Source organism: Rhinoderma darwinii, chromosome 3 (genome assembly GCF_050947455.1).
Source record: "Rhinoderma darwinii isolate aRhiDar2 chromosome 3, aRhiDar2.hap1, whole genome shotgun sequence".
Classification (NCBI taxonomy): Eukaryota; Metazoa; Chordata; class Amphibia; order Anura; family Rhinodermatidae; genus Rhinoderma; species Rhinoderma darwinii.
The window spans coordinates 113,030,999-113,159,832 of record NC_134689.1 but is presented as its reverse complement, the minus strand read 5'-3'; the positions used below and the strand labels follow the sequence as shown (position 1 = coordinate 113,159,832).

The 128,834-nt window shown below is 43.6% G+C and overlaps 1 protein-coding gene across 2 annotated transcripts; it reads left to right on the top strand.

Moving 5' to 3' along the window:
- Positions 1-54,806: 54,806 nt before the first annotated feature.
- Positions 54,807-119,865, top strand: RRP7A (ribosomal RNA processing 7 homolog A). 2 transcript variants are annotated; one of them, XM_075860037.1, is made up of 7 exons: positions 54,807-54,929; positions 81,411-81,553; positions 103,762-103,884; positions 105,448-105,571; positions 107,361-107,458; positions 109,692-109,890; positions 118,075-119,865. In XM_075860037.1, the coding sequence occupies exons 1-7, from the start codon at positions 54,878-54,880 to the stop codon at positions 118,158-118,160; spliced, it is 825 nt and encodes a 274-aa protein (XP_075716152.1). In that variant the 5' UTR covers positions 54,807-54,877; the 3' UTR covers positions 118,161-119,865. The 2 variants fall into 2 exon arrangements, with proteins under 2 accessions (XP_075716152.1, XP_075716153.1); XM_075860038.1 differs by lacking the exon at positions 54,807-54,929 and adding an exon at positions 58,319-58,394.
- The last annotated feature ends 8,969 nt before the right edge of the window (positions 119,866-128,834 follow it).

The window sequence follows — 128,834 nt, the reverse complement described above, 5'->3', positions numbered from 1 at the left end:
CTATCCACGGAGATGCTGGCATTCTGGGAGACACTGCCAATGTGCGGAGACAATTGGTCGACCTTTCAAGGGAGATAGTCTCTTTTGGATTTTAGGGAGACTGTAGAAAGTGGCCACCTGTGGGCAATTTCCCAGAATAAATGCCAGTTCGCTGCCATCAATGATCTTATCACGCTTCACCTCAACCAAGATGCATTTAAGCTCAGCTAAGTAATGATGCGTGGGATTATCAACCATCACATGATAGCATAGTATATCCTTGAGAATATTCATGCACATGGTTATACATTGTATACTGTCCATGATAACCACATTTCCCCCCTTATTTGAGGGTTTGATTATAATATCAGTCGTTCTCCAAAGTCAGCATTTCTTCCCATGACAAATTATAATCCATATGTTTGTCAACTTCCAGTTTCCTAAATTGATCAGTGACCACTTTCAAAAACACATCCCTCAAAGTGTTGTCATTGAGGGGTGGATTCTTGTTTGAGGGTACTCTCAAATCAGTGAAGGTTACCTCACCCAAATCCCTCTGACCCTCATCCCATAAATCCTCACGCACCCTGACATGAGGAATATCTTCCTCTTGGATCCCTAATTCAGCACATTGTCGCTAGTCATGCGTCCTAAAAAACTTTTTTCATTTGAATTTCCTAATGAATAAATTAAGGTCTTTGACCCAAGAGAAAAGGTCAAACCTATTAGGAACGAACGGCAAACTTTTCCTAAGCACTTTATTCTCATCAGTAGTGAGATTTTTAGCAGACCGATTGATAATCTGCATTTCGTCGTCGTGGCTAGGGGTACCATTGGTTAAACCTCCCTTTGATCCCTTAGGAGATAATTCGAGATGGGATGGTTTCTGCTTAAAAAAACCCTCTCTGATGGGTGCTCTTCCTCTATTTTACCTCTTTGTGCAGGGGGTGATGGAATTTTACCCTGAGGTTTGTTGGTGTCCGAGTCTGATACATCCGGCTCGGGGGACGATAACTCCGTATCGACCTCCTGATATCCACTAGGCTTGGGACCAAAGTCAAACACCCTACCCTCTTTGAAAGCGGTGGTATCACACACATACTGAAAGTGTTTTCGTTCTTTAATGTGTGCCGTGAACTTTTGAATAGCTTTTTGTAAGGTAGTTTTCTTTTTTCTCAAATTCAGCACTCCCAGTAAATTTCTTGACCTTCCTTAAAGAGGCTCTGTCACCAGATTTTGCAATCCCTATCTCCTATTGCAGCAGATCGGCGCTGCAATGTAGATTAGGGGGGATTCACACGAGCGTGTATTCGGTCCGTGCGGGCCGCGTGGTTTTCACGCGGCACGCATGGACCAATACAAGTCTATGGGGCAGTACAGACAGTCCGTGCTTTTTGCGCAGCGTTTGTCTGCTGCACAAAAAGCGCGACAGGTTCAATAACTGCGTATTTCGCGCATCACGCACCCATTGAAGTCAATGGGTGCGTGAAAACCATGCAGGTTGCACGGAAGCACTTCACGGAAGCGAGGCAACATCGGCACCAGAGGCTACAGTTGATTCTGCAGCAGCATCAGCGTTTGCAGGTAAGTAGCTACATCGACTTACCTGCAAACGCCGATGCTGCTGCAGAATCAAATGTAGCCTCTGGTGCCGATGTGTCCTCGCTCGTCCGACACGATGCAGGACCTGGGGCAGGAAGTGAGTGACGTCACAGCGTGATCTCTCGAGAACACGCTGTGTGTCTGTGCACTGCCAGAAGCTGGGTGTTAACGAAGAGAAGTGGATGATGCTGATTCGTCAGCATCATACACTTCCATTCACAACGCCCAGCTAGTAAAAGAAGTAAAAACGCCCCGATGTACGCACATAATACACGCCCAGTTGTACTTTTACTTTAAACACGCCCAGTTGTACTTTAGAAAGCCTCATTTGCATAAATATAAAAATGGTCATAACTTGGCCAAAAATGCTCGTTTTTAAAAAACAAAAAACGTTACTCTTATCTACATTGCAGCGCCGATCTGCTGCAATAGGAGATAGGGGTTGCAAAATCTGGTGACAGAGCCTCTTTAAAGAGGCTCTGTCACCACAATATAAGTGCCATAGCTCCTACATAAGGAGATTGGCGCTATAATGTAGGTGACAGATCGTTTTTATAAATAAAAAGCATTACTATTTTCACAACGTTAGGAGCGATTTTGGTTTATGCTAATGAGTTTCTTAATGCCCAAGTGGGCGTATTTTTACTTTCGACCAAGTGGGCGTTGTACAGAGGAGTGTATGACGCTGACCAATCGGCATCATGCACTCCTCTCCATTCATTTAGACAGCAGAATCGCGTTCTTACTAGAACATGATCTCCAGCCACATACACAGCGATTCTGCTTGATTAATATTAATCCAGTGTCCTGATAATGAATACACATGACCATCCAGCCTGGACGTCATGTGTATTCAGAATCCTGATACTTCTGAATCTTTTCTGTGAGATTCCAGCAACGGATACGAAATCTCGCGAGATTACGGAGGTAAACGAGATTTCGTTTCACTTGCTGTAAATCTCAAAGAAAAGATTCAGAAGTGTCAGGATTCTGAATACACATGACGTCCAGGCTCGATGGTCATGTGTATTCATTATCAGGACACTGGATTAACGTTAATCAAGCAGAATCGCTGTGTATGTGGCTGCAGATCATGTTCTAGTAAGAACGCGATTCTGCTGTCTAAATGAATGGAGAGGAGTGCATGATGCCGATTGGTCAGCGTTATACACTCCTCTGTACAACGCCCACTTGGTCGAAAGTAAAAATACGCCCACTTGGGCATTAAGAAACTCATTAGCATAAACCAAAATCGCTCCTAACGTTGTGAAAATAGATCGTTTTTTTAAATAAAAAGCATTACTGTCACCTACATTATAGCGCCCATCACCTTATGTAGGAGATAGGGCACTTATAATGTGGTGACAGAGTCTCTTTAAAGAGGCTCTGTCACCAGATTTTGCAGCCCCTATCTGCTATTGCAGCAGATAGGCGCTGCAATGTAGATTACAGTAACGTTTTTATTTTTAAAAAACGAGCATTTTTGGCCAAGTTATGACCATTTTTGTAGTTATGCAAATGAGGCTTGCAAAAATCCAAGTGGGTGTGTTTAAAAGTAAAAGTCCAAGTGGGCGTGTATTATGTGCGTACATCGGGGCGTTTTTAATACTTTCACTAGCGGGGCGCTCTGAAGAGAAGTAACATCCTCTTCTCTTCAGAACGCCCAGCTTCTGACAGTGCAGATCTGTGACGTCACTCACAGGTCCTGCATCGTGACGGCACCAGAGGCTACAGTTGATTCTGCAGCAGCATCAGCGTTTGCAGGTAAGTCGATCTTACCTGCAAACGCTGATGCTGCTGCAGAATCAACTGTAGCCTCTGCTGCCGATGTGGCCGTCACGATGCAGGACCTGTGAGTGACATCACAGATCTGCACTGTCAGATGCTGGGCGTTCTGAAGAGAAGAGGATGTTACTTCTCTTCACAGCGCCCAGCTAGTGAAAGTATTAAAAACGCCCCGATGTACGCACATAATACACGCCCACTTGGACTTTTACTTTTAAACACACCCACTTGGACTTTTGCAAGCCTCATTTGCATAATTACAAAAATGGTCATAACTTGGCCAAAAATGCTCGTTTTTTTAAAATAAAAACGTTACTGTAATCTACATTGCAGCGCCTATCTGCTGCAATAGCAGATAGGGGCTGCAAAATCTGGTGACAGAGCCTCTTTAAGTTCTTTGGAGCTACGTGCAAGAAGAAATTTTTCCTCCTCTAATAAAAGGCCCACAGGATGAGTCTATCGATTCCTTTTCCCATTTTTTTAAGCAAGTCCCCTGAGCGCAGCCTAGGGTAATAGCCCTCGAGGTACAATATGATTTTTGAGATAGGTCTCAATGGTTTGCACCTCCCACTACGATCTGATGTGATCTTTATAGGATTTGGTGAGATGCTTGAATGCACTGGTAATACTCAGATTCTGTGACTGGGGTAACCACTCACTCTCAGAGAAAACTTTCTTCGCATCACACATCTATTTATCAGTCTTGATGTCAGCTGTGAGAAAGCCTGCCAACCCCCAAAATAGGCAATTTATACCCCTGAGGACGCTCCCCTATGTTATAGGGGCGCAGAAACATGTAGGGAATCTTGCTTATCTTTGGCAAACAGACCGATTTATTATTTGTTAGCACTTTTGTGGAGTGTCGGAGTTATACACTAAGGGTATGTTCACACGATTAACAAAATACGTCTGAAAATACAGAGCCGTTTTCAAGGGAAAACAGCTCCTGATTTTGAGACGTTTTTTGAGCAACTCGCATTTTTCGTGGCCGTCTTTGGAGCGGTTTTCAATAGAGTCTATGGGAAAACAGCTCCAAAAACGTCCCAAGAAGTGTCCTGCACTTCTTTTGACGAGCCATTTTACGCGCCGTATTTTGACAGCGATGCATAAAATGACAGCTCGTCTGCACAGAACATCGTAAGACCCATTGCAAGCAATGGGCAGATGTTTGCCGACGTATTGGAGCCATCTTTTCAGGCGTAATTAGAGGCGTAAAACGCCTCCATTACGTCTGAAAAGAGGTCTTGTGCACATACCCTAATTGTTACCAGTCTATCTCAGACACTTTAAACCTAGTATACTTTGAACCAATATATTTCAGACACTTCAAGTATTCATGACCTGTATTGCCAAAGCCTGTACCCAGATCCTTGGCATTAGTGCCCTATCGTTTTGATTCATATTAATAAAATAATTTTAAACGTTTATACAGACAATGAATTTCTACTATTAAACCTAAACGTACACCTTTTACACTGATACTTTTGGAATGAACTTATACCTAGTTGATTTTATTCTGCATGGGGAGTTTATTTTATAATACAGAAAAACATTGTCGCAATATAATATTTAATGTTCTTAATTTTAGAACATTTTAAAGGGGTTGTACCCTTTTTAAAATTAAGCCAGTGCAGTGATCAACTGATCGGCGCTGGTCCAGCGATCAGCTGCAAATGTATTATTACATGGTGGCCATTTAAATGCCTTTAAAGAGCAGCTCTCTATTCTGGCACAAAGGGGAGGGATCACTCTGAGACAACCCCTTTTAATTACTCTATTTATACTGATCTGTTGTACATCTTTATAAGCATCATAGTTTGAGCACAGATTTTAAACTGAACATTCAGGTGGAGATGTCTGTGAGACCTTTCCCATTCTCAGGGCACCTTTCGTACTGGAAATTCTCCTTGTGCAATATTGATCCATTCTGATATAATTAGGGGCCGTACAGAATCCCATCAATGCATTGGGCAGAAATATCAAATGACGTATGTACGTTCTCTACAGTCATTCTAATTTACATTTTTAAACATCCATTGCTTAAATTAGTATTCTTTTTTTTTTAAACTCGTTTTATTGAAAGAATTGTACAATACAAATGTCCATAGTACATAACAGAAAATAAACACATTTATGTATTCATACAAATTTTGAACACAGATGCATAGTGACTATGGCGGTATTTAACATGTCATAACCTAATAGATCACATAGTTAACCCTCAATAATAACATAATAACATCCCAGCGGGCAAAATACTTTCCCAGGCCAATTTGAGTTATTCCATACAAAATATATAAATCCTATAAGTAACCAATCATGCAACATCCGTCCTCCTCAAGGTTGCAGCAACTGGTCCCTCAGGTCTGTAAATCTATGCGGAGTATACAGGGTACACGATGAATCACACCAAATCTGCCATATTTTATAAAATTTACCAATACACCCTCTTTTCTTGTATAATACTCGCTCATATGGAATAATGGAATTGATCAGCGATTTCCATTTCGTCACCCTAGGAGGTCTCTGATCCATCCACCGAAGTGCAATGGTTTTCCTTGCCATGAACAATACTTCTTGCAATAAAATACGCATGTGGAATGGCCATTGATCTTCAGGCAGCACCCCAAATAGACATATCTTGGGTGAAAAGGGGATCGGCTGCTTCACCACTTCCTCAACCACTTTCAACACCTCCCCCCAAAAGGAGGCCACCACTGGACAATCACAGATCATATGCCACAAATCAGATCTGGGAAAACGGCACCTGTGGCATTCAGTGCTAGGATATCTGCCCATTCTATGCAGTATCACCGGCGTGAGGTAACTCTGATGAACTATAGCTAATTGAATCATTTTGTTATTCGCCGCCGGCGACACAGACACAGGAGAGGAAAGTACATCCTCCCATTCCTCCCCTGTCAGATCTGGTATCAGGCTCTCCCATTTATCTTTTACCGGTAATTTGACATTGGCCAATTTAGCATGTATAAGGGCCGTGTAGACAGCCGAGATCAGCCCCCGGGGGCCCTGTGATTTAAAAACTCCAATCAAAGGGAATCGTGAGAATTCGTGGTCTGACCTAGGGTATTGACTTGCGAGAGCATGTCGCAGCTGCAGATATCTATAAAAACTTTCCCTAGGAATTTGGAAGTCCTCTTGCATTTGCGCAAAGGATTTAATGGCATTATCCGTATACACATCCCCGACTCTACGTACCTCAAATCCATCCCAGAAAGAGGGGGCCTGCCCCTCCATTAGATGTGAAAGAAGGGGATTATCCCATAGTGGCATGTCCACCTGTATATCTGCATATGCATAAATTGGTTTGGCCGCCGTCCATGCCTGCACTGCCACCTTGTGGCTTGGGAGCAGTCTTTTATAAGTTCCCGGGGAGCTTTCTAGCACTGGCCAAAGGTGCGTTAGATGCAAATATGCAGCGAGGTGCTGTTCCCTCATTGGTAACGGGTCCGACCCTGTCCATAGCTGTAGATATCTCAGCTGCCCAGCTAGATAGTACATAAACAAATCCGGTAGTGCCATTCCCCCCTCCTGTTTAGGTCTCTGCAGAGTAGCCAAGCTAAGTTTGGATCTGTTGGATCCCCATATAAAAGCCGGGAATAATGCATGTAGGGATTTAAAAAAGGCCTTATATACTGGTACGGCTGCGTGCTCCAGAACATACAGACATTTTGGCAGAATAACCATTTTAATTAAATTTACGCGACCCGTCACTGCCAGTGGGAGTGCCCCCCACACCTTGAATTTGAGCTTGATATAGTCTAACAGAGGCAGTATGTTGGTAATTTGATCTTGTCTATGGTCTCTGTTTATGATAATACCCAGATATTTAAAGGACGACACTACCTGCAGGCCGTGCTCAGCTTCCGCCCACCCCACTTCCTTCAAGGGCATGAAAAATGATTTGTTCCAATTAACATGTAGGCCAGAAAATCTACCGAATTGGTTCAGGATTTCAATAGCTAGCCCCAAGTTGTCTTTCGGGTATGACATATACAATATCACATCATCGGCGTACAAACTAATCCTCTCCTCTCGTCCTCCCACTACTATTCCCCTATATTCTGAGTGCGTTCTTACACGTATCGCCAAAGGCTCAATAGCTATTGCAAACAATAGCGGGGAGAGAGGGCACCCCTGCCTGGTACCTCTACGGAGTTGAAAATAAGGGGACATTATACCATTAATCAAAATTTGTGCCCTCGGATCCTTATACAAGATTTTTATCCATTTAATGAAAATCGGGCCAAAACCAAACCTCTGTAATGCTTCAAACAAATATGCCCACTCAACGGAATCGAAGGCCTTGGCCGCATCAAGAGATGCCATTGCCCAGTCCTCCTTCAGTGCCTCTCCTATTTGAGCCAAAATTTGAACCTTGCGTATATTGTCAGATGTGGACCTCCCCGGCATAAAGCCTGCCTGATCCGGATGAATGAGTTGTAATATCACCTTATTCAGTCTATTTGCCAGTACCTTTGCAAGTATCTTGTAGTCTAGATTCAGTAATGAAATAGGGCGGTAAGAACTACAGTCCCTAGGGTCTTTGTCAGGTTTTAGTAACACTACAATTGTGGCATCATAGAAACTGTCCGGTAGTTTCCCCTCCCTCCGGGCATAAGAATACATAGAGCATAATGGGGGAATGAGCTGGTCAGAGTAACGAAGATATACCTCCAATGGAACCCCGTCTGGGCCCGATGCCTTACCCTTCGACATATCCCTCAGTGCCTGCGTAACCTCGTCTTCCGTGATATCAAGTTCTAACATATCCCTGCCTGCCACATCTAACTGTGGAAATTTCAAGTCCTCCAAGTATGATACACACTCGGACCAATCATACGTAGACTGCGAGGAGTATAAGTCCCTATAGAATTGGGTGAATCGGGCCGCTATACTAGGGGTATCAGTCAACTCACGGCCCTGACTGTCCTTAATCTTTAGTATTGCTGAGCTCTGAGAGCTGTGGTGAATTAAATGAGCCAGCAATTTACTTGATTGGTTTCCCAATTCAAAATAGGTCTGCCGAGCAAAAAACAGTTTCCTATCAGCTTTTTCTTGTAATAATAATAAGTATTTACGACCCATTGTCAGCCATGCATGTTTATTCGCTTCAGATGGATTTTCTATATACTCGCCCTCCAATGTTTTACATTGCTGTGCCAACTGACCCTCATCCTTTGCCGCTTCCCTTTTTATGTAGGAAATTGTAGATCGCAAGCAGCCTCTAAGGTAGGCCTTCAGGGTATCCCATAAAATATTAAGATTATCACACGAGTTATTGGTATCTTGAAAAACCTCCAGTTGATCTGGTATACGATCTTGTGGCCCTATCAGGGTGAGCCAGAATGGATGAATTTTCCAGCTACCAATCCTCACAGGCCCTGGGTGATTGAAACGTGCTACCATCGGAGAGTGGTCTGACACTCCCCTTACTTCATAAGAAACATCCGTTACCATCGGAACCATTAGAGCGTTCCCAAAGATATAATCTATACGGGACAGGGAATTCCTACCGATAGAATGACATGAGTATACCTTTACATTCGGATGTTTGCACCTAAATATATCTATCCAACCCATTTCTTGAAATAGCAAATTCAACTCTGTTGGAGCCACCGATGCAACCCCACAAACCACTTCCCCTCTAAATCTATCACATTTGGGATCCATGACCATGTTAAGGTCCCCCATGCCCAGTACCGTAGCTTGTGGGTAAGCGGCAGCAAATGCGGCAGCCTCATGTAAAATCTGTATGTTCGCCGGAGGAGGAACATATAGGCCCAGTAATACAAATGGTATAGTGTCGATGTAAGCATGTATAAACACATATCTACCTTCCTTATCCACTTTAAGTTTGACCGCTTCCCACCTCAGGGATTTGTGGATTAATACCGATACCCCCCGGGAGTAGGACGTATGGAAAGAGTGTGAAGACCATTGGATCCAAGGTCTACGCAATAATCTCGCTTTGTCTGGGATTAAATGCGTCTCTTGCAGACATATTATGGAGGGATTAAATTTACGGATACATGCAAAAATGGCTGCCCTTTTCCTCGGGGTACCCAGCCCCCGGACATTCCAAGACACGATCGGTATAGACGCCATTAGTGAGGCCGGAAACTATGTCTGCCTCGGAGGGAAGATGGCTCCCGACTCCTGCATAATATCAATATACTTTTCCTAGTGACCTTTCCCCACCTTCTTTGCACTGTATGACTTTTTAGACATTTGCATTCATAAATGAGTATAATTTCGCCTAAATGCGGCGTTAAAAACATAAACGACAGAACTAACATATAAACAGTAAATTGTATCGGCAATGCGAGATGACACATAGGCCATTGCCGAATCATGCCCTCCTCGTGGCACCAAAGAGTAACGGGGAAAGCCCCGTGCTATTAGGCAGCATTAACGTATCCTTCCCTATCTACATCTTCAAACACCATATTACATCTTAAGCCTTTTCCATAAATTCGTACAGGAGGACTATAAATCAATCAGCAGTGTAAACAATATATCAGTAATATTTAACCGTAATATGCTTCCTGCACATATACCCGGATCTCTCCTGCAGTCTTTCAACTGGGACCCCTTCTTCACTTCGGCCGGATCACTCCTTCCCACTATAGGCCAAGCTCCATGAACAGAATGCTAACAGATTGAAAGTCCCAACAGTCCATTCAAATGAAATGGGGAGGAGAAGAATGACCCTTTTCAGGGCCTCCGGATCTATCCACCCGCCGGATAAGACTTCAAGTTGGATGTACCATAACATTGGAATCCCTCCTTAAACACAGGAGATCAACCGGTAAAAAGAAACCTTTTAGCCTGCATCAGGCGCATGAGAAACTCCAGCATCATCTTAAATTCCAGCACTTTCCATCCTCACCCTCCAAAGGGATCACACGCGGCGGGGCGATCTCCTCCCTCTCACCCAATCGTCGGCCTCCAGCGGAGAGTTAAAAAAGATAGAACGGTCGTTATCCACTACCCGCAGCCTTGCAGGATACGCCATAGAATATGGGATATTGAGATCCCTCAGCCTTCTTTTCACCGCCATAAACGTAGCTCTGCGCTTTTGTAGATCAGCCGAGAAATCCGGGAATATGGATATAGCAACGCCATTATACTTAATTCCTTGCAGTCGGCGGGCTTGACGCAGGATCATGTCCCTGTCGTTACAATTAAGCAACCGGGCCAGCATCGGCCTCGGAGGGGCCCCAGGTGGAGGTGGTCTTGCCGGCACTCTGTGCGCCCTTTCTACTGCAAAGGCCTGCGAATAAGGTGCATCTGGCAGTATCTCTTTCAACCACTTAGATATGAATTCGCCCGGATCTTGGCCCTCCGATTTCTCAGGCATTCCTATTATCCGAATATTATTCCGGCGCAGCCTATTTTCCAGATCATCATTTTTTTGTTTTAATAACTCCGTTATGGATTCCAGATCCATAATCGCACGTGGCATGGCCGCCATCCTGTCTTCCACCCCAGACACTCTATCCTCCACATGTGTCACTCGTTCTCTCAAGGCCTGCATATCCTGCCTGATGAGGCCTATATCAATTTTCACCTCCTCCATCTTACCGGTCAGTGAGGTCTTGCATGCTGATATGGCTGCCAGGAGTTTGTTCATCACCTCTGTCGGGGTAGGCTCCGGCTCTGTCTCCTCTACCACCGCTGAGGAAGATGTCGTCCCGCCAGGCGTCTCACTGCCCTTTGAGCGCTGCTGCAGGGAAGCACGGCCGCCATCTTTGATATCTTCCCGGGCATAGCTCTGTAGCTTTTCCGCGGCCGTTTGACCTCTCGTGGGGCCCATAACTCCACTCTTACCACCCGACTGCTGCCTGGATCTCCGGGACGTAATGATGAAGGTAAGGAACGATCAGGATATTCACAGGATCAATATAGCACGGAACCACAGCGGAGCTCTCAAGTCATGCGACTGCTCCCGTTGCGCGCCAAGCCACGCCCCCCCCCGCTTAAATTAGTATTCTTATAGATTTTTTTTAGGCAAGTGCCTAATTTTTGAGTTGATACTCAACCTTTACTATAAGGGTAGGAACACACACGGCATAACACTGCGGGTTTTCCACAACGGATTAATTGTGGAAAATCTGCAGCATATTACAGTAGAAGCAGTGTGGGTACGATTTAAACAAATCTCGCAAATAAGTTGACCAGCGATGCGTTTTTTTTCAGCCGCAGCATATCAATTAATGCTGCGGAACCACAGCTATTCTGTTGCGGGTTTTCCCCATTGAATTCAATGGGGTGCTTAACCCCTTACCGCACCAGTACGTCCTGTATTGCAGTGCTTTAAGGCACAGGAGACGTACCGGGGCATCCTGGCTAAAAACTGTCACCCTGTCAAAGGACAGGGTGACAGAACTGCGCCGTCAACTGTTTATGACAGTTGATAGGGACAGTAAGACAGTAGGGGACCAATCACAGCTCCCTAAGAAGGTGCATGTGATGGCGCTGGCTCAGAAGCTGAGCCAGCGCCATCACCACTGGGTATCACCTGTCTGGCACCCCGCTGTAACGGCTAGGACCGGAGCTAGGCTCCAATACGGCCGATTAACTTCTTAGATGCAGCGATCAAAGTGATCGCTGCATCGAAGTGTCTTCTAGCCTGTCGGCAACCATGATGGTTACCACGGGCGGGGGTGTCAGCTGTTTGTCACAGCTGACATCGTGCTTTAACAGCCAGGACCGGAGCTAGGCTCCGATTCGGCCGATTAACCCCTTAGATCACACCCTATGGTTGCTAATGGCAACCATCGGCACCCGCGGTGGTTTCCGATGGTTGCTATGGCAACCGTAGACTAACAATCGCTTCCTAGTACGGAAGCATATTAGGCCCCGCCGGGAGGCGAAAACTAATAGGCTTGCTGTCAGTGAATAGCTGACAGCTCTAATACACTGCACTATGTAGGTAGTGCAGTGTATTAGAATAGCGATCAGGGCTTCATACTTTCAAGTTCCCTAGTGGGACAAAAAAAAAAGTTCAAACAAGTTAATAAAAATGTTGTAAAAAAGTAAAAATAAATAAGTTTCATGTGAAAAAATACGATAACAGCCTTTTACCTATTCACCTATGACAGCACCCCTGGTGAGACGTCCCATCCGCTGGACAGGAAACCTGAGGATATAAAATGGACACACCTCTCCACACACCCAGTCAGGTTTCCTGTCCTCCGGATGGAAGATTCTCCTGAGGAAAAGACACTTCTCCCGGGATTGCAGACCCCCTAGCAAGGCTTACCTTATTCCACTAGGGGTGCTCTGGAAAGGTATAAGTCTCCCTCTTGGGAGCAACCTTAGCCTGGGATAGGTACTCCCTCCTCTCCCGGTCCATCGTCCCCCTCCTGCTGCAAAGCAGGATGGTGGTTTAAGGTCCACAGGGCGAACCTTCCTCTGGCGGGGAGCGGATCCCCGGGGCTCGTTCGGCTTGGAAGGGGCCGGACCAGACCCAGCATTGGCGGCTTTCCGTCACTCTCACTGGCATGTCCGGTCGCCGCGACGCGTCACTTCCGGGCGCGTCCAACACTCCAGGGGGCGGTGTTCCGGTGGCCCACGTGGGGAGGAGGTGCTCCAGCGTCCCAGCCGATCCTTGGCCTATTTTAGGCCAGAAACAACAGGAGCTCGTACTCCAGTCTTCTTCTGCCATGGAGTCGCCAGGAGAAGCACCAGGACGCACTGAACGCTCGGATGCCAAGTCCTACAGTCCGGTACTTGAGGCGCCAGGAGTGGGGTAAGAGAAAAACCTCTCCCTTACCTAATACTGTTCCCCTTTCTCTTGTGCATATGTTTAGGCTAGGGATTGTCCTAGAAAAAGCAGGATAAGGCCCATAACAAGGAATGTAGGATATGTAAAAAGAAACTCGCATCTTCCTATAACAAAAGACTCTGTCAGAAATGTCTAGATAATATTATATCAGAAGAGTCCACAAATTTAGCCACAAGCATTAAGGATATTGTAAGGGCTGAAGTGAGGAGCTCACTAAGGTCCCTTAGAAGGAGAAGAGATCCTCCGGCCGCCTCTTCTAGCAGGATGGATTCCGATTCCTCAGCCGAAAGGGACCCCCAGCTAGGCGAAGAAGGGGAGTACAGCTCCTACGACTCCTCAGGTGAGGAGGAGGGAGAGAGAAATCTGTTCCCAACGGAGGACGTTGACCTCCTAAAAACAGTCAGGGCGACTATGAATATAGACGACCCCAAAGACCCACGGTCCATCCAGGACGCTATGTTTCAAGGGCTAGGACCTAAAGAGAATAGAACCTTCCCCATCCATAGGAACATATCTAACCTTATTAAAAAGGAATGGAAAGCTCCCGATAAAAAGACAAGCATTCCCAAGTTTCTCAAAAGGAAGTATCCCTTTGAGGAGGACGCATGCAGGGACTGGGATAGCATCCCCAGGCTCGACGCTCCAGTAGCCAAGATCTCAAGGAAACACTCCCTTCCCTTTGAAGATCTAGGCTCCTTGTCTGACCCTATGGATAGAAAGGCCAAATTCTACCTTAAGAGAACCTGGGAAGCCTCTACGGGGGGTTTCAAACCAGCCCTTGCAGCCACCTACGTGGCCAGATCCTTGAAAGTGTGGCTCGCACAACTGGAGGTACATTTGAAAGACAAGACCCCTCGGGATCAAATCTTAGCCTCCCTCCCAACACTTTCTAAAGCAGCAGACTTCTTGGCAGACGCCTCAGTAGACACAGTACGCCTTTCCGCCAGATCAGCAGCCCTGGCGAATTCAGCTAGACGAGCTATCTGGCTAAAGACCTGGAAGGGGGACACCAGATCCAAAGGGAAGCTGTGCGCTATCCCCTGTTCAGGAGATTACCTTTTCGGGGCCCCACTTGATGACCTGCTGGAAAAGGCATCAGACAGTAAAAAGGGGTTCCCGGCACAAACAAGGCCAACAAGAGAGTCCTTTCGTCCCAGAGGGCCAAGTAACAAAAGAGGGGGGTACGCTAACCCTAGGGCACAGGACTTCAGACCCTCGAGATTTCCTAGAAGAAACAAGTCCTTTCTTTTCAGGCCCCAGAAGGACCCTAAAAATAGGGACCAACTACGATGCCACTATTGTAGTTCTGTTGAAGCCAGATAAAGACCCATTTGAATCTAGTTCGTACCGCCCTATCTCATTATTGAACAATGATTATAAAGTGCTTACCAAGGTTTTGGCCAATAGACTCAATAAAGTAATTCTGCAGGTGATTCATACGGATCAGACAGGTTTCATGCCAGGGAAATCCACGTCCGATAATATTAGGAAAGTACAGGTACTTACTCAAATAGGGGGGGCCACTAATTCTGATTGGGCATTGGCATCTTTGGATGCGGCAAAGGCCTTCGATTCGATAGAATGGCCATATTTGTTGGAAACGATTTGGCTTTGGCCCGCAATTCATCAAGTGGGTTTCCATTCTATATGCATCACCAAAAGCGCAAATATTGATTAATGGTATCCTCTCCCCATACTTTTCTTTGCAGAGGGGTACTAGGCAGGGTTGCCCTCTTTCCCCACTCCTATTTGCCCTAGCTATTGAGCCATTGGCGATTCGTATTCGACATCATTCAGAATATAGAGGGATTATAGTAGGACCTAGGGAAGACAGGATTAGTTTATATGCAGACGCAGGGCCGCGATCAGGGGGGTATTAGGGGTACTGGTGTGAGGGGCCCGGCCAAACCTAATTGAAAGGGGGGCCCGGCAACTGCCGCGACTTGCCTTTGGTAGAAAAAAACGGGCCCCTGCAATGGCTCACCACAGAATGTCGTGAGCTGCGAGCCCCCCCCGCGCGCGCGACCAATGGCACGCACAAGGAAACTCCCGCGCGTGCGCACTCGCGAGCACGCACCCACGAAAGCCCGCGCTCGAGACCGCCGCGAAAGCACGGAAGCGCGCACCCGCGGAAGCGCGCGTACCCGCGATCGCCAGCGCGCGCACCCGCGATCGCCAGCGCGCGCAGAAGGGGACACACAAATGGACACAACTTACCTGGAGCCTGGCTGGAGGTGAAGGACTGGATGTCTGGACAGAAGACATCGCCTGAAGAGGACTGGAGTGGGAGCCAGCAGCTCTTCAGACACAGTGAGTAAAGTGTTGAAAGTGCTGATCATGTATGGCCCTGTTCACACAGAGTATTTTGCAGGCAGAAAAAAATCTGCTTCAAAATTCCTTACAGAATTTTGAGGCAGATTTTGACCTGCCCACACTATTCGTTTTTTTGCTGCGTTTTTTGCCCGCGGCGATTGAGGACAGCAGACAAAAAACGCAGCGAAAAATTCATTTTCTGCCTCCCATTGATTTCGATGGGAGGTCAGAGGCGGAACCGCGGCAAGAAAGGACGTGCTGCTTTTTCTTTTTTCCGCGACTGGCTCCCATTGATTTCAGATTAAATCAATGGGAGGCGGTTTTGGAAGCTGTTTGGTGCTGATTCTGACGCAGTGTCCGAGTCAATATCAAGGCCCAAAAACTCTGTGAACTGGGCCTTATTGTTAGGGCTTATTCAGACGAACGTGTAATACGTCCGTGCAACGTGCGTGATTTTCACGCGCCTCGCACGGACCTATGTTACTCTACGGGGCCGTGCAGACTGTCCGTGAGTTTCATGCAGCGTGTATCCGCTGCGTAAAACTCACGAAATGTCCAATACTTGTGCATTGTTCGCGCATCACGCACCCATTGAAGTCAATGGGTGCGTGAAAATCACGCCCAGCACTTCCGCAGCAGTATAAACTATGAATGAAAACAGAAAAGCACCACGTGCTACAAACATACAAACAGAGTGTCATAATGATGGCGGCTGCGCGAAAATCACGCAGCCGCGCATCATACACTGCTGACACACGGAGCTGTTATGGACCTTTTGCATGCACAAAACGCCACGTTTTTTGCTCGCACAAAAAGCACACGCTCGTGTGGATGGAACATAAATTTCAAAAAATCAAATCTAAATCCATCGAAAAGATGTATATTCTTAGGAACCCTGCTGGATTCCTCCAAACAGATGACCTTCCTCCCAGAAGAAAAAATCGGCCCCTGATGGACAGGATATCAGAGATCTACCTGAGCCATTAGACATCTTTCAGGGAAGCTATGTCAGTCTTAGGACTCATGACATCATGTATCCCAGCCGTACTATGGGCTCACTTCAAGTCCAGACCACTGCAGTGGGACATCCTAGACCAATGGGACAGGAGCAGTTTCTCCTTGGACCAACCCTTTCACATCTCTTCCACAGCAAGACTGTCCCTCAGATGGTGGCTAAGCAGGGAAAATCTCACAAGGGGTATTCTATGGAGGTTAACCCCTACTCTCAATATGACCACAGATGCGAGTCCCTGGGGGTGGGGAGCCCATTACGACTCATTTTTTCTTCAGGGTCAGTGGGACCAGCAGACCGCTCTCAGATCCTCCAACTTCAGGGAACTAGCAGCAGTTCTTCAGGCCCTGAGAGGATCCATACAGGCAATTTCAGGTCAGCATCTAAAGATCTATTCGGACAACACAACTACAGTATCCTATATAAACCGGCAAGGAGGTACGAGATCGGCCTCGCTGATGGGCCTAGCCACACAGATATTTTCTCTGGCAGAACACCACCTGCTGACTCTATCAGCCGTTCATCTCAGAGGGAAGGACAACCTGGTGGCAGATTTCCTAAGCCGGGAAAGGCTTCACCAATCAGAATGGTGCCTGAACACCACAGTATTTCAGGAGATCATCCTCAGATGGGGAACCCCATCAATAGATCTGTTCGCATCCAAAAGAAGCCGAAAAACCCAGAGGTTCTTCTCCCTAAATCCCTCAGACCACCCAACAGCAATAGACGCACTCTCCCAGTGCTGGAGTCTAGAGAGAGGCTACGCCTTCCCCTCCCCCTGAACCTCCTCCCAAGAGTTTTAAAAAAAGGTCAGAGAAGACAGGGCCAGCGTGATACTGATAGCCCCCTTCTGGCCAAAGAGACCATGGTTCACGTGGCTAAGAAAAATGTCATCACACCAACCATGGGTTCTTCCAAACAGGCCAGATCTTCTATATCAGGGCCCAGTATTACACCCCAACATTCAGAAGCTCCACTTGACAGCATGGAAACTAAAAAGGATAAAACTGAGAGGATTTTCAGAATCCATCATCTCCACCCTACTAGCCAGTAGGAAACCGATTACCTCAAAAATATATCTGAGGTCATGGAACGCATTCTTAAACTTCGCAGGCAGGGATATTAATCCTTTAACCAAACCAAATATTCCCCTAATATTGGATTTTCTCCAGGCGAGACTAAATAAAAACCTTAGGCCTACTACATTAAAGGTTCAGATTTCTGCTTTAAGTTCCTTTTTCAATTTTAAATTAGCAGAACACCACTGGATCAAAAGATTTCTAGCGGCCGCCTGCAGACTTAAACCACAGATAAGGTCCCCAGTTCCTCCCTGGGACTTAAACCTCGTTCTCCAGGCTTTGATAAAACCACCCTTTGAACCCATAGACTCTATTTCCTTGAAGATCCTAACACTCAAAATGACCTTTTTATTAGCCATTACATCAGCTCGTAGAGTGAGCGAGATCCAGGCCCTCTCTGCCTTTCCTCCACATACCCTACTGCTAGATGATAGTCATCTTAAAAACCCTACCAGAATTCCTTCCTAAAGTGGTTTCACCCTTTCACCTAAATCAAGACATTGTCCTTCCCTCCTTTTGTGACTCCCCAAAGAATCAGAGGGAGCAACAGTTTAACTGCCTAGATGAAAGAAGATGTCTAGTCCAGTACCTAAAGGTTACCCAAGATCTGAGATCATCACAAAACTTGTTTATCCAGTTTCAGGGTCACAACAAGGGTTCAGCAGCCAGCAAAGCTACCATAGCAAGGTGGATCAAGCAGGTCATACGGCTAGCCTACATAAATCAAAAACTCAAACCCCCAGAATTCTTTGGGGCACACTCCACTAGGGCCGTATCCACTTCATGGGCAGAAAGAGCAGATGCATCCCTAGACCAAATATGTAAGGCTGCCACATTGAGTTCTCCTCACACCTTCTTTAAACACTACAGATTACAACTACATACAGCCTCTGACTTGGCCTTCGGTAGGAAGGTGCTACAAGCTGTGGTCCCACCCTAAAAATATTGATTTCTATTTTACATCTCCAGGGGTGCTGTCATAGGTGAATAGGTAAAAGATTGATTACTTACCGGTAATCTGTTTTTCAAGAACCTATGACAGCACCCCGCTGTTACCCTCCCATGTCTGTAGTAGATGACCCTCATAAACTGGATCGCTACCTTTAATTTGAGCATCCCTGTAAATATTGTACATATTAAGGTGTGAGGGACTTTCACTAAAAAAAAAAAAAAAGCACACCACATATAAACTAAACTACTTCTCATCCTGAGTTCTTCCTAAAGACTGGGTGTGTGGAGAGGTGTGTCCATTTTATATCCTCAGGTTTCCTGTCCAGCGGATGGGACGTCTCACCAGGGGTGCTGTCATAGGTTCTTGAAATACAGATTACCGGTAAGTAATCTATCTTTTTTCCTATAATAAGTCTTTAATTATAGGAAAAAAACATTTAAAAAAAAGTACACGTGGTATCACCGCGTCCGTAACGACCCGAACTATAAAAATATCACTCTATTTTACCCGCACGGTGAACACCGTAAAATTTTTTTATAAAAAACTATTCGAGAATTGCTGTTTGTTAGTCACTACCCCTCGCAAAACAGAATAAAAAAAGGGATCTAAAAGTTGCATGTACCCCAAAATTATACCATTAAAAACTGGAGCCTGTCCCGCAAAAAAACAAGCCCTCCCACAGCTTTTTTGACGGAAAAATAAAAAAGTTATGGCTCTCAGAACATGGCGACACAAAAAAGAAATTATTTGAAACAAAAGTGATTTTATTGTGCAGACGCTGCAAAAAAACGATATACATAGGGTATCGCCGTAATCGTACCGACCCGCAGAATAAAGTAAATTTGTCATTCATAGCGCATGGCGAACGCCGTAAAAAAAAAAGTATAAAAAACATCAGAATTGCTGGTTTTTGGTCACCTTGCTTGCCAAAAAAATAAAATAAAAAGTGATCAAAAAATTGCATGTACCCCAAATTGGTACCAATGAAATCTACAGATTGCAACGCAACAAATAAACCCTCACACAGCTCTGGTGAAGAAAAAATAAAGAAGTTCTGGATCTTAGAATATAGCAATGCAAAATGTGCAGAGTATCCAAAAGTGGATAACATCTGGCACCATTTATCAATGCGACACTGGCCACAGATCTATGAAATATTATTTATTTACCCCATTATTATACCCTCTTATTATGCCCTGATGTACCCTGCACAGATTACATATGCCCCCACATTCGAAACTGAAATACCAGCAAAACCCCAAACAAAAATACCACTAAGCAAAATCTGTGCACCAAAAGCCAAATGGCTCTCCCTCCCTTCTGAGCCCTGCAGCGTGTCCAAACAGCAGTTTACGTCCACATATATGGCATCGCCAAACCCCGAGAGAACCCGCTTAACAGTTTGAGGTATTTGCCTTCAGTGGAACGAACTGGGCATAACATATTGTGCACTAAAATGGCATATACCTGTGGAAATTTGCAATTTTCACTTTGCACCATCCACTGAGCATACTTTTCTAATAGGAAAAAAAAACCTGTGTGGTCAAAATGCTCACTACACCCCTTAATAAAATGCCTTCAGGGGTGCAGTTTCCAAAATGGGGATCACTACTTGGGGGTTTGTTTTACAATTTGACTCCAGAGCCCTGCCATTGTGGGCTAATGCTGCGAAAATCACCAAAATAGGCCTCACATGCGCCAATGATAAATGCCTTGAGGGGTGTAGTTTACAAAGTGGGGTCACTTCTCAGGGTTTTACACTCTACTCTGGTACCTAAAAGAGCTCTGCATATGCGACATGGCGCCCGTAGACCAGTCCAGCAAAATCTGCGCTCTAAAAGCCAAATGGCTCTCCTTCCATTTTGAGCTCTGCCATGTGCCCAAACAGCAGTTTAAGGCCACACATGGGGTATTGCCGTACTTGGGAGAAATTGGGTAAAAATTGTGTGTTGTTTTTTCTCCTATTACCCCTTGTGGAAAAAAAAGTGGGTGCAAAACTACATTTTTTTTTTATTTTCACTGCCTCATTCTAATACAATCTATGAAACACCTGTGGGTTCAAAATGCTCACTACACCCCTAGATGATTACCCTGAGGGGTATAGTTTCCAAAATGGAGTCACTTCTCAGGGGTTTACTGTACTGGTACCTCAGGGGCTCTGCAAATGCGACATGGCGCCCAAAAAACAATCAACCAAAATCTACATGCCAAGTAGCACTCCTGCCATTCTGAGCCCTGCCGTGTGTCCAAGCAGCAGTTTATGACCACCTATAGGGTATTGCCTTACTCGGGAGAAATTGCTTTACAATTGTTGGGGTGCTTTTTCTCCTTTATTTCTTGTGAAAATGAAAAAAATTCAACATTTTAGTGGAATGTAAATTTTCATTTTCACTGCATAATTCCAATAATTCAGCAAAAAAACAGTGGGGTCAAAATGCTCACTCTACCGCTAGATAAATTCCACGAGGGGTGTAGTTTCCCAAATGGGGTCAATTTTGCAGGCTTTGTACTATTTTGGCCCCTTAGTAGCTTTGCAAATGTGACATGGCGCCGCAAACCATTCCAGCAAAACTTTAGCTCCAAAAGTCAAATGGTGCTCCGTCCTTTCTAAGCCCCGACGTGTGTCCAAACAGCAGTTTATTACCAAATATGGGGTATTTCTGTGCTCAGAAAAGTTTGCTTTACAAATGTTGGGGTGGATTTTCTCCTTTATCTATTGTAAAAATTAAATCTGAGCTAAACTAAAATTTAGATTTTCAATTTCACTGCATACAGTGAAGGAAATAAGTATTTGATCCCTTGCTGACTTTGTAAGTTTGCCCACTGTCAAAGTCATGAACAGTCTAGAATTTTTAGGCTAGGTTAATTTTACCAGTGAGAGATAGATTATATATATATAAAAAAAAAAAAGAAAATCACATAGTCAAAATTATATATATTTATTTGCATTGTGCACAGAGAAATAAGTATTTGATCCCCTACCAACCATTAAGAGTTCAGCCTCCTCCAGACCAGTTACACGCTCCAAATCAACTTGGTGCCTGCATTAAGACAGCTGTCTTAACCCGTTAGTGACCGGCCCAGTGGCGTAACTACCGCCGTAGCAGCAGTAGCGGCTGCTACGGGGCCCGCGGCATGAGGGGGCCCGTGTCGCCCGCCGGCACGGGCCCCCACCATGGCCGGAGGTTCCGCTAGCAGCCGCTATGGCTGCTACAGCGGGACGCCACTGAACACTACGGCAGAGCAGGGAGGTATCTCCCCGCTCTGCCATTAACTGGTACCCGACCGCTGGCTGTATATTTACGGCCAGCGGTCAGGGTCCTTAAAACCTGAGCCATAGACTTTCTACGGCTCGGGTTTTAACTTGCTGCCCGCGCGATCGGGCAGCTGAATGTCGGGTCTCCGGCTGTCAGTGACTGCCGGGGACCCTGAGGAGAGGATAGAAGCAGCTTTCGCTGTCTCTATTCCTCCCGATGTTCATGTGACTGGTCACATGATCGCCGGGTGCCGTTAGTGGCAGGCTGCTGCTGGGTCTTACTAGACCCAGCACAGCCCTATTAGTGACAATCGTCACTATGAGAGGGCTGATTTCCCCTGTAACTGGGGCTGCTGTGCAGCTCCAGTTACAGTGGAAAAACATGGTGTAAAAGAAAGAAAAAAAATATATAAAGTTCCCCAAAGGTCTTCTTTGACCTTTGAGGTACAGACCATAGTAATAAAAAAATAATAAAGTAAAGTGCAAAAAAAAATTAAATAATAAATACACATAAAATACCCACCCCCAAAAAAAACAGTTCCCCCCGCAATCATTGTTGTAACGCTAGCGCTGACCCAATTACCCTAATATAGACATGTAATATATTAAAATTTACGGTAGACAATGACGATCACAAATAAAAGGTCTATTTTAGGGTAAAACTATGTTATTACCAAAAAAAAATAGCTGAAATGTAAAAAAGCTTATTTTTTTTACTATTATTTTCAAACTTTATGAATAAAAATTCTAAAATAGCAAAAAAGGTGTGTATAAAAATGATAAAAAAAAGAAACCTGCATTGTCTACGGAAATCACGTCGTTAGCCCAACAAATAAAAAAGTTATAGCCATTTAACTAACATGTGCTAAAAATGGCTAAACGGTGTCTGGTCCTGAAGGCGCAAAATAGAGCAAAAGACATGTATCCCCTATCCACAGGATATCCACAGGACATGTATCCCCTCTCCACAGGACATGTACCCCCTCTCCACAGGACATGTACCCCCTCTCCACAGGACATGTTTCCCCTCTCCACAGGACATGTATCCCCTCTCCACAGGACATGTATCCCCTCTCCACAGGACATGTATCCCCTCTCCACAGGACATGTATCCCCTGTCCACAGGATATCCACAGGATAGGGGATACATGTGTGATCGCTGGCAGGGATAGGGAGAACGGGGGACTGAAAGTCGCCTGAAGTTCTCCATCACAAACCTCGGACTTCCGGGGTCTGTGTCGGCAGCTCCATAGAAATGAATGGAGCGCCGGTCGCGCTTGTGCGCATGCGTGACCAGCGCTCCTTTCATTTTTATTGAGCTGCGCAGACGCCGGAAGTCAGAGGTTAGTCATGGAGAAGTTCAGGGGACTTTCAGTCCCCCGTTCTCCCTATCGCTGCCAGCGATCACTCATGTATCCCCTATCCTGTAGAGATCCTGTGGAGAGGGGATACATGTATTTTGTAGGACACACTGTAGGTCGCATTTTTTTGGGAGGGGGGACGCTGTATGGCGTTCCCTACAGGGGGGGTGGCCGTATGGCGTTCCCTACAGGGGGGGAGCTGTATGGCGTTCCCTACAGGGGGGGGCTGTATGGCGTTCTCTACAGGGGGGCTGTATGGCGTTCTCTACAGGGGGGGGCTGTATGGCATTCTCTACAGGGGGGCTGTATGGCATTATCTACAGGGGGGCTGTATGGCGTTCTCTACAGGGGGATGTATGGCGCTATCTACAGAGGGGGGGCTGTATGGCGTTATCTACAGGGGGGCTGTAAAAAAGGCACTATCTATAAGGGGGGGGGTTGTGTGACACCCAGGGGAGGGGGGGCCCCAGTCAAAAGTTTGTTATGGGGCCCAGTCTTTCCTAGTTACGCCCCTGGACCGGCCCATCGTGTTTCTACGTCGGTCACTAACGGGCCTTATTCCGATGCCATAGACTTTTTACGTCGCGGCATCGTAATAAGTAAACAGAGCAGGGAACTGTCATATCTCCCTGCTCTCAGCTGCTAGAGGCAGCTGAGGGCTGGGAGCGTCCCTGCTCTGCCGTGTGAGATCTATATCAGTATCGATCTCACACGTTTAACCCCTCAGATGCAGTGCTCAATAGCGAGCACCGCATCTGAGTGGTTTTGGAGAGAGGGAGGGAGCTCCCTCTCTCTCCCACCGACACCCGGCGATACGATCGCCGAGTGTCTGTGTCTATAATGGCAGCCGGGGGTCTAATAAAGGCCCCCAGGTCTGCCTGGAGTGAATGCCTGCTAGATCATGCCGCAGGCATGACCTAGCAGATGCCTGTCCGTGTTAAACGGACAGGCAGTAATACACTGCAATACAAAAGTATTGCAGTGTATTATAAATGCGATCGCAGAATCGCATATTATAGTCCCCTAGTGGGACTAGTAAAAAAGTGAGAAAAAAGTTTAATAAAGTTAATTTTTAAAAAAATGTGAAAAAAAATGAAAAACCCACCTTTTCCCCTTACAAAATGCTTTACTATTAAAAAAACAAAATAAAGTTAAAAAGTTACACATATTTGGTATCGCCACGTCCGTAACGACCCCGACTATAAATCTATTACATTATTTAACCCACACGGTGAACGCCGTAAAAAAATAAATAAAAAACTATGGAAAAATTGCTGTTTTCTGTGAATCCTGACTTTAAAAAAATGTAATAAAAAGTGATCAAAAAGTCGCATCTACTCCAAAATGGTACCAATAAAAATTACAAGTCGTCCCGCAAAAAAAAAGCCCTCATACAACCGCATCGGCGAAAAAATAAAAACGTTACGGCTCTTCAAATATGGAGACACAAAAACAAATAATTTTGAAAAAAAAGCGTTTTTACTGTGTAAAAGTAGTAAAACATACAAATGAAATGTCAGATTTTTTTCTATTCCCCCCCAAAAAAAAGTTAATAAAAGTTAATCAATAAATAATATGTACCTAAAAATGGTGCTATTAAAAAATACAACTTGTCCCGCAAAAAACAAGACCTTATACAGCTATGTCGACGCAAAAATAAGAAGGTTATAGCTCTTGGAATGCGACGATGGAAAAACGTAAAAAATAGCTTGGTCATTAAGGTCCAAAATAGGCTGGTCATTAAGGGGTTAAATGGTCACCTGTATAAAAGATTCCTGTCCACAGACTCAATTAATCAGTCTGACTCTAACCTCTACAACATGGGCAAGACCAAAGAGCTTTCTAAGATGTCAGGGACAAGATCATAGACCTGCACAAGGCTGGAATGGGCTACAAAACCATAAGTAAGATCTGGGGCTCCATGCAAAATCTCACCTCGTGCGGTATCCTTGATCCTGAGGAAGGTGAGAGCTCAGCCGAAAACTACACGGGGGGAACTTGTTAATGATCTCAAGGCAGCTGGGACCACAGTCACCAAGAAAACCATTGGTAACACATTACGCCGTAATGGATTAAAATCCTGAAGTGCCCGCAAGGTCCCCCTGCTCAAGAAGGCACATGTACAGGCCCGTCTGAAGTTTGCAAGTGAACATCTGGATGATTCTGAGAGTGATTGGGAGAAGGTGCTGTGGTCAGATGAGACTAAAATTGAGCTCTTTGGCATTAACTCAACTCGCCGTGTTTGGAGGAAGAGAAATGCTGCCTATGACCCAAAGAACACCGTCCCCACTGTCAAGCATGTACCGTCAAATCCTGAGTGACAACCTCCTTGCCTCCACCAGGATATTAAAAATGGCTCGTGGCTGGGTCTTCCAGCACGACAATGACCCGAAACATACAGCCAAGGCAACAAAGGAGTGGCTCAAAAAGAAGCACATTAAGGTCATGGAGTGGCCTAGCCAGTCTCCAGACCTTAATCCCATCGAAAACTTATGGAGGGAGCTGAAGATCCAAGTTGCCAAGCGACAGCCTCGAAATCTTAATGATTTACAGATGATCTGCAAAGAGGAGTGGGCCAAAATGCCATCTAACATGTGTGCAAACCTCATCATCAACTCCAAAAAACGTCTGACTGCTGTGCTTGCCAACAAGGGGTTTGCCACCAAGTCTTGTTTGTCAAAGAGATCAAATACTTATTTCTCTGTGCACAATGCAAATAAATATATATAATTTTGACAATGTGATCTTCTGTTTTTTTGTTTTTTTTAAATAATCTATCTCTCACCGGTAAAATTAACCTAGCCTAAAAATTCTAGACTGTTCATGTCTATGACAGTGGGCAAACTTACAAAATCAGCAAGGGATCAAATACTTATTTCCTTCACTGTAATTCCCATAAATTCTGCAAAAACCGTGTGGGGTCAAAATGCTAACTATACCCCTAGAAAAATTCCTTGAGGGGTGTAGTTTCCAAAATGGGTTAACTTTTGGGGAGTTTCCACTGTTATGGTCCCTCCAGGGCTTTGCAAACACAACCGAAAACCATTCCAGCAAAATCTGCGCTCCAAAATCCAAATGGCCTTCTGAGCCCTGCCGTGGGTCCAAACAGCAGTTTATTACCACATATGGGGTATTGCCGTAATCGTAAGACATTGCCTTACAAATGTTGGGGTTCTTTTTCTCCTTTATTCCTTGTAAAAACTAAAACGTATGTTTTTTCAGAAAAAAAGTCGATTTTCATTTTCACAGACTAGTTCCAATAAATTTAGCAAAAAACCTGTGGGCTCATAATGCTAACTATACCTCTATAAAAACTCCTTGAGGGGTGTAGTTTCAAAAATGGGGTAACTTTTGGGGGGTTTCCACTGTTTTGGCACCACAAGACCTCTTCAAACCTGACACGGTGCCTAAAATATATTCTAATAAAATAGAGGCCCCAAAATCCACTAGGTGCTCCTTTGCTTCTGAGGTCGGTGTTTCGGTCCATTACCACACTAGGGCCACATGTGGGATATTTCTAAAAACTGCAGAATCTGGGAAATAAGTATGGAGTTGCGTTTCTCTGGTAAAACCTTCTCTGTTACAGAAAAAACTGTATTACAAATGAATTTTTCGTAAACAAAAAATGAAATTTGTAAATTTCACCTCTATATTGCTTTATTTCCTGTGAAATGCCTAAAGGGTTAAAATAATTTCTGAATGTTGTTTTGAATACTTTGAGGGGTACAGTTTTTAAAATGGGGTGATGTATGGGGACTTTCTAATATATAAGGCCCTCAAAGCCACTTCAGTACCCTTACTTAGGCCCCATGCACACGACCGTAAAAAAAACTCCCGCGCGGTTCTATTGGCTGCGGACACCTTTCCGTATCGCTATGGAAGGATGTCCGTGCCGTAGAACCGTGCCGGAAATTATTGAGCATGTCCTACTTTTCAATCTTTACGGGACGTGCTCTCATACTTTGTATGGCAGCACGGAACGAAAATGCGGCACTCCGTCAGCTGTGCTCGCAATCGCGGGCCGTGATTATGGGCACGGCCGTGTGCATGAGGCCTTAGTCAGTACCCTCCGCTCTTGAATTTCAAGGCTGACCAGGCAGGCAGTGTGCACATGTCCGGCTGCTGAATGTGAGTATCTCTGGCTCTTCTACCCTGCCCACTGCAATCTCCCGCCTATGCCAATCTGACAATTTACTTAGCCCTGACGCTGCGTATGTGCCCAGGGCATGTTGACCCGGCATAGATGTATCCAGTCCAAATAAACAGTAACCTGACTACATGCTGTCTTATTATACAAAAATATTGGCACTTGCTATTTCTCCAGTAAGAAAAAATTACTTTAACCAGCCTCCCAGTGTAAAAACTGACTGGGTCTGTGCTTCACCAGAATGGTAAAAACCGTTGTTGCAGCTGTATAAGTGGAGTAAGGCCAGGTTTACGCCACAAGTCACAGCAAAACCCCAGGTAACACAATGCAGTTTGGCCTTACTCTGTTTCGATTGAATTGCCACAAAAATACAGAGCATTCTTCTTTAACGCAGCCTAGATTAGGCCTTAACCCCTTCAAGACACAGCCTGTTTTGGCCTTCAGGACTTTTTTCAAATCTGACATGTTTCACTTTATGTGGTAATAACTCCGGAATGCTTTTACCTATCCAAGCGATTCTGAGATTGTTTTCTCGTGACACATTGGACTTTATGTTACTGGCAAAATTTGCTCGATACATTAAGTATTTAATTGTGAAAAACACCAAAATGTAGCGAAAAATTGCAAACATTTTTCTAAATTTATATGTATCAGCTTGTAAGACAGATGGTAATACCACACAAAATTGTTGCTAATTAACATCACCCATATGTCTACATTAGATTGGCATCGTTTTTTGAACATTATTTTATTTTTCTAGGACGTTACCAGGCTTAGAACTTTAGCAGCAATTTCTCACATTTTCAAGAAAATTTCAAAAGGCGATTTTTACAGGGGCCAGTTCAGATGTGAAGTGGATTTTAGGGCCTTATATATTAGAAACCCTCGATAAGTCACCCCATTTTAAAAACTTCACCCCTCAAAGTATTCAAAACAGCATTTAGAAAGTTTCTTAACCCTTTAGATGTTTCACAGAAATTAAGGCAAAGTAGATGTGAAATGTTCAAATTTCTTTTTTTTTTTGCATAAATTCATTTTTCATCTATTTTTTTTGTAACACAGAAAGTTTTACCAGAGAAACGCAACTCAATATCTATTGCCCAGATTCTGCAGTTTTTAGAAATACCCCACATGTGGCCCTAGTGCGGTAATGGACTGAAGCACCGGCCTCAGAAGCAAAAGAGCACCTAGAGGATTTTGGGGCCTCCTTTTTATTAGAAAATATTTTAGGCTCCATGTCGGGTCTGAAAGGCTCTTGCGGCACCAAAACAGTGGAAATCCCCCAAAAGTGACACCATTTTAGAAACTATACCCCTTGAGGAAATTATCTAGGGGTATAGTGAGCATTTTGACCCCGCAGGTTTTTTGCAGAAATTATTGGAAGTAGGCCGTGAAAATGAAAATCTACATTCTTTCAAAGAAAATGTAGGTTTAGCTAATTTTTTCTAATTTCCACAAGGACTAAAAGGAGAAAATGCACCACTACTTCTGTAAAGCAATTTCTCCCGAGTAAAACAATACCCCGCATGTGGTCATAAACGGCTTTTTGGACACACGGCGGAGCTTAGAAGGGAAAGAGCGCCATTTGGCTTTTGGAGCTCAAATCTAGCAGGAATGGTTTGCGGAGACCACGTCTCATTTGCAAAGCCCCTAAGGGACCAAAGCAGTGAAAACACCAAAAAAGTGACTCCATTTAGGAAACTACACCCCTTGAAGAATCCATCTAGAGGTGTAGTGAGCATTTTGAACCCACAGGGGTTTCATAGATTTTATTAGAATTGGGCAGTGAAGATAAAAAAAATCCTTTTTTTCCAATAAGACGTAGCTTTAGCTCAACATTTTTCATTTTCTCAACAAATAAAGGAATAAAAGAACCCCAACATTTGTAAAGCAACTTCTCTGGAGTACGGCAATACCCCATTTGTGGTTATAAATTGCTGTTTGGGCACACGGCAAGGATCAGAAGAGAAGGAGTGCCATTTGGCTTTTGGAGCACAGATTTTGCTGGATTGGTTTCTTGACACCATGTCACTTTTGCAAAGCTCCTAAGGTACCAGTACAGTGGAAACTCCCCAAAAGTGACTCGATTCACGAAACTACACCCCTTGAGGAATCCATCTAGGGGTGTAGTGAGCATTTTGACCCCACAGGTGTTTCATAGATTTTATTAGAATTGGGCAGTGAAAATAACAAAAATCCTTTTTCTTCAATAAGACGTAGTTTTAGCTGAAAATGTTTCATATTCTCAACAAATAAATGTAAAAGAGCACCCCAACACTTGTAAAGCAACTTCTCCTGTGTATGACAATACCACATATGTGGTCATAAACTGCTGTTTAGGCACAGAGTAGGGCACAGAAGGGAAGGAGCGCCATTTGGCTTTTAGAGTACAGATTTTGCTGGATTGGTTTCTGGGCGCTATGTCGCATTTGCAAAGTCCCTGTGGGTCCAAAATAGTGGATCCCCCCAGAAGTGACCCCATTTTGGAAACTACACCCCTTAAGGTATTCACCTAGGGGTGTAGTGAGCATATTAACCCCACAGGTGATTGGCAGAAATTGGTGTGCACGTGATGTTGCAGAGTGAAAATAGTTTTTCAATAGATATGCCAATATGTGGCGCCCAGCTTGTGCCACTGGAGACACACACCCCAAAAATTGTTAAAAGGGTTATCCCGGGTATGGCGATGCCATATATGTGGAAGTAAACTGCTGTTTGGGCACACCGTAGGGTTCAGAAAGGAGGTAGAGCCATTTGGCTTTTGAAACGTGGATTTTGCTTGTAGTAGTTTTGTTTGGAGTCTTACCGGTGTTTCCGTTTATAATGTGGGGGCACATGTAAGGCGGGCGGAGTATATAAGGGGCATAGTCAGGTGGTATAGTGGGGTAAAAAAAACAATAAAATAATCCATAGATGTATGTTATGCTGTGACACAATCCTTTCTGCACAGGCCGGTGTCGCACTAATAAATGGTCTTTACTTATCCCCCTTTTGGTCCGCACTCCGCACCTTTGAAGTTTGGGGAATTTTGCTGGGAAAGTGTTGTCCTGGTATAATACGGGCACCCTCACTTCCAGCAGATATGTTTGGGCCCTCCCCTTCCTGGATCCCTAATTTTAGGGGCCTTGATAATTCGCCACTTGAAACAGAAGAAACGTTCCCCTCGGGCCGGCACAACTGCATATTTTTATTTCCTGGCTTATTGGTGCCTTGACTAATTTTATTTTTACATAGACGTAGTGGTATGAGGGCTGTTTTTTTTTTGTGTGACGAGCTGTAGTTTTTATTGGTACCATTTTGGGGTACACGCGACTTTTTGATCACTTGTTATCCTTTTTTTTTGGGAGGCAAGGTGACCAAAAAACAGCAATTCTGGCATATTTTTTTAGTTCTTTTTATACAGCGTTCGCCACGTGTTATAAATTACATGTTACCTTTATTCTGCGGGTCAGTCCGATTCCGGTGATACCTAATTTATAGCACTTTTTATGTTTTACAACTTTTTGCACAATAAAATAACTTTTGTAAAGAGAATGGATTTTTTCTGTCGCCAAGTTGTGAGAGCCATAACGGTTTTAAATTTTTAGTCGGCGGAGCTGTATGAAGGCTTGTTTTTAGCGAGACGAGTTATAGTTTTTATAGGTACCATTTTTAGGTACATGCGACTTTTTGATTACTTTTATTTCAATTTTTGGAAGACAAAGTGACCAAAAAATAGCAATTATGTCAGTATTTTTTAGTAATTTTTTTTTTACGGCGTTCACTGTGCGGAATAAATAACATAATATTTTTATAGTTCAGGTCGTTACGGTCGCAGCGATACCAAATATGTATGGCTTTATTATTTTTTTCAATAATAAATGACTTGATAACGTAAAAAGGGCGATTGTGTTTTGTGTTATTATTTGAAACTTTTATTTTATTTTTTACAACTTTTATTTTTACTTTTTTGACACTTTTTTTGACACTTTTTTTGACACTTTCTTTAGTCCCACTAGGGGACTTGAAGGTCCAACAGTTTGTTTGATGTTCTAATACATTGCACTACCTATGTAGTGCAATGTATTAGAACTGTCAGTTGTTCACTGACAGCAAGCCGATCAGGCTCCGCCTCTGGGTGGGGCCTAATCAGCTTACGTAATGGCAGACAGGAGTCCATTGTTAGGGCTCCTGTTGCCATGGTAGCAGTCGCCAGCCTTGCCATCGCGTGGCAAGGCTGCCGATTTGCTACAAACCTCTAGGATGCAGCGATCACAATGGATCGCTGCATCTAAGGGGTTAATGCCAGGAATCGGAGCTAGCTCCGGTTCCTGGCGATAGATCGGGGTGTCCGCTGTAACATACAGCGGACACCCACTGCTGATGACGCCGGCTCAGCTTCTGAGCCGGAAGCTGAGCTGGCGCCATCTTGCCGATGGTACTGGAAGCCTCCTGGGCCCCGCCGACGACGGGGCATAGAAGGATTCCGTTGCTGGCGGACCGGGAGGTAAGCATTAGCCCTCCGATCGCCTTTGCAGCCACCGGCAACCCAGCGATCACGTTGCTGGGGCGCCGGTGGCTATAAACTCCTCACATGCTGCGATCGCTATTCAACGCAGCATGTGAGGGGTTAATCGGTCGGATCGGAGGCTAGCTCCGGTCCTGGCCGATACCTCAGGGTGCCAGCTGTAACATACAGCTGTCACCCGGCGGTGATGTCGCTGGCTCAGCTCCTGAGCCAGCTTCATCTCCATGACGTACAGTTACGTGGAGATGCGGGAACAGTCCATCTCCCATGACATAACTGTACGTGATTTTGCGGGAAGGGGTTAAAGAGGCTCTGTCACCACATTATAAGTACCCTATCTCCTACATAAGTAGATCAGCGCTATAATGTAGGTCACAGCAGTGCTTTTTATTTAAAAAAAGATCTATTTTTACCACTTTATTAGCCTTTTTAGATTTATGCTAATGAGTTGCTTAATGCCCAAGTGGGCGTATTTTTACTTTAGACCAAGTGGGCGTTGTACAGGGGAGTGTATGACGCTGACCAATCAGCGTCATTCACTCCTCTCCATTCATTTACTCAGAGCATAGGGATCCTGTTAGATCCTTATGTGCTGTCTTATACTAACACATTAATGATACTGAAGTGTTTAGACAGTGAATAGACATTCCACGGGATGTCTATTCACAATCTCTGCACTTCGTTACTGTTTCTATGGTAGTTACAGCAGAGGAAGCGTGATCTCGTTGTAACCTGTCATTTACCACGTAATTTCGCGAGATTACGCGTCCTCTGCTGTAACTACCACAGACAGAGTAACGAAGTACAGAGATTGTGAATAGACATCCCGTGGAATGTCTATTCACTGTCTAAACACTTCAGTATTGTTAATGTGTTAGTATAAAACAGCACATAAGGATCTAGCAGGATCCCTATGCTGATTGGTCAGCGTCATACACTCCTCTGTACAACGCCCACTTGGTCTAAAGTAAAAATACGCCCACTTGGACATTAAGCAACTCATTAGCATAAATCTAAAAACGCTAATAAAGTGGTAAAAATAGATCGTTTTTTTTAATAAAAAGCACTGCTGTCACCTACATTATAGCGCCGATCTCCTTATGTAGGAGATAGGGCACTTATAATGTGGTGACAGAGCCTCTTTTTCAAATCTGACATATTTCACTTAATGTGGTAATAACGTCTGAATGCTTAAACCTAGCCAAGCAATTCTGACATTGTTTTTCTCGTGAGACATTGAGCTTTATATTAGTGGTAAAATTTTGTCGATATATTCAATGTTTAGTTGTGAAAAATGTCAAAATTGAGAGAAAATTTAGAAAAAAATTGCATTTTTCTGAATTTAAATGCATCTGCTTGTAAAACAGATGGTTATACCACACAAAATAGTTACTAGTTCACATTTCCCATATGTCTACTTTAGATTGGCATCGTTTTTTGAACATTCTTTTATTTTTCTTGGATGTTACAAGGCTTAGAACATAAACAGCAATTTCTCATATTTTTAAGAAAATTTCAAAAGCCTTTTTAAACACCCCATTTTAAAAACTAGACCCCTCAAAGTATTCAAAACAGCATTTAGATATTTTTTTTTAACCCTTTAGGCATTTCACAGGAACTAAAGCAAAGTGGAGGTGAAATTTGCAAATTTCATTTTTCTTGCTGAATTTCAATTTTATTCAATTTTTTTCTGTAACACAGAAGGTTTTACCAGAGAAATACTACTAAATATGTATTGTCCAGATTCTGCCATTTTTAGAAATGTCCCACATGTGGCTCTAGTGTGCTCGTGGACTAAAACACAAGCCCCAGAAGCAAAGAAGCACCTAGTGCATTTTGGGGCCTCTTTTTTATTAGAATATATTTTAGGCAGCATGCCAGGTTTGAAGAGGTGTTGAGGTGCCAAAAAAGTAGGAATCCCCCAAAAGTTACCCCATTTTGGAAACTGCACCCATCAAGGATTTTATTTATGGTTGTTGTTATCATTTTGACCCCACAGTTTTTTCACAGAGCGTATTTGAATTGGGCTGTGAAATGTAAAAAATGAAATTTTTTCCAATAAGATGTCATTTTTGATCAAAATTTCTTATTTTAACAGGGAACAAAATGCCCCATTTTGTTGCCCTATTTGTCCTGAGTGCGGCAATACCCCATTTGTGGTGATAAACTGCCGTTTGGGCCCATGGAAGGTCTCAGAAGGAAAGGAGCGCCATTTGTTCTTTGGAGTCCAGATTTTGCTGGATTGGTTTTCGGGTGCCGTGTCGCATTTGCAGAGCCCCAGAGGTATCAAAGCAATGGAAACCCACCAGAAGTGACCCCATTTTGGAAACTACACCCCTCAAGGAATTCATTTATGGGTGTTGTGACCATTTATACCCCACAGTTTTTTCACAGAATTTATTTGAATTGGGCTGTGAATTTAAAAAGAAATATTTTTTTACAATAAGATGTATGTAGTTTTGGCTCCAAATTTCTTATTTTCACAAGGAATAAAATACCCCATTTTGTGTCCCAATTTGTCCTGAGTGCGGCAATACCCCATTTGTGGTGATAAACTGCAGTTTGGGCCCATGGGAGGGCTTAGACGGAAAGGACCACCATTTGGCCTACTGGGAATTTTCTGGATTCTAAGTCATGTATGCAGAAGCCCCCGAGGTACCAGTACAGTTGAAACCCCCGAGAAGTGACCCCGTTTTAAAAATGACACCCCTAAAGGCATTCATCTAGAGGTGTAGTGAGCATTTTGACCCCACAGGTATTGTGTAAAAGATAATGCGCAGCAGATGGTGCAGAGTGAGATTTGCAATTTTCTATACATATATGCCATTTCAGTGTCCGATATATTGTGCCCAGCATGCGCCACCGGAGACGTACACCCCATATATTGGAATGTGGGTTCTCCCGGGTACGGCAATACCCTACATGTGGCTGTTAACAGCTGCCTGGGCACACAGCAGGGCCCAGAGGGGAAATATGAGGGGGATAAGCTGTGCGGAGTGCATCAGGGTAAGGCGGGATTCACACGACCGGGTCGGGTCCGAGCCCGAGTGCCGGCCGGTAAAATCGGCCATTCTGCCCGGCCGGTTTGCATAAAGTTATGCATCCGTGCCGGGCCGGGCAGATCCGGACAGTGACATCAGCGGCAGCTCCTGAAGGGGAATCCCCATGTGTTCGGGGATTCCGCTTCAGGAGTTTCCCCTGATGTCACTGCCCAGATATGGACAGAGACATCAAGCGCTCTGTCCAGGAGCGGAATCCCCGAACACACGGGGATTCCGCTCCTTCAAGGAGCTAAAGTGCGGCTAGCACATAGCAGAGCGGGGAGATACCTCCCCGCTCTGCTATAGTGGCGTCGCTGCAGTAGTAGCAGCCGCAGCAGCTGCTGCTACTAGCGGCGCCATCTAAGGTGTCGCCGAGCCAGGGTGCTTTTAACAAGCAGGGGAAGGGAGCCAGCGCAGCGCTCCCTCCACCTGCTGTACACCCCGGCCCTGCAACACAGTGTGCAGCGATGCCATTCGTCAGAATGGCATCAACTCCTCCTCCTCACATGCACTCTGCGCTGTGAGGAGGAGGAGATAGAGCGCAAGCGCCGGGAAACCCGGCCATCACTCGGAACACATTCCGGTGATGGCCGTGTAATACCCGGCCCCATAGACTTCTATGGGAGCCGGGCGGCCGGGTGTCCGGGCAAAGATAGAGCATGTCCTATTTTTTGACGGCCGGATTTTCCGGCCGTCAAAAAATCGGTCGTGTGAATAGCCCCATTAGGGGTCTATCATTCCTAATGCAGCCGGGTGCCGGCCGATTTATGAACGGCCGGCACCCGGACGGGAAACCCTGCCGTGTGAATGAGGCCTAAGTAAAACTGGGGTAGATTGAAAATCAAGGGATGTATGATAAATTTTAAAACAATTTCATACATAGCCCTGGTTTTTCGGGACACGTGTCACATTGATATATTGTGTCTTACCTTATCCCCCTCTTATAGCAGACTTTGCACCTCTTTTGACTTTTTCCCTTCTTGCCAGTTTGGGAAACTTCTCCTGGAAAGTGTTGCCCTGGAACGACGCGTGTGGCCTCGCTTCCAGAAGTACTGGGTGCCCCCCCCCCTTCCTGGTCCCTAAAGATTAGGTTCTTGATAACCACCTCTTGAAATTCCAGGAAAGTACCCATCTGGCCTGTACATCGATGTAGCACGTACGCATTGTACAATGCCATCTGTATGATGTGCACGGCCAGCTTCTTATACCACACCACATGGCGCTGTAGGGCTTCAGGACTTGATCTGACAAGTCCACCCCTCCCATGTACCTATTATAGTCCAAGATGCAGTCTGGTTTGGGGGGGGGGGTCTCTGTACTGGTACCTCGTACAGGTACATGGGTACTGGTGTGGCCATGTATTGTTGTCAATACAAGAACATCTCTCTTGTCCTTGTACTTGACAAACAATATGTTGCTGCTAGAATGTGCCCTGCTCTCACCCCTTCTTGTGTGCCCAAGCAGTGTCTTAGGGAGGCCTCTCAGATTTCTTCTAGCATTTCTTCTAGTAATACTGGAAGCGAGGCACTTGAAGAGTGGGACGCTGGTATAAAAATTATCCAGGTAGAGGTGGTAACCCTGGTCCAGCAGTGGGTGCACCAAATCCCACTCAATTTTTTCGTTAATTCCCAGTAAGGGGGGGGGCATTCTGGGGGCTGAATACTGGTGTCCTTCCTTTCATATATGCTAAATTTGTAAGTATACCCTGATGCACTCTCACACAGCTTATACATCTTCACACCATACCTTGCCCTCTTACCCGGCAGGTACTGGCGGAATTGAAGCCTCCCTTTAAAATGTACCAAGGACTCATCAATAGAAATACAGTTCTCGGGGGTGTATGCTTTGGAAAACCGGGCACTGAAATAGTCTAAAAGCGGTCTCCATTTATACAAATGGTCAAAACTGCGGTTCATCTCGGGGTGGGCACTGCTCATTATCAGTATAATATAAGAAGCAAAGTATAATGCATCCTGGACACGGCCATGCAGTACATTGGGGTGTGGTATAAGAAAAAGCCTCGTTTTTTTTGTTTTGTTTTTTTAGGTTCCAGTTCAGTTCTGAAGTGTCTTTGAGGGACTTATATATTAGAAACCCCTATCAAACACCCCATTTTAGAAACTAGGCCCCTCAAAGTATTCAAAACAGCATTTAGAAAGTTTATTAACCCTTTAGGTGTTTCACAGGAATTTAAAGCAAAGTAGAGGTGACATTTACATATTTCATATTTTTCTCAGAATATCCTTTTTATTCAATTTTTTTCTGTAAAACAGAAGGTGTAACCTGTGAAACGCAACTCAATACTTATTGCCCAGATTCTCCATTTTTGAGAAATATCCCACATGTGGCCCTAGTGTTGTAATGGACTGAAGCACCGGCCTCCGAAGCAAAGGAGCACCTAGTGGATTTTGAGGCCGCCTTTTTATTAGGTACCATGTCCGGTTTGAAGAGGTCTTGTGGTGCCAAAACAGTGGAAACCCCCCAAAAGTGACAATGTTTTGGAAACTAGACCCCTTGAGGAATTCATTGTAGTTTTCATGGGGTGCATGCGACTTTTTGATCAGTTTTTGTTCTATTTTTAAGAGGCGTGGTGACTAAAAAAACAGCAATTCTACTATTGTTTTTTATTCTATTTTTTTACAGCGTTGACCGTGCGCTATAAATTATATATTCACTTTATTCTGCGGGGCGATACGATTACGGCGATACCATATGTTTATAGTTTATTTGTCTTATGGCGTTTGCACAATAAAATAATTTTTTAAAAAATCATTTACTTTTTGTGTTGCCATATTTTAGGAGCCATAACGTGTTTTTTTTTTCCATCAAGAAAGCCGTGTGAGGACTTGTTTTTTGCGTAACGAACTGTAGTTTCTATTAGTACCATTTTTAGGTACATGCGACTTTTTGATCTCTTTTTATTCCATTTTTTGGGAAGTGAAGTGATATGGTATGGTTTATTATTATTTTCTTTTATGGCGTTCACCGCGCGGGATAAATAATGAAATACTTTTGTAGTTCAGGCCGTTACGGACTCGGCGATACCAATTATGTATAGTTAATTTTTTTAATTTATTTATCTTAATAATAAAGAACTGATAAGGGAAAAAGCTAAATTTTTACTTTTGTTACTTTTATTTTCTTATTTTTACACAACTTTTTTTTTACTTTTTTTAACTTTATTACTTTGTCCCACTAGTGTACTGGAGGGCAGGAGGCCCTGATCGCTATTCTAATACACTGCATTACATGCTTCCAAGGGGTTAATCAGCGGGGAGATGTGTCAGGAAGACGGCCGAAATGGCCATTCCTCCCGCGACGTACTATTCCGGCGCTGAGCGCGAACGATGCACTTAGTGCGACGGAACAGTACATCGCTGAGCGCGAAGGGGTTAAGAAAAAAAAAACACGCTGAAAACCCTAAGGCCTAATGCACACGACCGTGGTGACATTGTCTGTATTTGTGGTCCATTTGTCCTCAATAAAATCCTTCCGTTGTGCGTTTGTGTCTCTTCAGTATTCACAGATTCGCAAAAAGTGTCCCTACCCCGAGTCACATGATCGCTGAATCACATGAATTACCTGGCGTTGCTTGGTGTTGTATACGCAATTGAGAACGATGCACGGACAGCAACCCGTATGCTGTCTGCAATTTTCACGGTCCCATAGACTTCTATGGGCGAGTCTGTGCTGCAAATACGGTCAGTAAAATGACGTCCTGAATTTTTGCGGCCCTTACATGGATCCGTGAACATTACGGTTGCGTGAATAGGGCCATATGAATGAAAGGGCTATCCGCTGGATTAATGCATCGCGTATTTGTTATACCTTTCCTGGCTCGCCCGTAGAAACGCGTCCCTGCTCTTCTTGATGGTCTGTGCACAGACGGCCTCCTGTGATGACGTTTAATTACATGTGACCCCTGCAGCCAATCACAGGCTGCTGCGGTCACGTGTGATAAAACATCCTCACAGGAGCAGCAAGGGGATCAGGGACGCGTTTCTATTGCTTCACCTGCAGAGGTTAGTTGAGGCTTTTTTTTTTATTTGTTTTTGGGCAGCCGTTTTCTGCAGCAGAATATTTGGCCAGTTTTCACTCTGGGTTTTGGGTCTGATACGCTGCAGACTTTTTCCACAGTGTATCTGACCTGTGTGAACAGGCCCTAAAGGCGTTCTGGTCTAGCCATAAATATCTGGTAGGAAACTTCCCAAAATAAATATATTAAAGGTCCTTTAGTGCACATTCGATATGTGAAAGCCAGTTGTAATATATTCTGTGCTCTAAGTCAGCGGCCAACAGCTCAAGTCTGCACTACTATCAGGTTCTCATCACATTTTCTGCTGACGCTCCGTCTTTGTTCATCCTTTTTAGGCCTCCTTCACACGCACTTTTATCAGCATCTACAAATGCATGTAAGAAACGCTATGCGTTTCAAGCATGCTACTGACCCCAAAAATGCCACAAACCAAAACGCTGTGTATGTAGGTTTTCTCATATTGTACTACAGACTTTTAAGTAACATGTTCTCAACCTAACTTTCTTAAATAGTGGCAGCTGTGTGCGTGTAATTTGGACATTGATGTGGATGGTGTTTTGAATCCTACCGAATGTATAGGATAAAGTAGAGAAAAAAAGGAAGAGATTATGACTGCAGGATAAGACTACATACAAGAGTTGTTTCTATTTTTAACCATGGAGACAGATAGGTCTGCATAGGAAAGGTATACACAAAACAGTAGTGTTTTAACCCCTTAACCCCTTCCCGCATTTTCACGTACATGCACGTCGGGGAATGCGGCTGGTTAGCGCATTCCCACGTGCATGTACGTGATGCAGTTAAACTGTCACAGCGCCGCAGGACGAGGTGACCGTTCACTGCAAACTGCTGTCCGAGACAGCTTAGCAACAGAGCTAGCCGACAGGGGACCAATGAAAGTGGTCCCCTGTCGGCGATCGCTGTGATAGGTCTGTCAGTGCAGACAGACCAATCACAGTTAGTGTGACGTAGGCAGGACTTGTTTTTCAATAGTCTCCGTCTCTGATCTCCTCTGTTGGTTTAGAGTGGAGATTAGAGATGGATTATAATTTTACTTGTGAACGAATTATACCCCCACAGCCTGATCAGTCACCCCCACAGCCTGATCAGTCACCCCCAGTGCCGACCAGTCACCCCCAGTGCCGACCAGTCACCCCCAGTGCCGACCAGTCAACCCCAGTGCCGACCAGTCACCCCCAGTGCCGACCAGTCACCCCCAGTGCCGACCAGTCACCCCCTGTGCCGACCAGTCACCCCCAGTGCCGACCAGTCACCCCCAGTGCTGACCAGTCACCCCCACAGCCTGACCAGTCACCCCCACAGCCTGACCAGTCACCCCCAGTGCTGACCAGTCACCCCCACTGCTGACCAGTCACCCCCACAGCCTGATCAGTCACCCCCCAGTGCTGACCAGTCACCCCCACAGCCTGATCAGTCACCCCCACAGCCTGATCAGTCACCCCCTGTGCTGACCAGTCACCCCCTGTGCGGACCAGTCACCCCCAGTGCTGACCAGTCACCCCCACAGCCTGATCAGTCACCCCCACAGTCTGACCAGTCACCCCCACAGCCTGACCAGTCACCCCCTGTGCTAGTCAGTCACCTCCTGTGCTCCATCAGCACATTCTTGTGTTCCATCAGCAAATCCTTTTGCCTCATCAGCACCCCAGTGTGCCACATCAGCACCCCATTGTGTCCCATCACCCCATCAGTATCGTCTGTTGCCTAGTGACAGACATCACTGAATCAGTTCAGTCAGCCAGACTGCGAGAGAAACCCCTTTGGTGGGTTTTTCTGTGTTTTTTTGTTCTTGTAAAAATACTAACAAAAAAAAAAATATATAAAAAAAAAAAACTATAAAAAAAGTTTGTTAGTGAGCGACAGGGATAGTAAATTAGTTAGGGCTAGTATCAGACTAGCTTGTTAGAGTGTACGTGGTGTAAAGTTAGGTACTGTCAGGGCTAGTTAAAAATAATTTAGCATTAGGGCAATAGGTAGGGCTAATTAGGGTTAGAGGTTCAGGGAGTTAAAAACGACGTTATTACAATGGCAAAGCGGGTGTTCACTGCTGAAGAGGTGTACGCCTTATTCTGTGCAGAGTTAGAGTCTGACAGTGGAGATGAGGTGACATTTTTGATGTCGTCATCCTCAAGTGACACATCTAGTGATGAACCCACCCTAGACGTTCTAGGGCTAGTGCGCAAGCACAACCAAATTCAGATGTCCCTGCGTGGATTGCCCCTGATAATTATATGCCCCAGGTGCCTGAATTTACTGCCACCCCAGGCACCAACGTGGACACTACTGGATTTAGAGACATAGATTTTTTTTAATTATTTTTCTCTGATGAATTAATTTGTCTTATGGTACAGCAGACAAATATTTATGCGGCACAATTTATTGCCCACAATCCCAACAGTTACTATGCCAGGCCCCAAAAATGGACCCCTACCAATGCAAATGAAATACAGAAATTTTGGGGCCTACTACTTAACATGGGCATTACAAAAAATCCCTCTATTCGCTCCTATTGGAGCACTGATATGCTACACCATTGCCCACTTTACCGCCTCACCATCCCCAGGGCTCGTTTTGAGATCCTGCTACGGTTCCTGCATTACAACAATAATGAGGAATGCCCACCCACAAATTACCCCAGTTTTGACAGACTGTTTAAAATTAAACCTGTAGTGAACCACTACAATTCAAAATGTAGATAGATTTACACCCCACAAAAATGCATTGCAGTGGATGAATCTTTGGTGCATTTCAAGGGCAGGCTACAATTCCGCCAGTACCTGCCCAACAAAAGGTCTAGGTATGGCGTGAAGCTGTATAAAGTGTGTGAAAGCGTGTCTGGATACACTTTTAAATTCAGAATCTATGAGGGAAAAGATTCTGCAATAGAGCCCCCAGACTGTCCCCCTGTCCTAGGAATAAGTGGGAAGATAGTATGGGATTTGCTGCACCCCTTATTGGACCAAGGATACCATCTATTTATTGATAACTTTTATAATAGTGTCCCCCTTTTGAAGTGCCTTGCTGCTAGAGGAACCTCACCATGCGGCACAATTAGGAGAAACCAAAAGGGTCTCCCCAATCACTTTGTAGATCATACAGTGCGCCGAAGGGAAAGCAGGGCTGTTTGCAGTGATAATTTGCTGCTGGTCAAATACAAGGACAAGCGTGATGTCCTTGTATTGACCACTCTCCATGCAGACCGATCCAGTCCGGTCCCAGTGCGAGGAACCACAGAGCAGACCATCAAGCATGTGTGTATCCAGGACTACAACCAGTTCATGGGAGGGGTGGATCTTTCGGACCAGGTTCTGCAACCCTACAATGCCCTCAGAAAATCAAGAACCTGGTATTAAAAATTGGCCATATACCTGACACAAGTGGCACTATATATTTCCTTTGTTCTGTATAAAAGTGCAGGCCATAGGGGGACTTATGGGGGAAAAAATTATTAAAACTTTGATTTTTGGAGACCAGGAAGGGGAGAGCGGCAGCGGAAGCAGCAGTGCTTCTGGAATAGTGGGCTCAAGAATTGTTCATGGGCAGCATTTCCCTGGCGTACTCCCCCCTCACTGAAAAGAAAGCCCCAAAGAAGGTGTCGAGTATGCTCGATGAGGGGCATTAGGAAAGACACCACTCACTACTGTGAAACCTGCCCCTCTAAACCGGGCCTCTGTATTGGAGAGTGCTTTCGAATATACCACACCTCTGTTGATTTTAAGTAAGTCCCTTTTCTTCCTGCCTTCTCCTATCGCCTGGGTATTTACTTTCTAAAATTTATTTAATTTCCCATTTTGTCCCAATTGACATTTAAAAAAAAAAAAAAAAACAACTACCAAATAAAAATAAAAATTCCCATTATACCCCTAGATGAGTACCTTGAAAGTTTACATTTTACTCAAGGAGGCATTTTATGAATTTTCTAAATGTTCTGGCACCCGTGTTGTATAAAATCTTACGAGTAAAAAGTGGCCCTAAAAACCTCCTGGCACTCCTTCAATTCTGAGTTCTGATGTGCAATCCTGACATCCCAGTAAAACCACTAAATAGAACAAAAAATTTCCATTATACCCGTAGATGAATATCTTGAAGCACAGGAGAAAAGGCACGCTAAATATAAAGGCCTCGATATTTGTAGTGTCTAAATACTCACTACACACCTAGATAAAAAGCATAAGGGTTATAGCTTACAAAATGTGACCCTATGTTGTCACTGAAATGGCATATCTTTTTTTTTTCCACATGTAAGATGACCTCTAATGACTATGTCCTGCCACACAAAGCTCAATTTGTTTTACTGTATCGTGAAATGGGCATATTTTTTTATTTGGAGGATCTCTAATAACCGAGCTGTTCCATATCAATACACCATGGGCTTTACTAGAGTTTTATTCTGGTTTTTACTGGATCTCTTACACCCGACAATACTTCTGGCAATACTGACATTATTTTGGGGACTAGTGATCCTTTACTGTTCCTATAGATGGTTTTGGACACTGTCCCTTTATATATTCTGTAGGTGATTGGTTGTTGTACGCATAGCGGTTCCTACCTTCCCAGGCAGGGGTCTGTTATGGTGTACCGCGTCGCTTGGCATGTTCGTCCCTTATATAGGGATTGATGAGGCTAAAGAGACGTTGTATGACCAGACTCTATAAAAAATAAAATGTCATCATAGCCCTACAGGTGTTTTTTATGTCGTGAACAAACTCCAGTTTGCCACATAGTTGGATAGGTTTTCCTCCATTTTTTTTATAAATATATTGCCTTTCACTCCAGAACAGTTGATTTTTCCCACTGTAATTTATTATATATCAGACTAGAATGCTGTTCACAACGGCATCAGAATGACACAAATGTGGGACAATTGCTTTGTTAGCAAGACATAGTCAAACAGGCAAATACATTTTTCAGGACATGCGTCCTTTATGAGAATATAGTGGTCAGCATGCTCACTACACTCCTGAATAGCCTAAGGTGTGTAGTTTTAAGAATGGGTCATTTCTTGGGGGTGTCTATCATTCTGTCCGTTCAAAGCCTCTCCAAATATGCATTGGGGCCTAAAACATTTTCAAGCAAAATTGGTGCCCTGAGCTATGCATTAAATTAAGCAAAAAAACAGTGGGGTCAAAATACTTACTATACCCCTAAATAAATACCTTAAGGGGTCTAGTTTTCTAAATGGTGTCGTTTATGGGGAGTTTCTATCGTTCTGGCAGCTCAAAGCCTCTCCAAATGTATAGTGGGGCCTAAAACATTTTCAAGCAAAATATGAGTCCTGAAAGCCTCCGAGTGCTCCCTTCATTTTGGGCCCTGCCGTGTGTCCAAGCAACGCATTAGGGCAACATTGTGGGTATTTTTGAAAACAGGAGAAACAGGGTGATAGCTTTTGTGGTGTGTTTCTTCATTTTCATGTTCGCTTTACAAAGAAATCGGTCTTCAAACTGATACTTTTATGAAAAAAGTGATTTTTTTTTTCACCTGCTATGTATTCAATTTAGCAAAAAACTGTGGGGTCAAAATAATTACTATACACCTAGATAAATACCTTAAGGGGTCTAAGAGACCTATGAGCCTCTGAAAACCAATGAATCATGAATCATTAATCACGAATCATTAATCATGAATCATTCATTATTAACCAATCATTAATCATTAATAATTAACGATGAATATTGAATCATGAATCTTGAATCATGTACATTAATCATGAATCTTGAATCATGAATCATGTATCATGTATCATGAATCTTGAAACATGGATCATTAATCATGAATCTTGAATCTTGAATCATGTATCATGAATCAATAATCATGAATGTTGAATCTTGAATTATGAATCGGGTATCATGAATTATTAATCATAAATCTTGAATCATGAATAAGGAATCATGAATCATTAATCATAAATAATTAATCATGTATCATGCATCATTAATTATGAATAATTAATCATTCATCATTCATCATGTATCTCAAATCATGAATCATTAAGCAGGAATCATAGTCTACCGCAGGAGCTGGTCACAGCAGGGACAGTAGATGGCTTTAAAAAAGGCTTAGATAATTTCCTAGAACAAAAAATATTACCTCCTATGTGTAGAAATTTTTATCTTCCCCTTTCCCATCCCTTGGTTGAACTTGATGGACATGTGTCTTTTTTCAGCCTTACTATCTATGTAACTACGAATCAAAAATGATTAATCATGAATCTTGAATCATGAATCAAAAATAATTAATCATGAATCATTATTCATTAATCATGAATCATATTTTATTTATCTTGTATCATGAATAATGAATCATTAATCACGAATCATTAATCATGAATCATTCATTATTAACCATTCATCATTAATCATTAATAATTAACGATGAATATTGAATCATGAATCATGTATCATGAATCTTGAAATATGTATCATTAATCATGAATCATGTATCTTGAATCATGAATCTTGAATCATGAATCATGTAACATGAATCTGGAATCATGAATCCTCAAATCTCGAATTATAAATCACTAATCATTAAACATGAATCTTGAATCATTCATCATTAACCCGTTAGTTACTGCCCCATAGTGTTTTTACGTCGGTCATTAACGGGCCTTATTCCGATGCAATAGACTTTTTACGTCGCTGCATCTCTATAAGTAAACAGAGCAGGGAGCTGTCAAATCTTCCTGCTCGGAGCTGCCAGAGGCAGCTGAGGGCTGGGGGCATCCCTGCTCAAACGTGTGATCGATATTAGTATCCATCTCACCAGATTAACCCTTCAGATGCGGTGCTCAATAGCGTGCACCGCATCTGAGTGGTTTTGGAGAGAGGGAGGGAGTTCCCTCTCATCCCACTGACACCCGGCTATTCTTGTGGTCGGTAAGGACCGTTACCTGGTGCCTAGCCCCCTCCAGAAAGTGGCGTCACTCTTCAAATGCCCATTTAATGGCTAAGAGTTTGCGGTTGCCAACGTCATAGTTACTCTTAGTGGGGGAGAACTTCCTGGAGAAGTAGGCACAGGGACGGAGATGGGTGAGAGACCTAGTACCCTGGGACAAGACAGTACCCACTCCCACCTCGCAGGCGTCAACCTCCACGATGAATGGCTCCATCTGGTTAGGCTGAATCAGCACTGGGGCAGAGATAAAGCACCTCTTAAGGACCTCAAAAGCCTGGACCGCCAGTGGAGGAGATCAGCACCTTTGCGAGTAAGGTCCGTAAGAGGCTTAGCGATGACCGAGAAGTTAGCAATAAATCTCCTATAATAATTAGCAAACCCCAGGAAGCACTGTAAGGCCTTCAGGGAGGCAGGTCGGACCCATTCAGCCACTGCCTGAACCTTGGCAGGGTCCATGCGGAATTCGTTAGGAGTGAGGATTTGACACAAAAATGTATCTCCTGCACCCCAAACACACATTTTTCGGTTTTAGCAAAGAGTTTGTTTTCCCGAATGGCCTGGAGCACCTTCCTGACATGCTCAATGTGGGAGGACCAGTCCTTCGAAAACACAAGTATATCATCAAGGTACACTACAAGAAATACCCTCAGGTAGTCTCTTAAAATCTCATTTATGAAATTCTGGAAGATCGCGGGAGCATTACACAACCCAAAGGGCATGACAAGGTATTCGAAATTGCCTTCAGGCGTGTTAAACGCAGTCTTCCACTCATCCCCTTCTCTGATTCCGATAAGGTTATAAGCCCTCCGAAGATCAAACTTAGAGAACCATTGGGCCCCCTGAACCTGATTGAAGAGATCAGGAATCAGAGGAAGGGGATATTGGTTCCTTACAGTGACCTTATTCAAGTTTCAGTAATCGATGCCCGGCCTAAGACCACCACCCTTCTTCCCTACGAAGAAGAAGCCAGCACCTACCGGAGAAGTAGAGGGGCGAATGCAACCCTTGGCCAGGCTTTCCTGAATATATTCTCTCATGGCTTCACGTTCGGGACAAGAGAGATTAAACATCCTACCCTTAGGGAGCTTAGCGCCTGGTACCAAATCGATAGCGCAATCGTACTCTCTATGAGGAGGTAACTCTTCAGAAGCCTTTTTAGAAAAAACATCCGCGAAATCCTGAATAAACTCAGGTAGAGTTTCCACCTCCTCAGTGAGAGAAACCAAATTAATAGAAAAACAGGACGTCATGCATTCATTACCCCATTTAGTGAGATCCCCAGTATTCCAGTTAAACATGGGATTATGCATCTGCAACCAAGGAAGGCCTAAAACCAAATCGGACAATAATCCCTGCATCACCAACACAGAACACTGCTCCAAATGAATGGAGCCCACAATGAGTTCAAAAACAGGGGTATGCTGCGTAAAATAACCATTAGCAAGAGGAGTGGAGTCGATACCCACTACCGGGACAGGTTTAGGCAAATCAATCAATGGCATAGCTAGAGACATAGCAAATTCCACAGACATATTATTAGCAGAAGACCCTGAATCCACGAAGGCACTGCCGGTGGCAGACCTACCACAAAAAGAGACCTGAAAGGGAAGCAAGATCTTATTAGGTTTCATGTATACGGGAAATACCTGTGCGCCCAAGAGACCTCCCCGATGATCACTTAGGCGCGGAAGTTTTCTGGCTGCTTATTCTTACGCCTAGGACAGTCGCTCACTTGATGCTTGCCATCCCCACAGTAGAAGCAGAGACCATTCTTCCTGCGGAACTCTCTACGTTGTTGGGGAGACACGGAGTTGCATCGGTTCATCTGAGTTTTCCGTGGAAGAACGGAGCGACGGAGCCTCGGGAGCCATCATAGGGGAGCCAGAGGAGAAGGCACAAAAACGTTTAAGTCGTCGTTCCCTGAGACGTCGGTCAAGACGTACCGCTAAAGCCATAACCTGATCTAGAGAGTCAGAAGAGGGATAACTAACTAACAGGTCTTTCAAAGCGTTCGACAGACCCAATCTAAACTGGCACCTCAAGGCTGGGTCATTCCACCAAGAAGCTACACACCACTTCCTAAAGTCAGAACAGTACTCCTCAACGGGTCTCTTACCCTGACGTAAGGTCACCAGCTGACTCTCGGCAAAGGTAGTCTTGTCAGTCTCGTCAGGGGCGTCAGGGGCCAAGGAGAAGGCCCCTTCCTGGGGGCCGTCCTGGAGCCGGGACATAATTATACCCACTCGCTGGCTCTCAGAACCTGAGGAGTGGGGGCTTAAACGGAAATAGAGCCTACAACTTTCCCAAAAGGAAAAAAAAACTCTGCCGGTCCCCTGAGAACCGGTCAGGCAAGTTGAGGTGGGGTTCAAGAGGTGGTGTGGAGGGTACTACCTGGGTAGCATCACGCTGGTTGCACCTCTGAGCCAGGTCTTGGACCTGTAGGGAGAGACCCTGCATTTGCTGAGCCAGGGCCTCAAGGGGGTCCATAGTGTGTCAGGGACTAGGGAAGAAAAGGTAAATGGGCCTGTGATTATGTAATGTCAGGATAGGGAGACAGACAGTTGAGCCCTAATCTACCCGCCACTCAGTCCCTGCCTACTTGCACAGCCCATCCTAAGCGACGGCGTACAACTGGGCGACGGTCCCTACGCTGAATATGTGCACGACAGACAAAACAAGACAGGGTACACAAAAGCAAGGGAAGTGGAGCAGTTTCCCACGGCAACACCGTGAGCAACAGAGTAGTGGACGAGCCGAGTCAAACCAAGAGTGTACGTGGTAACAAATGCAGAGCAGGAGAATAGTCAGTCAAGCCAGGGTCAATATTAAGCAGAGGTCAATGGTAACAGCAGAAACAGCAGAGCCAGGAAACAGGAGAATCACAGGCAAAGGACAAGCAGCAAATGAAGGTATAAGTAGACCAAGGGCGGGAGCTAGAACCGTCTGGCCAGGCTGCGATAGGCTCTCCCACTCCTCAGCCTACCAGCCTGAGTGGTAGCAGATCGAGTCACTCTAGCAGACCTAGGAACAGGTGCAGGCTGATTAACCACGGGCGTCGAAACAGAAGCTGTGTCAGGCAAATCCTTTACACAGGGCTCTTCTTGTGGTGTTGGAGAGTACGCTAGATCTAGAAACCATTTTTATGGCTTCTGCGGAGGCATCCGCCAAAGAAAGGGTGGCTTTGGAGAGAAGGGGATTGACGCAATAATATCTTCTCTAGGAGTGCCCTCTCTGAGGTGAACCTCAAGTTGATCAAGCCATCTAAACATAGATCTGGCTACACAGGTGGCATCGATATTCATCTGTACTAGAGCTGAGGTAGCTTCCCAGGATTTTTTGAGGAGACTGTCAGCCTTCCTGTCTAATGGTTCTTTTAGTTGGGAAGAGTCCTCAAATTGGAGAATAGTCTTTTTCCCCACCTTTGCCACCTGAATATAAATGTTTGGTATTTCAGACAAGGATTTACTTTCCTCTTCGTCCAGGGGGAATCTATCTCTAATTTCATAAGGTATGGAGAGCTGTTTCTCTGGAAATTTCCATTCATCCTCAATTGAGGTTTTTATGTATAGGAAATACTCGTTTTCTCTGGGTTCTTAGGCCCGCAAACATCTTATCATGGACAGAGCGTGATTCTTGGACTTCTTCCACCCTCATTGTCAAAACATCTCACCACCTTCCCTGGAACAAACTTATGGATCCAGAGGCCACGCAAGGCTCAGAAGAACCAGATTATCCATCCCAAGGAGTCTTGACAAACCCAAAAACAGTTGTCAGTAACAGAGATCCTACCTGAGAATGAACACTCTGTCCAGGAGACCTTTAAGCCAGGTGACCGGGATTAGCAAGGAGAAATCAGCCAATCCTTAAAGGAGGGAGATTTGCTTGACTTCCTGTAGGCCTTTAACCCCTCTCTCATTTCTGGGAAAAGAGATTCCATGTAGATCTTCACTGACGCTAGCAGTGGGTGCCGCCATATTTTTTCGGAGCATCGCCGCTAACCGGAAGTGGAGATGCCATTGTGCGTCTCACAGTGGAGCGCACGCTAGGCCTTGAGGAATCAACGCTACTTCTCCCATGGAAGTAGCATGGCTAGGGAACTCCGAAGAGGACCGCAGCCAGTATCATCCCCAGCTTTACCAAAACGCCGCGGGAGGAGTTGTCGTAGATCCTGGACCCAGAAGGGAATGGGAGCAGCAAAAGGAGTAGGTAGGATCAAACCCCTGCTGCCTGGTGGATCCATTTAAATTCCTTGAGGGGTGTAGTTTCCCAAATGGGGTCACTTTTGGGGGTTTTGCACTGTTTTGTTCCCACAGGGGCTTTGCAAATGCGACATGGCACCCGAAAACCATTGCATCAAAACTTGAGCTCCAAAAGCCAAATGGTTCTCCTTCCATTCTGAGCCCTGCCGTGTGTCCAAACAGCAGTTTATTACCACGTATGGAGTATTGCTGTAATCGGGAGAAATTGCTTTTCAAATGTCTGGGTGTTTTTTCTGCTTTATGCCTTGTAAAAATTTAACATTTCTACGTTTTATTGGAAAAAAAATAATTTTCACGGCCTCATTCCACAACATTCAGCAAAAAACATGTGGTGTCAAAATGCTCACTATACCCCTTGATAAATTCCTTTAGGGCTGTAGTTTTCCAAATAGTGACTTTTTTTGTGTGTTTCCATTGTCTTGGCCCCACAAGACCTCTCCAAACCTGACATGGTACCTAAAATATACAGTATTCTAATAAAAATAAGGCCCCAAAATCCTCTAGTTGCTCCTTTGCTTCTGAGGCCTGTGTTTCAGTCCATAAGCAGACTAGGGACACATGTTGGATATTTCTAAAAACTGCAGAATCTGGGCAATAAATATTGAGTTGTGTTTCTCTGGTAAAACCCTCTGTTACAGAAAAAAAAGGATTAAATATGAATTTCTGCAAAAAAAAAATGAAATTTGTAAATTTCACCCCTACTTTGCTTTAATTCTAAAGGGTTAAGAAACTTTCTTAATGCTGTTTTGAATACTTTGAGGGGTGCAGTTTTTAAAATGGGGTGATTTATGGGGGTTTGTATTGTATGGATCCCTCAAAGCCACTTCACATCTGAACTGGTCCCTGAAAAAATAGCCTTTTGAAATTTTCTTGAATATGTGAGAAATAGCTGCTAAAGTTCTAAGCCTTGTAACGTCCTAGAAAAATAAAAGAAAGTTCAAAAAAACAATGCCAACATAAAGTAGACATATGGGATATATGAAATAGTAACTATTTTGTATGGTATTACTATTTGTTTTACAAGCAGATACATTTAAATTTAGAAAAGCGTTAATTTTTGCAATCTCTAAATTTTGGTGTTTTTCACAATTAAATATTTAATTTATCGACCAAATTTTTTCACTAACAAAGTACAATATGTCACGAGAAGGTAAAAGCATTCCAGAGTTATTACCACATAAAGTGACATGTCAGATTTGAAAAAAATCGGCAAATTCTTTAAGGCCAAAACAAGCTGTGTCCTGAAAGGGTTAAAGGGTTTGTCCACTACCGGACAATTGATGACATATCCACCGGATAGGTTTTCAGTTGATGATCTGTGGGGGTCCGACATCCGGACATCAGCTGCCCTGGTGGACACCATGTACCGGACGTACATGCTGGAAGCAGTTGGCTCCGGCCATGGAATAGCGGCCGAGGAGCAGAGCTGTAGCACGGCCACTATGCTACAGCTGTCTGGTGCGGGGTCATGGTGTATGACCCACACTGATGATATATTGATGACCTATCCGGTAGATAGATCATCAGTTGTCCCGTAGTGGACAACCCCTTTAATGACCTTGCAGAGGGTTTAATTTCAGTATTTGCACAGATGATACTAAGCTCTGCAAAGTAATCAACACAGAGGAGGGTAATGTAATACTACAGAGGGATTTGGGGAATCTTGAGACTTGGACAGGTATATGGCAAATAAAGTTTAATGTGGATAAATGTCAGGTTATACACTATGTCCGAGAAAACAAATGTTACAATTATGCATTAAGAGGAACAATGGCTAAAACTCCTACATTTTACGCCTCAAAAACCCTATTGAAATCAATGGGAGATGGGAAAAAACGCCCGCGTTTGTTTCTTTTGCCTGTTGAAGACAGAGGTAGAAAAACGCAGCAAAAAAAACCTCACAAAATTTGTGGCAAAACAAGTGTCATAAAACGTGTGTGGTGCCAAACCACTTAAAAAAACCCCGGAGTGATTGTTACAGGTACAATTTTCTGACTGCAAAAACCTCTGCGTAACAGGGCCTTATGGAGGTTTTTGCCTTCCTCTGGATTAACACGTTAGGATTATAAATTGGACTTGATGGACCTGCGTCTTTTTTCAACCTTATCAACTATGTAACTAGTTACTTATTTAAATCAGTAAAAAAAAAGTGTCCATATGCCCACTTTTAAGCCAGCTTTTATGCCCAGAACCACTTTGGGCCAGCCTGGACTGAAATTGATGAGTGATTCCCAATCAGTGAGCTAAAGGTACTTGATCGGCAATCCTTTTGCTCCTTTCACAAGAAGCTAGTATCGGAACGGACACTCGTTACAATTGCTCATCCCCATACATTATTATGTCGGCAGCACATCTTCTGTTTACACAGGGAGATGTGCTGCCAACAACGATATTTAAACCGTTTGTGACCGCCAATACGCCTTTTAACGGCGGCCACTAACGGGCTTTATTCTGATGCATATGCCTTTTTACGGCACTGCATCAGGATAAAGTAAACAGAGCAGGGAGCGTCAAATCTCTCTCAGCTGCTGGAGGCAGCTGAGGGCTGGGGGCGTCCCTGCTCTGCCGGGTGAGATCGATATTAGTATCGATCTCACCCGTTTAACCCTTCAGATGCGGTGCGCAATAGCGTGCACCGCATCTGAGTGGTTTTGGAGAGAGGGAGGGAGCTCCCTCTCTCTCCCACCGACACCCGGCGATAAGATCGCCGAGTGTCTGTGTCTCCAATGGCAGCCGGGGGCCTAATAAAGGCCCCCAGGTCTGCCTGGAGCGAATGCCTGCTAGATCATGCCGGAGGCATGACCTAGCAGATGCCTGTCCGTTTTAAACGGACAGGCAGTAATACACTGCAATACAAAAGTATTGCAGTGTATTACAATAGCGATCGGAGAATCGCATATTAAAGTCCCCTAATGACACTAGTAAAAAAGTAAAAAAAAAGTTGAATAATGTTAATTTAAAAAAAAAATTTGAAAAAAAATGAAAAACCCAGCTTTTCCCCTTACAAAATGCTTTACTATTAAAAAAACAAAATAAAGTAAAAAAGTTAAACATATTTGGTATCGCCGCGTCTGTAATGACCCCGACTATAAATGTATTACATTATTTAACCCGCACGGTGAACGCCGTAAAAAATGTAATAAAAAACTATGGAAAAGTTTTCTGTGAATCCTGACTTAAAAAAAATGTGATAAAAAGTGATCAAAAAGTCGCATCTACTCCAAAATGGTACCAATAAAAACTACAAGTCTTCCCGCAAAAAAAAAAGCCTTCATACAACCGCATCGGCAAAAAAATAAAAACGTTACGGCTCTTCAAATATGGAGACACAAAAACAAATAATTTTGAAAAAAAAGCGTTTTTACTGTGTAAAAGTAGTAAAACATACAAAATCTATACAAATTTGGTATCGTTGCAATCGTAACAACCCGCTCAATAAAGTTATTGCGTTATTTATATTACACGGTAAACGCCGTTGATTTAAGACGCGAAAGAGTGGTGAAATTTCAGGTTTTTTTCTATTCCCCCCCAAAAAAAAGATAATAAAAGTTAATCAATAAATAATATGTCCCTCAAAATGGTGCTATTGAAAAGTACAACTTGTCCCGCAAAAAACAAGACCTTATACAGCTATGTCGACGCAAAAATAAAAAGGTTATAGCTCTTGGAATGTGACGATGGAAAAACGTAAAAAATGGCTAGGTCATTAAGGTCTAAAATAGGCTGGTCATTAAGGGGTTAAAGTGTAGCTAAATGTTCGAAGAACTTCTGACATGTCATAAGTTTGGATTGGTGGGGGTCCGAGATCTGAGACCCCCACCAATCGCTAGAACGAAGCAGCTGAAGTGTTCGTGTGACCGCTCAGCCGCTTCGTGTCTGTTCGGCTATTTCCGGAAAGCTGATGTATCGGAGTACGAGCTCATAGACTTTCTATTGAGTCCATACACTGATACATTTATTTCTGGAAATAGCCGAACAGACACAAAGCAGCTGAGCGCTCACACGAACGCTTCAGCTGCTTTGTTCTAGCGATTGGTGGGGGTCTCAGTGCTCAGACCCCCACCAATCCAAACTTCTGACATGTCACTATGACATGTGAGAAGTTTGTCAAACGTTTAGCTACACTTTAGGGCATTTAAAACTATACAATCAGCCAATAAACGAGCGTTTGCTCGTTCATCGGCTGATCGTTGCCCTGTTTATGCAGGTCAATTATCGGGAACAAGCGTCCTGTGAATGCTTGGCTGCCTGATAATTGGCCTGCGTAAAAGGACCCATTGTGAGATTTGTGGCCCAAGTCATTTAACCCTTTTAATCACACTCTTGGTTGCCCACTTTAATGCCCAACTTCACTGAATTTGATGCAGGGCATCTCTATCTGTGTTTGCAGTGTTAGATAAGTGGCCCAAAGAAAAATGCTTTACACTTGGTGGTGAATTAGAAGCCAACTTTAGCAGCGTGCTGTAACCAGTCATGTCAGGACATTCCTCCCTGCACGCCTGCTTTATCAAACAACTGTCCCTTGAAATGAACAACGAATCGTTTCCGGAGACATTTTACACCAGCAACAAATACCGGCCGCACACACAAAAAGGAGTAAGGGCAGAAAAAAACAAGGAAGAATGCACGATGGAGCTCGCTGCCTCCTTCGTAACATTAGTCACATAGTCACTGGCTCCCGCTCAACCTTACACAAAACAAAACCAAACTACAACCGCTCTAGTGATGTGACCACACGTGATGTAACTTCCGTAGTCTCAAAGTACTACAGCTCCCAGAATCCCCTGTTTTTTTCTTTTTACATGACGTCAGGTCTAATATGGCGCCGTCCAAAGAAGGTCCCACGTTTGCAGCCCCGGCTGGATACACAGGTATTGCACATGTAAATAGATGATCTAGAGCCGCAGTTTTTTTAGGGTTCGTGTGATAATATGTGTGATAGTGCCTATTTATCTAAGTGTTTTATTAAGAGCACCAAAGCTTGGTGGGTGAGGGGTGTCTCTGGACATCCAAGGCACCAGCATAATAATGCCCCGCTCTCCATATTGCTGCATGAGAAGAAAAATAAAACAATGAAAATACTTATTATAACTAAAACTGCCTGTATACGGGAAACTCTGTTTGTTGCTTCACGTGTAAGTCCTATACCAGTTCCTATGAATGAATTTGAATGTATGAGTTTAGGGCCCCACAGACACCAATCATTATTCACAATAAACCACTGTCTATGGCCACGCCCACAGATTTCAAGCTTGTCAGGCTATGTTATTAGCATAGCAACATGAAGTGCCCCTCTAATTTCCCCTGTCCCCTGAGCAGTTGTGTGTGATTCCTGTGCATGGTAAACATGGCTGTAGAGATACAACTTGTATTTATCGGTTTAGCCCTACGTTCGTTTATCGTGTACAATAGGAAAGCTCCCGGCATACACGCTAAACATATCCATGGCACCACAAAGAACAGAATAGTGTCTTTTTGGCCTCCATCGAGCTGGTATACGGCTATACACTCATTCTGTTAAATGGAATAGAGAAGTAGACCATGCTATTGGATTCCACGAAGAAAAGTATGCTACGTGGCATTTTTTTTTTTTAAACATGGGAGCCTATGTGTATGGCATTTGTGTAACGTGTACATCATGCATAGTTACCAAGTTTTTGAGGGTTTTTTCCCAGGGGCACTTGGGGGGGGGGGGGGTGTCCTAAATGGTGGGTTAGGCTAATGGGGCATGGCATTTTTACCAGAATTTCTGCATACAAATTAACAAACAAAAATTTCTGCACTAGTTTGGCTGACCACTACTATGGTGGCCAGAATCTCTCTCTGGTTATCCAGTTGTTTACAGTCAAGTGATGTCTCACTTTATCACACGGGCTAGGGGATATGTGCTGACCAGCATAGTGCCACCTGTAGGTGGTTCCCCACTCTGCCTTCAGTAGAATGTACCACCCACTGCTCCCCGTAGATCTCTCCACTCCCCGTTGATCTTTCGCCGCTCCCCTGTAGATAGTGCCACAGTGCGCTCTGGCCAGGGATTCCTCTCCAGGAGGATTGAATGGCAGAGCAGGGAGCTGATAGCTTCCTGCTCTGCCACAGTATTCAATTGAATCTGCCTCTTATGGACGCAGATACAATTGAATATGGCAGTTGCCAGGACACGTCTGGGACAGTAGTTTGCTTGTACCGTCCTGCCAAATTCAGGACTGTTGGCAACTATGATCATGGGCTATTCAATAGCTTTTCATAACGTATCTGTTAAATGGATATCAATATAGTCTGAGTGGATGATTACTAGTGGCATTAGTCACCCATAGACTATAATAGTATACGTTAAATGAGAGGTCAAGACGTAGCCTTGAGGTCAAAACGTATACCGTTATAGACTATAGGTGACTGATGCCCATGTCAGGGCATCCGTCACAGCCTTTTTACTGTATACGCCCTGAGCTTTACATTAAACGTAGTACATTTAACATGATGCAAACTATTCCTAATATATTTGTTTGCTTCCCTGTTAAAGAGGCTCTGTCACCAGATTTTGCAACCCCTATCTGCTATTGCAGCAGATCGGCGCTGCAATGTAGATTACAGTAACGTTTTTATTTTTAAAAAACGAGCATTTTTGGCCAAGTTATGACCATTTTCGTATTTATGCAAATGAGGCTTGCAAAAGTACAACTGGGCAGGTTGAAAAGTAAAAGTACAACTGGGCGTGTATTATGTGCGTACATCGGGGCGTGTTTACTACTTTTACTAGCTGGGCGTTCTGATGAGAAGTATCATCCACTTCTCTTCAGAACGCCCAGCTTCTGGCAGTGCAGATCTGTGACGTCACTCACAGGTCCTGCATCGTGTCGGCACCAGAGGCTACAGTTGATTCTGCAGCAGCATCAGCATTTGCAGGTAAGTAGCTACATCGACTTACCTGCAAACGCCGATGCTGCTGCAGAATCATCTGTAGCCTCTGGTGTCGATGTGTCCTCGCTCGTCTGACACGATGCAGGACCTGTGAGTGACGACACAGCGTGATCTCTGGAGAACACGGCTGTGTCTGCACTGCCAGAAGCTGGGCGTTCTGAAGAGAAGTGGATGATACTTCTATACACAACGCCCAGCTAGTAAAAGTAGTAAACACGCCCCGATGTACGCACATAATACACGCCCAGTTGTACTTTTACTTTTCAACACGCCCAGTTGTACTTTTGCAAGCCTCATTTGCATAAATACGAAAATGGTCATAACTTGGCCAAAAATGCTCGTTTTTTAAAAATAAAAACGTTACTGTAATCTACATTGCAGCGCCGATCTGCTGCAATAGCAGATAGGGGTTGCAAAATCTGGTGACAGAGCCTCTTTAAAAGACTTATCCCATGAATCATTTTCATACCAAAAGTCCTTAAATTTTGAGAATAGCAATTTTAAAGTTATTTGCAGTGTTTCTGGCATAAAAAAAAAAAATTACTTAAAAGATTACTATGCAGAAACCTGGCTGTGGGGCGAGTGACTAATCATTCGTGTCCACCAGCACTCCGCTCAGTAGGTAAATGTGCACAGTGCTACACTCTTTGAACACCAGGTGGCGCTGTACTTTTAAAAATAATTTTCAACTCTTTAGGCCTCGTGCACACTTCCGACACCGCTTTAACGGCCGTTTTTGACAGATCCGTGTACCCGTTTTAGCGGCTGTGTGCACTTCGTGTTTCCGTTTCCTAGCATGGTACTGTCCAGGGTGCTGAAAGAGTTAATGGGCTGCACTGATCGGCGGTAACTCTTTCAGCACCCTGGACAGTACCATGCTCGGCGCTCGGAAAATAAAATTTTAATGTAAAAGAATAATAAGTTCATACTTCCTTTCCTCCTGTCCGGCCTCCAGCGATGACGTTTCATCCATGTCGCTGCTGCAGCCAATCACAGGCTGTAGTGGCGGTCACGCACGTCAGGACGACGTCAGAAGGCCGGCCTCCAGGGATGACTCTTCATCCCACGTGACCGCCTCTGCAGCCATTCACAGGCTGCTGCGGCCTCTGCAGCCAATCAGAGGCTGCCGCGTCAGAAAGGAAGGTCGGACTGGAGGAAGAAGAGGGACTCGTCACCAAGACAACGACCGGGTACGTATGAAATGCTTTTTATTTTATTTTTATTCAGCAGCCTCTTTTCTCTATCAGTGATTGATAGAGATAAGTGGCTGCCGATTAATGTAATATTTCTGTAATGTATTTCAGCCCGGCCGCACGGATGCCTTCAGTTTTTTCGACGGCCCCATTGACTTGCATGGGCCTCAGGGAATCTCGGACCAAAGTAGGACATGCTCTACTTTGGATCGGAACGGAGCAACGGTACCGTCAAAAAAAAAAAAATGAAGTGTGCATGGCCCCATTGAAATGAATGGGTCAGGGTGCTAGCCGTCTGAAGGAAAAAACTGAAGAGGGCATGGGGCCTTACTGGCTCGTTTTTTTTCAATGATTTTAACCCATGACACGTGTGTGTGTGTGTGTGTGTGTGTGTATATATATATATATATATATATATATATATATACGCACACACGCGCGTGCCTCTGTTGGCTGAGCGTTCCCGTAAACAGCTTCATTTAACAAGAAAAACATCAATAAATAATTGGCGAAAATGACGTGGGGTCCCCCCCATTTTCATAACTAGCCAGATACAGTAAAGAAGCCGCAACTTGGCATTACCAGGGTGGGAAGGGCTACTGGTTTTGGCCCAACCTGGCCTAATAGTACAACATCACTACAGACTAGAGTGTACCCGGCTCTTCCTGGTACCCTGTTGGTGGTGGGTACCTGGGTAATAATAGGGGGGGGGGTAAGTGCTAGCCTTTTTACTGGCTAATACTAAGCCCCGCTTAGTGGACATCGTCAAACTGACAACTGCCATTAGTAAGGTGCTATTAAAGTATTAAAAAACCGAGACATAACTCCTTGTTCACAGAGGCTTTTGGCCGCTCGCGGGGAAAGAAAAGCGGCGTGTCCTATGTCGTCGCAGCTTCCGCCTCTGACCACCTATTGAAATTCATGGGAGGCAGAAAAAACCTTTTGGTACTCGTTTTCAAGCATTTTTCGTGGTGTTTTTTGCCCGCAGTCCTTGAATTAGCTTAAATGGCTGCAGGCAAAAACTGCCGTGAAAATCGGACAAAGAAGCGCAGGCAGTACAAAATTCGCCTCAAAATTCCTAAAGGAATGCGTAGGCAGATTTTTTTTTTCTGCCTGCAAAAAAACTGTGTGAACAGGGCCGAAGGTGTATTTACACAGCGCAGCTTTGCCATGTGGTTTGTGGCTGCACGGTGAAAATACATCAAAACTGCACTGCGTGAATACACCCTAAGAAAATCTTTTTTTATTGAAATAACTCCCCCCACAACCCTCGTTAACCATTTTATTTAAAACAAATATATAATCGAAGTAGTCCAACGAATCTACGACATAGTTCAAAAGGTCCAGCGGAACCTGCAAAACGAAACACCATTACTAAAAAAAAGTTAGCAATATGGAAAAAAAACAAAAAACTTCTACTCGCCTACATTAGTCTTCTGTTTCCCCCCCTGCACTGCAATAGAAACTAGACGTCAGTAAAAAATTTCCTTAGGGCATGTTTACACGGCGCTCAAAAAACTGTCAAATACACTTCTTGTGAAGCACTTTTTAATATACAGGCATCTTGAAGCGTTCTGTCCGTGCGTTTTGCACGTTTTTTGGCACATAATTAGGACTCCCACTGTTATGGCGCATTTTACTCTCCAAAGAATTGACCCGATGCCACTTTTCTTACACATGGTGTTTTTTTTAAAAAAACGCTTGCGTAAAAAAGGGAGTTGTATGCACTAACAGCGTGCTTTCCCATTGATGTAAATGGAAAGCTTAAGGGGAACCTGTCTCCAGCATTTCACCTATTGAACTTTACATATCCCTCACTGGCCGCTTCTATCAAAAGTTCATTGTCGTTATCCCTTCTCCTAAACTCCTCCGACTGTAAATAACGGTCTGCAAACATTTTGCGCCTTTTTATCGTAATAATCCGGTGTCCCTTTGTGCGCACACACCAGAAGAGGACATCAATGCACAAGCACGGGATTGAGTGTGCTGTGGAAAGTCGAGGAGCTGTCAATCAAAAGTAAGGAGGCGGAGTACACTCGGAAAGACTTGGGGAATGAAGATTTGACTCTTTTCAATCCAAGATATGACTTTTCTGCTCATTAGCATACGGTGTGGGAACACTAAAAACTGAATACTAAAGCTTCAGAGCCGACTAAGAAGACAATTATTGGTTATATAGAAATTATTTTCACCCACTACCATCTGGTATTGCTTGTTTAATAGGTGAAATGCTGGCGACAGGTTCCCTTTAATCAATAGTTTTTTGATGCGTTTTTCAGTGACTTAAAATGCACCAAAAGCTGCGTAAAATACACGCCGCGTGAACCAGTCAACTGAAAAGTCATTCACTACAGGGTTTTCCCTTTTGACTTTCATTATTCTAAGGCTATGTTCACACTGAGTTTTTTGACGAGTTTTTTTACGCGGCAACCGGCCCGAAAATGCCTCCCATTGATTTCAATGGGAGGCGGAGGCGTCTTTTTCCCGCGAGCGGTAAAACCGTCTCGCGGGAGAAAGGGACATGCCCTATCTTCGGGCGTTTATGCCTCTGACTGCCCATTGACTTCAATGGGAGGCAGAGAAAGTACATTTCGCAGCGTTTTATGCCCGCGGCGTGAAAATCGGCGTGCAGGGAGACAAGTCTGGCTCAAATTTCCAAAAGGAATTTTGAGGCAGAAATTCCGCCTGCAAAAAATCTCTGTGTAAACATAGCCTAAGAGTTTGTCCACACACAACGGACTTGCTGCAGAAAATTTCTGCAGCAATTTCGCTGGAATTCAAAGGCTTTCCGCTGCGGCAAATACGCACTATTTCCTGCGGTTTTTACAGCATTAAATGGTGCGGAAATTGCTACGTTTTTCCCAATGTTAGGAGATCGAGACATCTCTGAAAAACGCTGCAATTCTGTACACTTTCCGTAGCAGGAATTGACGCGCTGCGGTCCGAAAAATACGCACCGCAGGTCAATTTCGGCTCGAAAATCTTACGCTGCATGTGGATGAGATTTGTCTTATCCGCTATGCTGCTACTGTATTCTGCTGCGTTCTTTCCTTCTGGAAAAAAAACGGTAATTCCTGAGCGTGTGGATGAGCCCTTAGCCTTTTGGTGTGCCCTATATCTGCTGCCAGCTAGTATTGTACAATCTCTTCAAAAATGGAGACAATGCGGTTTCATCCTGTTTCTTGCTTGTTTTTTCTAATAAGGTATATATTTTTCACAGGACCTATTTAACCTATATATATACGGCACACGTTGGATAGGGGAGTATGTAGCGGGCTCACAGGCTAATGAATGGGATCCCGCTCGTTTAACCGGTTAAATGCCAAGGTCAATAGCGACCGCAGCATTTAAATGACTAAAAACGGAGGTGACACGCGCCCTGAGGCGCGATAGTGATGTGCCATTGGTTGGTATGCCAGCCTGTGGGCCTGATTAAGTCCCCCAGGTCTCAGGTCTACCATCTTTGTACTCCTCAGGCAGGGCTTCATAGGAGACTGTCCGTATCACGATATACTGCAATACGCTAATATTGCAGTATATCGTGCAAGCAATCCAGCGATCGCTGGTTAAAGTCCCCTAGGGGGACAAGTAAAACAGTAATTTATAAAGTTGTTGTTTTTTTTAATAACATTTTCCCTCAAGCACAATGTAAAAAAAAAAAATCAACAACGCATCCGTAGAAGTCTGAACTATTACAACATATCATTTAGTCCGCACGGTGAACGCCATAAAAAACGAAAAACTTTAGAATTGCTGTTTTGTGGTCACTTCATCTTCCACAAAACATTTAATAAAAAGTCTCATATACCAATAGAAACTACAGTTTGCCTCGCAAAAAATAAGCCCTCATATCGCTAAATTGGCGGAAAAATAAAGTTATGGCTCTCAGAATATGGCGACAAAACTCAATTTGTATTTTTAACAAACAGTTTTTCCCTTGTAAAAGTTGTAAAACATAAAAATTTTTTATAAATTTAGTATCGCTGTAATCTTATTGACCCGCAGAATAAACTTAGAGGCTCTGTCACCAGATTTTGCAGCCCCTATCTGCTATTGCAGCAGATAGGCGCTGCAATGTAGATTACAGTAACGTTTTTATTTTTAAAAAACTAGCATTTTTGGCCAAGTTATGACCATTTTTGTAGTTATGCAAATGAGGCTTGCAAAAGGTGTGTTTAAAAGTAAAAGTCCAAGTGGGCGTGTATTATGTGCGTACATCGGGGCGTTTTTAATACTTTTACTAGCTGGGCGCTCTGACGAGAAGTATCATCCACTTCTCTTCAGAACGCCCAGCTTCTGGCAGTGCAGATCTGTGACGTCACTCACAGGTCCTGCATCGTGTCGGACACATCGGCACCAGAGGCTACAGTTGATTCTGCAGCAGCATCGGCGTTAGCAGGTAAGTCGTTGTAGCTACTTTCCTGCAAACGCCGATGCTGCTGCAGAATCATCTGTAGCCTCTGGTGCCGATGTGTCCTCGCTCGTCTGACACGATGCAGGACCTGTGAGTGACGACACAGCGTGATCTCTTGAGAACACGCTGTGTCTGCACTGCCAGAAGCTGGGCGTTCTGAAGAAAAGTGGATGATACTTCTCATCAGAACGGCCAGCTAGTAAAAGTATTAAAAACGCCCCGATGTACGCACACAATACACGCCCACTTGGACTTTTACTTTTAAACACACCCACTTGGACTTTTGCAAGCCTCATTTGCATAACTACAAAAATGGTCATAACTTGGCCAAAAATGCTTGTTTTTTAAAAATAAAAACGTTATTGTAATCTACATTGCAGCGCCTATCTGCTGCAATAGCAGATAGGGGCTGCAAAATCTGGTGACAGAGCCTCTTTAACATGCTGTTTTTACGCATGTTGAATGCCATAGGAACAAAACCACCGAAAAGATTGAGGAATCGCTGTTATTTTTCCTATTTCACCCCACAAATATTTTTTTCCCCAGTTTTCCACCATGTTATATGGTACAATAAATGGTGCTGTGAAAATCTACATCTCGTCCCACTAAAAACAAGCCCTCATACGGTAATATTGATGGTAACATAAAAAAGTTATGGCTTCTGGAACGTGGGGAGGAAAAAAACGAAAGTGAAAATCCGAAAAATGGCTGCGGCGGGAAGGAGTTAAGAGGCTTTTAAAAATGTCCCTTTTAGGCATCATGCGCACGACCGTAATTTTCATCCGAAAATCGTTTCTATTGGCCACGTACATCTTTCCATATATTTACTGGTGTATGTCAGTGTCGTAGAAATGATCTGAAAATTATTGGAAATGTTCTATTTTTGTCTGTAATTGCAGCACGGACTCGCCCATAGAAGTCTACAGGCGCTTCCGCAATTGCGGACACCTATGTATATGACAGATGTGTATCTGTAGCAGTCAGATCCGTATTCCAGACAGCAAAATCCCTTCTGGTCGTATGCATGAGGCCTTAGTTTGTGCATTTTTATTTTTGAAGACATTGTCCCAGTTTATGCCCTTAACCCCTTCAGGACACAGCCGATTTTTTTCAAATCGGACATGTGTTACTTTGTGTGGTAATAACATCGGAATGCTTTTACCTATCTAAGCGATTCTGAGATTGTTTTCTCGTCACATGTTGTACTTTGTTAGTGAAAAAATGTGGTCGATTTAATTTCTGTATTTATTTCTGAAAAACACCAAAATGTAGAAAAAATTAGCAAAAATTAGTTTTTTTCTAAATTTAAACGTATCTGCTTGTAATAGTTCGTAATACCACGCAAAATAGTTACTAGTTAACATTTCCCATATGTCTACTTTATGTTTGCATCGTTTTTTGAATGTTCTTTTATTTTTCTAGGACGTTACAAGGCTTAGAACTTTAGCAGCAATTTCTCATATTTTAAAGACTATTTCAAAAGGCAATTTTTTCAGGGACCAGTTCAGTTCTGAAGTGGCTTTGGGTGCCTTATATATTAGAAAATCCCCAGAAGTCACCCTATTTTGAAAACTGCACCTGTCAAGTTATTCGAATCAGCATTCACAAAGTGCCCTTTAGGCTTTCACAGGAATTAACCGCCTAGTTTTGGCCTTAAGGCTCAGAGCCCATTTTTCAAATCTGACATATTTAACTTTATGTGGTAATAACGTCGGAATGCTTAAACCTACCCAAGCGATTCTGAGATTGTTTTCTCGTGACACATTGGGCTTCATGTTCGTGGTAAAATTTGGTCGATATATTCAGTGTTTATTGGTGAAAAATTGCAAAATGTAGAGAAAATTTTGAAAAAATTGCATTTTTCAGAATTTAAATGCATCTGCTTGTAAAACAGACGGTTATACCACCCAAAATAGTTACTAGTTCACATTTCCCATATGTCTACTTTAGATTGGCATCGTTTTTTGAACATTCTTTTATTTTTCTTGGACGTTACAAGGCATAGAACATAAACAGCAATTTCTCATATTTTTAAGAAAATTTTCAAAAGCCTTTTTTTTAAGGTACCTCTTGAGTTCTGAAGTGGCTTTGTGGGGCCTGTGTATTAGAAACCCTGATAAAACACCCCATTTTAAAAACTAGACCCCTCAAAGTATTCAAAACAGCATTTAGAAAGTTTTTTAACCCTTCAGGCATTTCACAGGAATTAAAGCAAAGTGGAGGTGAAATTTGCAAATTTCATTTTTCTTGCTGAATTTCAATTTTATTAATTTTTTTTTTCTGTAACACAGAAGGTTTTACCAGAGAAACACTACTAAATATGTATTGTCCAGATTCTGCAGTTTTTAGAAATGTCCCACATGTGGCCCTACTGCGCTCGTGGACTAAAACACAAGCCGTAGAAGCAAAGAAGCACCTAGTGCATTTTGAGTCCTCTTTTTTTATTAGAATATATTTTAGGCAGCATGCCAGGTTTGAAGAGGTGTTGAGGTGTCAAAACAGTAGGAATCCCCCAATAGTGACCCCATTTTGGAAACTACACCCCTCAAGGAATTCATTTAGGGTTGTTGTTAGCATTTTGACCGCACAGTTTTTTCACAGCACGTATTTGAATTGGGCTCTGAAATGAAAAAAAATGTCATTTTTTCCAATAAAATGTCATTTGTGATCAAAATTTGTTATTTTCACAGGGAACAAAATACCCCATTTTGTTGCCCAATTTGTCCTTAGTGTGGCAATACCCCATTTGTGGTGATAAACTGCCGTTTGGGCCCATGGGAGGGCTCAGAAGGAAAGGAGCGCTATATGTTTGTTGGAGTCCAGATTTTGTTGGATTGGTTTTCGGGTGCCATGTCGCATTTGCAGAGCCTCAGAGGTATCAAAGCAATGGAAACCCACCAAAAGTGACCCCATTTTGGAAACTACACCCCTCAAGGAATTCATTTATGGTTGTTGTTAGCATTTTGACCACACAATTTTTTCACAGCACCTATTTCAATTGGGCTGTGACATTAAAAAAATGAAATTTTTTCCAATAAGATGTAATTTTTTACCAAAATTTCTTATTTTCACAGGGAACAAAATACTAAATTTTGTTGCCCAATTTGTCCTGAGTGCGGCAATACCCCATTTGTGGTGATAAACTGCCGTTTGGGCCCATGGGAGGCCTCAGAATGGAAGGAGCGCTGTGTGTTCTTTGGAGTACAGATTTTGCTTGATTGGTTTTCGGGTGCCATGTCGCATTTGCAGAGCCCCAGAGGTATCAAAGCAATAGAAACCAACCACAAATGACCCCATTTTGGAAACTACACCCCTCAAGGAATTCATTTATGGGTGTTGTGACCATTTTGACCCCATAGTTTTTTCACAGAACTTATTTGAATTGGGCTGGGAATGAAAACAAAATTATTTTTTTTCAAATAATATGTAGTTTTGGCTGAAAATTTCTTATTTTCACAAGAAACAAAATACCCCATTCTGTTGCGCAATTTGTTCTGAGTGCCGCAATACCCCATTTGTTGTGATAAACTGCCGTTTGGGCCCATGGGAGGGCTCAGAAGGAAAGGACCACCATTTGGCCTACTGGGGATTTTCTAGTGCGAAGTCATGTATGCAGAAGCCCCTGAGGTACCAGTACAGTTGAAACCCGCAAGAAGTGACCCCGTTTTAAAAACGACACCCTTAAGGCATTCATCTAGAGGTGTAGTGAGCATTTTGACCGGAGACCTACACCCCATAAACTGTAATGTGGGTTCTCCCGGGTATGGCAATACCCTACATGTGGCTGTTATCAGCTGCCTGGACACACAGCAGGGCTCAGAGGGGAAAGACGAGGGGGGATAAGCTGTGCGGAGTGCATCAGGGTAAGTAAAATTGGGGTAAATTATAAACCAAGGGATGTATGATAAATTTTAAAACTGACTTTCATACAGAGCTCTGGTTATTTGGGACACGTGTCACATTGATATATTGTGTCATCCCTTATCGCCCTCTTATAGCAGACTTGGCACCTCTTTTGACTTTTTCCCTTCTTGCCAGTTTGGGGAACTTCTCCTGGAAAGTGTTGCCGCCCTGGTACGATGCATGTGGCCCCGCTTCCAGAAGTACTGGGTGCCCCCCCTTCTTGGTCCCTAAAGATTAGATTCTTGATAATCACCTCTTGAAATTCCAGGAAAGTTCCCGTCTGGCCTGCACATCGACATAGCATGTACGCATTGTACAATGCCATCTGTATGATGTGCCCGGCCAGCTTCTTATACCACACCGCATGGCGCTGTAGGGCTTCAGGGCTTGATCTTACAAGTCCATCCCTCCCATGTACCTATTGTAGTCCAGGATGCAGTCTGGTTTGGGGGTGGCCTTTCCTTCATATATCCTAAACCTGTAGGTATACCCTGATGCACTCTCACAGCTTATACATCTTCACGCCATACCTTGCCCTCTTACCCGGCAGGTACTCGCGGAATTGAACCCTCCCTTTAAAATGTACCAGGGACTCATCAATAGAAATACACTTCTCGGGGGTGTATGCTTGGGAAAACCGGGCACTGGAACGGTCTAATAGGGGTCTCAGTTTATACAAACGGTCAAAACTGGGGTCATCTCGGTGTGGGCACGGCTCATTATCAGTATAATGTAAGAAGCGAAGTATTGCCTCATTTATTTTATTTTTTTAGGTTCCAATTCAGTTCTGAAGTTGCTTTGAGGGGCCCATATATTAGAAACCCCTATCAAATACCCCATTTTAGAAACTAGACCCCTCAAAGTATTCACAACAGCATTTAGAAAGTTTATGAACCCTTTAGGTGTTTCACAAAAATTTAGAGCAAAGTAGAGGTGAAATTTACATATTTTTTTTTGTCAGAAAATCCTCTTTATACCATTTTTTTTATAACACAAAAGGATTTATCAGTGAAACGCAAATTAATACTTACTGCCCAGATTCTGCAGTTTTGAGAAATATCCCACATGTGGCCCTAGGGCGGTAATGGACTGAAGCACTGGCCTCCGAAGCAAAGGAGCACCTAGTGGATTTTGAAGCCTCTTTTTTATTAGGCACCATGTCCGGTTTGAAGAGGTCTTGTGGTGCCAAAACATTGGGAACCCCCCAAAAGTGACCCCAATTTGGAAACTAGACCCCTTGAGGAATCCATTGTAGTTTTCTTGGGGTGCATGCAGCTTTTTGATCAGTTTTTATTCTATTTTTAGGTGGCGTGGTGACTAAAAAACAGCAATTCTACTATTTTTTTTTTTTTGTCTTTTTTTTTTTTTTTTACAGCGTTCACCGTGCGCTATAAATGACATATTCACTTTATTCTGCGGGGCGATACCCTATGTTTATAGTTTTTTTTTATGTCTTATGGCGTTTGCACAATAAAATACGTTTTGTACTAAATCATTCACTTTTTGTGTTATCATATTCTAAGAGCCATAACTTTTTTATTTTTCAATCAATAAAGCCGTGCGAGGACTTATTTTTTGCGTAACGAACTGTAGTTTCGATCAGCACCATTTTTAGGTACAAGCGACTTTTTGATCTCTTTTTTATTCAATTTTTTGGGAGGTGAAGTGACCAAAGAATTGTGATTGTGGTTCGGTTTATTATTATTTTATTTTACGGCGTTCACCGTGCGGGATAAATAATGAAATAATTTTGTAGTTCAGGCCGTTACGGACGCGGCGATACCAATTATGTATAGTTTATTTGTTTATATATTTTTATTAATAATAAAGGACTGATAAGGGAAAAGGGGGGATTTTTACTTTTATTATTTTTAAATCTTTTATTTTCTTATTTTTACACATCTTTTTTTAACTTTTTTTTCACTTTATTACTTTGTCCCACTAGGGGACATGAGGGCAGGAGGCCCTGATCGCTATTCTAATACACTGCACTACATGCGTAGTGCAGTGTATTAGAACTGTCAGCTACTCACTGACAGCAAGCATAGTGGGTCCTGACGTTGTCAGGACCCACTAGGCTTCCATCTATGGCATAGCCGGACGCCATTGTTTGGTGTCCGGTTGCCATAGTCACCATCGCCGGCCGCTATCGCGTAGCAGGCCGGCGATGGCAGCTTAACCCCTAAAAAGCCGCGATCTCTATAGAACGCGGTTTTTAAGGGGTTAATCAGCGGGGACACAGCGATCGGTCCCCGCTGTAGGAGCTGTGACAGCTGCTGAACAAGACAGCAGCGTCACAGCTCCTGCATGTGTCGGGAGGACGGCCGAAACGGCCGTTACTCCCGAGACGTACTATTACGGCATGGAGCGCGAACGATACAGCTGCCATGACGTAATAGTACGTCAAGGAGCGGGAAGGGGTTAAAGCAAAGTAGAGGTGACATTTACAAATGTTATTTTTTTTTGGGCGAAATTCATTTTTAATAAAAAAAAACGCAGAAGGTTTTACCTGAGAAATGCAACTTGATTTTTTTTATTGCCCAGATTCTGCAGTTTTTAGAAATCTCCCACATGTGGCCCTAGTGTGCTAATTTACTGAAACACAGGCCTCAGAAGCAAAGGAGCACCCAGTGGATTTTGGGCCTCCCTTTTTTTTTTTTTTTTTTTAGAGTATATTTTAGGCACCGTGTCAGGTTTGAAGAGGTCTTGTGGTGCCAAAACAGTGGAAACGCCTCAAAAGTGGAAACTACATCTCTCAAGGAATTTATCTAGGGATATAGTTAGCATTTTGACCAAACCTATTTTTTCGGTAAATATATTGGAATTAGTCTGTAAAAATGAAAATATACAGTTTTTCTGAAAAAAACATAGAAATGTTTAATATTTACAAGGAATAACGAAGGAAATGCACCCCAACATTTGTAAAGCAATGTCTCCCGATTACGGCAATACGCCATTTGTGGTAATCTGCTGATTTGACCCACAGCAGGGCTCAGAAGGGAAGGAGCACCATTTGGATTTTGGCGCCCAGATTTTGCTGGATTGGTTTTCGGTGCCATGTCGCGTTTGCAATGCCCTGGAGGGACCAAAACAGTGGAAACCCCCAAATTTACCCCATTTTGTTAACACCCCTCAAGGAATTTTTCTAGGGGTATAGTGAGCATTTAGACCCCATGGGTCTTCTGCAGAATTTATTAGAATTAGGCCGCGAAAATGAATATCACAATTTTTTTCCACTAAAATGTTGCATTTTCTAATTTTCACAAGGGATAAAGGAGAAAAAAACAACCAATTTTTGTAAAGCAATTTCTCCCGAGTACGGAAATACCCCACATAGTCAGATTTTTTTTTAATTAGAAATGAATTAACCCTTTCAGGACTGATCCATTTTTTGCTTTCTTCGTTTTTCACTCCCCACGTTCTTAGAGCCGTAACTTTTTTCTTTTTCTGTCAATCCAGCGGTGTGAGGGCTTATTTCTTACGGGTGGAGCTGTAGTTTCTATTGAGACCATTTTAAGTGCCATAAAATGTACTGGGAAACTGAAAAAAATTATTTTCGGGCTGATATAGGAAAAAAATCTGATTCCACTTTTTGGGGTTTTAGTTTTTACAGCTTTCACCGTGTGGTAAAAACGAAAACGTTACTTTATTCTACGGCTCAATACAATTACGGTGATACCAAATTTATATAGATTTTTCAAAAATATTATTCTACTTTTACAAAGAAATCTAATTGTTAAAATAAAAATTGTTTTGTTTCACCACATTCTGAGAGCCGTAACTTTTTTTTATTTTTTGGTTGATTGACCGGTTGGTAGGTCTCCTTTTTTGCGGTACGAACTGTAGTTTTTATTGGTACCATTTTTTTGTTACATAAAAAGTGATCCAAAAGTTCTATTTCATTTTTTTTTTGAGAGCTAGTTACAAAAAAAACAGCGATTTTGGCAGTTTAAATTATTTTAAGTTTTTTTTACAGTGTTCACCGTGTGAGTTAAATAATGGTATATTGTAATAGTTCGGCCTTTTACGGACGTATCGATACCAATTTTGTTCATTTTTTTACATTACTTTAGAAGAAAAATGGGAAAAGGGTTTTTTTTTAACTTTAAACTTTTTTCTTTCTCACTACTAATAACTTTCACACGAGCACATTACGTCCGTAATGGATGGACGTATTTCGGCCACAAGTCCCGGACCGAACACACCGCAGGGAGCCGGGCTCCTAGCATCATAGTTATGTACGATACTAGGAGTCCCTACCTCGCTGCGGGACAACTGTCCAGTACTGTAATCGTGTTTTCAGTACGAGACAGTTGTCCTGCAGGGAGGCAGGGACTCCTAGCATCGTACATAACTATCACGCTAGGAGCCCAGCTGCCTGAACTGTGTTCGGTCCGGGACTTGCGGCCGAAATACGTTCCGTCCATTACGGACGTAACATGGTCGTGTGAACCCAGCCTAATTCTTCTACACATTTTATTAGTCCCCTTAGGGGACTTGAAACAGCGATCATTGGATTGCTGGTACAATATACTGCAATACTAATGTATTGCAGTATATTGTTATTTTTACAGGTTTCTGTAACCGTACGATCGCACGTAATACACAGCTGACACCCGCAGTGTATGGAGCGGGCTCCGCATGTGAGCCCGCTCCATACATCAACCCCCGCACCATGGCGTTCTATGAAGTCATAGTGCGCAAAGGGGTTAATGCACAGCGGATGGTGTGAATATTGCAATTTTCCACTGGTATGCCATTTTAGTGCATAATATGTCGTGCCCAGTTTGTGCCACTAAAGACAAATACCTCATAAAACGTTAAGCGGGTTCTCTCAGGTATGGCGTTGCCCTATATGTGGGCGTAAACCGCTGTAGGGCTCAGAAGGGAAAGGGCGGCATTTGCCACGCAGATTTTGCTTGGTAGTAGTTCTGTTGGGGTTTTGCTGGTATTTCAGTTTATAATGTGGGTGCATATGTAATATGTGCGGAGTACATCAGGGCATAATAAGAGGGTATAATAATGCAGTAAATAAATAATAATTCATAGATCTGTGGCCAGTGTCGCACTGATAAATGGCGCCCGATCTTATCCGATTTTGGAACACTCTGCACATTTTGCCTCGCCCTATTCTGAGAGCCAGAACTTCTTTTTTTTTTTCACCACCGGAGCTGTGTGAGGGCTTATTTGTTGCGGGACAATCTGTACTTTTCATTGGTAACATTTTGGGGTACATGCGATTTTATTATTTATTTTTTATCACTTTTTATGCAATTTTTTGCAAGCCGGGTGACCAAAAACTGTTTTTTAGTTTGATTTTTTACAGCATTCACCGTGTGCCATAAATGACAGTTTTACTTTATTTTGCGGGTCGGTACAATTACGGCGATACCATATGTATTATAGTTTTTTTTTAATGTTTTACAGCGTTTGCGCAATAAAATCACTTTTTATTTATTTTCTGTCACCATATTCTGAGAGCCATAACTGTTTTTTAATTTTTTCGTCAAAAAAACTGTAAGGGCTTGTTTTTTGCGGGACGGTTTGTAGTTTTTATCGGTACTATTTTCGGGTAGATCAGACTTTTTGATCCCTCTTTATTCTCTATTTTGGGGTACGGTGTAGACCAAAAAATAGCGATTCTGTAGTTTTTTATTGATTTTTATTTTGGGTTGTTCATTGTGTGGGAAAAATAACATTATAGTTTGGGTCGTTATGAACGCGGTGATAACAAATATTTGTACTTTTTTTAATGTGTTCATTTTTTTCCTATAATGAAAGTCTTATTACATGAAAAAAATGCATTTTTTTTGTTTATATAACTTATAACTTATAACTTTTATTTTTACACTTTTTTTTAAAACATATTTATGAATTTTTTTTACTTGTCCCACTAGGGGACATTTAGACTTGCAGCTTTGATCGCTGCTAGAGTACATTACACTACCTACATAGTGTAATGTATTCTAACTGTCATTGTGACGTGACAGTCACACTGACAGGAGGACCGGCCGGAGGCTGCTCCTCCAAGGCTTCCATACATGGCAACCCAGAGGTCATTGTCTGGCCTCCGATTGCCATGACAAGCATCGGCAGCCCCCACGATGCCGATGTGCTTCAAACCCCTTAAATGCAGCGAACGCAATCTGTCGCCACATTTATGGGGTTAACTGCCGAAATCAGCGGCGATGGTCCGCTGACCGGCAAGAGTGGAGTGTCAGCTGTCGGGGACAGCTGACCTGCAGGTTCCCGGACACTGTCCGTTAAGACAGTGTGCGCCGGCAACTACTCCGCAACTGTAAGTCCTGATGCGGGAATCAAGCCCTCTGCAGGACGTACAGTAGCGGCGCAGCGCGTGAAGAGGTTAAGGTCATACCATAGCCCATGAAAATTAGCCTTTCTGAAGTTTAGTGTTTTTGTAGGTACTCTACCAAACCTCTTATTAACCCGTTATCGCAAGTTGACGCCACTACGTCATGGTTTGCACTGCCTTAAAGGAACAGTGTCACCAAAAAAAAAATTTTTTATAACAGTTTGATGTTAGTGTTTTATTAAAAACGTTTGTATTTATTTGTGTGTTTGTGTGTTACTTTTTTTTATTTTTACACTTTTTCTTCCCTATGGGGGCTGGCATTTTTTTTTCCCATTTCTGTATGTGTCGATTAACGACACATACAGACATAGAATACGGCAGCTCCAGTCCCATAGGGAATGCGAACGGGGCCCGTTCCATCCAATATGGTGTACGCCGTCTGTGTGGGAACGGCGCATGCGCCGCTCCCACACAGTCCAATTTAAAATGCGCGCAGTCCGGCGCCATTTTCCTGTGGACCGGAAGTCGCGGCCGGACAGTAAAATTACTACTTCCGGTCGCGGCTTCCGGACTTGTGCACATGGAGCAGCGGAGGGAGCGGCGGCGACTGGAGCAGGTAAGTAATTTCTATGTATGTTCGTGTTTTACTGTGTGTTTACTAGTGTATGTTAACCTACTACACTGTGTGTTAGCTCAAAAAATGGCGACACACAGTGTAGGAGGTTAGACCGTTCAATCCCCTCGTTTCTCCCGGCACTAGCCAGGATAAAGGAGGGGGGGATTCTGAGAGCTCACTAGAGCGAGGGATTTTTTCCCAATTTTGCAGCATAAAGCAATGTGGTTGCTTTACCACATGCAATGCTGCAATTTTGGGAATTGCTCCATCTAGTGACCAGCAATGGGAAATATTATAAATTTGAATCCAATTGAATCCAATTTATAATATTTCCTGACTCGTGAAAAAATAAAAAAAATTAGAACAATGTTTAATCACCCACACACTAATTGTTTAACTAAAAAAAAACAACACATTTTTTGCTAACACATTCCCTTTAAGGTGCCATGAAGTACAGTTACGTCATGGTTTTGTTCTGTCACCAGGTCAAAAGTCACGGACAGCCGATAGTCACTTTGATGTGGTGGGGAACTAATCGCGGCGCCTTATTATAGGAAAAAAGTGAAACCGTTGAAAGTGCACATTTGGTATACAACTGTTATTTTTCCCGCACGGCGAATACCGCAAAAAAATAATATACAATCTAGAATCGCCATTTTTTTTGGGTTACCACTCCAAAAACATAGAATAAAAAGTCACAGGTACACCAAAATAGTACCAATAGAAACTACAGCACCTCCCGCATAAAACCAGCCCTTTTGCTACTTTTTTGACTGAAAAATAAAAAGTTATGGCTCTCAGAATATGGAGACTCAAATAATTTGTGTTTAAAAAAACAACATTGCAAAACATAAACTATACATATGGTATCGCCGTTATCGTATCGACCCACAGAATAAAGTAAAATTGTCATTTATAGCAGACGGTGAACACTGGCAAAAAAAAAAGAATAAAAATCATTGGCAGAATTGCAAATTTTTGGTCACCTTTCTTACCAAAAAATGAAATAAAAAGTGATAAAAAAAATTGCATGTGTACTAAAATGGTACGCAACAAATAAGCTCTAACACCGCTCCATTCGCAAAAAAAAAAAAAGTTCTGGCTCTCCGAATATGGCGACGCAAAATGTGCAGACGGTGTTCCTAAAACGGATAGGATTGGGCACCATATATCAGTACGACACTGGCCACATATCTGTGGATTATTTTTTTTACCGCATGACTATACTGTTCTTATACCCTTATGTACTCTGCAGTTTTACATATGCCCCCTTAGTATAAACGCATATATCTATATTCCAGTACATTAGCCTGTGTACGGATAGTACACAGGCAGTTGTTAGGACAGACCTAAGTATGCCCTAAGAACAGGAAATATTGTTAGACAGCCCTTGGATCTTTCAATGGACCCTGGGCTGTCTGCCCATATATGGTATGTCCCTCAATCGCGTCACAGGGATTCCTGTGATGCGATCCAAGGGGTACCCCCCCCCCCCCCCATCTCATTTTCCCCTGAATGCTGCAGTCAGCTTTGATCGCAGCATTCAGGGGAATAGTGGCGGAGAGGATTCTCTTATCTCCGCCGTTATAGAGCGGGGCTACAGCTGTGTAATACAGCCATTGCCCCGCTCCTGACGTTTAGTGCGTGCGTGGTCAGCATGAGGTGATGCGGCCGGTGCCGCACTAATAAGCGGCGGCGCAGGTGTTTTGCAGTTGGCCCGCTATGTTCTGTTTTCATTGCCGACTCTCATTAGTGCAGCGCTGGCCGCATCGCATCATCCTGACAGCGCGTACTTGTCAGGACTCAGGAGCGGGGCAATGGCTGTATTACACAGCCGCAGCCCCGCTCTCATACATTCATGTGTTACTATACTTAGATGTGCGGCCGCACAGCTAAGTAATGAAATAACGGTATCGAACCGTTTGGGGATGCACTGTATCGGAATAGTATCAAAGTTTCGATGCATCGTGCATCCCTAGGGCCAATGCTGCGAAAATTGCCAAAATAGGCCTCAAATGTGCATCGTGCTCTTTCCTTCTGAGCCCTGTCATACTGTCATATGTCCATGCAAATCATAAATGCCATGAGTGGTGTAGTTTCTAAAATGGGGTCACTTTTTAATGGTTTCCACTGTACTCTGGTAACTCAGGGGTACGGCTGGGCAATTAACCGAAAAATTATCAATGGATATTCAGCGCAATTTCTGTCATCTTGCGAATTTCGGTTTTATCAATTATTTTCTTCCGGTTTAAACTGTATCTGCATCTTCATGATGCAGATACAGTTGAATACAATGGTAGAGCAGGGGACCGTAAAAGTCCCTGCTCTACCATTCACTATGTATCGCTGAATGCGGGGCAGTGACCTCATCGCGCCTATCTGCGCCAAGCTGCACAGACGAGAGGAGCAGAGGTATCTCCTCCACTTGTTATTGGAACGGAGTTGGGTGAGTATGAATATTATTTTTTTATCAGGCACCATTGGGGGATGCTTTGGGGTATTTTATACTGTGTGGGGTGCAGCTTTGGGGGATTTTATACTTTGTGCTGTGCAGCTTTGGGGGACTTTATACTTTGTGGGGTGCAACTATGGGGGCATTCTACTATGTGAGGGCAGCTATGGTGGCATACTGTGGGGAGGGCAGTTATGGGGGCATTATACTGTGGAGGGACGTTATTGGGGGCATTATACTGTGGATGGACGTTATTGGGGGCATTCTACTGTGTGGAGGGACGTTATTGGGGGCATTCTACTGTGTGGAGGGCCGTTATGGGGGGCATTCTACTGTGTGGAGGGCCGTTATGGGGGGCATTCTACTGTGGAGGGCAGTTATGGGGGGCATTATACTGTGGAGGGCAGTTATGGGGGGCATTATACAGTGTGGAGGGCAGTTATGGGGGGCATTCTACTGTGTGGAGGGCCGTTATGGGGGGCATTCTACTGTGTGGAGGGCAGTTGTGGAGGGCAGTTATGGGGGGCATTATACTCTGTGGAGGGCAGTTATGGGGGGCATTATACCGTGGAGGGCAGTTATCGGGGGCATTATACTGTGTGGAGGGCAGTTATGGGGGGCGTTATACTGTGTGGAGGGCAGTTATGGGGGGCGTTATACTGTGTGAAGGGCAGTTATGGGGGCGTTATACTGTGTGGAGGGCAGTTATGGGGGGCGTTATAGTGTGGGGGACAGTTATGGGGGGCGTTATACTGTGGGGGGCAGCTATGAGGGCATTATACTATGGGGGGGCTGCTATGAGGGCATTATACGTTATGCAGGGCAACTATAGGGGCATTATATGGAGTGAAGGCAGTTATAGGGTCATCATACTGTGTGGAGGCAGCTATGGGGCATTATACTGTGTGGGGCAGTGTCACGGGGTATATTATATACAGTAGTATACAGCGGGCTCAGGGGATAAATATTAATTCAATGGCGTAGCATGCAAATAGGGGGTGTGGTATGCAGAAAGGGGTGTGACCTAAATAATCCATTTAATCGTAATCGAGCTTGCATTTTCAATTAATCGTGATTTTTATTTAGGTCATAATTGCCCAGCCATACTCAGGGGTTTTGCAAATGTTACATTGCGCCCGAACGCCAATCCAGCAACATCTGCATGCCAAATAGGACTTTTTCCTTTCTGAGGCCTGCCGTGTGTCCACACAGCAGTTTATGACCACTTGTGGGGTATTACCGTACTCGGGACAAATTGCTTTACAAATGTTGGGGTGCTTTTTCTCCTTTTAATCCCTTGTGAAAATGAAAAAATGCAAAGTTTTAGTGGAAAAAAAATGTTTATTAATTTTCACGGCCTAATTACACTAAACTCAGTAAAAAAACAAAACGTTGCGATCAAAATGCTCTCTATACCCCTTGATAAATTGCTTCAGTGGTGTAGTTTCTTGGGGGGCTTTGCAAATGTGACATGGCGCTGCAAACCATTCCAGCTAAATTTGAGCTCCAAGTAGCGCTCCTTCCCTTCTAAGTTCTGCCGTGTCTCCAAACCAACAGTATATCCCCACATATGGGGTATTGCCCTGCTCAGAAGAGTTTGCTCTACAAATGTTGGGGTGCTCCTTTATCTATTGTGAAAATGGAAAAATCTGAGAAAAAAACATAAATTTAAATTTTCACGGCCTAATTCAATAAATTCAGCAAAAAACCTGAGATCAGAATGCGCTCTCTACCCCTCGATAAGTTCTTTGCAAATGCAACATGGCACCCGAAAACCATTACAGCAAGACTTGAACTCCAAAAGCCAAATGGTGCTCCTTCCCTTCTGAGCCCTGCCGTGGGTCCAAGCAGCAGTTTATGACCACATATGGGGTATTGCCGTAATCAGGAGAAATTGCTTTTCAAATGTTGGTGTGCTTTTTCTCCTTTATGCCTTCTAAAACTTGTACATTTCTACGTTTTATTGGAAGAAATTTCGATTTAAATTTTCACCGCCTAATTCCACTAAATTCAGGAAAAACCTGTGGGGTCAAAATACTCACTGTACCTCTTGATGATAAATTCCTTGAGAGTTGTAGTTTGCAAATGGTGTCTTTTTTTTGGGATGTTTCCACTATTTTGGCACAACGTGACCTCTTTAAACCTGACATGATGCCTAAAACATATTCTAATAAAGAGGCCCCAAAATCCACTAGGTGCTCCTTTTGCTTCTGAGGCCTGTGCTATAGTCCAGTAGCACGCTACGGCCATATGTGGGATATTTTTAGAAACTGCAGAATCTGGGCAATAAATATTGAGTTGTATTTCCTTGGTAAAACCTTGTGTGTTACAGCAAAAATTGATTAAAACTGATTTTCTGCACAAAAAAAAACTGATTCGTAAATTTCACCTCCATTTGGCAATTCCAACTCCACATGGTCATTTCCCTCATAGACCTCACCACACATAATGGGTTTTAGGCAGGATTTTACATATAAGCAAACCCCTCCCCCTTTCTTATTAGTACGATCATTTCTAAACAGACTCTAAACCTGCATATTAACAGCCCAGTCATAGCTATCATCCAGCCATGTCTCACTTATTCCCGCTATTTCATAATTCTCCTTCAGCATTATCAGCTCTAATTCCTCAATCTTGTTATTGAGGTTTCTGGCATTAGTATACATGCACTTCATATGTTTAGGTGTACCACTTTTCTTCTTATTAACTGTTCTAATACATTCCTCTCTTCCACCCCAATGTTAATTTCTCAGCCCCAGCTCACTAGCTACGCTGTCCTTACCTTCTATAGAGTAATTGCCCCCCCCCCCCTCCATTCCCTAGTTTAAAGGGAAGGTGTCACGGAATTTTTTTTTTATTTTGTTATTGCTTTTAGTATGTCATTAAAATAAATTGTATTTATTTGTGTTTTTGTGTTGTACTTTCTTCTTTCTTTTACTTCTCTATGGGGGATGCCATTTTTTCATCTCTGTACGTGTCGATTAACGAGACATTCAGAGATGGAATACGGCACATACATCCCCATAGAGAATTAGAACGGGAGCCGTTCCATTCACTATAGCGTACGCCGTCTGTGTGGGAATGGCGCATACGTCGCTCCTACACAGTCCAAAAGGAAGGTCTTCGGCAGATGTGGACCAGAAGCCGCGGCCGGACAGTAAGATGACTACTTCCTGTCGCGGCTTCCGTCCATATGTTCAGCAGGGACTAGGAGCGGAGGCAGCAGCAGTGACGGTGGCAGGAGCAGGTAAGTTATGTTTGTGTGTATGTTCGTGTTATACTGTGTGATTACCACTGTATCTAATCCTACACCGTGCGTTCGCTCAAAAAATGGCGACACACAGTGTAGAAGGTTTGAACATTCAACCCCCTCCTTTCTCCTGGCACTAGCCAGGAGAAAGGAGGGGGGATTGTTTGAGGACACTAAAGCGAGTGTGTCTTCTCCAATTTTGCAGCATAAAGCAATAAGGTTGCTTGACCACATGCCAATGCTGCAATTTTGGGAATTGCTCCCTCTAGTGACCAGTACATGGAAATGTTATAAATTAGAATCTAATGTATAATATTTCCTGACTTGTGAAAAAATTAGAACAATGTGTAATCCTTTATATACGAACAGTTTAACTAAAAAAATATATATATATTTTTCTAGTGACACATTCCCTTTAAACACTCCTCCAACCTTCTAGCCATCTTCTCTCCCCATTTAGGTGCAGCCCATCCATATCTTAGAGTGTAGCTAACAGAGAAGTCGGTCCAGTTCTCCAAGAACCCAAACCCCTCCTTCCTACACAAATTCTTTAGCCACTCGTTCACCTCCCTAATCCCCTGCTGTCTCTCTCTGGTGTGATACAGGTAGTATTTCTGAAAATACTACATTTGAGGTCCTTGCCCTAAGCCTTTTACCCAAGACCCTGATATCATGTTTTAGGACCTTCCATCTACCCAGCTTTGTAATTTATGCAAATGTGCACCATGACCGCTGGGTCTTCACCAGCCGCTCCCAATAATCGGTCAACCCGATCTGGGATATGCCGATCTGAAACACCCGGAAGACATCAAGCTGTTCGGTATTCCCGGTCTTTGACAGCTAATAGGTTAACTTAAAGTCCATAAACGGAGTAGAGGTAATCGGACAAGCCACGCTCAAAACCAGCCGGGAGCGGATAATCCGAATCAGTAAGCAAGAGGATTAACAAGAGACAAGCAGAGGTCAGTATACATGAGGTCCAGAAAACAGAAGTGCTGGAGCAGTCAGGAGCTTGATCACAAACCAGGAGATAGTAAAATTCACAAGCAAGGACAGGTGGGAAGAGACAGGTATAAATACAAGACTACAGCTGGTTGACAGAAGGACAGAGAAGAGAGATAGGTTCAAGGTAGAAGAAGAACCGCCAAGAAGCTAGAAAGGTTGTCATAGCGACCTTAAGGGAATAGGTGTTTTCCCAACACTAAGGCTCTGTGCACACTGTTTTGCCTTCACGTTTAGCGGAAAGCTCCTATAATGGTATCATTTGAACGTATACATCACGAACGGGATCATGAGTCCATTATGTATACGCTTAAAGGGAAGGTGACATTATTTTTTTTTTTTTTATCAAATTGCTTTTAGTATGATATTAAAATAAATTGTATTTTTTTTCATCTCTGTATTTGTTGATTAACAACACATACAGAGATGGAATACGGCACATACAACCCCATAGAGAATGCGAACGGGAGCCGTTCCATTCACTATAGCGTTCGCCGTTTGTGTGGGAACAGCGCATGCACCGCTCCCACACAGACGAAAACGAAGCTCGTTCACAGAGCGAAATCCGGCGCCATTTTCATGTGGACCGGAAGCTGCTGCCGGACAGTAAGATGACTACTTCATGCTGCGGCTTCCGGCCATATGTTCAAGAAAGCGAAGACGCAAGGATTAGGAGCGGAGGTTTGTGTATGTGATATGTGTATTATGTTCGTGTTATACTGTCTGCTGAGCACTGTATCTAATCCTCCTACACTGTGCATTCGCTCAGAAAATGGCGTCACACAGTGTAGGAGGTTTGAAGATTCAAACCCCTCCTTCTCCTGGCACTAGCCAGAATAAGGGAGGGGGGATTGTGTGAGGACACTAGAGAGTGTGTGTCTACCCCAAATTTGCAGCATAAAGCAATGAGGTTCATTACCACATTGACCATGCTGCAATTTTGGGAACTGCCCCCCCCCCTAGAGCCCAGCACATGGAAATGTTATAAATTAGAATCTAATTTATAATATTTCCTGACTTGTGAAAAAATTAAAACTATGTGTAATCACTTAAATAATAATTGTTTAACTAAAAAAAAAATAAAAAAATTCTAGCGACACATTCCCTTTAACGTATACCATTAAACTATATGGTGACACTTTTAAGGCATCAGTCACACCCTACATTTAACGTATGCGCCCAGAACAAAAAACGTAATATTGGAGGCTCCGTATGCAGGCTAATAACCCTGGAGTTCTTACTGGAATCTTTTATTATTTATTTATTTATTTATTTTTTCCTCTCTCTCTAGCCATTCCAGTAAAATTCTCAGAGGAGCAGAAAGTGCACCACTACTTGTATGCCAAAGAACAACAGGTCAGAGGAGAGTTGGATAAAACCCATCCAAAGAATCGTACATTGTTTATAATTAACATCCCAGCATACGTCACCAAGGTGAGAAACATTGGTCATAGAAGAAAGTTAGATTATGGTGTGGCAGTTTCTAACTAAACACATGATCATTGTAAAAACCTATATCCTGTGGCCTGACGTACCATATTGACTAAAGCTCCGATGACATCTGCATTCTGGTTTCCTGTTCTGCTTTCGTATAGGAGCAGAACAACGAAAAACTGAGTGTCAGATCCATTTCATGACTGACAAAAACGGCGCCCGCCAGAACCCATTGATTTTAACCCCTTAACGCTCAGCGACTAAATATTCCGTTGCGCTGACCGCCCCGTTTGCGCTCAGCGACTAAATTTTACGCCGCAGGGAAAATGCATCGCCGTTTTACACCGGCGCGTGCACGAGCTGTGACAGCTGCTGCTTCCGACAGCCGGCTTTCACAGCTCAATATGCCGGGACCTGTCGCGATGGTCCCGCCTCCACGATCGCCACTATTGGTCAGTAAGTGAGTAACTGTCCAATAGTGGCGATCGACGTCTAAACTTCCTCTCCCTGACATCACATCCTGCCGCACCCGTCCTGAACGCCTCTGTTGGCGATAGAGAGAGCGTTTGTGAGAAGAGAAGAGCAAGTCAAAAAAGTCTAAACTTTTTTTCGGCATCCCACCTTTCCCATCCACTACCCAGTCCTGTATCCTTCCTCCTTGTGTTCCCCCCCCCCCCACGTTTTTGGTCAGTGATCTCCTATCACTGACAACTTCTTAGTCTTCAGGACCAATTTCTTGGTCCCTGGGGATTATTTTTTTTCTTTATAAAACATATAAAACAAAAAAATATATAATAAAAAAGTTAATTTGGACAATTTAACTGGTTAGTTTAGTATTAGGGTTAGTTAGTGTCAGGGAACCGTCAAAAAGCGTAGTTGGGTATAGCGTCAGGGAATTTAGCGTCAGGAATCCGTCTCCGTAGTTAGATCTAGCGTTAGGGGTCCATCACCGTAGTTAGGTTTAACAACAGGGAAGCTCGGAAAAATCTAGATAGGTTTAGTGTCAGGCACCCGTCACCATAGTTAGGTTTAGTGTTGGGGAAGCTCTGAATAATCTAGTTAGCTTTAGTGTCAGGGAATAGTCGCCTTAGTTAGATTTTGTCTCAGGGAAGTTCAAATAAAATCTAGTTAGGTTTAGTGTTAGGAACCCTCGCCCTAGTTCGGTTTAGTCTCAGGGAAGCCCACTCGTTCTATAAAAACACCAATTTTTTTTGTCTGGCTTAGGTAGCAGCCTATTGCTCCTAGTTAGGGAAGCAATCAAACCTGTCCCAACGGACATTTTAGTGCCGAAGAGGCATATTAATTTCTTGCCTCCGACACAGAGTCGTCGGATGGTGAGACTCTGTTTTATTTATCCACCTCCTCATCCAGTGAGACGCACCAGGACCACCACTACAGTTGAAGGCCCCGAGCGAAATGACCCCGCCGCAGTTCAAGCCCACGAGCGAAGTGACCCCATTTGGACCCCCACACCAGACATTTAAGAGCTCCAAATCCCAGAGTACACGGGCAGCTCAGGGATAAAATTTAATACGGCAGGGCTCAGTGAAATTGACTTTTTCAAGTTCTTCTTCACTGATGACTTTATAGATCTTTATAGGTCTCCCAGACGAATTTATATGCCCAACAGTATATTACTAAGAACCCCACATCATTTTATGCCCAATCCCACAGGTGGACCCCTGTAGATGCAGCAGAGTAGGGCAAGTTCTGGGGACTTCACTTGAACATGGGGCTTCTGAAAAAGCCGTCCATTAGGACCTACTGGAGCATGGACATCTTATACCACATCCCGATGTACTGTATGGCCATGTCCAGGATGCGTTATGAGGCAATACTTCGCTTCTTACATTATACGGATAATGAGCAGTGCCCACACCGAGATGACCCCAGTTTTGACGGTTTGTACAAACTGAGACCCCTATTAGACCATTTCAGTGCCCGGTTTTCCCAAGCATACACCCCCGAGGAAGTGTATTTCTATTGATAAGTCCCTGGTACATTTTAAAGGGAGGCTTCAATTCCGCCAGTACCTGCTGGGTAAGAGGGCAAGGTATGGCGTGAAGATGTATAAGCTGTGCGAGAGTGCATCATGGTATACGTACAAATTAAGACTATATGAAGGGAAGGACCGCAGTATTCAGCCCCCAGAATGCTCCCCCTTACTGGGAATTAATGCAAAAATTGTGTGGGATTTGGTGCACCCACTGCTGGACCAGGGTTACCACCTCTACCTGGATAATTTTTATACCAGCGTCCCCCTCTTCAAGTGCCTCGCTTCCAGAAGTACTGCGGCATGCGGCACTGCTAGAAGAAATCTGAGAGGCCTCCCTAAGACTCTGCTTGGGCAAACACTAAGAAGGGGTGAGAACAGGGCACATTCTAGCAGCAATATATTGTGTGTCCTTGTATTGACAACAATACATGGCCACACCAGTAACCATGTACCTGTACGAGGTGCCAGTACAGAGACCCCCAAACCAGACTGCATCCTGGACTACAATAGGTACATGAGAGGGGTTGACATGTCAGATCAAGTCCTGAAGCCCTACAGCGCCATGCGGAAATCGAGGGTGTGGTATAAGAAGCTGGCCGTGTACATCATGGTGGCAGATGGCATTGTACAATGCATACATGCTACGTCGATGTGCAGGCCAGAGGGGAACTTTCCTGGAATTTCAAGAGGTGGTTATCAAGAACCTAGTCTTTATTTTTTTGTTTCAATCAGTTCAAGTTTATTCAACAAACACCACATCAGTACAGGTCATTATGCAATCTGATAAATTGTGAAAACATAACTTCAAGGACCCAAGCATGTATTTCCAACAAAACATTCCCCTTCCCCCAACTCCCCCCTGTAACCCCCAGCCGGCCATCACGTTACAGGCTTCCATAGCTTATCTCCTTCCCAGTTCCGCTCCCCATCCCACTCCAACTCCCCATATCTACACTTCCGTCAGTAGCACCATTCCTGAATGTGGGACCCCGCCACCCCTGCTCCAGTGCCCCATGTGCCAGTAGTATTCCCTGGAACCTCAGGACCATTTAGATTGAAACAAGCGCGCGGATCGCCAGGAGTTCCGAGGAAGCATACCCAGAGTGATCAATCCACCTAGCCCATTGTTTTTCAAACTTGTTCCTGGACCCCCTCTTGGAATATATCCTATATTCCATCAGAACCTGAAAGTTAAGCGCACCTATAATTTCTTGCTTCGAGGGTGGTTCCGCATCCAGCCAGTGTTTTGCTATTCCCTTCCTAACTTGGTATAATATTTTTGCAATTGCCAAACCGGACAACCTATACCCCTCCAGATCACCAACATACCCCAGCAGCATTACCACGGGATCCAATGGAATCTGAACGTCAAACACTCGGCCCAGTAACTCTGACATTTCTTTACATTAATCTCCCGCAGGACCAGAACATGTGAAAGATGTCTGCCTTTTCTTCTGGACATCTAGGGCACCTGGCATCCGCCCGTAATCCCATCTGTTTCAGAACCCAGGGGGTCCTATACACCCTATGTATCAGAAATAATTGGGACCTCCGTTGCGCTACATTAATAGACGAAGTACATGATGACGCCAAGACAGCCTCCCAGTGGTCCGTAGGAATAGGACCCACATCTTTCCCATGTAGCTTTGACTGGTGCCATAAGATCTCCCAGATGTTCCGACAGTAAGCTGCGATAGACCAGTGAGATCAACCCCCTTGACGTAACTGCTTTTGCAATATGTTCCAACACTCCGGTGGCATGAATAGTCATGTCTACACTAGCAGCTTGTGTCTGCACAGCATGCCGAATCTGCAGGTACTGATAGAACATGCGGGAATCCAACTGAAACCCCTCCCTTAATTGCTGAAAGGATTTGAATATGTCCCCCTCGTACAACTGACTCAGTCGTATTATGCCTCGCTGCTCCCACCCCTGCATCCCTTCCAATTTGCACAGTTCCCACAGATATGAATTCCACCAGAGTGGAGTGTATTTAGTACAATCCCCTATCTCCAACAAGTGCTTACACTGCCACCACACCTTATGTATGAGGGGGTGGGTCGAGTACTCGCCAACCTTTTATAGCTGTGTGCTTCCAGTCCTGCCAACGGATTCCCCCCCCCCCCCCAGATATGATGGGACACGTGCACAGGACCCCCAGGTTTCCTCCCGCTCCCACCCCCAAGAATGCTGACACTGGGCAGCTAAGTAATACACCCAAGCATTGGGCAGAGCCAGGCCCCCCTCCTCCTTAGGCAATTGGAGCTTCTCCAGTTTAATCCTGGGCACCCCCCCATTTCCACACTAGGTCTCTAAGAAGGTTATGCAACCTCCTAAACCAATATTTGGGGATCCATACCGGGGAATTATGGATGACATACAGCACTTGAGTCATAAGGATCATTTTAATCAAATTCATCCTACCCAGAGCAGATAGCAGAAGCTTGTTCCAAGCCTCCACTTTGGCCTTTATCGTTGTTAACAGTGGCATCACATTAAGGGACATATAATCCTGCACTTTCGCCGTCACCCTAACCCCCAGATATTTAAACTCTGTGACCACCGGTATCACCACATCCCCCTCCCCATTCTGGATAACTCCCGGATACATGAACATAAGAGCCGATTTCGACCAATTAATGAGTAATCCCGAATATTTCCCAAAAACGCTTAATCAGGGCCATAACTAACGGTAGGGTGTGCTCGGTATCCGCCATGAACAACAGCATATCATCCGCGTATAATGCAATTCGTTCCTCCACTCCCCCATATCTCAACCTCTGTATGTGCTCATGTTGGCATACTTCACACGCCAGTGCTTCCACCGCCAGTGCAAATAACAACGGAGACAAGGGACATCCCTGGCGTGTTGCCAGCGCAAACCGATCAGAGAGGGGCCCCATTCACCCTTAGTCTTGCAGTCGGGGCTACATATAACAATCTTACCCATTTTATAAAATCATGACCGAATCCCATTTTTTCCAGGACTGACCACAAATGGCCCCACTCCACGCAATCGAACGCTTTAGCAGCATCTAAGGAAAGAATGTGTCTCCCCCCATGATTATCCGGAAGCACATGCAAATTCAAGAACAGCCGTCTCCGATTCATTGCCGTCGATTTAGATGGCATAAAGCCGGCCTGGTCTCCATGTACCACCCCAGCCACTACTCTAGAAAGTCGAAGCGCCAAGACCTTCGCTATGATTTTAATATCCGCCGTCAATAGGGACACTGGTCTATAGGAGCCCGGCAGCTGAAGATCCTTACCCTCCTTAGGCAGAACCACTATAGTAGCTTCAAACATTGATTCCGGGAGCCGCCCCCTATCAAAGCTTTCCAGCAGAGTAGCCAGTAACTGAGGTGTGAGTTCCTCCCCATATTCCTTAAAAACCACCACCGGAAGACCATCCGGCCCTGGAGCCTTTTCACTGGCGAGTATCCCTATGGCTGCCTGGAGCTCCTCCAGAGAGATGGGCTCCTCCCAATGTCATTCTCTCCTCCCCTCCCAACCTGGGAAGAACAATTTCCCCTAGATACTCCTCCATCTGTTGTGTTGTGTGCTCTGCTCTAGAGGCATATAAATCGGAATAAAACTGCTGAAAGACTTTCAATATCCGTCCTGTATAGGTCTCTGGCTTACCCCCCTCCCCCTAATGGTATGTATATAATTATTCTCCATCTGAGCCTGCGCCATTCTGGCCAACAACCGTCCTGTGGTCTCCCCCTCCTCATAATATTGGTGTTTTAAAAACATCCGTTTGTTATCCGCCCTCTCCAACTGGTGCTGCTTTAACAACCTCTGTGCCTCTACCCAATACTTCAAAGTGTCTGGTGTATTATCCGCAATATGTAACCGTTCTGTCTCCGTCACCCTTTCCAACAGCGCTGCCCCTAACTGTCTAGACCTGGTTTTTACTGCCGAAATTTGCTGGATGAACACCCCTCTCAACCAAGCCTTCATCGCGTCCCACGGTATCTCTTGCGGTACTGTACCCGAGTTGAACTGAAAATATTTGTTTATGAGGTCTAAAATCTGTTTATGATCTATCAACTTTAGCCAAAAGGCATTGAGCTTCCAGCACCCTTGACCCCGCCCTGTCCTCCCCTCCGTCACTACCTTCATTAACAAAGGAGAATGATCCGATAAGATAAAGCTCTCTGTAGGTACTCTATCTGGGCTACAAAGGGCACCGCTGTAGGCGAGCACAAGACTAAGTCAATCCTGGAGAGAGAATGATACGTGGAAGACGCACAAGAGTACTGAAACCGACTTGGATGCTTATCCCTCCATATATCCCGCCAACCCATTTCAGCAATAAGATGACCAAACGCTGTTATCCCTCCCCCTATCGTGCCAAATTTATCTATATCAGTATTCGTTACAGCATTAAAATCCCCCATCAAAAGTAAAGGCACCTCTGGGAATCTCGCCAGTTCTTCTACTACTTTCTTAATACACCCATTTGAAAAGGGAGGAGGAACATATAGCACCACCAACACACATTCCCAATGATAGAGAGTACAGTGTACCCCAACATACCGCCCTTCCCCATCCTGGAAGGAGTCATGACATATAAATGGTACAGCCCTATGTATGAGAAGACTCACCCCCCTGGAATAAGTAGTGTGGTAGGAATGAAAACTATGACCAATCCAAGCTCTATGTATCATGGAAACCGAATCCCTAGTCATATGCGTCTCCTGTAGTCCAATCACCCGTGCCTCCTGCTGCTTGATAAACTCCAATACCGCCTGCCTTTTTCTGGAGTCACGCAAGCCCCGAACATTCCAGGAAAGACAAGTGATCCCATCATCCCTCAACATAACTCAATACATCCTACCCTGTATCCGTAGTTTTGAATATCCGACCCCCCCCCCCCCCCCTGTAACAACCCCAGTAATCCTACCCCCGTCTAAGGGTCAGGGCGACAGATAGTATCTGTCATAACCCATAACGACAAGCATCGGCAGGTCAACACCGCCCACCGTACAATCAGCAATACCATAACTTGCAATTCACCCATCACGCTCAACTGACCATTACCCCCGCTGCCCTTTTCAAATATACAGCCAACCCTTCAACATATCAGTACCCCTCGATGTCCATAGACAAACCCCTCCTCTCCTAGTCCTCAGTGTGCACCGCAGCCAGGCCCGCAAAGGCCACCAGGAGTCCAACCAGGAAACCAAACCGAGCCAGGGGCCGTCAGTGCCAGTTCTTGCAATGGTCTACGACACCTGGTTTAGTCCCCCATCCCCGGCCTCATCTTCCCAGCCGGTCCACTCCTGATCAGCGCCGTCTCTCTGCATCCTCCGGTTTCAGTTGACTTTCATGGCTGTCCAACCATCTAACCGCTTCTCTCGGTGTCTCGAAAAAGGAAGTCGTGCCCAGGGCCACCACTCTCAGGCGGGCAGGATACATCATAGAATATTGCACTTGTAACGCCCTTAGGCGCCTCTTTATATCCATAAACTGCGATCTTTTCCGTTGCACTTCCATAGAGAAATCAGGGAAGGACGACACTTTCACCCCATTGAAGGAGATATCTTGACGTTCTCTCGCTTTCCTCAGGATCTTATCTCTATCTTTGTAGTGTAGAATCTTTATGAGGACGGGTCTTGGCGGTCTCCCCGGAGGACCGGGTCTGGTCGGCACTCTGTGCGCTCTCTCCACTGCGAATAGAGGGGTCAATTCCTCTCTGCCAAATGTGTCTATCAGCCATTTTTCAAAGAAATCATCCGGATTCGTGCCCTCCACTCGTTCCGGAACCCCCACGAGGCGAACGTTGTTCCGTCTCAGCCGGTTCTCCATATCATCTGTCCTTGCCAACAATGCAGCCACAGCCTGAGAGTGTGCTTGTACATCCAGCCTTATGTTAGGAATAGCATCCTCCATTTCTGATACTCTCCCTTCAACAGCAGTGGTGCGTTCCGCTACTTTTTGCAAATCATTTCTGAGCAACAAAATGTCCTCCTTCAATCCCCCCATCTGGCATAAGGCAGTGAGGACCATGGAATTCTGCTTCACTGCAGCAAAATTGTCCTTTAATGAAGGTTCCCCCTTCCTTGCTCCACTTTTCCCTCCAGCACCTGGCTGATCCCGCATGGCACTGCACATCTCCTCCTCCTCCTCCTCCTCCTCCTCCTCCTCCTCACTTCTCATGTACCCTGCCAAAGGAGAGTACCTGGATCCATAAGAGGAGCCTCCAGCTGTCTGATCGCCAGCCGACGTTCACTGCAGTGCAGCCGCACCCCCTGCTCTCGGCGTGCGGGCGAACCTCTCCAGTTTGTCTGGTGCTTCCTGTCTGAGGCCTCTAGTCCGGCCCTCCTTCTCGCCGGCACCATCTTGAGAGTGGGACCCGGGACTCGCTGGCGGCGTTTTCTGCTTCTTCGTGCACGTCATTATGGCCGGGCACTCGTGCACCTCCACCTCCAAACTTAGGTAAGTCACAGGGGATACCGTTTTCCCCAAATTCTGCGGGATATATAGGGCTGACAAGATGAATACAGCAGGAGCTCCGGTCACGTGCGTCCTCTCACATTCACCGCTAGGCCACGCCCCCCCCCCCAGAACCTAATCTTTAGGGACCAAGAAGAGGGAGCACCCAGTACTTCTGGAAGCGAGGCCACACGCATCGTACCCGGGCAACACTTTCCAGGAGAAGTTCCCCAAACTGGCAAGAAGGGAAAAAGTCAAGAGGTGCAGCGTTTGCTCAAAGAGGGGGATAAGGAGGGAAACAATATACCAATGCGACACGTGTCCCGAAAAACCAGGGCTCTGTATGAAAGATTGTTTTCGATTTTATCATACATCCCATAATTTTTAATTTACCCTGATGCCCTCCGCACTGCTTATCCATCTCATCTTTCCCTTCTGAGCCTTCCGTGTGCCCAGGCGGCTGATAGCCACATGTAGGGTATTGCCATACCCGGGAGAACCCACATTACAGCTTATGGGGGTATATATCTCCGGTGGCACATGCTGGGCACACTATATCGGACACTGACATTCCATATATATATATATATATATATATATATAATTGCAAATCTCACTTTGCACCATCTGCTGCGCATTATCTTTTACACAGTACCTGTGGGGTTCAAAATGCTCACTACACCTCTAGATGAATGTCTTAAGGGGTGTAGTTTTTAAAATGGGGTCACTTCTCGGGGGTTTCAACTGTACTGGTACCTCAGGGGCTTCTGCATACATGACTTAGCACCAGAAAAGCTTTAGTAGGCCAAATGGTGGTCCTTTCCTTCTGAGCCATGGGCCCAAACGGCAGTTTCACCACAAATGGGGTATTGCCGCACTAAGGACAAATTGGGCAAAAAAAATTGGGTATTTTGTTCCCTGTGAAAATAAGACATTTTGATCACAAATGACATCTTATTGGAAAAAATGAAATTTTTTTAATTTCACAGCCCAATTCAAATAGGTGCTCTGAAAAAACTGTGCGGTCAAAATAACAACAACCATAAATGAATTCCTTGAGGGGTGTAGTTTACAAAATGGGGTCACTTCTGATGGTTTTCCATTGCTTTGATACCTCAACACCTCTTCAAACCTGGAACGCTGCCTAAAATATATTCTAATAAAAAAGAGGCCTCAAAATGCTCTAGGTGCTTCTTTGCTTCTAGGGCTTGCGTTTTAGTCCACGAGAACACTAGAGCCACGTGTGAGACATCTCTAAAAACTACAGAATCTGGACAATACATATTTAGTAGTATTTCTCTGGTAAAACCTTCTGTGTTACAGAAAAAAAATAGAAAAAAATGAAATTCAGCAAGAAAAATGAAATTTGCACATTTCACCTCCACTTTGCTTTAATTCCTGTGAAATGGCTGAAGGGTTAAAAAACTTTCTAAATGCTGTTTTGAATACTTTGAGCGGACTCGTTTTTGAAATGGGGTGTTTTATGGGGGTTTCTAATACATAGGCCCCTCAAAGCCACTTCAGGACTGAACAGGTACCTTAAAAAAAAAGGCTTTTGAAATTTTCTTAATATGAGAAATTGCTGTTTATGTTCTAAGCCTTGTAACGTCCAAGAAAAATAAGAGTGTTCAAAAAACGATGCCAATCTAAATTAGACATATGGGAAATGTGAACTAGTAACTATTTTGGGTGGTATAACCGTCTGTTTTACAAGCAGATGCATTTAAATTCTTAATTTCAATTTTTTATAAATTTTCTCTAAATTTTACAATTTTTCACCAATAAATACTTAATATATCGACCAAATTTTACCACGAACATGAAGCCCAATGTGTCACGAGAAAACAATCTCAGAATCGCTTGGATAGGTTTAAGCATTTCGACGTTATTACCACATAAAGGGAAATATGTCAGATTTGAAAAATGGGCTCTGAGCCTTAAGGCCAAAACTAGGCTGCGTCCTTAAGGGGTTAATAGGTTCTGTCGTGTTTCCGTCATGGTGTCAGTAGTTTTATTTTCACCAGATCTGCGGCGGAGGCTCTTAAAGAGGCTCTGTCACCAGATTTTGCAACCCCTATCTCCTATTGCAGCAGATCGGCGCTGCAATGGAGATAAGAGTAACGTTTTTTGTTTTTTTTAAAACAAGCATTTTTGGCCAAGTTATGACCATTTTTATATTTATGTAAATGAGGCTTTCTAAAGTACAACTGGGCGTGTATTATGTGTGTTACATCTGGGCGTGTTTACTTCTTTTACTAGCTGGGCGTTCTGACGAGAAGTATCATCCACTTCTCTTCAGAACGCCCAGCTTCTGGCAGTGCAGACACACAGCGTGTTCTCGAGAGATCACGCTGTGACATCACTTACTTCCTGCCCCAGGTCCTGCATCGTGTCGCACGAGCGAGGACACATCGGCACCAGAGGCTACAGTTGATTCTGCAGCAGCATTGACGTTTGCAGGTAAGTCGATGTAGCTACTTACCTGCAAACGCTGATGCTGCTGCAGAATCAACTGTAGCCTCTGGTGCCGATGTGGCCGACACGATGCAGGACCTGGGGCAGGAAGTGAGTGACGTCACAGCGTGATCTCTCGAGAACACGCTGTGTGTCTGCACTGCCTGAAGCTGGGCGTTCTGAAGAGAAGTGGATGATACTTCTGGTCAGAACGCCCAGCTAGTAAAAGAAGTAAACACGCCCAGATGTAACACACATAATACACGCCCAGTTGTACTTTAACTGTAAACACGCCCAGTTGTACTTTAGAAAGCCTCATTTACATAAATCTAAAAATGGCCATAACTTGGCCAAAAATGCTAGTTTTAAAAAAATAAAAAACGTTACTCTTATCTCCATTGCAGCGCCGATCTGCTGCAATAGGAGATAGGGGTTGCAAAATCTGGTGACAGAGCCTCTGTAAAGGAAGGGTGTCACGAAAAAAAATAATTTTATATTCATTTGCTTTTAATGTTTTATTAAAAGAAATTTTATTTGTGTGTTTTGTGTTTTACTTTTTTTCTAACTTTTTCTTCACTATGGGGGCTGCCATTTTTTTTTTCATCTCCTGTATGTGTCAATTAACGACACATACAGAGATGGAATACGGCACTTACATCCCCATAGAGAATGCGAACGAGAGCCGTTCGCATTCACTATGGTGTATGCCATCTGTGTGGGAACGGCTCATGCGCCGCTCCCACACAGTCCAAATGGAAGGTTTTCGGCCAAGCGACATCCGGCGCCATTTTCTTGTGGACCGGAAGCCGCGGCCGGACAGTAAGATGACTACTTCCGGTCGCAGCTTCCGGACGTGATTAGAAGCAAGCACTAGGAGCGGACGGAAAGGAGGGAGCGGCGGCTGGAGCAGGTAAGTTATGTTTTTGTATGTTCGTGTTTTAGTGTGTCACTGTATGTAAGCCTACTACACTGTGTATTCGCTCAAAAAATGGCGGCACACAGTGTAGGAGGTTTGAACATTCAATCCCCTCCTTTCTCCTGGCACTAGCCAGGATAAAGGAGGGGGGATTGTTTGAGGACGCTAGAGCGAGTGTGTCTTCTCAAATTTTGCAGCATAAAGCAATGTGGTTGCTTTACCACATGCCAATGCTGCAATTTTGGGAATTGCTCCCTCTAGTGACCAGCACAGGGAGATGTTATAAATTAGAATCTAATTTATAATATTTCCTGACTTGTGAAAAAATTAGAACAATGTCTAATCATGTATATAATAACTGTTTAACTAAAAAAAATAAAAATAATTTCTAGCGACACATTCCCTTTAAAGCGTCACTAGTTTAGTAATGCCCAATCTTCTAGCTAATCTAATAGGCGCTGTCACACTGATAATGCTAGTGAAAATTGTGTCCCAAAGCGTTCATTTTAAAGTTATGAGCTTTTTTTTCTAAATATGTAAATAAGCCTTTATTAGACAAGTGGGAGGTAGCACCAGCGATTCTCCACGGTGTAGCTACCTCACAGCCTCTGACGCTGTCCTTTCAGCATGAAGCTGCTTCAAGCAGTATGAGAGACTGAGACTGGAGGGAAGGGGGATCACTTCTAATCTTTCATATGGCATCAGTAGCTGTGAAACAACCAGAGGCATCACCAGTTGAAAACACAATCGGAAATAGAAGCTGTATACTAAATTATCAGATTGTGTTGCTGGGCAGGGAAGGGGGAGAAGCTGTATGACGATTGGACATCATCCTACAGAAAACATTACACCGCCCAGAGTGAAAAGAAAGAGTCACCTCCTATTTGGCAAGTATAGCCAAATTAGCATATTTAGAAAAATGCTCATAACTGCAAATAATATTAGTTTTTGAAAAACAATCACACTGCAGTTATCAGCATCATAGTGCCTATTAGATTAATTAGGAGATAGTGACCGATCCCCTTTAAGGGAGTCTCCAACGCAAAAGTGAACAGAGCCTTACAATGAGTTTTCATTTGACGAAGAATAGAGCTGCATGCAGCGATATTGTTCCGAGTCAAATCCGCCAGGACTGCTGATTGTAGTGTGAACATAGCCTTATACTGGCAAGCGTAATACTTTTGCAATATATGAGTCAAAAAATTTAAATTACCCTAGTGGGTGTGTGTGTGTATATGTATGTGTGTGTGTGTATATATATATATATATATATATATATATATATATATATATCTCCTTAATGACAATTTTTTACGTTTTTCCATCGTCTCATTCAAAGAGCTATAATTTTTTCATTTTTGTGTCGACATAGCTGTATAAGGTCTTGTTTTTTGCGGGACAAGTTGTAATTTTTAATAGCACCATTTTGGGGTACATAGAATTTATTTAACTTTTATTAACTTTTTTGGGGGGGGGGGTGGAATAGAAAAAAAACAGCAATTTCGCCACATTTTTTGCGTCCTAAATTTATGCCGTTTACCGTGTGGTATAAATAACACTAACTTTATTCAGTGGGTTATTGTGATTGCAACGATACCAAATTTGTATAGTTTTTGTATGTTTTACTACTTTTATACAGTGAAAACACTTTTTTTTTTTTTTTTGAGTTGATGCGTCTTTTTGATCACTTTTTATCACAATTTTTTTTAAGGCTGGATTTAAAGAAAACAGCAATTTTTGCATGGTTTTATATTTTATTTTTTACGACGTTCGCCATGCGGGTTAAATGATGTAATACGTTTATAGTTGGGGTCATTACGGACGCGGCGATATCAAATATGTGTAACTTTTTTTTTTACTTTATTTTGTTTGTTAATAATAAAGCAGTTTGTAAGGGGGAAAAGTGGGTTTTTCACTTTTTTTTTTTCTCACTTATTAAACTTTTTTTTTTTTTTTTACTAGTACCCACTAGTGGACTTCATTATGCGATCATCCGATCACATTTATAATACACTGAAATACTTCTCTATTGCAGTGTATTATGCCTGTCCATGTAAAAAGGACAGGCATCTGCTAGGTCATGCCAGAGGCATGATCTAGCAGGCATTCACTACAGGCAGACTTGGGGGCCTTTATTAGGCCCCCGGCTGCCATCGGAGACAAAGACACTCGGCGATTTTATCGCCGGGTGTCAGTGGGATGAGAGGGAGCTCCCTCCCTCTCTCCAAAACCACTCAGATGCAGCGCACGCTATTGAGCGCTGCATCTGAAGGGTTAAACGGCTGAGATCGATACTAATATCGATCTCACACGTTCGAGTGGGGACGCCCTCAGCTACATCTGGCAGCTGAGAGCAGGGAGATTTGACAGCTCCCTGTTCTGTTTATTCCGATGCAGCGACGTAAAAAGTCTATTGCATCGGAATAAAGCCCGTTAGTGACCGACTTAAAAACACTATGGGGCAGTCACTAACTGGTTAAAGGGTATTTCCCCCTCAGATATTTATCGCATAACCACAGGATATGGCATAAATGTCTGATAAATGCGGGACCCAGCTTTGGGACCTATGGAGAACGGGGGGGGGGGGCCCCTCGCCACCGGCCACCTTGCCTTTGTCTCTCCACCTGGATGCAACAGCAAACTGACCAGGCAGGATTGGGGTACCGCTGTTTTCGGTGCAGAATCTGTGCACACCAGTCAAGTTCTTCCACACCAAACTCACTCATCCATGCCTTTATGAATCTTGCTTTGTGCACAGTCATGCTAGAACAGAAAAGGACCTTCCCCAAACTGCTCCCATAAAGTTAAATGCTTACAATTGTCCAATATGTTTTGTATGTCTTGGTATGCTGTAGCGTTAAGATTCACTGGAACGAAGGTTTCTAGGCCAGCCCCTGTAGAACAACCCCATAGTATTATCCCTCCTCCACCAAACTTTACTGTTGTCACAATGCAGTCAGGCAGGTAACATTCTCCTGGAATTTGCAAAACCCCGACTCGTCCATCAGACTGCCAGATAGAAATGTGTGATTTGTTACTCCACAGAACACGTTCCAACTGCTACAGAGTCAAGTGGAGGAGTGCATTACACCTCTCCATCCGATGGCTGGCATTGTGCTTGGTGATGTAAGGCTTGTATGCAGCTGCTCGGCCATGGAGACCCATGCCATAAAGCACCCGGCGCACAGTTTTCGTGCAAATGTTAATACCAGAGAAATTTGGAACTCTGCGATTTATTGAGTCATCAGAGCATTGTAGACTTATATGCACACTTCACCCTGTTTTATAACTTTACACGTTTAGGAGGTAAACTCCAGCACTCCATAGGTCAATATGCAGAAAATAGATTTCATTAGAATGAGGCGATCTCTGTATATTGCCTCTTTCGAATTAAAAAATCTATTTTCTGCATATTGACCTAAGGAGTGTTGGAGTTCACCTTCTAAATACAGACTGGGTGGGAACCCTACTCATAGCACCCAGACAACCTGCAGAGTGCCACAGATTTGATCTTTATTATAACTTTACGTGGTCTGTCACTTCGTGGCTGTCGAGTTGCTGTAGTTCCTTAAAGGAACAGTGTCATCACAAATTATTTTTTTATATGTTAAAGATGTTAGTGCTTTATTAAAAACGTTTATATTCATTTGTGTGTTTGTGTTTTACTTTTTCTTATTTTTACACTTTTTCTTCCCTATGGGGGCTGCCATTTTTTGTTCCATTTCTGTCTGTGTCGATTAACGACACATACAGACATGGAATACGGCAGCCACAGTCCCATAGGGACTGCGAACGGCTCCCGTCCCATTGACTTCAGTGTACGGCGTCTGTGTGGGAACTGCGCATGCGCCGCTCCCACACAGTCCAATTCGAAATTGGCGCCGTCCGGCGCCATTTTCCTGTGGACCGGAAGTCGCGGCCGGACAGTAATATTACTACTTCCGGTCGCGGCTTCCGGATTTGTGCACTTGGACCAGCAGCAGCAAACGGAGCGGACGGGCCGGAGGGAGCCGCGGCGGCAGGAGCAGGTAAGAGATTTCAATGTATGTTCGTGTTTGTGTGTGTTTACTACTGTATGTAAACCTACTACACTGTGTGTTAGCTCAAAAAATGGCGACACACAGCGTAGGAGGTTACACCGTTCAAACCCCTCGTTTATCCCGGCACTAGCCAGGATAAAGGAGGGGGGGATGCTGAGAGCTCACTAGAGCGAGGGCTTTTAACCCATTGTTGCAATGCTGCAATTTTGGGAATAGCTCCATCTAGTGACCAAAAATGGGTAGTATTATAAATTAGAATTAATTTATAATATTTCCTGACTATTCCCTGACTCGTGAAAAAAATAAAAAAATTTTGAACAATGTTTAATCACCCACACACTAAATGTTTAATTTTTTTAAAAAAAACATGTTTTTCTGGCAACACATTCCCTTTAAACGCTTTCACATAGCAATAATACTACTCACAGTTGATCGTGGAATAGGGAAGAAGCTTCACAAACTGACGTGTTACAACGGTAGCATCCTCCTACAGTACCACGCTTGAATTCAGTGACCTCTTTAGAATAACCCTATTTTTTTTTTATATAAATGTAAAGGCAGATTACATGGCTAGATGCTTGATTATATACACCCGTGGCAATGGGACTGAATGAAACACCTGAATTCAATTAAGTGTCCCAATACTTGAAGTAGGTCACTTTACACACTGATAATATATTCCGTTCAATTGATTTGTAAAGTCACTGCCTGAAGAGAACGATTAAAATTATTTTAATAGTATAATTACTAAAAATGGCCCTTAAAGCCCTAAGTATCTAAATACAGGCACAAGCATCTGGTCAGAACGTATGAGACAAGGTCTATTGGTGATAGATAGTGAACCCACTCCTAGACCACGATCTCACCTTATGAAATAACTGATACTAGACCAACTGCTACAAAGTAATCCATTTGGATTACTTTATAGCAGTAACTAAAAGCATTCTTTGATACCCGTGCATCGGCTGATTTGATTGGCATCCGGCGTTCTATTTGGCTGAGAAGTTGGGCGGCCGATCAGGCTCCTAAAAAAATAACCCTTATTGGACTTCCCTTTGTTGGTGGCAGACTATTTGAGAAACGTCTGGATGAGATTATTTCTGAGGCTACTGGCAGGTAAGAGCTCTCTTCTGTCTCTCAGAACCGCCCTCGCCATCTGCAGCCTTCACCCCTTTTTATGAGGTTTTGGTCCTTTCCTAATGCTTCTTCACAGAGGTCATAATCTTCTCAGAGACCAGACAATAGGACTGGTTGCCCCACCGAGCCCAATGCCCTTCCTTTAAGCCTATACCTGCCTGACAACAGTGCCCTAAGGCCCAGAAGTCCTGCTCTGCCAAAGCATCTTCAACCTGAAGGTGTCTTACCACTCGTGTCCGCTTTCCTAGTGAGGAGGACGAATGCTTACCTTTCAGGAGACCTGGCTAGCTCATGTGAATGACACCTGGTTTTGGGAGGTGGTGTCGACCGCTTACAAAATTAGTTTTTTACCTTCGAACCTTTCTGGGGGATTCTGCCGAAGCACCTCATGCGGCGTATCGAACTTCTGCCTTTTCTCAGGCTTCCTACTACTGCAGAGGGTTTTGTCCCAGTACCTCAAGCGGAACGTATTAAGGGTCTCTACTTCAATCTCTTCACAGTACCAAAAAAGACATTCCACTCCAGAACCCTCTAGGGAGTGATCCTTTTGTGATGGGTTAAATTTAAAACTTCTCTGAACAGGTTGATTTCCCCTGTACTCTCGGATCCACAAATTGTGCTGGTGGGAGAACTCACAGGCCATCACGCTGGGAGGGTCCTTCCTTCCCCTCCATCTGAATTCAGGCGAGTCTGTTTGGGTAAGGTGCAGTTTGTTTGCCTACAGATCAATCTTCTGGAACTGAGGGCAATCTTCCTGGCCCTGTCCAATTGGACGCTCATACTCCAGTGTTACTTGGTGAGGATCCAGATTGGCAAATCTAAAGCGGTTGCCTATCTAAACAAAGGCGGCACCATGAGTCGATAACTCTGTATGAGTCCTCTCAGATTCTTCTAGGGGCAGAGCGTCCTGTACCAGTGCTGTCCGCTGTCCACATATCAGGAATGCGCACATATGCCCCGGTCTTCCTAATTTGCGAAACACTGGATCCAGACAAGTCGTGTCTTCTCCCAGACCTATTTCATTACCTTTTTGAGAAGTGCGGCATGAGTCTCTTGTGCATTATGTTACAAACAAAAGGTTCCAACCAATGTGGCCAGGGTGAGGAATCCAAGGACCATTGCGGTAGACACCATGGTTACTCTGTGAGACAGAATCTCCCTCCTATATCTCTTTCCTCCCCTTCTCTCTCCCAGAGTTCTTTAGAGACTCAAATGGGTAGGCATTACTGCTATCCTGGTGGCCTTGCCAGGTGTGGTACGCCGACCTAGTCTTCCATCTCACAGCTGCACCTTGGTGTCTTCCAACTCAAAACGACCTTCTTTCTCAAGATCCACTATTGGTGAGCCTGAGGTCTCTGAGCTAGTCATCCAGACGATGTTGAAGACCAGGAAGCCTCAATCGACCAAGGTGTACCAACGTATGTGGATGGCCTAGTTTTCCTGGTGTGAACAGCATAGTTTTAATCCTATGTGTGTTCTACACCTAAAATCCTTTCTCTTCTACAATCAGGTCTTGATCTGGAACTTGGGTTGTCTTCCCTTAAGGGTCAAGTTTCTGCTCTATCCATACTTTTTCTGCATGCCTTGGACCTTTTGGTCTAGTGAAGGCTTTCCTGCAAGGAGTGGCTCATTAGGTTCATCCCATCCCACTGGGCCTTGGGATATCAATTTGGACCTGGGCGCTCTTTAGATTGCTCTACAGATTTGCTCACTGTCCTGGTGGCAGTCACTGCCATCAGACGGGTTTTGGAACCAGTTGCCCTGTCCTGTCCTGCAAGTCCACCTTTTTGCTCAACCATAGGGATATGGGGGTATTCCGACCTGTCCCGTCGTTTCTCCCGAAGGTTTTCTCAGCCTTCCGTATTAAGATATTGTTCTCCTCCTTTCTTTCTGCCCCTCCCCCATCTCACCAGAAGGAACGAAATTTGCTTTAATTTGACTTGTGAGTAGTCCACGTCTATTTCGGTGGCGATGTAGACGTTTTGGCTCATAGATTCTCTTTTTATTCCTGAAGGGCGATTTTAAGCGCTTGGCAGGGTCTGAGATCAGCATTGCGCGCTGGCTGTAGTCTGTGACATTGGAAGCCTATCGGTCCAAAGATAACATTTCTTCCATTTAGGTCACTGCCCATACTACAGGAGCTATTGGTGCTGTCAAGCTTCAGTTGCGCAGATCTTCATAGCTGCTACCTGGGCTTCGTTGCACACCTTCATCAAATTTTACCAGATTTATTCTTTGGCCTCCTTCGATGTCTGTCTCTGTCGCAAGGTGCTGCAGGCAGCTGTGCATTAGGTGGGTCACATGGCTGTATTTTTTCTATATTTTTCTTCCCACCCTTTGGGGCCGCTTTAGGATGTCCCATGGTGCTTTGTGTCTTGATATAAACGAGAAAATAGGAATTTTGTACTCGCCGTAAAATCTTTTCTCTTTTGTATTTGAGGGACACTGAACGCGCCCTCTTTTTTATTTTCCAGGCTTGAGATCTGTTTTTATGGCTGTTTGGTTTATTCCTGCAACAGTGGACATATTGTTTTCTTTGTCTTCTACTACGTTGTACAAACGGATTAAAGGCATTGTGTTGCCAGAAAAACATGTTTGTTTTTTTAAATTAAACATTTAGTGTGTGGGTGATTAAACATTGTTCAAATTTTTTTTATTTTTTTCACGAGTCAGGAAATATTATAAATTAATTCTAATTTATAATACTACCCATTTTTGGTCACTAGATGGAGCTATTCCCAAAATTGCAGCATTGCAACATTGGGTTAAAAGCCCTCGCTCTAGTGAGCTCTCAGCATCCCCCCCCCCTCCTTTATCCTGGCTAGTGCCGGGATAAACGAGGGGTTTGAACGGTGTAACCTCCTACACTGTGTGTCGCCATTTTTTGAGCTAACACACAGTGTAGTAGGTTTACATACAGTAGTAAACACACACAAACACGAACATACATTGAAATCTCTTACCTGCTCCTGCCGCCGCGGCTCCCTCCGGCCCGTCCGCTCCGTTTGCTGCCGCTGGTCCAAGTGCACAAATCCGGAAGTAGTAATATTACTGTCCGGCCGCGACTTCCGGTCCACAGGAAAATGGCGCCGGACGGCGCCAATTTCGAATTGGACTGTGTGGGAGCGGCGCATGCGCAGTTCCCACACAGACGCCGTACACGGAAGTCAATGGGACGGGAGCCGTTCGCAGTCCCTATGGGACTGTGGCTGCCGTATTCCATGTCTGTATGTGTCGTTAATCGACACAGACAGAAATGGAAAAAAAATGGCAGCCCCCATAGGGAAGAAAAAGTGTAAAAATAAGAAAAAGTAAAACACAAACACACAAATGAATATAAACGTTTTTAATAAAGCACTAACATCTTTAACATATAAAAAAATAATTTGTGATGACACTGTTCCTTTAAGCCAATGTATGTGAGAAGGATAATGGGAGCCAAGACTTAAAGGGAATGTGTTACTAGAAACTTTATTTATTTTTCAGTTAAACCATTATTATTTAAGTGATTACACTGTTTTAATTTTTCACAAGTCAGGAAATATTATAAAGTAGATTCTAATTTATAACATTTCCATGTGCTGGCCACTAGAGGGAGCAGTTCCCAAAATTGCAGCATGGTCAATGTGGTAAAGCAACCTCATTGATGCTGCAAATTTGGGGTAGACACACTCTCTACTGTCCTCGCACAATCCCCCCTCCCTTCTTCTGGCTAGTGCCAGGAGAGAGAGGGGTTTGAATGTATTCAAGCCTCCTACACTGTGTGCCGCCATTTTCTGAGCGACTGCACAGTGTAGGAGGATTAGATAAAGGGCTCAGCAGACAGTAATACACGAACATAATACACACAAACATGAATTACCTGCTCCTGCCTCCGCTGGTCTACACTCCTCTTCCTTGCGCATTCACTTGGTTGAACATATGGCCGGAAGTCATCAACTTACTGTCCGGCAGCGGCTTCCGGTCCACATGAAAATGGCGCCGGATTTCGCTCTACAAACGAGCTTCATTTTGGTCTGTGTGGGAGCGGCGCAACTGCGACTGGAACGGCTCCCGCATTCTTGTATGTGCTGTATTTCATCTCTGTATGTGTCGATTAACGACACATACAGAATTGAAAAAAAAAATGGCAGCCCCCATAGAGAAGTAAAAGTCAGAAAACCTAAAAAAGTAAAACATGAGAACACAATTTAATAAAATGTTGGAAAATATTACATGAAAAGCAATATTATAAAAAAATATTAATTATTGACACCTTCCCTTTAAAGGCCATGTAAATGTTTTTGAAAGGTGGTGTTTGTGGGTTTTTTTTTTATAAAAATGTGTATTAGTGTTTTTTTAATAAACTTTGTAAATTTTATTAATTTTACTTTTTGACAGCTGCTCTGTATTCTCCTGTTTGTCAGCATCATATGTCAGCATCATACACTTCTATTCACAACGCCCAGCTAGTAAAACAAGTAAACACGCCCAGATGTTACAAACATAATACACGCCCAGTTGGAAATAAGAGAAAACATGCCCAGTTGTCCATTAGAAAGGCTCATTTGCATAAATATAAAATTGCTCATAACTTGGCCAAAAATGATCGTTTTTCCAAAAAAAAACACGTTACTGTTATCTACATTGCAGCGCCGATCACATGCAATAGGAGATAGGGATTTGATAATCTGGTGACAGAGCCTCTTTAAAGTGACAATTGTCCCTACTAGGGCTGTTTTAGGTACAGTTAGACCCAACAGTAGCCTCCTACTACTGGCGATCGTGTGACTAGTCACATGACCACCGGGACCAATAGAGGCAACTGCCGCTGTTCTATATACAGCGCTCATTGAGCGCTGTGTTAAGAGAACATAAAAACAGTTAAACCCGTTTTTGTCTTCTCGTCAGGGTCCCAGGCAGTCCGTGACTGCCAAGCACCCGACATTCAGCTGCCTAATTGCTTGGGTACCCGCAGTGTATATTTACAGTATAAAGTGGCGGGTTCTCAACCGGTTAATAGACTATTTACATGGACACCAAAAACAGACATTAATAACCTATTTTTTTTCCCCCACAAGTAGACAATTTGGCTGCATGGAAAGGAACACTGTAGTGCCACACTTAACTCTCCTGGTGCTAAATTTCCACCATTTTGCCTTTGGGACCAAGTTTATGTGCTTTTATGTTTTTAGGCTACGTGGTGACAAGTAATTATTCACATTGCAATCTTTATCTCTCTAGAAAGGTTTATCAGAGGTCTTCAGTTTTTGTGGCCATGTAGAATCTGTGGTGCTTCTGGACAAAACAGGATCTTCTGTGAAAAAACATGTGGAGGGTTATTCATTCAACCAGAGAGCAATTAAGGTGAGACTAGTAACATTTATGTTGGCATTTAAAGGATGTTTTGGTTATTAAAAAAAGCCGTTCTAAGTTGCTCCAAATTTAGAAAAAAAGGTGGCGCTGTCTGATGAAATGTGATTATAGCAGGCTGCAGAGTTTGACATCACTAATGCGGCCAATGATTGACTGCCGTGATATCAAGGTGCTTTACGCTGACAACAGAAAGCGGCAGGGGACGCCACCATCACAGAGTTTGTGCTGAATATAAAAAAGTGTTACAACTTATAGCGACTTAGTACTGTTTTTAAGGGATAGAAAACTGTGTGTGTGTGTGTGTGTGTGTGTGTGTGTGTGTGTATGTGTTTTATAATATATGTCAATTTTAACGTATACTTTTTTTTCTACTGTATACGGTTGTATGGAATAGCAAAGCTACTATGCTACACCCTTCATTTTTTCTTTTGGGAGTTACTGATTTATACTGGCCAGACGGTGGACAAAAGGGCACTCTTTTGGTGTCCGTCAGGGTAATGGAGCTCCATGGACACATCTAGCGTGTGTCGGGAGCTAGATGTAGAGCAAAAACAGGATGTGAATGGGGCCTAACCTGTTGAGACCCAGTAGGTCTAGTTAAAAAAAAACAAACAAAAAAATGCTCAATTGATACTTATTTGCTACTGATACTTATGGACATTCAATAAAAATTATTTTTAACTAAAAATGTTACGTAACCTCTTATTTTACATAACTGGAAAGTAGTTGTATTGCTAAAGCATGATTAAAGGGTATATGCATATTCTCTAGGCTTCATTTAAACTTCTGTATGAACGGTACACATAAGAGTTGTATGTTTGGTGCCAAGAACAATATGGGACAGCTCCTTTGGTAAAATGCATGAGAATGTTAATACAGCTATGTGAATAAAGCCTTTGTTTGACATATCTGAAATATGCTTTGATGGGGCTCTGTGACCTGGGACCCCACTTAATGTAATAATGAATGGCAACAAAGCATTGTGCCCTTTTTGCTAAAAGAGTGACTGCCCTTTTAGAATAGAGACATATCAGACGTTCGGATGGATGGGAGTCTCGGTGCTGAGACCCCCACCGTCACTGAAACTAAGGTATGCCGTCTTGAGCATAACGAGGAGCACTGATTACAACCGAAGGAGCTCTTCTGCACCTTAGTTTCAATGGCGGTGGGGGTCTCGGCACCTGGATTCCCACCAATCAAAACTTCTGATAGATCTCTGACATGTAAAAAAGATTGCTGAAAGTGCAGTCACTCTTTAAATAAGATGTCTATGGCTTATGCCGAGGCCTTCCCATTGAAATCATTGAGGTTATAATGTATGTGCATTTGATCTATTTTACTATTTCTTTTTATTTTCGTCTGTTACTGCGATGCCAAGATACATTATAAAGAGGTTAGATATTCCATTTTCTGATATGTTAATAGAAGGCGGTGTTTAGCTTGTATCTCTATTCCGAAGGATGAATAGTCTGCTTTAATCTATATTTTTTTTTAGTCTGAATATAACTTTGTTTTTGGTAACTTCAACGATCACAAACTATTTTTATTTTACAGGGCTTCAGAACGGCTTATATGGTATTCAAAGATGCATCTGGAATTAAAAAATTTAGGTCCAAAGAAGTCTGGACATCGTTTGTAATATCAAAAAGAGATGCGTTTGTAAAAGCTGGAATACACAGTGAGTCTAATAATTGTTTCTATTCATGTTTCACATGTTTAAAATTAATTTTCTTTTATTTTGAAGTTGCTTAATAGTGTTCCTTAGCGTCTATTTACACTGCGTTTGTAGTGTACGTTTGGTGTATACAATGATTCTATCCATAGGGCCCCATTCACCCAACAAATGCCAAATGAGTGCTCCTCCTTTTGGCACCTATCGGGATAACATACGACAGTATACTTTTTTTTTTTTTTTTTTAACTGTATGGAATAACCTTATCTACTACGATGTTCCATGCAAGGACATCCAGTAAAAAATATGTATACCGTGCGGAATATTTCTCTTTAACATGGGAGCCGGAGTTAGAGTAGCTAAACATTTGACAAACGTCTGACCTGTCATAGTGACATGTCAAAAGTTTGTTTTGGTGGGGGTCCGAGCACTGAGACCCCCGCCAATTGCTAAAACTTGTGTGAGAGCTCAGCCGCTTCGTGTCTGTTCGGCTTTTTCCGGAAAGCCGATGTATTGGAGTATGAGCTCATAGACTTTCTATTGAGTCCGTACACCGATACATTTACTCAGCTGCTTCGTTTTTGCGATTGGTGGGGTTCTCCGTGCTCGGACCCCCACCTATCCAAACTTCTGACATGTCACTATGACATGTCAGAAGTTTATCAAACGTTTAGCTACACTTTAAAATCCTCCCATCGTACACTGCAAACGCAGTAGGTATAGAAACTAGGGTCCGTTTCGCATATGCAGATCTTGATGCAGTTCTTTTTTTTTTTTTTCCCAAAGCCAGGACTGAATCCAAAATGAGAGAAGAGTATAAAGGAAAGACCAGTTGTGTTCACACATCGCAGTCAATTTGCGGTTTTCTTGCCATAATTTTCTCAAAATGGCACAGCTTTGCGAAAGAACGGCAAAAAAAGAAATAAAATAATGCATTTTGACCATGACATGTGAACACAGCCTTCTACTTCTCCACTCCTGTGTTTGGCTCATAGAGAAATAATTTTTTAAAAAAACACCCGGTCATGTGCCTCAGAAATAGGTTGACAACTCCAGCAGTGGTTCCTACCCAGATTTCCCAGACTCTTGGCAAATCTGATTGTTTGAGAAATTATACATCATATGATCTACATAGCTTAGTTAGATTTGGCATTCAGATGTTTGGGGAAAGTGGATGACAACCACTACTCATTAAAGCTGTAATTGTAATATGGGTTGACATTCAGCTTTCCAAAATATTACCGTAGTTATAACTGAGAAATTACTAAAAACAAATCTTTGTTCTCTTTTGTCACGGTGATTTTAAGTTGAAATGCTCTAAAGTATTATGTTGCTCGCAGTTGATGAATCTGCTTACATTGATTTTTATTAATGCGTCATGTGAGCTCAGACAGGAGTTTCTGGGACTCCTACCAATCGTAGGAATGTGGCCCCTTCACTGTATTTCCCTGCCACACGCTATCTCGAGAACTACAAAACCGTGCCATTAAAGTGAAGTGAAAATGTGAGCTGGGGAAAACTTAGAAGGGGACGCAGCACTAGATCTGCACTTCGTCCCAAAGGTCGGTCCAACACCGATCATAAAAGGATAGCATATCCTAGTGACATGGCATCACTTTATAAGATGGGAACCCATTAAAGTGTCGCAACGCGATTTGTAGTTGGTTATAGATTGTGTAATGAGCATGTCAGTATTTTTCCATCTAGCTAGGAAGAATTACCATTTCTAGAACTTCCTTACTGGGATTTTTTTTACCCAATACTGAAACTTATTTCTTTTTTTTTCTTCCCACAGAGTGGATAGAGGATTATGAGAAGTCTCTTCTTAATGTTGCTGCTCTCCAAGCTGAAATTGATCAGTATATGCAGGAATATGATGATAAAGTCGAAACGGTAAAATAGTTATGGTTAAGTGTTCAGGTTGCGTTTCGGTTTGTCAGGTTGCCTTCATGCACATAGTTGACCTATGCTACCAAAATCGAGTCTTATCTAATGTGTGGCCAGATATAGGTGTGTGAGACAAAAACTACGCCGTCTCTAACAGTAGATCTCAGGGAGCGCTGCTATAGTCTGGAAACACACCATCATTTTTTTGTTGCAGATTCTGAAGCGTTTTTTTGAGTCAAAGCCAGAAGTGGATTCAAAAGAAATTGGAATTATAAAGGAATAATTCATACCTCTCCATCCTGGATCCACTTCTGGCTTTGTCCAAAAAAAAAAAAAAAAAACTGCATCGAGTTCTGCAACAAAAATCTGTGTCTTAAGGGCGAGTTCCCATGTAGCGCTGCTGAATTTCGTCAACTAAATTCTGCAGCATTTACATCAGCAGCAAAGTGAATGGGATATGAAGAAAATCTCATGCCCAAACTGCGGGGGGAAAAAACAAATAGTAAACATTAATAAATTGACGTGTGGTGCAGAATTTAAATCCGCAGCATGTCAATTTATCCTGCGTTATCGTTGCTTTTCTGTTGCGGGTTTTCCCCATTTGAATTCAATGGGGATACAAAACCCGCAACAGAAAGCAAATGTGTTGCGACTTTTACGGCGGAATCACAGCGATTCCGCCACAATAATCACAACTCAGGAAAAAGAAAAATCATAATTGCCCAGAACTATCTCCTGTGCGCAGTCCGGCCTCCTGGGATGACCTTGCATCCCATGTGACCACTGCAGCCAATCACAGGCTGCAGCGTCCCATGGCCTGTAACTTCATCGTAGGAGGCCGGACTACGCACAGAAGAGGGAGGGGGTGAGTTAACTTTTTTTTCCTTTCCCCACGCTGCTTTCCGAAATTATGTTTGTCTGAAAAACCGTGCCACTTTGTGGTGTGTTTTTTTTTGCAGAGTGCTGCGGGTTCCAGGTCGGATACGCTGCACCGTTTTAACGCGGCATATCAGACCCATGGGAACCCAGCCTATGGCTACATTCACACAACAATGATCAACTGTCAGTTTTTCATGGCCATTCTGAATCCGTGTGTCTCCAAATTTTCATCCATTTCCAGTCTGACGGCCGTTTGTCATCCATTTTTATGGCTGTTAAAAAAAAATAAAATAAAAAAGTATGGATTTTTTTTGTCCCAACCCTCAAACACCACAGTGCTCATGTAAATAGTGCCACAGTGCCCACATTGAGCCAGGGCCCACATAGTACCACGTTGTCCACATATAAGGTGACAGTGCCACACCCCCCATATAGTGCAACATTGCCCATGTAGATATTGCCAATGTAGCTCACTATAGAGCGGAATCGCTCGGGCCGGGGATTCCGCTCGTAGACTGAGGCCCTGATGTCTCTGTCCACATATAGACAGTGACGTCAGGAGGGCGGAATCCTCTGCCAGACGTCACTATCCATATATGGATAATGAAGCCGGGACCTTCTCCAGGAGCAGAATTCCCAGCCAGAGCAGGGTCTGGGCGCCAGGGATTCATCTACAGGGAGCTACAGTGGCGCTATGTACAGGGGGATGGGGGATTGATATCTACAGGCAGTGGGTGCTATCTACATGGAGGGGTGCTAGCTACAAGACAGGAGATCTTGCGATGCACTGGCCAGGGATTCCACTGTTGAAAGCCTTGACTTCACTGTCCTTATATGGACAGTAATGACAAGGGCTTCCCCGGGCTCAGCGCTCAAAGTAGCACTGTGTGCGGGGAGTCCTCGACCGGGATAAATTTTTACCGGCCGTTACAAGGATTGTTTCCTGAAAAACGGCCGGTAAAAACTGATCTATTGACTTCTATGGGAGTCATCTGGCGGTGTGGCATAGCACCTCACTGTTCTGAAAACGGACGTTAAAAATAAAAACCGTCTGTCATACGACTGTTGTGTGAAGTGAGGGTTATTTAGCGAATTGCTATATAATATGTTACAAAGTATATGCAGTACTCTCTTCTGCCACTGCGGTTTATAATTCTGTGTAGCATGGGAAAAAAAATCCACTCTAAACCATTAACCTTTATACATTTAAATTCTCTTAAAAAAATTTTTCTCAAACTAAAATATATATCTGTTTGTGGTGACATCCCTTGTATCAAATTCTAGACATCCAGATTATTAAACAGAACACTTGTTATAGAATTGAGATGGCAAAAAAAAAAAAGTTAAACTATTTTAACAGAGAGAGGACAAAGCCAAGGAAAAAGAAGGGATGCCAGATGAGGATGGTTGGATAACGGTAACAAGAAAAGGCAGACATCCAGGTGTAGCACGGACAGAAGCATTAAATCTGCGGCTGGCAGAGAGGGAAAAGAAAAAGAGAGCCCAGAAAGAACTTCTAAACTTCTATGCTTGGCAGCACCGTAATAAAAAGAAAGAACGTAAGTGCCTTGTTTTTTTTTACCATTCTCTGCTCTTATATAACTTTATTTATTTTTAAATAATAGTTTATGTAGTGCAGCCTTTGAGTCTGTTAAAAGAAATGCTGCAAAGAGGACTCAACACTATGCTCCATACAGTGCAGAGGTGGCATAGAGGGAATGACCCAAACTATTGGAAAAGCCCCACCCGCTGCTACTGTTTAACTCAAGCCTGGTTCATACGGGGACGCTAAGTGCAGTTCAAAAATGCACCACCTGTGACATACAAAATACTTCACTGACAATTCCCCGTTCTAACCTTTTCCCTCTAGAAATAGTAAATTAAACATTGCCCTAGAACTGTTACCATGTGTAAAAATGCACGAGCCGTTACATTTATTTCACAAATAATTGAGGGGAAAAAAACACCACAAATTTAAAGAGGCTCTGTCACCAGATTATAAGAGCCCTATCTCCTACATAATCTGATCGGCGCTGTAATGTAGATAACTGCAGTGGGTTTTATTTTGAAAAACTATCATTTTTTAGCAAGTTATGACCAATTTTAGATTTAGTTTCTTAAAGACCAACTGGGCGTGTTTTTACTTTTGACCAACTGGGCGTTGTACAGAGGAGTGTATGAGGCTGACCAATCAGTGACCCATCAGTGTCATACACCTCTCATTGTTCCAGCCCAGCTTCTTTCACTGCATAATCTCACTGTGCTGTGGATCATGCTGGGCTGGAACAATGAGAAGTGTATGAGGCTAATTGGTCACTGATTGGTCAGTGTCATACACTTCTTTACAACACCCACTTGGTCAAAAGTAAAAACGCCCAGTTGGTCTTTAACCCCTTAATGACCGGGCCATTTTGCACGTTAATGACCAAGGATTATTTTTTGTTTTTTCACGGTCGCATTCCAAGAGTCGTAATTTTTTTTTTATTCCGTCGACATAGCCGTATAAGGGCTTGTTTTTTGCAGGACGAGTTGTATTTTGTAATTGTACCATTTTTAGATGCTTACAATATATTGATTAACTTTTATTAACTTTATTTTAGGAGAGAATTGAAAATAAGCAGCTATTCCAGCATTAATTTTCACGTTCTAAATTTACGCCGTTTACTATGCAGCGTAAATAACATGTTAACTTTATTCTATGGGTCGGCACGATTACGGGGATACCAAATATGTAAAGGTTTTATGTTTTCCTACGTTTGCACAATAAAAACCCTTTTAGAAAAAAATTACTTGTTTTTGCATCGCCGCATTCCAAGAGACGTAACGTTTTTATTTTTCCGTCTGTGGCCGTATGTGGGCTTGATTTTTGCGGGCCAATGTGTAGTTTTCATTAGTACTATTTTGGGGTACATAGGACTTATAGATTAACTTTTATTTTATTTTTTATGGGGGGAATGGGAGAAAAGAGAGAATTTTGTCGTTGTTTTTTTGGACGCCGTTCATCCGGCGGTTTAATTAATGTGTTCATTTTATTGGTCAAGTTGTTACGATCGCGGGGATACCATATATGTGTATGTGTTATTTGTTTTGACACTTTTACTAAATAAAACCACTTTTTGGGCAAAAAAAGTAGTTTTATTTGATTTTGACTAATTATTTTTTTTTTCCCCACAAACTTTATTTAACTGATTGACATTTTTTTTTAGTCCCAGCAGGGGACTTCACTATGCGATGTGCCGATCGCATATATAATGCTTTGGTATAATTCGTATACCAAAGCATTATTGCCTGTCAGTGTAAAACTGACAGGCAACCTATTCGGTCATGCCTCTGGCATCGCCTAACAGGCAGATGCTGAAGACAGACCTTGGGGGTCTTTGTTAGACCCCCGGCTGTCATGGAAACCCGACGGCGACCCGCGATTTCTTTGCGAGGGCGCCGATCGGGTGACAGAGGGAGCTTCCTCCCTCTGTCAAACACATTAAATACCGCTGTCACTATTGACAGCGGCATTTAATGGGTTAAACTGCCGGAATCGGAGCGCGCTTCGATTCCGGCAGTTGCAGCAGGAGCCAGGCTGTGTATAACAGCCGTGCTCCTGCCGCTGATCGCGTGGGTACAGTGGCAGTACCCGCGCCATCACAGGACGGATATATCCGTCCGTCCTGCGCGAACTAGCAGCTGCTGAGGACGGATATATCCGTCCTTCGCCGTTAAGAAACTAAATCTAAAATTGCTCATAACTTGCTCAAAAATGATCGTTTTTCAAAATAAAAACCACTGCTGTTATCTACATTACAGCGCCGATCAGATTATGTAGTAGATAGGGCACTTATAATCTGGTGACAGAGCCTCTTTAACCCCTTCCCGCTCCTTGACGTACTATTACGTCATGGCAGCTGTATCGTTCGCGCTCCATGCCGTAATAGTACGTCACGGGAGTAACGGCCGTTTCGGCCGTCCTCCCGACACATACAGGAGCTGTGACGCTGCTGTCTTGTTCAGCAGCTGTCACAGCTCCTACAGCGGGGACCGATCGCTGTGTCCCCGCTGATTAACCCCTTAAAAGCCGCGTTCTATAGAGATCGCGGCTTTTTAGGGGTTAAGCTGCCATCGCCGGCCTGCTACGCGATAGCGGCCGGCGATGGTGACTATGGCAACCGGACACCAAACAATGGCGTCCGGCGATGCCATAGACGGAAGCCTAGTGGGTCCTGACAACGTCAGGACCCACTATGCTTGCTGTCAGTGAGTAGCTGACAGTTCTAATACACTGCACTACGCATGTAGTGCAGTGTATTAGAATAGCGATCAGGGCCTCCTGCCCTCATGTCCCCTAGTGGGACAAAGTAATAAAGTAAAAAAAAAGTTAAAAAAAGTTGTGTAAAAATAAGAAAATAAAAGTTTTAAAAGTATTAAAAGTAAAAATCCCCCTTTTTCCCTTATCAGTCCTTTATTATTAATAAAAATATATAAACAAACAAATAAACTATACATAATTGGTATCGCCGCGTCCGTAACGGCCTGAACTACAAAATTATTTCATTATTTATCCCGCACGGTGAACGCCGTAAAAAAAATAAATAATAAACCGAACCACAATCACAATTGTTTGGTCACTTCACCTCCCAAAAAATGGAATAAAAAGAGATCAAAAAGTCGCATGTACCGAAAAATGGTACTGATCGAAACTACAGTTCGTTACGCAAAAAATAAGTCCTCGCACGGCTTTATTGATTGAAAAATAAAAACGTTCTGGCTCTTAGAATAAGGTAACACAAAAAGTGAATGATTTTTTACAAAACGTATTTTATTGTGCAAACGCCATAAGACATTAAAAAAAACTATAAACATCTGGTATCGCCGTAATCGTATCGCCCCGCAGAATAAAGTGAATATGTCATTTATAACGCACGGTGAACGCTGTAAAAAAAAAAGAATAAAAAAACAATAGTAGAATTGCTGTTTTTTAGTCACCACGCCAACTAAAAATAGAATAAAAACTGATCAAAAAGCCGCATGCACCCCAAGAAAACTACAATGGATTCCTCAAGGGGTCTAGTTTCCAAATTGGGGTCACTTTTGGGGGGTTCCCAATGTTTTGGCACCACAAGACCTCTTCAAACCGGACATGGTGCCTAATAAAAAAGATGCTTCAAAATCCTCTAGGTGCTCCTTTGCTTCGGAGGCCGGCGCTTCAGTCCATCACCGCCCGAGGGCCACATGTGGGATATTTCTCAAAACTGCAGAATCTGGGCAATAAGTATTAAGTTGCGTTTCTCTGATAAATCCTTTTGTGTTATAAAAAAAATGGTATAAAGAGGATTTTCTGACAAAAAAAAAAATTTAAATTTCAACTCTACTTTGCTCTAAATTCCCGTGAAACACCTAAAGGGTTCATAAACTTTCTAAATGCTGTTGTGGATACTTTGAGGGGTCTAGTTTCTAAAATGGGGTGTTTGATAGGGGTTTCTAATATCTGGGCCCCTCAAAGCAACTTCAGAACTGAACTGGAACCTAAAAAAATAAATAAATGAGGCAATACTTCGCTTCTTACATTATACTGATAATGAGCCGTGCCCACCCCGAGATGACCCCAGTTTTGACCGTTTGTATAAACGGAGACCCCTATTAGACCGTTCCAGTGCCCGGTTTTCCCAGCATGCACCCCTGAGAAGTGTATTTCTATTGATGAGTCCCTGGTACATTTTAAAGGGAGGGTTCAATTCCGCCAGTACCTGCCGGGTAAGAGGGCAAGGTATGGCGTGAAGATGTATAAGCTGCGAGAGTGCATCAGGGTATACCTACAGGTTTAGGATATATGAAAGAAAGGCCACCCCCAAACCAGACTGCATCCTGGACTACAATAGGTACATGGGAGGGATGGACTTGTAAGATCAAGCCCTGAAGCCCTACAGCGCCATGCGGTGTGGTATAAGAAGCTGGCCGGGCACATCATACAGATGGCATTGTACAATGCGTACGTGCTACGTCGATGTGCAGGCCAGACGGGAACTTTCCTGGAATTTCAAGAGGTGATTATCAAGAACCTAATCTTTAGGGACCAAGAAGGGGGGGCACCCAGTACTTCTGGAAGCGAGCCCACACGCATCGTACCAGGGCAACACTTTCCAGGAGAAGTTCCCCAAACTGGCAAGAAGGGAAAAAGTCAAAAGAGGTGCAAAGTCTGCTATAAGAGGGGGTAAGGGAGGACACAATATATCAATGTGACACGTGTCCCGAATAACCAGAGCTCTGTATGAAAGTGTTTTAAAATTTATCATACATCCCTTGGTTTATAATTTACCCCAATTTTACTTACCCTGATGCACTCCACACAGCTTATCCCCCCTCGTCTTTCCCCTCTGGGCCCTGCTGTGTGTCCAGGCAGCTGATAACAGCCACATGTAGGGTATTGCCATATCCGGGAGAACCCACATTACAGTTTATGGGGTGTAGGTCTCCGGTCAAAATGCTCACTACACATGTAGATGAATGCCTTAAGGGTGTAGTTTTTAAAACGGGGTCACTTCTTGCGGGTTTCAACTGTACTGGTACCTCAGGGGCTTCTGCATACATGACTTCGCACTAGAAAATCCCCAGTAGGCCAAATGGTGGTCCTTTCCTTCTGAGCCCTCCCATGGGCCCAAATGGCAGTTTATCACAACAAATGGGGTATTGCGGCCCTCAGAACAAATTGCGCAACAGAATGGGGTATTTTGTTTCTTGTGAAAATAAGAAATTTTCAGCCAAAACTACATATTATTTGAAAAAAATAATTTTGTTTTCATTCCCAGCCCAATTCAAATAAGTTCTGTGAAAAAACTATGGGGTCAAAATGGTCACAACACCCATAATTGAAGTCCTTGAGGGGTGTAGTTTCCAAAATGGGGTCATTTGTGGTTGGTTTCTATTGCTTTGATACCTCTGGGGCTCTGCAAATGCGACATGGCACCCGAAAACCAATCCAGCAAAATCTGGACTCCAAAGAACACACAGCGCTCCTTTCCTTCTGAGCCCTCCCATGGGCCCAAACGGCAGTTTATCACCACAAATGGGGTATTGCCGCACTCAGGACAAATTGGGCAACAGAATGGAGTATTTTATTTCTTGTGAAAATAAGAATTTTTGAGCTAAAATGACATATTATTGGAAAAAATATATATTTTTTTAATTCCCAGCCCAATTCAAATTAGTTCTGTGAAGAAACTATGGAGTCTAAATGGTCACATTACCCATAAATGAATTCCTTGAGGGGTGTAGTTTCCAAAATGGGGTCACTTCTGGTGGGTTTCCATTGCTTTGATACCTCTGGGGCTCTGCAAATGCGACATGGCACCCGAAAACCAAACCAGCAAAATCTGTACTCCAAAGAACACACAGCGCTCCTTCCCTTCTGAGGCCTCCCATGGGCCCAAACGGCAGTTTATTGCCACAAATGGGGTATTGATGCACTCAGGAGAAATTGGGCAACAAAATTGAGTATTTTGTTCCCTGTGAAAATAAGAAATTTTGGTAAAAAATTACATCTTATTGGAAAAAATGTCATTTTTTTAATGTCACAGCCCAATTGAAATAGGTGCTGTGAAAAAACTGTGTGGTCAAAATGCTAACAACAACCATAAATGAATTCCTTGAGGGGTGTAGTTTCCAAAATGGGGTCACTTTTGGTGGGTTTCCATTGCTTTGATACCTCTGAGGCTCTGCAAATGCGACATGGCACCCGAAAACCAATCCAACAAAATCTGGACTCCAACAAACATATAGCGCTCCTTTCCTTCTGAGCCCTCCCATGGGCCCAAACGGCAGTTTATCACCACAAATGGGGTATTGCCACACTAAGGACAAATTGGGCAACAAAATGGGGTATTTTGTTTCTTGTGAAAATAAGAAATTTTGATCACAAATGACATTTTATTGGAAAAAATGACATTTTTTTCATTTCAGAGCCCAATTCAAATACGTGCTGTGAAAAAACTGTGCAGTCAAAATGGTAACAACAACCCTAAATGAATTCCTTGAGGGGTGTAGTTTCCAAAATGGGGTCACTATTGGGGGATTCCTACTGTTTTGACACCTCAACACCTCTTCAAACCTGGCATGCTGCCTAAAATATATTCTAATAAAAAAGAGGACTCAAAATGCACTAGGTGCTTCTTTGCTTCTAGGGCTTGTGTTTTAGTCCACGAGCGCAGTAGGGCCACATGTGGGACATTTCTAAAAACTGCAGAATCTGGACAATACATATTTAGTAGTGTTTCTCTGGTAAAACCTTCTGTGTTACAGAAAAAAAAATGAATAAAATTGAAATTCAGCAAGAAAAATGAAATTTGCAAATTTCACCTCCACTTTGCTTTAATTCCTGTGAAATGCCTGAAGGGTTAAAAAACTTTCTAACTGCTGTTTTGAATACTTTGAGGGGTCTAGTTTTTAAAATGGGGTGTTTTATCAGGGTTTCTAATACATAGGCCCCACAAAGCCACTTCAGAACTCAAGAGGTACCTTAAAAAAAAGGCTTTTGAAATTTTCTTAAAAATATGAGAAATTGCTGTTTATGTTCTAAGCCGTGTAACGCCCAAGAAAAATAAAAGAATGTTCAAAAAACGATGCCAATCTAAAGTAGACATATGGGAAATGTGAACTAGTAACTATTTTGGGTGGTATAACCGTCTGTTTTACAAGCAGATGCATTTAAATTCTGAAAAATGCAATTTTTTCAAAATTTTCTCTACATTTTGCAATTTTTCACCAATAAACACTGAATATATCGACCAAATTTTACCCCAAACATGAAGCCCAATGTGTCACGAGAAAACAATCTCAGAATCGCTTGGGTAGGTTTAAGCATTCCGACGTTATTACCACATAAAGTGAAATATGTCAGATTTGAAAAATGGGCTCTGAGCCTTAAGGCCAAAACTAGGCTGCGTCCTTAAGGGGTTAAGCCATATTAGCCAATTAATCCCTATCTCCTATTGCATGTGATCGGCGTCATGTGTATTCAGAATCCTGACACTTCTGAATCTTTTCTGTGAGATTTCCAGCAAGTGAAACAAAATCTCGTTTAGCTCCGTAATCTCGCGAGATTTTGTTTCCCTTACTAGAAATCTCAAAGAAAAGAGTCAGAAGTGTCAGGTTTCTGAATACACACGACGTCCAGGTTGGATTTCATGTGTATTCATTATCAGGACACTTGATTAACGTTAATCTCTGTGTATGTGGCTGCACATCGCTGCTGTGTAAATCAATGGAGATGAGTGTATGATGCTGACTGGTCACTGATTGGTCAGCGTCATACACGTAAACACGCCCAGTTAAAAACACAATACACGCCCAGTTGGACGTAACGAAAAAAAACGCCCAGTTGTCCATTTCAAAGCTCATTTGCATATATATATATATATATATATATATATATATATATATATATAAAATAGCTCATAACTTGGCCAAAAATTAACGTTTAAAAAAAAACTAAAAAACTTTACTGTTATCTACATTGCAGCGCCGATCACATGCAATAGGAGATATGGATTTGAGAATCTGGTGACAGAGCCTCTTTAACTAGGCTGGCAAGCACTGCAAATTATTTCCAGTTTCAAATTCCATATAAATTTCTTTTACATGACTCTCCGTTAATGATCACAAGTTATCTCAAAGGGGAATATTCTGTAATACTATATATGATAAACTTATTTAGAATCCAATCACAATGTAACTGTCCTGGTTTTTGTTTTTTCCAGACCTCGCTGAGCTACGAAAAAAGTTTGAAGAAGATAAGCAGAAGATTGCACTGATGCGGGCTCAGAGAAAATTCCGCCCTTATTGAAAGATATTTCTGTGTACCCTTTTTAATATATCCTGTTCTGGATTTTGTACAAACTTCTAACAACATTGATCTGTATCGCCATCGGGCACAAAGAAAACTGTGCCTCACTGACTGCAGCTGCAGATATGCATATAACCTTGTAATTATCATCTTGACCTCAAATCCTAACTGAAAAGGCCTTTTCAAAACTTCAAAATATGTTTATACAGTAATTAAACCACAAGATTAACCCCTTAATGATCAAGCTTGTTTTGACCTTGACCAAGCCAGATTTTTCAAATCTAGTATGTCTGACTTTATCAGAGAATAAGGGCTTGTCCATACGTAACTGATTTGCTGCGGAAAATTTCCGCAGCATTTATGCGTCAACTAGCCGACAATCCGCACCATTTCATGCGGAAAATAGTTAGTCGCAAGCTGTACCTTATTTAGGTGGTAAAAGTAGACTGATCCGATTTGCGTAAATCAATTATAAAAATGTATGAAATGTTGTAAAAATTTTAATTTTTCCCTATTTTGAACTGCAATATGTAACGTACATGCAGACAGTACACATTTTTTTTTAATTAAACTTATATTTCCATCAATTTAATATATTTTGGCAGCATTTAAAAAAAAATACATCTTTGAGCAATTTAGGAGACTTACAAATGTACTTTTATAGATTTTGAAGTACATTTTGTTTTCCTGCACCAAGCCAAGTTTTCACAGGCTCATTCATAGGTATCCAGAATGATGTAAACCCCCACAAATAACCCCATTTTGAAACTACGCCCCTTAAGGTATTCAATAAGGCGTGTTGTAAGTATTTTGACCCCAACGTTTTTTTATAAGGATTTAATGTAAAGCAGTTAAAAAATAAAAAATTTTTTTTTGCAAACGTGTCAATTTAAAGACAGATTTCTTTGTACATCGAACTTGAGAATGAAGAAACATACCCCAAAATCTATCGCCCTTGTTCTCCTGTGTTAAAAAAAAATACCATTATTGTGGTCCTAATGCTCTGTCTGGACACACGGCAGGGCCCAAAAACTAAGGGAGCACCCGGTGGCTTTCAGGACACACATTTTGCTTGAAAATGTTTTGGGCTCCACTGCAAATTTGGAGAGGCATTGAGCTGCCAGAACGATAGAAACTTCCCATGAATGACCCCATTTAGAAAACTAGACCCATTAAGGAATTTTATTTAGGGGTGTAGTGAGTGTTTTGACCCCACAGTTCTTTGAATTTAATGCAAAGTAGGTGAATAAAAAAAAAAAAAAAAAAGCTTTTTCCCCAAATGTGTCACTTTAAAGACAGGTTTTTTTTGTAAAGCGCACACTAAAATGAAGAAATGCACCCCAGAATGTATCACCCTGTTTCTGCTGTGATCAAAAATATCCTAATTGTGGCTCCAATCTGCTTACTGGACAAACAACTGGGCCTATGGAGGGAGCACTCTTGGCTTTTAGTACACAAAGGGATTCCAGGCCCCATTCCCTTGTTTGTAGAGGCATTATGCTGGCAAAATTATAGAAACCCCCAAGAAATGATCCCTTTTTTTAAAAATTCACCCCTTAAGGTATTCATCTAGGGGTTTAGTGAGCATGTTGAACGCAAATTTTTAGGAGGAAATAATGGGAATTATCTCAGGGAATATGGGTATGTATTGTTTTCTTCACATTTCTAATACATTTTCACATTAAATGGGAAAAAAAATATCTAATTCGGCTACTGTGTTAGAAGAATGTCGCTAACTTTTCTCTTTGGGGGCCATGCAAAAGAAAAGAGACGCTTTGATCCCAAAAAGGAGGCATGTGCCTAACAATGCATTTGCTTGTTCATATGACTATGTCTTGCTAACAAAGCAGTTGTCCCAAATTTTTGTCATTCTGATGCTGCTGTGAACAGCATTCTGGACTTACATGTAATAAATGATAGCGTAAAACAAACTGTAATGGAGTGAAGGGCAATATACAAGAAAAATGGAGGAAAATGTATCCAACTATGCGGCAAACTCGCGTTTGTACACAAGATGAAAAACACCTATAGTGCTATAATGAGAAGTTTTATTTTTCATAGTGGCTGGTCATACATCTCTTTAGCCCCATCAATCCCTATATAAGGGATAAACGTGCCAAGCTATGTGGTACACCATGAAAAGCCCCTGCCCGGCAAGGTAGATACTGCTATGTGCACAAAACAACCATTCACCTTCTGAATATATAAAGGTTTTGGACACTGTCCCACCTGTAGGAACAGTAAAGGATCACTAGTCCCCAAATTTAATGTCAGTTTTTCTAGAAACGTCAGGTGCAAGAGGTCCTTACATTACGGGCTTTATTACAATTGGGTTTTTGCAGGAACAGCTCGATTACTGGTGATCCTCCATAAAAAAAAAAAGGGATTATGCCCGTATCACCATACAGTAATATGAATGAAAATAACACTTGTGTGGCAGGACATAGTCAGTAGAAACAAAATAATTAAAAATATGAAGGGTAAAACTTGCCCACTGTCTGAAAAGAATACCCTCTATTACCTCTCCCAAAAGAATTCCTCCCCTCTTAGAAAGCCCACAAACTAAAATGAAAATATAAGTTTAAATTGACTTCCAGTAAGATCCCGCTTCCCTTTCGGCATTCCCAAAATAAAATTAATAATTGTAAACTGTGTGGTATGTCCAGGGCCGCCATCAGGGGGGTATTAGGGGTACTGGTGTGAGCGGCCCGGCCAAACCAAATTGAAAGGGGGGCCCGGCAACTGCCGCGACTTGCCATTTCACCACAGAATGTCGTGAGCTGCGGGCCCCCCTCTCGTCATGGGGGCCGTCGAACCGCCCGCGCAACAGATCGCGCGCACAAGGAAACTCCCGCGCGTGCGCACTCGCGAGCGGCCGCGAGCACGCACCAACGAAAGCCCGCACTCGAGACCGCGCGCACTCGCGAAAGCACGGACGCGCGCACCCGCGATCGCCAGCGCGCGCACCCGCGTACGAAGCGCATGCAGCCGCGGACACACACACATGGACAGAACTTACCTGGAGCCTGGCTGGAGGTGAAGGACTGGACGTCTGGACCGAAGACATCGCCTGAAGAGGACTGGAGTGGGAGCAGCTCTTCAGACACAGTGAGTAAAATGTCTCAAAGTGCTGTTTATGTATGGCCCTGTTCACACAGAGTATTTTGCAGGCAGAAAAAAAATCTGCCTCAAAATTCCTTTAAGAATTTTGAGGCAGATTTTGACCTGCCCACACTATCTTGCCGCATTTTTTTGCTGCGTTTTTTGCCCGCAGCGATTGAGGACAGCAGACAAAAAACGCAGCGAAAAATGCATTTTCTGCCTCCCATTGATTTAGATGGGAGGTCAGAGGCGGAACAGTGGCAAGAAAGGACGTGCTGCTTTTTCTTTTTTCCGCGACTGGCTCCCATTGATTTCAGATTAAATCAATGGGAGGCGGTTTTGGAAGTTTTTTGGTGCTGATTCTGACGCAGTGTCAGAGTCAATATCAAGGCCCAAAAACTCTGTGAACTGGGCCTTATTGTTCGGGTATGTTCACACGATAGCAGGCATTTACGGCTGAAATGACAGCCTGTTTTAAGAAGAAAACAGCTGCGTCGTTTCAGCCGTAAATGCTCCTCCTCGTAATATACGAGGCGTCTGTGACGCTCGTATATCTTGAGCTGCTCTTCATTGAGTTCAATGAAGAACGGCTCAAATTACGTGGCAAAGAAGTGCCCTGCACTTCTTTGCCGAGGCAGTCAATTTACGCGTCGTCGTTTGACAGCTGTCAAGCGACGATGCGTAAATTACAGGTCGTCTGCACAATACGTCGGCAAACCCATTCAAATGAATGGGCAGATGTTTGCCGACGTATTGTAGCCCAATTTTCAGACGTAAAACGAGGCATAATACGCCTCGTTTACGTCTGAAAATAGGTCGTGTAAACCCAGCCTTAGGGCTTATTCAGATGAACGTGTAATACATCCGTGCAACGCGCCTGATTTTCACGCGCCTCGCACGGACCTATGTTACTCTATGGGGCCGTGCAGACTGTCCGTGAGTTTCATGCAGCGTGTGTCCGCTGCGTAAAACTCACGACATATCCAATATTTGTGCATTGTTCGCGCATCACGCACCCATTGAAGTCAATGTGTGCGTGAAAATCATCCCTCCTGGGATGACGCTGTAGACCATGTGACTGCTGCAGCGGGCACATGGGATGAAACGTCATGACAGGAGGCCGGGCTGCGCTAAGAATAGAGGATCGCGTCACCAGGACTACGGCCGGGGCAAGTCTAAAACTTTTTTATAAATTTAAAAAAGTGCCTTTTTTTTTTCCCTCATTTGTGATTTTTGCGGCAGAACCGCAGCATTTTCGCAACAGAGGAGCAGCGATTCCACAGAATAAATTGACATGCTGCGGCTTAAAAAGCCACACTGCAGGTCCATTTTTTTTGCAGCGTGTGGATGAGATTTGTTCAAATCTCATCCACTCGGCTGTAATATGCTGCGGATTGTCCACAATAAAATGTGTTGCATAAAATCCGCAGTGTTCATGCCTAGTGTGTTCCTACCCTAAGGCCGGATTTACACAAGCGTGTGCGTTTTGCGCATGCAAAAGGTCCATAACAGCTCCGTGTGTCAGCAGCGTATGATGCGTGGCTGCGTGATTTTCGCGCAGCCGCCATCATTATGGCACACTGTTTGTATGTTTGTAGCACGTGGTGCTTTTCTGTTTTCATTCATAGTTTATACTGCTGCGGAAGTGCTGGGTGTGATTTTCACGCACCCATTGACTTCAATGGGTGCGTGATGCGTGAACAATGCACAAATATCGGACATGTCGTGAGTTTTACGCAGCGGACACACGCTGCATGAAAATCACTGAAAATCTGCACGGCCCCATAGAGTAACATAGGTCCGTGCGAGGCACGTGAAAATCACGCACGTTGCACGGATGTATTACACGTTCGTCTGAATAAGCCCTAACAATAAGGCCCAGTTCACAGAGTTTTTGGGCCTTGATATTGACTCGGACACTGCATCAGAATCAGCACCAAACAACTTCCAGAACAGCCTCCCATTGATTTAATCTGAAATCAATGGGAGCCAGTCGCGGAAAAAAGAAAAAGCAGCACGTCCTTTCTTGCCGCGGTTCTGCCTCTGACCGCCCATCGAAATCAATGGGAGGCAGAAAATGATTTTTCGCTGCGTTTTTTGTCTGCTGTCCTCAATCGCCGCGGGCAAAAAACGCGGCAAGATAGTGTGGGCAGGTCAAAATCTGCCTCAAAATTCGGTGCGCGGTTCCAGGCGGTCGCCGGTGCACTTGTGCGGGAGTTTGCGGGTGCGCACGATCGGTCGCACGGGCGGCGGTGTTTGACGGCCCCCATGACGACCCCCATGACGACGACCCCCATGCTACCCAGGGCCGCCATCAGGGGGGGTATTAGGGGTACTGATGTGGGAGGCCCGGCCAAACCTAATTGAAAGGGGGGCCCGCAGCTCATGACATTCTTTTGGTGAAAAAAACGGGCCCCATTGCAGGGGCCTGTTTTTTTTTCTACCAAAGGCAAGTCGCGGCAGTTTGCCGGGCCCCCCTTTCAATTAGGTTTGGCCGGGCCTCTCACATCAGTAACCCTAATACCCCCCCTGATGGCGGCCCTGGGTAGCATGATCTAGTGCTGGACGGAGTACTGTTAACAGGTGGTGCCACGGTAGGGGGGCCCAGAAAATTTAGCTGTAGGGGGCCCTGAAATTCCTGATGTGTCTCAAAATGGGTAGTTGCAGAGGCCTGGTTGAGATGGACATATGGGGCAGTAAAATCATCTATCCCTCCTCCTATAATTAATACAAACCTGGAACCTGTTTAGGGGATATCTTCTCATTGGCAGGGATGGGGTGAAGAAAGTGGCGCTCTAAGTCATCACACATCCTCCGACTCGTAGGATTGTGCACGGCCGGAGGAGTCGAATTTGAGATGCTCAATAACTGAACTGGAAACTGAATTGGATTGCTACCTTTTAGTACCCGGCCCTGGTCTTGCGCTTCACCAAATAAGGTTGAAGCACCTGGTCCGAGAGATCTACACCCCTCCCCCCATAAATTTATTATAATCTGTCACAGGGACAAGCTTACCCTTTTCAGTGATGGCCCCCCTCTCTCTAACTGCCACCATGGTGTCTACATACAGAGTGGACAGTCATTTTTTCAGCTCAGGGACACTAGTTGGGGGTCCATGATGAGTAGAGGGACGTGGGTTTTTTTTTTTTGCAATAAAGTGTCTTGCATAAATATTTGTCACACAATGCAGGTAGAGAGAAAAAAGCTGCACTCATCCGGTCTGACGTAGAAAATTCTTTAATGCTTGTAAAAAGGTGTGGGGGGACGGACGGACTAAGACATTGTCAGGCAACAGCCGTTTTGCATTCAATGCTTTCTCAAGGGCTTGAGAAAGCGTTGTATGCGAAACGGCTGTTGCCTTGACACGGTCTTAGTCTCCTCCCCCCCCCCCCCCCCCCACACTTTTTTTTTTTACAAGCATTAAAGAATTCTCTATGTCAGACCGGGTGAGTGTGGCTTTTTTCTCTCTACATACATTATTACAAATGATCTTACCTACGAAGCCCAGCACCTCCCTGGACTTATACCGCAGCCCCTGTTGCGCCTCCGTGGGCAGTGAACTACCTAATGTCCAAGACTACTGGTCCCAGCAGTGCCGACTGATTCTCTTGTACGTATGCATAAATATGTCTGTTGAACAATCAACTCCAGGATTTGGTCACTGACGTATGTTGAAGAGGTTACAAGTGGTAACATTTGCAATATCCACTTTTCTTCCTGTGGTTGCTGAAAGTTTCGGTACTTGGAGGGAGGGGGGGAATGAAATTGCAATATCCCACATCACGGGAGGGACTGTACCACTAGTCCCTGCACCTGGGGATTCAACAGTGACGACTAAGCCCCCATGCACACGACCGTAAAAAAAACTCTGTTTTTGCGGACCGCAATTATGGATCCATTCACTTCCATTGAACGCGGACACCTTTCCGTAGCGCTACGGATGGGTGTCCGTGCCGCAGAAATGTTCCGAAAATTATGGAACATGTCCGTTCTTTTGCATTTTGCGGGCTGTGCTCCCATACTTTGTATGGGAGCACGGCCCGAAAATGCGGGTGGCAGTCGGCGGCCGACCGTGCCCGCAATCGCGGGCACGGTTGTGTGCATATGGCCTGAATATGGCTATGGAGTCCAGAGGTAGAACTTGAATCATCACTGTCTGAAAAAAGTTCTACCTCCGTAGCAGTGTCTGTTTCACTACCTGAACTGCCGGAACATAGGGAGGTGTACGCTTGCTCCGCAGTAAACCGTCTCAGCCATTATTATTAGAAAAAATATAAAGCTTTAGGGCAGATACAGACGAACGTTGCGTTTTTGCGCGCGCAAGCAACGCTGTGTTGACAGCTGCGTGTGTCATCCGTGTTTGATGCGCGGCTGCGTGATTTTCGCGCAGCCGCCATCATAGAGATGAGGCTAGTCGACGGCCGTCACTGTCCAAGGTGCTGAAAGAGCTAGCTCTTTCAGCATCCTCGACAGTGAATGCCGAACACAATATCGAAAAACCTGTTGAAAAAAAGAAAAAGTTCGTACTTACCGAGAACTTACCGGCCGTTGCCTTGGTGACGCGTCCTTGGTGACGCGCCTCTCGACATCGGGCCCCACCTCCCTGGATGGCGCGCCAGTCCATGTGACCGCTGCAGCCTGTGCTTGGCCTGTGATTGGCTGGAGCTGTCACTTGGACTGAATTGTCATCCCGGGAGGTCAGACTGGAGGAAGACGCCGGAAGTCAGAACTTCGTTTTTTTTTCTACAGGTTCATGTATATTGGGATCGGAAGTCACTGTCCATGGTGCTGAAACAGTTTAACTCTTTCAGCACCATGGACAGTGACTATCTCCTGACGTAGCGTACCGATTATTTTTTTGCCGGGTTCGGCCAAAACGAGTTCGGCCGAACCCGGTGAAGTTCGGTTCGCTTGTCCGCCTTCGCTCATCGCAAAGACACTCCGTTTGGATGTTCGGAAACAGAAAAGCACGTGGTGCTTTTCTGTTTACATTCATCCTTTTGACAGCTGGTGCGCTGTTTCAGTCGGTTCGCAGGGAAGTGCTTCCGTGCAACCTGCGTGGTTTTCACGCACCCATTGACTTCAGTAATGCGCGAAATACGCAGAGTTATTCAACCTGTCGCGCTTTTTGCGCAGCAGACAAACGCTGCGCAAAAAGCACGGACTGTCTGTACTGCCCCATAGACTTGTATTGGTCCATGCGTGCCGCGGGAAAACCACGTGGCCCGCACGGACCGAATACACGCTCGTGTGAATCCCCCCTTAAAAAAATAATTATAATTAACCTTCCTAACACCAATAATCTGACTCCCTATAATCTGTAATCGTTAGTTTGATTAGTATATGTAGCCTAAGACAAAAAAAACTGCCTATCACTAGGCAATAACCTGAGGCCCTATAAGATCAGTAACCGTATAATAGATTAGTAATTATTTAAAAAAAATAAAAAAATTCCGTAAAACTGGTTAACACCAGGTAATAACCTAAAAACTGGTGGAAAAGAGCGATTTGTGGTAACTCGAAACCAAAGAATGGGTATGTATAAGGCAAAAACCAATCAGTCATGGAATAGCTATGTGAATATCCAAAATATATTTTATTTGATTAGAACTCCGTATGCTATGCAGAGGTTAAAAACATTTAAAAACGGCATAGAGAATGCCATATACAAGTCAATGGGAAGGGGAGACAGACCACCATGATAAGTGGCAAACAAAGTAGTAACTCCCACTCACTCACCTAAACCCCTAGAGCAGACGTTCGAATGCCAAAGATAAAGGAACAAGGACAAAAATGTTGCATCAAAATTAGCATGAGATCAGCATGTCCTGTGTGAGAACCGTTTTAGGGGAGAGGGAGGAAGAGCAATTTGCGCTCACCGTTGTCAGGGGCAGAGTCCAGAATTTTGTGGTGTTTTTCACTTATACAGCTCAGGATTTAGATGTAGTGTCTATCCTCCCACATATCAAGTACAGTGAGGGGAGAGAAAGACAGCCCATGTCCTGGCTGTGTTTTCTAAATAGACTGACAGATCACTGTGATGGATATATGACCATGATTACCACTGAGATTGAGCACTGAGCCACTTAGTTTCTGTTCAGCTTTTTCCGGAAATCGATGTAGCGGTGTATGGGCTCAATAGAAAGTCTATGAGCCCGTACACTACTACATCGGCTTTCCAGAAAAAGCCGAACAGATACTAAGTGGATGAGGGCTCATACGAGGGTGAGCACTGAGAGCCGAACCAATCAAAGCTTCCGACATGTCACTATGAGATGTCAGAAGTTTGAACATTTAGTTACCTTTTTAATGGCCGTCGTTAAAACACATAGGTGGTCGTTAAGCGGCTAAAGCTGCTTGTTGTCTTTGTACATAACTGTAAATTAAAACTACATTAACTGGTTGCCGACACGGGACGAGAATGCTCGCCCTGAGCAGCGGGTACTTCGCGCATTAGGACGAGCATTGTCGTCCTGTGTGACAGCCGTCTGTGCGCATGATCGAGAGCGGGGCAACGGCTGTAATACACAGCCACGGCCCTGCTCTAACAGCAGAGAGAAGAGAAACATCTCTCCGCCATTAACCCCTTGAATGCTGCAATAAAAGCTGATTGCGGCGTTCAAGGAGGGGGGACTGCACTTTGATCGCGTCACAGGAAATAACGGACGCGATCAAAGCACATAACTTGTATGGCCAGACAGCCCAGGATCCATTGAAGGACCCCAGGGCTGTCTGAACATATTTCCTGTTGTTGGGGCATACCTCAGTATGCCACAACTGCCTGTGTACAATCAGTACACAGGCTAATGTACTGGCATATAGATCTATGCTAGTACATTAGTTTAAAAAAATAAATCAAATTGAAAAATCCATAATGATAAATAAATAAAAAGTAAAAAAATAGACAAATAAACATTTTTTATAATAAATAAACTTTTTCAAATATAAGTCCCAAAACATGAAATATAGACATATTTGGTATCGCCACGACCATAACAACCTGTACAACAAATGTATAACATTTATGATTGGTGTAGGGTGTAAAAAAAAAATCTATTAAAACTGCAGCGGAACTGCTTTTTTTTTTTTCTGCATTTTCGCCAAAATAAAAACTTATATAAAATGAAACAATGTATTTGTACCAAAAAATGGTACCTACCTAAAGTACAACTCGTCCCGAAAAAACAGTCTCATACAACTACGTCTTACAAAAAATAAGTTATGAGCGTCGGAATGCAAAGAGGGAAATATAAAAAAATTGTTCTGTCCTCAAGACCAAAATTGGCCGTGTCCTTAAGGGGTTAAACGAGTAAAGGATTCGAACAATGAGGAAATCCCACCTCCCCTTATTACATTGTGTTTTGATCCTGTCATAGGCTCTGGTCATATCCCGATTGTGGTGCACATTTACATCGTTCAGCCATAACATTAACCCCTTAATGACCGGGCATGTTTGTACCTTAATGACCAAGCCAGATTTGTCAAATCTGGTATGTCTGACTTTATCAGAGAATAACTCTGTGAAAGTTTTGAATATCCAAGTAATTCTGACATTGTTTTTTCGTCACATGT

Excerpts from the sequence above, each read along its gene's own strand:
- RRP7A (XM_075860037.1), top strand. The coding sequence starts at position 54,878 with ATGGCGCCGTCCAAAGAAGGTCCCACGTTTGCAGCCCCGGCTGGATAC. Across the intron at positions 103,885-105,447 it reads TCAACCAGAGAGCAATTAAG|GGCTTCAGAACGGCTTATAT; the intron begins GTGAGACTAGTA and ends TTTATTTTACAG. Across the intron at positions 107,459-109,691 it reads ATGATGATAAAGTCGAAACG|AGAGAGGACAAAGCCAAGGA; the intron begins GTAAAATAGTTA and ends CTATTTTAACAG.